The sequence below is a fragment of the Syngnathoides biaculeatus genome, chromosome 20 (assembly GCF_019802595.1).
Source record: "Syngnathoides biaculeatus isolate LvHL_M chromosome 20, ASM1980259v1, whole genome shotgun sequence".
Taxonomy (NCBI): Eukaryota; Metazoa; Chordata; class Actinopteri; order Syngnathiformes; family Syngnathidae; genus Syngnathoides; species Syngnathoides biaculeatus.
In genome coordinates this window covers 16,921,100-17,023,138 of record NC_084659.1, presented here as the reverse complement: position 1 = coordinate 17,023,138, position 102,039 = coordinate 16,921,100, and the positions used below count along the sequence as shown (strand labels likewise).

The 102,039-nt window shown below is 44.3% G+C and overlaps 1 protein-coding gene across 6 annotated transcripts; it reads right to left on the bottom strand.

The window, feature by feature from the left end:
• Nucleotides 1-1,071: 1,071 nt before the first annotated feature.
• On the bottom strand, nt 1,072-101,293 carry pim3 (Pim-3 proto-oncogene, serine/threonine kinase). 6 transcript variants are annotated; one of them, XM_061806930.1, is made up of 9 exons: nt 100,872-101,293; nt 100,666-100,713; nt 78,806-78,858; nt 21,030-21,132; nt 4,744-4,853; nt 4,612-4,662; nt 4,146-4,509; nt 3,291-3,467; nt 1,072-3,007 (listed from the first exon to the last, which is right to left on the bottom strand). In XM_061806930.1, exons 5-9 carry the CDS (start codon nt 4,846-4,848, stop codon nt 2,754-2,756), a joined length of 951 nt encoding a protein of 316 aa, XP_061662914.1. In that variant the 5' UTR covers nt 4,849-4,853; nt 21,030-21,132; nt 78,806-78,858; nt 100,666-100,713; nt 100,872-101,293; the 3' UTR covers nt 1,072-2,753. The 6 variants fall into 6 exon arrangements, with proteins under 6 accessions (XP_061662914.1, XP_061662913.1, XP_061662915.1 ...); XM_061806929.1 differs by having other exon boundaries at nt 100,666-101,293; XM_061806931.1 differs by lacking the exon at nt 78,806-78,858.
• Between the last annotated feature and the right edge of the window lie 746 nt (nt 101,294-102,039).

Sequence of the window (102,039 nt, the reverse complement as noted above, 5' to 3'; positions counted from 1 at the left end):
AATCATAACTTAATTTTTTTAAAAACTGGATTTAATGTTGGTTACTGTTTTATCAACCCCAACGTGTATTATATTAATCCAGACTTTTTTTTTAATAATTTAAAAAATATCAAAAATCTGAATCAGAAATGGATGAAAATGGGTCAACAGGGCGATTCATCTATCAAATTATTATGAGTTGTCTCCCGGTATGATTTTTTTTTTCCTGAAAAGAGAAGAATAATATTCCCTGGATCGACCCAAACAACTGGGCATGCACTGTAACGGCCCTGTGTCCTTAAGTCGAGGTCAGACGCACGGTCGCACACTCGCGCAGGCCATAAATGGAAAAAATAAAGAAGCCCGCGTGAAATGGAGTAAGCACCACCGGCAACACTCGGCGAGATGTCTCATCTCGTCTTTTCCTGTTCTCGGAAGCTGGCGTCGCAACCCCTGTGTGGGTTGACACCCACCGGCCCATCTGTGCCCAACCGGGGGCTCTCGGGGGGCCCCTGGAGTCCATCTGGCATCTCCCGCTTGTGTCTGGCGACTTGTCACTTACGAACGTTTCTCCAACTTGTCCGAACTGCTTTGCGCGCTCGTGGCAATGGCCGTACTTTTCATATAATCGTCGGTTTTCCATCTCGACGGAAGGCCCGTTTGAGGCCTCATCTGTCACCTACAATATATAATAAGTACTAAAATTTAGAAACAGTAAACTTTTTGAGTTGGAATGTTTAAATATAGACATGCCACTCTTTTGTCACAGGCCGGATACCCTCAGAAGGCCCTGAATCCTGTCCTCGAGATGCTCATAGACCCCCCCCCCCCCCAAGATGGGTCAGACAAAAGCGGAGGGGGACCATATGCCCACCCAGCTCCACTTAATGAGGATTTCACACAGAATGGATGAGGCCTTTACCGTCATCTGCTTTGTTATTGAAGATGACGCTCATTTACATCCATAAAACCCAGTTAGACGTTAAAACAACGGCGAGGATTAGTGGATTAGGGGTCGGTCCTTCATAATGTCCATGAATTAACCAGTTTTCATTATTTACATCAATCCTTTAGCAATAGTACAACATATGTAAACACAGTTACTCATAAAAACTGTTTACTTCCTGTCAGAAGATAGCAAAAACTGGTTTAACAGTAGCTGTGACTCTCCATCCATTCAAAAGTCTTATTAGCATGCAGTTAATGGCTGCTATGAGGTCTTGGCAGTCATGCAAAAGTAAAAAAAATAAACAAATCTTAATAAAGACACCAGCTATTTCAGTACATAAAAGTGGGACTTTAATTGAAAATTTAGTATTAAAAAAAAAAAACCCAATATCCATCGTTCGGAGCCCCAACAAGTGAGCCCAATTTTTCTTTCCCGAACGACTTAAAACTTCATCTTAAAAGTACAGAAAACCAGATGGATTCAAATCTCCCAAAAAGTAGTGAAATAACATTCAAATGCTTTCAAAATTAAAGTAAACTTGTTTTATTCTGCTTTACATCGACAACTGTCAGTGCATCCTCCACATCTAAAAAAAAAAAAAAAAAAAAAAAAAAAAATTGTCGATATGTAAAAATAAGTTAGGAATGCAAACTAAAGGCCAAGTAGGAAATGCAAAAATAATTTTAGAGGGAGTTTAAGCAAAGACAATAAATAAATAAATAACCACAGAATGTGGAATGTCTACACGTTTACAAATAAATTAAATGCAAATGTGGAGGGGGGGGGAAGTACACTAAAAGAGGGGGGGAAACACTGTACAATATATGCAAAAAATAAAAAAAAATATTGCATTGATTGTGCATTTCACACCCAACGGAGCCCCCGGGTCAGGGGCGAGGGGGGGGGGCCGTGAAGTGTCAAGCAGTGAGATGGCGGGAGGCAAAAAAAAAAAAAAAAAAAGTGTAAAAGAGGAGACCGACTTTGCAGAACAACGCACGAAAGAGTGCGACAAACTTCGGAACGGGCCGGGAGAACGAGTGAAGAGCGAAAAAAGGCAAGAGCGGAGGGAGGAGGCAGAGTAAGAGGTGTGTGTGTGTGTTGACATTCAAAAAAGAGAGACAGGATCCAGTTTCCAAAAAAAACACCTGTTCAGGCTATAGAGTGAGTGAGCAGCTTCGAAGAGTGATACACAGTTGCGTGTGTGTGTGTGTACATGTTTGTTTCAAGTATTCCATTTCTCCTCTCTTAACGCTCTCGCAGCCTCTCAGCTGGGGGCTACTTGGCTTGTCGGTGACGGGGTCTCCCATCACTGAGGCTGAGTCCGGGGAAAAAAAACAAACAAAAAAAAAAAAAAAAGGGAACAAAAATAAGTTGAGATGAAAAGCCCCCAGAAAAAAGCAGCGTTCCAAAAAAGGCACTCCAAAATGAAAACTTTTTTTTTTTTTGAACATTGAATAGAGGAAAAAAAAAAAAAAAAAAAAAAAAAAAAAAACATTTTCTCCAAAAGCTCTATGAGAGCAACCATATCTGAACAGGAAGGCCTTGCCGGATGCATCATATAACAGCCTACTAACAAAAAATAAAAAAAATTAAGAGTTCAAAAGGGGAGGGGGCAAATATATAGTGCTGGTAAGACCACCCAAACAGCAAAATGTTCCCATTTAGGAAACAACTTGGATTAAATGAATGAAAAAAAAAAGAAAAAAAAATGTGGGGGTAAAATGAAGATGAGCAACAACAAACAGTTGCTGAAACGTACATTTATGGCCGTCGACCGGCCGACGAGACTCGCAGGATATCGAACTTGAATCCGACTCCTCGTAGCCTAGAACCCCCCCCCCCCCCAAGAGTCTTTTGAGTCCCCTCCGCTGTCCTCAGAGGCTCCCTTGCTCGAGGCCGTGCTCGACGACGAGTCGGTGGCGATGGTTCGCAGGCGGATGTCGCCGGCCGCCGGCTCCTCGGGACCCGGCGCCGGCGTCCCGGCTGGCGCCCCCATCCAGGGGTGTTCGCAGATCTGCTCCAGCGTGGGCCGGTCGGAGGGTCGCAAGGCCAGGCACCATTTGATCAGCTGCTGGCAGTCTGCGGAAATCGAGATTTCACGCGTGAGGGAAAAAAAATTTAAAAAAAAATTACGACACGGGCCGACTGTTCCCAAACCGCTGTGGCGCAAGAGTTGTCATAATAAAATCAAAATTAAAAAAATGAAATTAAAAGCTCTCGCACTGTTGTGAAATGCCCCTCCCCTCAAAATAAAATGTCTTGTCTCAACTGCTTTTGACAAGCCGCTCATTCCAGGTCACACTAGTACCGCCCAGCGCAGCTAGGGGGCGACACTCGACCCTCGGGCGGCTCCCCAACTCACCGGCCGAAACCCTCCTCCTGAAGTAAAGTTTCCCCTGGAGGATCTCCTCGTCCTGCTCGAACGGGATGTCGCCGCACACCATGTCGTAGAGCAGCACGCCGAGCGACCACACCGTGGCGGAGCGGCCGTGGTACCGGTGGAAGCGGATCCACTCGGGCGGGCTGTACACACGGGTACCTATAAAAAAAAAAAAAAAAAACGATGAGATGAGAACAGTGAGTATGGAGGGTGCAGAAAAGCTTGGGGGGAAGTGAGGTATGTGGGAAATTTCAAAAATATATGTATGAAAAAAAAAAAAAACTCCATGTATAGCACAACAAACCCCCCCTCCCTCCCTCTTCCACACACACACACACACCACACACACACACACACACACACACACACAACACACACACACACACACCACACACACACACACACACACACACACACCACACACACACACACACACACACACACCACACACACACACACACACACACACACACACACACAACAGTGAGGGGAAACGTGATCGCATCATGTGACTCCGCGGCTCGGGTTTCACAACAAACACGTTACGTGGCACTCGACGACCCGGACCGTGACTCACGCTGTGGTCGATTTTCAGTTCTACTCTTGTGTGTGTCGAATGCGTCATAAACTCATCAAAAAAAAAAATGCACACGAGTACATTGGAAGTAAGATTAATGACGCGAGGGAAGCCCTCCGCCCCAAAACAAAACAAACAAAAAAAAAAATACACCACTGCGTCACGGGAGAGTGTGAACGCCTCCGCGACTGAAAATAGCGCCGAGCGCATCAAGGCCGTAGCGCCATTTATGATTATTTTGAATAAACACAGCAGCCTACCGTCAAAGTCCGTGTACACGGTGTCCTTGAGGAGGGCCCCGGAGCCGAAGTCGATCAGCTTGAGCTCCCCGGTGCGCAGGTCCACGAGCAGGTTCTCGTCCTTGATGTCCCGGTGCACCACGCCGCAGCTGTAGCAGTGGCGCACCGCCTCCAGGACTTGGCGGAAGAAGCCGCGCGCCGCGTCCTCGTCCAGCGCCCCCTTCTCGGTGATGAAGTCGAACAGGTCCTTGACGAGCTCCGGCCGCTCCATCACCAGCAGCCAGCCGTCGGCGCGCTCGTAATAGTCCAGCAGTTTGATCACGCCGCGGAAAGACGAGCTGACCTTCTTGAGCAGGAGGATCTCGAGCGGGACCATGCTTCCGTTCTGAGACCAAAACAAGAAGGGGGCGAATCCATCATTTGAGCGGGGGGGGGGGAAATACACGCGGCCTCCATGACGCCCAAAAAAAAAAAAAAAAACACTTACAAGTGAGCCCCACTCGGTCACCCTTTCCTTGGCGACGTGTTTTACAGCCACCTACACAAAACAAAAATATTAAACTAAGTCGCATTGCGCTCGCTTGGCGGGTAAAATTCTCAGCCGCCGCCCGCGACTCACCGGTGCCCCGTCGGCGAGCCTGCTGCCGGCGTACACGGTGCCGAAGCCGCCGCTCCCCAGCACGGAGCCCACCTGGTACACCTTCTCGAACGGCTCCTTCTCCATTTTGACTGTTTTGGGTGACAACACGGTGCGAACATGAGCGCCCCGGGGTGTAGGTTTCCACGACCGAGCGCCGTCTCTATAGTCGGCCAGTTAACCTCTTTCAACTAACCCCCCCCCCCCACCTCCACCCTCTTTCATGTTCACTTACCCAGCTGAAGCTGGATTTTCACTGGTAGGTGGTCCATACTCGAGGGGTTGCAAATGTGCGAAAATGAACCGAACTTTGACAGCAACATATTAGGCAAAACAAAAAACAAAAAAAAGTGGCTCCAAAAAAAAAATAATAAAAAAGCCGGTGTCGGTGATCCAAAGGCAGCCCCGGTCGAGGTTTCGAGTACTACTAAGGGAGCCTTTAGGGGAGTTCGGGCGCCGTCTAAAAATAAGCGATGCGGACCGTCTCGGGGAACGACCTGGCCCGGTCCGAGCAGTGCGCCGCCGACTCGGCCGCGCCCGCGCCCGTTAGATTCGTGTCACGACCGGAAAGTCGCACGCCGGCGGCCGGAAACGCGACATGAAAGCGGGTCGGAGTGGCTCTCGTCACACGAGGCGCTGCCGGCAAACAAGCAAACAAACCCCCCCCCAAAAAAGCAAGGATGGTTCCGAGGAAGCGACAACAAACGTAGTCTCCCGATGTTTTTTTTTTTTTTTTTGGTTAAAAAAATAAAAAAAAACTCGCGAGGAGAGCAAGTAAAATGTCCTCCGCGGCGTGTGGACGAGCCGAAGTCTTGCAGCTGTCTGAGCTTTGCCGCGGTCCTCCACTGCCAATATTTTGACGCGCGGTGCGACGTTATATATCCCTCCGCCGCCAGTACGGGGCGACCCCCTCCTTCAAATTATCGGGGTAAAAAAAAAAAAAAAACACCTTTCACGCATCACACGTCGAAACACACAAAATGCCGCATTTATCCTGAAACACACTTTGAATCAAATACATCACCTTTAAAAAAAAAAACAACAATGTGCATCACGGGACTACTTTCTCATAGTACGAGCGCGGAAGAAACTCGCGTCTGGGAGGTTCGCGCTGCGCTCACTATCGACTTCAAAGGCGGCCACCAATCAGATGCCGTATATAAATACTCTTTTCCGGGCGTTGGCCAATCAGGTAAAAGTTGTTGTAATAAAGCAGACATTTGAGTGCACGTGGCGGCAATTTTGAGATGACCCTCCCCTTGTACCCCCCCCCCCCCCCCCATGCACGCCCCCACCCTTCCCTTCTGCAGCAAGAGACAGACTGTCTGCTTGGGGAAAGAAAAGCTCATTTTGTAGACAACCCATGGCAAATTACTCATGAACATGTCTCCACTGTTCTTTGTTCGGGCGGGTGTTTCCCAAATAAGAGCATACGCATAAGCATACTTAGCAACACAAACCAGTCGTCAGCCATTGTAAGTCGCGAACGTGCTAATTAGTCACGTGAATATTCCGCTGCAACTTTTCGCGACAATCGCACTCCAAAACGTGCTCCCCGAAAGCCCGCCGTCGAATACTCAAGAGTCCCAGCGATGATATCGCAACGGAACCGGCTGACGGTGCGCGTACAAACTAGGTTAGCGAGATGAAAACACGCTCGGATTGAAGTTTAGCGACGCCGGAGTTCAAACTTTCCACGTCGACCGTCGCACATGGGCAACGTGACCTTGCTTTTGCTGTGAACTTTCCACTGTTTTATCTCCTCTATCCGCTGATAACCCCGTGCGCGTATGTGTGTATTTTTGACCGCTAACCAAACAAGAAGCGTTTGAAAAGTTCCACAGAACCTTATCGGGACGGGGCCCAGCCGGCGCAAACTTATGTAAATGGCCAACTGCAAACAAGAAAATAATCGCAACCTGCTTTGATGCTCCGTATTTCGAGGACTGTGTTGATGGACAAAAATTAATACCAAGACGAGTTATGCTAAAAATGCATAAAAGTTGTCAGTCTGCCAACTGCCTCCTCTTATCCCGTTGGCTGGTTAAAATAAAACTTACCGGTAAATATCACTGAGACACGCCAGTAACACAGCAGCAACACGCTGCTCATGCTAGCACCGCGCTAAAGCTAGCGCTAACACTAGCGTTAACCCTAATATAGCCAGTTACAATAAAACTGACCAGTAAATACCAAAGACACGCCAGTAACAGCAGCAACACGCTGCTAAAGATAGCAATGCGCTAAAGCTATTGCTAGCGCCGTGATAAAGCTAGCACCAACACTAGCGTTAACAAGGCCAGTTAAAATAAAACTTACTAGTAAATATCAAAAACACGCTACTAACACAGCAGCAACACGCTGCTAATCTTAGCACCGCAGTAAAGCTACCGTTGCCGTTAGCGCTAACACTAGCGGTGCCCAGTCAGCGCAAAGTTATGTAAATGGCCAACCGCAAACAAGGAAACAATTGCAACCTGCTTTGATGCTCCGTATTATGAGGACTGTGTTGATCGACAAAAACTCACGGCAAGACGAGTTGTGCTAAAAATGCATAAAAGTTGTCAGTCTGCCAACTTCCTCCTCCTACCCCTGATCTGATCCAATTAGCCGGACATCTTTTTTTTTTTTAATATCAGGTTTTACCTGAAAGGCAAGGGGCAGACAAAAAATTATACAGCTCTGTTGCAGATAAACATTTAAAATGCCATCTTAAACGCATACTGTACATAGTGTGGTTAACCATAAAAGCAAAGAGGTCGTGATTGCTTTTGTCAAGGTAGTTAAGCGCACGCATTCCTTCGATGACTCACGCAGGGGCCAAAAATGCTTTACAAGGAGAAATTGATTTCAACAGCCGGGACAAAGTTATGTTTTCATGACTTTGTTGGATCAGAACTGGAATTTCAATCTCAAATGTCTCAGTTTGCAATGTTTATCCCGCTTGTTGCCCTACCGTAATTCCCGGCCTACGGAGCGCACCTGGTTACAAGCCTCACCGAGTACATTTGTAAAGGAAATACCATTTGGTACAAACATACGCCACAGCTGTGTAAAATCCGCAAGTGCCCACATTGAAAACCACGTTGAAACACGAGATGTATATAAAGAAAGACGGTACACAGAGTTTAACGCTAGTGCGGCCCTAACGAAAGCGCTAACGCCAACAAGTTCGGTTGAAATAAAATTACCGGTAAATATCACTAAGACAGGCCAGTAACACAGCAGCAATACGCTGCTAATGCGAGCACCGCGATAGTGCTAAAAAGGACGGTTAAAGTAAAACTTACTGGTAAATATCACTGAGACACGCCAGTAACACAGCAGCAATACGCTGCCAATGCTACCAGTAATGCTAGCACCGCACTAGCGCTAACACTAACAAGGGCGGTCAAAATAAAACTTACCGGTAAATATCAGAGACACGCCAGTAACACAGCAGCAACAGCTGCCAATGCTAGCAGTAATGCTAGCGCCGCTCTAGCGCTAACGCTAACAAGGGCAGTTAAAATAAAACTTACCGGTAAATATCAGAGACACGCCAGTAACACAGCAGCAACACGCTGCTAATGCTAACGGCGGGCTAAAGCTACCGCAGACGCTAGTGCCGCACGAAAGCTAGCTCTAACACTAGTGTTAACCCTAACAAGGCCGGTTAAAATAAAACTTATCAGTAAATAGAGACGCCAGTAACACAGCAGCAACACGCTGCTAATGCTAGTGCCGCGCTAAAGCTAGCATTAACCCTAACAAGGCCGGTTAAAATAAAACTTATCAGTAAATAGAGACGCCAGTAACACAGCAGCAACACGCTGCCAATGCTAGTGCCGCGCTAAAGCTAGCGTTAACCCTAACAAGGCTGGTTAAAATAAAACTAGCGCAGCGCTGACAGGGCCGGTAAAATTCACTTCCTCGGCACATATATTCCACCGGTCTCATTCTTACTTTTTCCGCTCGAGTGCCCCCTTGCGGCCGCTGGAAAAATGCACAAATTAGCCGCATCACCGCATAAACAGGGTTGAAAGCCGGAAACTACGGTAGTCGTTTCAGTTGCGATTTTATCCCCTGATCGCTAATGAAGTCACACTCCGCAGCTATAAACAGCGGAGGGGTCGCAACGTAACACCCCCCGACCAGGATAGTCCACGGTGGGCAACGTGTTAAATGGGGGCAAGGGTGGCCTGAGGCGAAGCCGCGTTCCGGCTGCGATATCGGTGACAAGATACGATGTCATCCGCTTCAAAACTGCCCGCTGACCGTCGTACGGTCAGCTCGCGCAAATCGCATGATCGGGAATTCGATTGCATGAAAGTCATTTCCTGTCTGCGGTGATGTTCTTAAAGACATCATTAGCGCGTAATAGTCCAGCTTGACCTTAAAAGACCCCGCCGTGACTCTTCTTCCAGCCTCTAAAAATAACTATACACGACATCCTAAATAATGCACTTCATCTCTCAATCCTGTCATCCGCCATGCTGGAGTAGATGGATCCGATCTTTGCCAACGCTCTGGTCGAGTACATGAAGTATTCATGGTTATTTTAAAATGAACGCGTGCAAAGCAGTTTTCGCGACTCTCGTGGGAAATCATCAACATCAGGCTTCTTTTTATTTACGTGCGCCACCTCCGAGAGAAAAGCCATGAAGAAGAAAAAATAAAAATAAAAGGGGCTCGCGGCGCCGCGATGAGCCGTCACCGTCCGACGTATTTCTGCACATGCCTGGGATGCCTTCCGCTTTTTCCTTCGCTGTAATTGCCGCCTGCGTAAACGGTGTCAGCCGGCCCAAAAGGGGTCCGGCGGCGTTTGCAACCCGAATTTGATGCCTTTCAACTTGGGTAAAAAAAAAAAAAAAAAAAAAAAAAAAACAGACGCAGCAGAGGGTACGTGGCCACTTCAGAGCCGTGGAGTCGCCCGGGGTTATTTTTAGCGCCGGCCGCATCGTTTTGGTAAGCCGAACGATTGAAATCGATCCAGCTTGGCTTTGCTGGGGCTCTCTTGGCCTGGGGAGTCTTCGGGATGTTTGTCATGCAAAGTCCTCAACACGAGAACAAGTCGCACCACCGGGATTGTCCCCGCGGGCGCCGATGACCCTTTTCATCGCAGTTCTCCACGATTAAAAACCACTGAAGGCTGAGTGACAACGCACACGTGTCGCGTCATTGTGGATCGTGCGTTCCGCTCGGCGGGCGGGCGGGCGGTCCCCCCACCCCCGTATGGATTATTGCGCCGTCTCAACATTATGCAACAATGTCAGCCTGGTCAGTCTGGTAATCTGCCGGCCACGTTGCGTAATCGCTCATTAGCGCTTTTAACACATTTCCTCGCACCTTCTCTGTACGCGGATTTGGCCGGAGAATCGTGTAGTTTATATGCTACATGAGTCATATGGAGGGAGCTTATGTTACGATTTGGTGTTAAAGAAATAACAACCGCCGACTTGAATATTTACCAGAGATACTTAGCCGCAGGTATAACTATGGGAATGAAGGTGTGTACATTTATCGGGAGTGAGGGGTCAAACGGAGGGCAAAGTGACATTTCTCGCCCTTGCGTATTCTTGTTTAGTTTTAGTTTTGTCCTGTAAAATTGCAAATTTGTCTTCACGCCGGTTCTGACAGTCGCGCACGCAAGCGGTCTTGTCTGTTTATACTAGTTTTACCTGCTGGAAGGTAGCTCGTCGTTCCTTCGTGCTAGCCAAAACGCCGGCTCGTTGTATTGCTGGATATTGCTCTAACACTCGGGAGGATGGATTCGCTCTTCATACTTTCCAAAAAGATCCGGTTCGTCGTGAAAAATGGATTACACAGGTGCAAAAAGATGAGAGCTTCGTGGGTTCCAAATGACAGGTAGGCGTAGGGGAGGGGGCGTAATCCGTAAATCAGGGGTGCTAAATATGCACATGTGGGCATCGGAGGGCTTCCGTGCAGCAGCCGCTGAAGGACGGCCTCCGCAGGCCTTGTGGATCGCCGCCGGCCTTGTCGACAAGGCCGTCCCGGCCGAAGCCGTGTTAACAAGGCAGAGTCGGCCATGCCAAGACGGCCTTCCGGCTCATCACAGTTCTGGGCCGTGGTGGCTCATCTCAGCCGCGGGAGTGAATCAGACGGGCAGGCGATTTGGCCGCGGCGTTGGTTTTTATCACCGCCGCATGGAGGTGGATCGGCCGGGGAGGTGGTTTGGCCGTGATCCGCATATCATCTAAATATGGCTCCAAACGATAGGGTAATATTGCCCCGGTCACTTCACTCGGTTGTGAGGTGTTCTCTTCTTTGAAAAGAGCTTCCGTTTCTGAAGGGGCGTGTCCCAAATCAGGGGCCACAGCGTGTTTTCAATGGCGAATGTCCGGGGTGACGTCACGGGCAGTCGATGCAGCCAATATGGTGACCACTTGGATGGCGAATGAGACTTCCGCAACTTTGCGCATAGATGACGGAGACATTGAAGCGAATAATGTTATATGTATTTTTCATGACAATATCTATTTTAGAATGTTTATAGGGATGACACTTGGGCTTTAATGTTGTCATGTTCCCGCTTCTACAGTAGGCTGTGAACCGGTCCAGGGTGTACACCGCCTTTTCGCACAAAGTCAGATGGGATAGAGTCCAGACTCTGTGAGCGTACAGAAAATGAATGAAGTTGTTCCACTTTGGAAATGAAAAAAAAAAAAAAAAAAAAAAATCAGACTTTCATGTTGCAATATTCCCACTTTTTGTGATTTCATAATTTGGATTTGTCACATTAGAAAACATCACAATCACCAGAATCTCGTCTGTTAAAATTCTTTTGTCACGTAGGATTCCACTTTATACGTTGCAATATTCCGATATACAGTCATCTTCTTTTCCTTTCGGCTTGTCTCATCAGGGGTCGCCACAGCGTGTCATCTTTTTCCAACTAGTCGTCCACCCTCGCTAGTATCTCTTCTCCTTGGAGCTTCACTCTTCCCCCTCCGCACATATGTTCTGTTTTACTTCGGCTAATCTTCTTTCCTCTCCTTTCCAGTGCGTGCCTCCATCTTTCTAATTGTTCCTCCGCCTGCTCCCTGCTTTCACTGCATATCACAATATCATCTGCGAACATCATAGTCCAAGTGGAATCCAGTCTCACCTCATCTGTCAGCCTATCCATTACTACCGCAAACCGGCAGGGGCTCAGCGCGGATCCCTGATGCACTCCCACCTCCATCTTAAATTCTTCTGACACACCTATGGCACATTCTCATAGTAATTACTAAATTGGAACTTTAGTCACGTAAAAAAATATATATACAATATTCACTTTTGTATTGTAAAATTTTGAATTTGAAGTAGGATATTCCAAATTTTGTCTTGTCAAATTACAACTGCATTTCTGCATTTGACGACATAAAATGATGACTAATCAGAGTTTCTGCTCATAAAACTAATGTAAAAATAATCATTTTATTTTCACGTTAGATGAGCCATTTGTACTGTATTATTTTACTTGATTTCCTCATTTCAAAAGACTTAGTTCCAACTTTATCCTTTAAAAAGTGTCCTTTTAAATCTCGATATGCGATATTGCGGCCATCCCTTTTCTTGAGATTTCTAAATTTCTCTGCCACTAATCAACGTAAAACATACATTTTTTGATTTTTATTTTTTTCCCCCTGGCGTTCCTCTGACGGATTGCCCTCAAGGTGAACATATGTCTGCAAATGGAAACACGTCAAAGTCTTACTTTGCCGTTGACATAAATGCTCTCTAAATGGAATTCCCCTTTTATCCTTGTTAAGAGATCGTTATTTACCCGTCAGTCATTACGCTGCGAGTCTATCTGTAAGTCTATTGCTCAACCTTTGAAGAGAACTAAACCGCCCCCCCCCCCCCCCCAAACCCCAGTCAGCTACGTTGGTTTTTAATCCCGAGCGCCAAAGCGTCCGCATATAATTTACACAAATGTATACATAGAAGTTGGAGCTAAGTGCTCCACTTCCCTCCACCGACTTGATCCATTTAACCGGCCATCCCAGTCTTAAGAGGATACCGAGACCAAAGCTTTAAATCCCCTCCCACCTGGGCCGCGACCCCCGGGAGGGGGCGGCAGGGCCTGAAAAAGGACCACTCGTAATCCTGTGTTTAAAAATAGACGTGGAGATAAATTAATAAAAGCGCTTCGTGGATTTCGTATACGTAGGTTGGGTAGGTCGGTCCCCTCCGGCGCTTTGACCCGTGCGCTCCGAGCGACGTGATTGGCTCGTTTCTTTGACGGGCACACTGCTGACTGCGTGTCCGCGAGCTGCCCGGTCAGCAGTCTTGCCGCCGCGCGCATGAACACGCTAAGTCAATGCCGCGCAACGTGCGGAGACACTGGCGGAAGCGTCCCAAACGCACTCGCCTTCCCCGATTTGAACCTCGCGGTCACGTCATTATTAATTCAACAGCAGGGCTTAATGGCCACATGGCACAGCCGAGCTTGTAACCGCAACACCGAAGTCCTTAATCCACAAGTTCCGACGACACAGTGACAATAGCGCAAAAAAAAAAAAAAAAAAAAAAGCGCCTTCGGAGCTCCTCGCCGTGACGGCTACGACGCCGGGACCCCCTCTGCCCCGCCCCGACGTTCCAATCCTTCACACCTGAGCGCTCGCAGTGATGTGAACAACAGAGCGGAGTCGAAGGAGGGGCGTCGGGGGCTACGCGTTACCTTCTAACTCAATTTGGTCCCAGGCCGGTTTACATGGTCGCTGTAATTAATGGGAGGAGGGTGCTTGTGTGATTGACGGTTCATCTGGGGTAACCCCGGCAGAACAGTTCTTGTTTGACCCGATTTAAAGCTCCACTGTCATGCCTATAAACATTCCAAAATAGATATCGTCATGAAAAACACATATAACATTATTCACTTCAATGTCTATATGAAAAAATAAATATGAGCGGAGCGCGCGTCATCCATGCGCAAAGTTGCGGAAGTCTTATTGGACATCCAAGTGGGAGCCATATTGCCTGCGACGTCATCAGCATATGACATTCGCCACTGAAAACAAGTAGGGGCAACTTGCTATGGAACACGGAAGCTCTTTTCCAAGAAGAAAACATCTCGCAATCAAGTGAAAATGAATTTCGAGCCATGTTTCGATGATATGCGGATCATTTCTAATTAACAAAAGACTCCCCAACAGTATGTAGCATACACAGGAGGATCCATGCCAGGCGGGGGTTGAGCTCCTTTCTCCTCCCGCATGCGGCCAAACCACCTCCGTGTTGAGGCCAACGCGGAAGCTGCCGCCGGTGAGCAAGCTGTCGCTGGTGGGCGAGCGAGCCGACGCGGAAGCCGTCGCCGGCGGGCCTCCGCATGAAGTGGGGTGCCCAGACACCGGTGGGGAGAGAGCCCAGCCAAAACCACCTCCGCGTTGAGGCCAAATCGGAAGCAGTCGCCGGCGAGCAAACCGTCGCTGGTGGGCGAGCCAGCCGACGTGGAAGCCGTCGCCGGCGAGTCGATGCACGAAGTGGGGTGCCCAGACACTGGTGGCCGGTGCGGGGAGAGCCCGGCCAAACCACCTCCGCATTGGGGCCAATGCGGAAGCTGTTGCCGGCGAGAAAGCCGTCGCTGGCGGGCGAGCCGCAGCGAGCGAGCTGATACGGAAGCCGTCGCAGGCGAGCCGACGCACGAAGTGGGATGCCCAGACACCTGTGGCCGGTGGGGGTAGAGCCCGGCTAAACCACCTCTCCTCCCGAATCATCACCTACGCGTTGAGGCTTACGCCGGGCCCCGGCCTTGCGGCGATCCACAAGGCCGTGCGGGGCCGTCCTTCCGCGCCTGCTGCGCGGAAGCTGTCCGACGCGCACTTCGACATATTTCGCACCCGTGAATCTGTTGTAACGTTATGAGAGGATTACACCCCCCCAACTATAATTTTTTTTTCATAGCTCTATACACACCTACCTGTCATTTGGAACCATTTTATGCTTAAAATAATGCATCCATCCATCTTCATACCCTTTTTCGTGAAATATGATCCAAATTAGTCGGGACAATTATTGCGTTGCGGCGACGTTCACCCGCGGCTCGACTTTTGAACTCGTAGCCAAAGACGATTAGCGGCTCGCGGGCGCCCGAAACAGGCGCGCCGCTACTTTTTGCGAGCGGCCGAAAGGTGCGTACGCTTTCACTGCGTGTGCGGCATTCTCTTTGTCATACTTCAATTGGGTCATTAGGGCTAATGATGCTGATTGGCGCACTTTTGAAAAAGCCGCAATCTTCTCTGTCTTGACCAGACAAAAGCCCCGCCCCCCACCCACACACAGTTAACGAGAATACACCGAGAAGCATCAACCGCAGTGATGAAATGTCTCCTAACGAAGAGCCAACTAATTGCATGTCGATGGGCGTCGCACGCTCGGCCGTTTCAAATACAAGACTACCCTTTTCGCTGCCGTAATCAAAACAGGACTTGGCGCTTGCGTAACAATTATATGCAAAATGTCCAATTATTCCCCTTTGCAGCAGCCTTGTCAAATATTAGCCGCGGTAATTTAATCGTCACGTCGACGCTTTTTAATCATCTCTGGAGCCCAAAGTGTTCTCGCGGGAGGAGCCGCCTGGAATAAGGGAGCAACGTGGACGTCCAGGCCGCGACGGTCGCCACGCCCGCCGCGACTTTTGTGCCGTCGTTCAAAGCGCCGCGTGGTATGCTAATCGACGCTGCCGCCTCGTTCCTCCAACGATGGCGCAGAGAGATTGCCGGCCCCTCGGACTCCGAGTAATTACGGGCCGGGAAAGCGCATTAACTGAGGAGCCCTGCGTTGGCATGGCAACCTCCGAGGTGTTAATTATTTTCTTCCTCGAAGGCAAGAGAGGAATCCTCTCTTCAAAGGGAACAAACACCTCCGGGTCAAACCCCCACCTCCAATTTCTTCTTTTATTGCCTCTGCTGGGTCCCTGCGTTTTCACAACCTTTCTTTTCTCCCAATTTCCACTTCACATCTTCTTCTCGCCTCACCCCTGAACCCTTGAGTCATCCCTCACTCCAGTTGATCACTCTTTCGCGCTAGCTACCAGGTAAAGTGATATAGCTGAGGCGTAACGACAGAGCAGGGGTTTGCCTCAGTGTCCCTTTCAGTAAAAACCCACCGAAATAGGACAGACACGAGTCACGAGGAAGCCGAATCTGGGTGCTCTGAGGCGGGCTCGTCCACCTCTGGGGTTGACCCTAACCGACCGAGGTGGTTAAAAAGCTCCTCGGTACCAGGAACCCGGAGGTGGATGAGATTCACCCCGAGTTCCGAAGGGTTCTGGATGTTGTGGGGCTGTCCTGGTTGACACGCCTCTGCAACATCGTGTGGACATCGGGGACAGTGTCTCTGGATTGGCAGACTGGGATGGTGGTCCCCCTTTTCAAGAAGGGTGACCTGAGAATCAGCACCTCCATACCCGAGACTATGCTTGTATCGGTAAAGTGTTGTGGTAAAGAGGGAGCTAAGTCGAAAGGTGAAACTCTCAATTTACTAGTCGATCTACGTTGCTATCCTCACTTATGGGCATGAGCTGTGGGTCGTGACCGAAAGAACAAGATCCCGGAAACAAGCGGCCGAAATGAGTTTCCTCCGCAGGGTGTCCGGACTCTCCCTTGGAGATAGGGTGAGAAGCTCGGTTATCCGGGAGGGGGTCGGTGTCGAACCGCATCTCCTCCGCATTGAGAGGTGGTTTGGGCATCTGATCCGGATGCATCCCAGACACCTCCCTGGTGAAGTGTTCCGGGCATGTCCCGCCGGAAAGAGATCCCGAGGACGACCCAGGACACGCTGGAGAGACCTTGTCTCTCCGCTGGCCTGGGAACGCCTCGGGATCCCTCCGGAAGAACTGGAAGAAGTGGTTGGGGAATGGAAGTCTGGGTATCCCTGCTGAAGCTACTTCGGTACTTGGCCGCTTCAATGCATGTCGACGCGGCTTGCCACACGGAGATAAGTTTTTTGTTTTTTTTTGTAATTTGCTGCCGAAGGAGTTTTAGTTAAGGATAAACTGCAGCGATATTCGGCATTTTCAAAATCTAACGCACTGGTGTCCAACTCAAGGCCCGGGGGGGCAGATCCGGCCCGCCGCATGATTTTAGGTGGCCCGCGGAGGCAAATCATGTGTATCAACTTCCATTTTTGTTCAAATGTGTCCCAAAATTTCAAACCGTCATGGCATAAATGATAACGTTGAGCTATTCCAAGCATTTTTTGTGTTACCAAACAACAATAGTTGGAAAACCCATTCCCCTTGATTTCTGATTCCAAAAATAGTTCATAAATTTCATGTGTAAATATGATGAGGCAGTTCAAGATTTTTATGGTTTCACAGTCATCACGGCCCTCTCAGGGAAACCCTAAGTAAAATGTAGCCCGTGACAAAAATGAGTTTGACACCCTTAATCTAACGGATGATAAATACAATTGTTTTTATTGCTATAACGTGATGCTTCCCTCTGTTTTTTGCAAGAATAAAAAAAAATCACATATTTTAATAGATAAGTGCTTAACAGGAATGAAACGAGGTCAAGTGTCGGCATTGTGGGGCGTCGCCGTGTCCGATGTGTGCGTTCACACCGCCGGCCCGGCTTGAAATGCCGGACATTTTGTCTGTCGTTTTTGAAAGCTGTTATCAAAAGGAGGCCTGCCAAAAAATGGAACTCTCTGAAAAATGATAAGTCTGCAAGAACTTAGCCGATAATTGGTGTTCAAAAGATTGTTCCGACTCCAGGCAAAGAGGGGAAGTGACATCACCAACGACTGCAATGATGTATCTATCTTTTTCTTTTCGGCTTGTCCGATTATATTACACCTTATTAGTTGATATGAAAATATGTCTACTGATATGCAGTTGTCATCTAAACATATATATTTTTTAACTACCGTAATTTCCAGCCTATAAACCACGACTTTTTTCAAAAGCTTTCAACCCTGCGGTTAATGCGGCTACTTTGTGCATTTTTTTTTTCCTAACGGAAAAGGTAAGCGTGAGACCGGTGGAATACATGTGCCGAGGAAGTGACTTTTACCGGTCCAGTCCTGTAAGCGCTGCGCTAGCGTGTTACTGCCGTATCTTTTTTGGTAACCGGCCCTATTAGTGAGTCGCTGGCGTTAGCACGTCGCTAGCATTAGCGTGGTGCTAGCGTTAAACTGTGTACCGTTTTTGTAAATATCTCGTGTTTCAACGTGGGCGCTTGCGGCTTTTACACAGCTGCGGCGTATGTATGTACCAAATGGTATTTCCTTTACAAATGTTCTGAGTGACGCTTATAACCAGGTGCGCTCTGTAGGCCGGGAATTACGGTATATCAAAGTGCCCTAAAGGTGGGGGAAAAACGCTCCAAAATATTTTGTTCCACTGAGCTTCTCCAGGGCGGAAGAACTGGTTTGGACAACACCTACTTGCCTGTCAAGCTGTGACACATGCCACAATGGTCTTGGGGGAATGGAATTATGATGCAGGTGAGGGGAGGGGCCACAGCATGAATGCGGCATTTCACGATGCCGCCTTGCTTTTTGTTTTGGAGCACGCAGCGCCGAGTGGCTCTTGTCACGAATGGTGACGCTCCATCCCAAAATAATGCACAGGAGGAGATCAACATTCTGAGATTGGCTGGCGACCAGTTCAGGGTGTACCTCGCCTCAAGCCCGTCGACAGCTGGGATAGGCTCCAGCCCTCCCCGTGACCCTTGTGAGGATAAGCGGCTAAGAAAATGGATGGAGATCAGCATTGTTGGGTTCCTTGAAGCCATTGAGTATTATTGAGGCAAAACGTGGAATTTTCAATTGTCTGATATCAAGCGTCAGAGGAGGCATTCAAATTTAGCGCTTCACTTTATTTTCCACAGTTCATTAATGAAATCCTTTTTTTTTTTTGGAAACATATACTGTAATTTCTGGCCTACAAGCCGCGACTTTTTTTCCCCCCCACACGCTTTCAACCCTGCGGTTCACGTGGTGATGCGGCTAAATTGTGCATATTTCCCTAACGGCCGCAAGGGTGGCACTCGAACGGAAAAGCTAAGAATGACATATATGTGCCGAGGAAGTGATATTTACCCGCCCTGTTAGCGCGTGTGTCTCAGTGATATTTACGGTGTTACGGTACGGTACGGATATTTAGCGGTGTGTCTCAGTGATATTTACCAGTAAGTTTTATTTGAACCGGCCCTGTTAGCGTTCCCGCTACCTTTAGCGCGGCGCTAGGGTTAGCACTAGCGTTAGCACCTCGCTCGCGTTAAACTCTTTCTGTGTACCGCCGTGTCTCATTGATTTTTACCGGTATGTTTTTTTTTTGTAACTGGCCCTGTTAGCGCCGCACTAGCATCAGCATGGAGCTAGCATTAGTGTGGTGGCGCTAGCTTTAAACTCTCTTGTGTACCATGTTACAACATGGGTTTCAATGTGGGGACTTGCGGCTTTTACACAGCTACGGCGTATGTATGCACCAAATGGTATTTCCTTTACAAATGTCCTCGGTACGGCTCTGTAGGCCGGGAATTACGGTACAACGGTGAGTTTCTAACCCGTAGCGATCACAACGTGCTGGTTTGTATTTTCAAACTATTTTGGATTACAACTAAATTTATCATACTCACTTCGGGAGTTCGATTAAGGTAACGTAAAATGGATGGTGAGAAGATACTTTTGTTGTTTTTGTTGCTTTTTTTGCACCCCTCAATGTCGCGCTTCAAAACACGCTCTTTTGTTCAATGAAGTGACATCCGCGCTCTGTTCATAATTCCAGTGGATTTTTTTTTTTTCTTCCTTTCACCACTCAAAAACAAGCAGATTTGTTTTTACTCTGCTTGCCATGTTTAATTTGAGTAATGGGCAAAACACGTCGGCCGGCCGCGTCCACCCCCATCCTTCCTGCTCTTTAATTGGTCCGTCAACAGGACCCCCTGCCCCTATTTGTGCAGGACTCGACAACACGCACACACACGGAAAGTCTCACAAACCCATCAAAACCAGTAGGGGTGTGTGACCAAGCTGACCGAGGCCAACTTTTTCCAAAGGTGGGGGGGGGGGGTCGCTGTGTCCCCCCCCTCTCAGCTGATTACCGAACTACTAGCAGGGTTATCGCAAACTTTCCTCCGACACCGAAAACACCTTGACACGCACGACTTGTGTTTGTCTTTCAGCTGCAGCGACTTGACGAGTAAACACCCCCCCCCCCTCCCCGGCCCCCCCTTGCCCGCTCGCTCACATCTATTTGACTAATTTTCCATTTCAGAGGGCTGGCCCGCCTTCAAAAACACCCGCCGCTTGCAACAACAATGCAAACGCGCGCTCTCGTTTGACTTTTCCATTTGAAACCAGTCTTGTTACTCCACTGATACTTTTATATCATTTATAATCATGCATTTAAAATGGAGATTAAAAAAAAGTAGGGCACAAATAATAAATAAGAGAAAAAAAAAAAATCACTAATGCGAGTACAGAATGTTTCTGGTGGTCTCTGTGCAGCTCTGGATATATTATTTAACATTTATCGGGGGTAATTGTATACATAAAGTTGAAAATCCCCAAATCCACATTTTTAAGTGATTTATTGTGAGGTATGCTTACCACATAGAAATATTTTAAAAATAGAAGAATAGGTGAGTGGATTTTCTGCATATGCGAGACTAACAAGGTTTTTTGGCGTGATTGTTTGATGTTGACGTTGCTAAAATTGTGATTCATTTTATGCATTTATGTCACTTATGGATATAAAGAGGCGGCACGGTGGATCAGCTGGTACACCGTTGGCCTCACAGTTCTGAAGACCCCGGTCCGATCCTGGCCCCGCCTGTGTGGCGTTTGCATGTTCTCCCCCCGTCCCTGCGTGGGTTTTCACCGGGCGCTCCGGTTTCCTCCCACATCCCAAAAACGTGCAACATTAATTGGACACTCCAAATTGCCCAAAGGTGTGATTGTGAGTGCGGCTGTCTCTCTCTATGTGCCCTGTGATTGGCTGGCAACCAGTTCATGGTGAACCCCGCCTCCTGCCCGTTGACAGCTGGGATAGACTCTTGTGAGGATAAGCGGCAAAGAAAACAGATGGATGTATATAAAGATGATATACGAAGACGGGGGAAAAAAAACTAAACCTCAGATATCGTAATTTTTTCTGCTTGCAAAATGTCAATTAACAAAATTAAATCAAACAAATCAAATGTTTGAAATTAAATTAATACATAATTAATTATAAAATAATGAAATTAATATAAAATAATTAACAATAATCTAAATTAATTAGAAAAATAATACAGGACCGCCCATTATTAATTATTAATCAATTAATGTACCTGTAATGGGGTAATAAAAAGGAACTGCCTGGCGCGGCGTCGATTTTCGGACGATCGTTGCGGATCAGCACACAACTCTGCTGGGAACGCAGCCAGATGTCACCTGTGCGGGTGGGGGAACATTATGTATCTATAAATAAAGTCAGGACACACACACACACACATTGAACAAGAAAATGTGGAAAAATGAAAACTCATGCTTTCTTCAAGTATTATTTGGTTCGTTTCAGGAAGAAGAGGTGCTCGAGGTCAACGGAAAAAGCCACTGGCAAGACACACTGAATGTTCCGGACGTATTGGCGCTCGCAAGTTCGCCATTCCGGCCTGCCCACTGCCCTCACATGCCCAAGAACCGGCGACATAGCAATATCAGCAGTGTATTACCGGACCCAGATCAGCACTGCGGTGTGTGTCCAAACGGTGGGGATGGGGGGGCAGCGGCGTGGGGGTCAACGCACTCTTGAAGCTCTGCGGGCGAGCTGATTGATGAAAGCAGCCGTTAACAAGGTTTCGGGGAAAAAAGTACTACAAATCTTTGCTGAGCTCTCGGCGTTTTTGACATAAGCTGCAGCTTTGTTCTCGCCGGCCCAATCAAAACATCACGTGTGAAGGCCTGATAAATGGCTCGCCGCCACAGCAACGTTGAAGTTCCATTTAGATTACACAGCACAAAAAAGGAAAAATAAATCACATAAATGTCACTTTCAACACAGTTGTACTGGAAATGGCTCTGTTAGAGAAAAATAATACCCCAAAAAAAAAAAATACTGGGCAGTCATTTCAGCCATCCATTTTCTGAGCCGCTTATCCTCACAAGGGTATCGCAGGGAGTGCTGGATCCTATCCCAGCTAAGCAAAATTATGTTGTCTCATTTTCTCTTACGATGAAAGAGTCATGCTACAGTTGATGTTACGATTCAATGAAAGCCTCAATTGCGCTAAAAATTCTGAGGTTGCTCACAAAATATTTTCTATTCAGAACAGCCTGAACAGGTAAAAAAATATTAAGTAAATATGACAGACCTCTAACATCTACGAGGGGCTGTCATAAAGTAAACAGGCTCATTTTATTGAAGTCACAAAGATTTATTTTCTCCATCCATCCATTTTCTTTGCTGCTTATCCTCACAAGAGTCTATCAGGGTACCACCCTGAACTGGTCGCCAGCCAATCGCAGGGCACATTGAGACAAACATTCACACGCACAATCACACCTATGGGCAATTTAGAGCCTCCAATTGATGTTGCATGTTTTCGGGATGTGGGAGGAAACCGGAGTGCCCGGAGAAAACCCACCCAGGCACGGGGAGAACATGCAAATACCACACAGGTCGGTCTGGGATTGAACGTGGGTCCTCAGAACTGTGACTCTAACACTTCCCAGCTGATCCACCGTGTCGCGCTCACCTGATCTGGCACAATCAAATTCCCTTCCAAGTAGGATTTAGGGGTCAGCACAAAAAAGTAGCTCGCTGTTAAAAGCAACAACTTTTAAAAATGGGCCAACAGAATTTTACGAAGCTGGCATAAGTTGACTGTAAAAATAAAAAAAAAAGGGGGGGGGAGATAATAGTGAAAATTAGCAATAAACACCCCACATTTGGGCTTAATTTCCAATGCCTACAGTGCCTTTTTATTGCAATAAAGAGAGGAAAATTGGGGTTATTACTTTTTCACTACCCCTCGTACTTAATACGCAACAATACAAAACGACCATGCGTCACTGTTCTGAAAGTCTGGATACTTTCCAGGTACTTTTTTTATTTGGTTTGGAAAGGCATTTAATCAAGACCGCGCCACACATCGAGGGGGGGGGGGGGGCCTCAACAGCACGTCGTGGACTTCATGGCGAACTATTACGCCGCGGGACTTCGCCTCGGGCACAAAACGCACACGGGAATCAAAGCAAACAGCGCCACGTTCTTAGCGAGTCAAAAAAGTGCATTTATGTCCTCTCACTGTACGTCCTGCCACCTTTGTGTTGCTTTTCTTTTTATGAGCTCGTTGCGGTTGAGTTCCCCTGCCAGAAGCCTCCCCCCCCCCCCTTTGGCCTCATGATCAAAGCTTCTGTGGCGCCACTGTGTCTTTGATGCTGCGGCAAAAAAAAAAAAAAAAAAAAAATAGGGCTTCTAGGAGTTTCTAATTTCTTCATTCATTCTGCACCCCCCCCCCCAAAAAAAAGCCAGACCACTCCGAGGTGCCTGGGGAAGGAAAGCACATTGATGGGACATCACTGGAAGTCGCTTGCCTGATGAAACAGTTTGACAAGATGATTTTGCTGCTCCATAAACGGTTGAAATTGGGCTTTTTATTTCAAGTATGTGGTCAAAACCGATCAACCATCCAATAAAGTCGACCCGGTCGGAGGCCGAGCAATGATAAATTGGATGAGTGCCAAAGTGTTCACCTTCAAGGATACCCTCCTCCCGTATATGTTTGAATTGTGTTATTACCGTGTTATTACATATGTAATATACAGATATAAAATTCCTAACTAAATTATCTTGAGAAAATCCGACTGCACAGTATGTCTGCAGCTTGTTCTGTTCACGAGCCGCTTGAAAACAAAATGTCCTATTATCTGTATCGCGGTGTTCAAAGTCTCCTTTTTCATCTGGAAAACCTTCACAGTCACAAACCCCCCCAAAAAAGGAAACTCAACAGCTGCTTTTCAATAGCTCATTTACGCTTGTTTTTCGCTCATCTCCGAGAAATTTGCATGGAAAATAAATTTCATTTGGGTGGAATGAATCAGAGAATCCTTTCAGAGAATCCACCTTAGATTATAATTAAAAGCCCTTGACGTATTATTCACATGCTCGCTTCTGTGCAACTTCGGTTTCATTTTTCTCTGCGCTTCAATAAATGATCAATGAGTGAATCATGATGATTTAATCTGGAACGGAGCACATGTGTGGCGCGGCATTAATGTTCGGAAAAAGAAAAAAAAAATTTTTAGGGGCATTTGCGTGATCCCTGGTGATCATACAAAGAAGTACCTTGAGTTACAACTACGTTTTCTTTTGTTGATTTTAAAAAAACAACAACAACTGCATTATCTGTGCTTCACCCAGAACAAAAAGAACATTGTATGATTTGCACGTTTTTTTGTTTTTTTTTTGCGCAGGAGCGTACTGTCTGTCCGCAGCACGTGTTTTCACGCCGTGTGCCTCCTCGATCCATCATGCGAACATCTGACAGAACACGGCACCTCCCTTCCGCATAAAGACACATTGTCCACACAAGTATCCGCCTTTAAGTGGCTCTTCTCAGCCCGCCGACGCCAACACAAAAGGGAGGTCACGACGTGAGGTGGCCGACCAGCGTGGGGGTCGTCAAGCACGTGAATATGCGGCAGCCTTCGTGCATTTATTAAACGGGGGCCGGCGTACGTGTGACCTCTCACCTACAAGTGCGTCGGGAGCGTTTGGACCACCGTCCCCTCGTCAATGGCACGTGTCTTCCGTCACTCTTCTTTTCTAATCCTAATCGGCAACACTTTCTTCTTTTTTTCTTTTACTTTCGGTTTGTCCCGTTACCTCCAGTTCTGCTTCCTGTTTCTCCAGTGGCACCGTCTCTAATCCGTACATCATGGCCGGCGTCACCACTGTTTCATAAACTTCGCCCTTCATCCTAGCAGACTCTCCTGTCACATAATACACCAGACACCTTCCGCCAGATGTTCCAACCTACTTGGACCCGTTTCTTCACTTCCTTACCACACTCTCCATTGCTCTGTATTGTTGACCCCAAGTATTTGAAGTCATCCACCTTCGCCATCTCTTCTCCCTTCTCCCTTCCTATCCAACCTGCTCCCTCCGAGCGAAAACCTCAACATCTTCATTTCTGCTGCCTCAGGTTCTGCTTCCTGTTGTTTCTTCAGTGCCACCGTCTCTCATCCGTACATCATGCCCGGCCTCACCACTGTTTTATAAACTTTGCCATTCATCCTAGCGGAGACTCTCCTGTCACATAATACACCAGACACCTTCCGCCAGATGTTCCAACCTACTTGGACCCGTTTCTTCACTTCCTTACCACACTCTCCATTGCTCTGTATTGTTGACCCCAAGTTTTTGAAGTCATCCACCTTCGCCATCTCTTCTCCTTTCTCCCTTCCTATCCAACCTGCTCCCTTCGAGCGAAAACCTCAACATCTTCATTTCTGCTGCCTCAGGTTCTGCTTCCTGTTGTTTCTTCAGTGCCACCGTCTCTAATCCGTACTCCATGGCCGGCCTCACCACTGTTTTATTAACTTTGCCCTTCATCCTAGCGGAGACTCTTCTGTCGCATAGAACACCAGACACCTTCTGCCTGCTGTTCCAACCTGCTTGGACCAGTTTCTTCACTTCCTTACCACACTCACAATTGCTGTGGATTGTTGACCCCAAGTATTTGAAGTCGTCCACCCTTGCTATCTCTTCCAGTCTAACCTCATCTGTCAACCAATGCAAACAGGAAGGGGCTCAGAGCTGATCCCTGATGCAGTCCCACCTCCACCTTAAATTTCTCTGTCACGCCTAAAGCACACCTCACTGCTGTTCTGCTGCCCTCATACATGTCCTGTAGTATTCTAACATATTTCTCCGCCACACCAGACGTGCGCATGCAGTACCACAGTTCCTCTCTTGGCTTTCTCTAGGTCTACAAAGACACAATGTAGCTCCTTCTGACCCTCTCTGTACTTTTCCACGAGCGTCCTCAAGGAAAATAATGCATCTGTTGTACTCTTCCGAGGCATGAAACCATACCGTTGGACGCAGATCCTGACTTCTGACATGAGTCTAGCCTCCACTACTCTTTCCCATAACTTCATTGTGTGGCTCATCATCTTTATTCCTCTCTAGTTGCCACAGCTCTGCAAGTCCCAAAATCAGATTGTCTTTGAAAAGTGGAATAATGGTGAGACCACGGTTGAGCTCTAATTTGGGGCCCGTGACTACCAGATGAGCAGATTATTTGAACGACTGAAACTTTCACTGCAGATTTGTTTCATGAATGCATGAGCAGGAGTACTGGCAGAAATGACTTTGAAATTGAAGGAAAACTGAAAAGGTGATTGGATGGAAGTAATAGTTATATACTTCATCACGTCTGTCAGGATCTTGCCAAATCAAGCAGTTTCTTTTTGACCCATAGACGCTATCTACTATAAACAAACTGATCTATCCTCTAATTTTTGGCCAGGTCAGTGAAAACAGGCATTGATTTTTTTTTTCTTCTCGATTACCGTAATTTCCGGCCTATAAGCAACGACTTTTTTCCACACGCTTTCAACCCTGCGGCTTATGTGGTGATGCAGCTAATTTCTGCATTTTTCCTAATGGTCGCAAGGGGGCACACAAGCAGAAGAGGTAAGGGTGACACCGGTGGAATATATGTGCTGAGGAAGTGACTTTTTACCGGCATGTTTGTTTTTTTTTTGTTTTTTTTTTTTAAACGGCGCTGTTAGCGCTGCGCTAGCCTGTTGCTACTGTGTTACTGCAGTGTCTCAGTCATTTTTACTATTATATATTTTTTTAACTGGCCCTGTTAGCGCCATGCTAGCGTTAGCGCATTGCTGCCGCATCTCAGTGATTAAGATATATATATATATATATATATATATTTATTTTTTTTTTTATTTTTTTTTTACCGGCTCTGTTAGTGCTGTCCTACCATGTTGCTGCTGTGTAACTACAGTGGCTTTTTTTTTTTAACGGTATGTTTTTTTTATGTTATGTTTCTATGTTAAGCTAAGCTAAGGTATTAAAACTTTAAAAACTTTCTCTGTACCGTCTTTGTAAATAGTTCCTGTTTCAACGTGCGTTTCAGTGTGGGCACTTGCGGCTTTCACACATGTGCGGCTTATGTATGGACCAAATGGTATTTCCTTTACAAATGTACTGGTGAGGCTTATAACCAGGTGCGCTCTGTAGGCCGGAAATTACAGTATAATGTATGATTTTCGTCAATTTTGATCATAGGAACTCAAGTAATGTGGCGGTCGAACAAAATCCGTAAAACCAACAAAAAAGACCCACGGTCTGGACAGATTGGTTGAACATATGACGCCCGATCCGGAATTCTGATACCGATCCAAAGTAGGGATTATTTGCATTGTTGTTGGTCTGCTTTCTACAGAGTGACATTCAGGTTTTTGGCCAACCCCACCCCCACGGTCGGACATGCAACAATGATGATTCCCTGAAGGCAACAGCTGTAAACCTGCCTTCTATGGCTTGACGTCTCTATGTATAGAACACAGACATCCATAACAGGAATTCGAAAGCGATGCATGTCCCAATATAAACCTATAAACCCCTTTCACACCTACTACTGTATCATAAGCCCTTGTGTTTGAGGTGTGAACGGCAATGGCGCAACACTGGAGCGCTTCGACTGTGCTGCGGTGGCATTTGTGTGCTATCTATTCACCCTCGGGCGGAATGGAACTCGTACGCTGAAGTACAAAATGTACTACGAGACGGTGAAAGGTGTGGAATGGGGAGAAAGGTGAACGTAGCTGCAAGAAAGTTCTTTTGAAAAAAAAAAAAAAAAAAAAAAAAAGATCTATGACAACTGTAAACCACAAGATTTCTCGACAATTATCGACAGTATGCTGAAATACCACCAAAAAATATTTTGTGGATGGTATATGTTAAATTACAGCATTTGATGCAATGTTATTATGAAATTACTCATGGATCACTTGGGGTTGCTGAAAGACTTCTGGTTAGCATCTGTGAATATTCAAGATACAAAAAAACGTCAACAAATTGCACTTCAAACCCTCCCAATAGACAAAGAGATGGGGAACAGATGTGAGTCGTCATTTTTAAGACTCGGGCCTCAACTCCGCTTTAGATTCATGAGACGCAAGTTGACTTTGAATTGGAAGTACCCATCTTTGCAGTATAAAGTGAAAACTAAAAAAAAAAAAAAAAAAAAAAATCAAACCAAATGGGCTGAGCTGCCATTCAAGTGAATGTCGTGACATAGGACAATAGGAGAAGTGTGAGGCATTAGCTCAATTAACGTCACAAAAGCAGGAGCAGCTCCAGATTAGGGCACAACCCATGAGTCAGCCAATAATTGTTCTTTTCAAATCCACTTTTTGCAGATTTTGTACTTTGATTACGTGTCACATTAAAATGACCCAAAAAAAATTGCAAAAATCTGCTAAAATTGTCTGATTTATGCTGAATTAAAAAGAGTTATTTTATTATTCATAAATTTTTAAACTTAATGAAGCAATTCATTTTATTCTGCCAAATATCGGTATCGGCCTAAAATAAAAAAAAAAAACATGAATAATTATTCCAATTTCCACCAAAACGTCTACTAACATAATACGGGGATTCTATAGTACACCGCCTTGTCACAGATTTTTTTTTTTTTCCCCCCCAGGAGACCCATTGACGACTAGCCACTACAAGTTGTGTTGAATGTCAATATGACACCGTCTAGCGCTGTGTGATGTGGCAACAAACAAGCGGGAGCTACACAAATGTTGCGCCAAGTGACACGAGCCACAGGCGACATGCTGCCACAATACCCAATGTTGACGTGTCAATATTCCACAATTAGGTTTCCCTGCATTATGTTTTTATGGACTTATCATATGACTTTTGGCTTTTTGAGCATGTTTGCTTTCAAGGAGCAAATTTTACAGTGAAGAAAATAAGTATTTGAACACCCTGCTATATTGCAAGTTCTCCCACTTAGAAATCATGGAGGGATTTCATCGTAGGTGCATGTCCACTGTGGGGGAGATAATCTAAAAAGAAAAATCCAGAAATCAGAATGTATGATTTTTAAGGACTTATTTGTGCGATACAGCTACAAATAAGTATTTGAACACCTGTCTATCGGCTAGAATTGTGACACTCAAAGACCTGTTAGTCCGCCTTTAAAAGTCCACCTCCTGAATCAGATGCACCTGTTCGCTGTCGTTAGCTGCATAAAGATACGCGTACCCATAAAATCGGTAAGACTCAAACTTGTAACATAGCCAAGACCAAAGAGCTGTCCAAAGACACCAGAGACAAAAATTGTACAATTCCATACAGCTGGAAAGGGCTACGGAGAAATTGCCAAGCAGCTGGCTGAAAAAAGATCTTTAGAAAATGGAAGAAGCTAAAGATAGCTATAATTATTCTATTTTGTTATGCAATAGAACCAAATAATGATGAAAAAAAAAACCATTTGTTTACCAGGAAGTCATCTGACAATCATATAATAAGCACTTGACCATGAGGAGAGTTTGAGGTATTTTATCCAAGGTCAAAAGATTAACAATTTCCTCCCGGATTGCTTTCACTTCTGTTTTTAGTGTGTAATTATTATTTATGGCATTATGGCAACTCTCGCTGCGGGTCACATGAACAGCCTCTCTCAGCAAGAATTCTATGAAGGATAATCCTGTCGTATAGTTCGTGGCATTACCCCAATGAAGTTTAAGAGGCTCTAATTGCCAAAAATCCAACGTTTCTATTTTAATCGTCCTGCTTTCTTCATAGTCAAGCTCGGGCTGCAACTAAGCAGTTGTTGTGTGTTCTGGGTGTGCTCGAGTTGACCCTCCCAGGATAAATAAAGTAAAACAAAGCTGCAGGCTGGTGGTGGTGGTGGTAGCAGGGGAGGGACGGGGGTAGAAGTTGGTCCAAGGAGTGTCCCGATTCCTGGGGATATCCCAATCGAGTGTCAACCATCGCTGAATAAACATACAGTAGCTAAGCTGTGACTCACCTTTCCCAATAATGACACGCTACGACTTATTTGACTAAAGTATAAATATGAGCGTTGATGCACTCGATGAATCATAAGCGGAAATTAAATAAGCATTGTGTCAACTTCGCGGCGGGATACTTGGCGACGGCGTGAAATGGCCTTGACCTCCATTTTATGGAAGCTCCGTTCAAACGCCTCAGTGTCGCTCACGTTACATACTGCAATATCTCTGCATTCGTCAAAGGTCATCAGGCAAAAAAATATGCGAGTGATGACGATTTTCCATATAGATTGAGCGCATCAGCTCGGAGGTCTATTTGCCGTCCTATGAATCTCCGACGTGGCGCCTGTAATTGAGCGAAGTGAAACTGGACTGCGGCCAAGTTTTGTTTTTTTTTTTTTTTTACAGGTTGTGCTGAATTTACACAATTAACAAGAAAAAAAAAAACAGGTGTCGTGGACTTGAACTTTTCAACTCCTCAGCATTTTTCCCCGTTTTATCGTTCCGAAGAGGATACTTGTTCAAATATACCGAGAAAAAGCGTTTTCGTCTGTTGGTGGCAAGGGGTGAGATGGAAGGCGCCCCCCCTTTCCCAGCCCCTGTCGCCCCCTCTGTTAGCTATATTCAATTATCCCCCATAATCCATTAACACACAGACTTCGCATGTGAGCTTCTCTCTCATCTAGTGCCAATTTCAACACACATACAGCGCCTTGTGAAAAGTATTCGGCCCCCTTGAACTTTTCCACCTTTCGCCACATTTCAGGCTTCAAAAATAAAGATATAAAATTTCAATTTTTTTTTTGTCAAGAATCAAAAACAAGTGGGACACAATCGTGAAGTGCAACAATATTTATTTGATATTTTATACTTTTTTAACAAATAAAAAACTGAAAAGCGGAGCGTGCAATCTTATTCGGTCCCTTTACTTTCAGTGCAGCGAACTCACTCCAGAAGTTCAGTGAGGATCTCTGAATGATCCAATGTTGACTAACAATGATAAATAGAACCCACATGTGTGTAAACAAGTCTCCGTATAAATGTACCTGCTCTGTGATAGTCTCGGGGTTCAGTTTTAAGTGCAGGGAGCACCGTAAAGACCGAGGAACACACCAGGCAGGTCCGAGATACTGTTGTGGAGACGTTTACAGCCAGATTTGGATACAAAAAGATTCCCCAAGCTTTAAACATCTCAAGGATAACTGTGCAAGCAATCATATTGAAATGGAAGGATCATCAGACTACTGCAAATCTACCTAAACCCGGCCGTCCCTCTAAACTTTCACCTCCAACAAGGAGAAGACTGATCAGAGGTGCAGCCAAGAGGCCCGTGATGATCCTGGATGAACTGCAGTGATCTACAGCTGAGGTCAGTCGTAAACTGCACAAATCTGGCCTTTGTGGAAGAGTGGCAAGAAGAAAGCCATTTCTCAAAGATATCCATAAAAAAGTCCCGTCTAAAGTTTGCCAAAATCCACCTGGGAGACACACCAAACATGCGGAAGAAGGTGCTCTGGTCAGATGAAACCAGGATCGCTGTTCCCACTTCCCGATTGTGTCCCACTTGTTGTTGATTCTTGACAAAAAAAAAAAAAAGGAATCTTATATCTTTATGTTTGAAGCCTGAAATGTGGCAAAATATTGAAAAGTTCAAGGGGGCCGAATACTTTCACAAGGCATTGTAAATACACGTGCATGTCCAAGCAGAGGATGATTTCCCTTGACTGAGGCAGGCCCACACCTTTATGTGTTTACTACACATCCACCTTGTTTCTACTTATGTTTATAGTGAATGTGTACTATGTCTATACTATGTGTCTTTGCTGTATTGTGGTTTTACACGAGCCCAACCTCATCTCCAGCACGAACCAGCTATCACCAAAACAACTATTTGCTGAACTCTGTTCAGGGATTTTTCACCGTGCAATAGTCCCGCACCTGCCAAAACGAATTGACGTGCTCAACTAACGGGGCTTTTCAAAGTCACGACTATATTTATCCGGTGTCAGTCACACAATGCCTTTGCCTGTCTTCCCGGAGAACGGGATCTGGAACGGCCCCGCAATGTGGACCGCGACAAGGCCGAACACAGACCGAAAGAATTACAGGCGTAGCAACAAGTCAGAGTCTGCGACTCTGTTACATAAAAGACCCCCAGTGTCTAACGCAGCTTGAGTTTACGATTCAACTAATGCTATCTTTGGCTATCATCAAAAGGGGAATTTATAATCTGCTTGGCTGGATCAAATTCAACCCAAAGGGGTCGGTACTAAAGGGGCAAGTACGGTTCAATCAAAAGAGCATTGTTGACAAAAGATTGTGCAATACTGATAATAAAGACCGCATGCTACTTTGCTTCTTTCAAGCTTTTCTATGAAGTGAATATTGCTCGAACATGTCAGTACTTTTTGTAGCTAGTAGAACTTTAAGACTCAGGGCTTTTTATTTACATAACCTGGATTGACGTGAAATCAGGCTTCCTTGAATTTATAATTCCAGCCATTTCCGAAAAAATTTCCGTCATCTGTTTTATGACGTGCTGTCAATTTCTACACACTGCTGACGCGTTAATGAAAGAAACGCTAATTCCAGAACAATAAAATTGTATTTTTAAGCTTTCCTTAACTCCATACCGCCCCACCATTCTCATAACTCTCACATCTTGCAATCCTTCCCCGCTGAAAAGCTTCATCCTCCTTTTCATTCCTATGACCCACTTAACTGCAGGGACTCTGCCCAGGTAAATCTGCACTGATATCATTATGCTCCAATTAAACCCCCCCGGTGTATCCAGGGCGTACAAATCCAGGCCAAGAAATTGTTGTCTCTTATAGAGCGGGAAAGGCGCTTTTCAAACACGCAAAGCAAAACGCTAACACGCAAAACAAGTTAGGTCCATCTAGCACGCTTGAGTGGTCTCGGTCTGGAATCAGAAGGATGGCGAGGATTTGTTTGAACTTGAACACACATACTGTGTATATATATATATATGAAATTTGCGGAAGATAATGTTTACTGTGAACCTCAACATGGCTGTTTAGTGCCAATAAAAAGATTTATGAGGCAATTCAATTTATTGAGCATGGATGGTAGAGAGAGGCTGCCATCTGTCATGTTGAATTTCCTGGGCAATTACGAGTCTGCCTGTAATGTTATTTGCCGAGTGGTCCTTCATGAGGAGCTAATACAGCATTTGGACAAGCCTCCACTGTGGGAGCACTCAAGTCTTTGCTAATAATGCGTCGAAACAGCTCTTTGCTCATTTGTGACTGGGAGGCACGACACTGGCTCACGTCCTCCGGCTCGCTGACATTTATACTGTATGTGGTCAGCTGTTAGCCGTGTATGACCGCGACCAAGATCAACAGTAGATAGTGGCCAGGCGCCGGCGGCTACCACTCCCCTTCCCCTTTATTTTCCCAGTCTCGCTTTGGGTCTGTGACTCCACGTCTGGTCAACTCTCACTTGTGTGTGTGTTCACAACAGGAGGATGAAGCCAGGCGGCCAAATTATGGCATAAAGGAGGCGGAGCGGCACCATCAAAATGCTGTTTAGACTAAAACAGTTGGCAGTCTGGAAGGCTTGAGTAAGAAAAGCTCCATTAGTAAGAGAGACTGACGCGGATCACCATATTGACGGACGGGGTCCAAATGTTCTTTTTGAACAGAAGCAATTTTGTCATGAGAAAATTAAAGGTGTAGTTGTGATCACACCACCAATCTCATCCGTAGGGTCTGGGGCTTTGGAACCAAAGAGTCCACTGCAAACTGTCTGCCATTTACCGTCAATTCGAGGAGATATTTCCTCAAACTAAACAAATCCATTAAGTCTCTCTCTTTATCTTTATAGTATGCATAAATATATGTCTTTTAATCTTCCTTTGAGGGTCCAGAGTGTGAGAACAGCCTGAAAATGTCGTTTTGGTTTAAAATCTATCCGTAGGCCGGAAACCGCCAAGCCTGGGAGCTGTCAGAACATCGTTCCCAATCCCTCCATCGTCCATCAGTCAGGATGGGTCGGGGGCAGAGTCAATTGGAGAGAAATCACCTGGAATCTCGTTAGGTTCAGTCGCTATGTTCCAGACCCTGGGGTGGTTAAAGTGTGGTCAAGCTCCCAGGGGAAGAACTGTGATGCGGATTAGTTAACCCCATCTAACCTGAGGCGCCGCTCAACCTTATCCCCTTGCTACATAAGCCTCTTCTCTCGTGTCTTCCTGTGGTCTTTCCCTCCTTATCGTTCCTTTCTCTGTCTTTTATTTTAATCTTATACTCGTCTCATTTGTCTCTGGACTCCCATTCTTTTTGCACGCATGCCACCATATTTTTCTTTTTCGACCGTGGCCAAACCCCCACCTTGCGACATATGGTATTCGTGGTCAGGATTAGGGCCGTTCTTGTCTTTCAGTTAGAACGGGACTGTGGTAGAAGGACACATTCCTGCAGTTGGTGACGGGAATTGTGATATTAAAACGATTGCTTTTCTACTCTTGAATATTTTTTATTATGAACAGTTTTGCTCCTGGAAATGGTACAAAATAAGTAGCCTGATGGGGTAAATTACGTCGAGCGGCACAAAGGTCTTCTCAACGGACCAGTACATTGGTTCCAGCTATTCACAAATTCCAAATTCAGTTGGTCAACCGTCAAGCATGACATCACAGATTTAGGTCTGACCTTGTTGTTCAGCACGGGACAGCGGGACAGCCATACATTTGAGGCTCTTGCACTTTTGGACGAGTGAACACTTCTCTCCAGTAATAGTAAACTAATACAAGGGGAATGGAACACACACACACACACACACACACTCTCTTGTTTACACTGCTCATAACCATGATGACACGCAGTTTTGGAACTCATGACCGCCGAACATTAAAATAGCGGCCCGCTGGTCAGTCTAGACATTTTATATTTTGCTGGACCTCTCTTTCTGTGAGGTTACCTTTTGGATAAGCGCCTCCCACACGTGTATCACTCAAAATGGTGGACAACTTTATTTCTTTATTTTGGGGTGACCAGCGCAGCAGTGGAACACGTATAGGGGGAGTTTTGTATAGGCTGATGCATCATGGAAAGGTTGGCTCACCTCTTTCTGCCTTATAAGGTAGCAGCAGTGTCTCATGGGAGAGAAACGAGATGTTGTTACAGTCTCTGGCCATATAGCCACTAAGTATGCAGCGGTCTGCGTGAGTGTGTTTGAGTAAATGGTGAGTATGCAGGGAAGCCAGCTTGTCTATTTAGGGGAAAGAAATGATCCCATAGTCCATTGGGGGGGCAGAACCAGCGCGACTAAGATATAGCAAAGGTATTCCTGAAACACAGAGAGGCTTTGATAAAAAAGCTCTGGGAGGATACTTTTGATATCGCTCCAACTCCCATGTTTGACTATCCACCCCCCCCCCATCGCATTCCCCTCTACTCTTGGGGGTCTGGAGTCGGATTAACCTGCCGCTAAGGAGTCCTGCGATCTCACGTGAGGGGAGCTCCGAAGGGGGTAGGAGAGGAAAAGATCCGGAAATGAAGGAGAAGTTGAGATCCAATTTACAGCACCCCCCAGTTTTGTTTAGACGGGTTCCCAGGGACGGCACGGTGGACAACTGGGTGGCAGATCTGCCTCACAGTTGTGAGGACCCGAGTTCAAATCCTGCTTCACCTGTGTGGAGTTTACATGTTCTTGCTGTGCCTAGGTGGGTTTTTTTCCAAGACCTCCCGTTTCCTCATCATCCCCAAAACATGCAATGTAGGTTGATTGAAGACTCTAAATTGTCCGTAGGTGCGAGTGCGAATGGTTGTTTAGTGATTAGCCGGCAACCTTTCAGGGTGTAACCCCCCCTCCCCCCGAGTCAGTCAAGCTGGGATGGAAAATTGATGAATGGATGGATGGGTCCCCAGGACAGTACATGCTGTTTGTAAAAGAATCTTTCCATGTGGTCTCCGTTAGTTTTGTTTTGTGCGTTATTATCCCCCGCCTCTGAAGAATGGAAATCTCCAAAACAGAGAGCCTTGATAACTTTTTTGTAGAATTCATGAGAGAGAATGTTATCCTGCGGGCAGACGGAAGCAAATAAAATCAGGACAACGATCCCTTCTGCCTCCCCACCGCCCCGTTGCCTCACTTATGAACAGGGTCGTCTCCAGGTTGACCTGACATTGACCCAAGCTTGTTATAAGTCTGAAAAGTTATGAGTGCAGGGAATATAAGCAGATGAAATGGGATTGTAGAGCTTTAAGCGCATCTATCGCAGGGACCCCCTCCTCTTGTTCAGGCTTAGAGGCCGATTATGCCATATGATATTGAATCCTCTTTGGGCTGTATCTATTGTGTGAGCGGTTAAAGCTGGCCGACCGGGCGTGCGCGTCCGTCTGCCTTGGATAGAGGTGATGCCGTCGCGCGACGCACCGCTAGCCGCCGCTCGACCTCGCGTCAGGGGGGATTTTAGGTCAGGAGTTCAGCGGCGAAGCTAAGTAATGACATTCAATCAGCATCCATCACTGACGGGTGGACGACATGGCTGCTTCCGTGCAGCCCAGGAAGGCGGTGGAAGCTGAAGCTCCTTTCGATTTACATAATGTTCTGATTTTTGGTTTGACAAGAGAAAGAAATGAGTGAGCGTGCAATGGGAATTCCTCAAGGGATGCAACAAGGAGCACTTTTGTTCCCACTGTTCTTCCCTGCTTTGTTATCCATATCCTCTGCCGTGAACTACTTTTGACGTAAAACACGCCTAAATGTCAAGAACAAGGCAAACATTTGGTTTTGGTCGAAGCCAGTATTTAGCTGTAAACACAGTGCAGGTTGGTTTGACACAAGGGGGCGGCCCGTTTCGATTTTGGCAGATGCCGGCCCATGCTGACTGATTTACAAGGTTATCTCACGCCGCTGTAAACTTTAAAATGCTGTAAAAGCGCCTGATTGACAGGTCATCCTGAACTCTTGAGGAGTGACACATCTTTGTTTGAAACGTTGCCATCACAACTCAAATACAACAGTGGCCGAGTAATGACCCGTAGAGGAGAGTTTACAATTTTAACACAGCAACACTCATTTGGAAATATTGGCCTCGTTTAAACGGGTAATAACTCAGGTTTGGAATCAGAATGTAACAAATCTGCAAATACTCCCCCATGAAATATTCCAGTCTACAATTATCACTGAACATAAGCAAAACTGTTTACTGTACAGTATATCTATGTAAACTATACATGTACAGTTTATGTATTTAGTTTATTTTTGCTTCATTTAAGGTCAGCATTGTACATGACAATGTTTTGTACTTTCCCTTATCTGGACAAATACAGGAAGATTTTTATTACACGGCATTATTGGGGCACATGTATGTTAAATGTGTTGACTGGTGCCAGTAGTGTGCTAAATTGATGGAAAGAATACTTCAAGAAGTTGATGAATGAAGAAAATGAGAGAGAAGGAAGGGTAGAAGAGGCAAGTGTGAAGGACCAGGAAGTGGCAATGATTAGTAAAGGGGAAGTTAGAAAGGCACGACAAAGGATGAAAAATGGAAAGGCAGTTGGTCCTGATGACATACCGGTGGAGGTATGGAAGCAATTTGGAGAGATGGCTGTGGAGTATTTGACCAACTTATTCAACAGACTAGCGGGCAAAAAGATGCCCGAAAAATGGATGAAAAGTGTTCTAGTTCCCATTTTTAAGAACAAAGGCAATGTTCAGGAGAGTCTCTGCTAGGATGAAGGGCAAAGTTTATAAAACAGTGGTGAGGCCGGCCATGATGTACGGATGAGAGACGGTGGCACCTGAAGACGCAACAGGAGGCAGACCTGGATGTGGCAGAAAAGAAGATAGTGAGGTTCTCGCTGGATAGGATGAGAAATGAACTCATTAGAAGGACAGCCAAAGCTGGATGTCTTGGAGACAAGGTTTCGAGAGAGACGACTTCGATGGTTTGGACATGTCCAGAGGCGAGAGAGTGAGTACATTGGTAGAAGGGTGCTGAGGATGGAGCTGCTAGGCAAAAGAGCGAGAGGAAGACCAAAGAGAAGGTTAATGGATGTTGTGAGGGAAGGTATGAGGGCAGATGAGGTGAGAGAAGAACATGCAGGAGATAGGCTAAGATGGAAAAAAATGACACGCTGTGGCGACCCCTAACAGGACAAGCCGAAAGGAAAAGAAGCAGATGTATTGTATGTAGTAGATGCCTTTACCATATCCTGCATTACAACCATTCATTCAATACACTGTACATTGCATTAGCAATAGTTATACTGCTTCACTTTGTTTCACCACTTTATTCTTGATGACCAAATAAATCCAGATTTTGGTCGAATTTGCGACTAAAGCGTATGAAGGTTTATTTAAAAAAAAAAAAAAAAAAGTTTTGTTTCACCATGTCTTCTTCCTGTCATCCATTTTGGAAATGACATCATTACTGGCTGCAAGGAGATTTAGAAAGCTGTGATCGAATTCCTTGCTTGGGAAGGGGGAACCTCTTAAACATTTTCAAAAGTTTGCAAAATGTGTCAGGGAAACTGCAATGAGCTATAAATCAGGCAAAAACCGGGTGTCCAGGATCAAAGGTGAAGAGCAAGACCTCTGTGACAAGCACGAAGTCCTCAGCTCCGTTGTTTGGACGTTTATAACATGACTATTTCTATGCGTAGATTTCCTTAATAGAGAGGAAACTAAGACTCATTGCTTTTTAACTCCTCGTCTTACAATCCTTTCCTACCCCCCCCCCTTTTTTTTTTCCCCCAAACAAACTCAAAAGCCAATCAGAAGTTAGTGGAATATATTAAAACGTGAGCCCTTCATGTGGACATCTTCCAAGAATCGTTTTGTCTTTCGGGGAATTTGGGTGGAAAATAGTTATACATTTTTTTCCTCTCTTCATGTGGTGGTGGGCAGGTTTTTTTTTTTCTCCATACACAGTCCCCCTTGCGAGGGAGATAATGTATGGGTGGGGGTGAGAAGGCACTGCTGCGGTTAAACAGTGGCCTGGTTTTCAATTTCGCAGCAGCGCAACACACGCACGCTGAACTTTCTTGCACCTGTCGCTAATTGTTGACCAGTCGCTCTCAAATGGGGGTCGTGCGTATACAGGTCGTCTTTGCTTGCGTGCGTACAGCCAAACCGCACCAAGCGTGTACGTCTGTGTTGATGAGCGGTGACGTCTCGCCGAGGATCAGATGTCACCGCGCTGACCAGCCCCTCGTTTACGCGACGAAAAAGTCCAAACACGTGCGGTCGATCATCCATTATTCAATGCCAACCTCTGTTTAGCCAATAACAGCCTGCGCAAATGCCCGTCCTGTAATAACGGCGCTCATTGCAAAGCACGTCAACCTATGTCACGCCACACATACATCAAAGTCGATCCATTTTCAACAACTAAACCTCGTTTCATTTCCATGCCGAAATGTCGCCGACAATATTTACGTGTCCTTTTGATTTGACGGTGGAATATGACGGCCAAACGGGACGCACGGGGAAACATGACATGTGAACACGGGTTTGTTATTCTGCGGCGCTATTCCTGTCGACCGGCTGGATTCGAATCCGCTCAAATTATATCGTCAGCTGACTGCCAGCGAGTTGTCACTTTTATTTGCCGTCCGCGGAGGCGGGCGAGCACCGGCGTGTCTGTTTTTACGAGCCGACGTGCTCGTGTGGTTTTCGAACGGACAATACACATTCGGCCAAGCTCCGACTGCAGACCACCGGCATCATTCGGGCCGTCTTTTGTTTCATCTAATTAAAGAACGCGCCCGGCCCGGTTGGCTCCGCGTCTGTTTATTTGAGGCGAAAATCGACAGGCGTCATTAGCAGTCGGTGCCCTCCTCTTTCCCTCCCTGCTCTGCACTTTCTCTTTATTTTTACCCAAAGGCATGTCGGCGTTGAACAAAGACAGGAAGTCCCCCTGACATTAGCTTTTTGCGGAGTTATATTTAGTCAGTGGGTTATATTGGGCGCCATTCTTTCCAGATTTAAATGTGAACCACGGGCGGGTGGGTGATTGTTGAAGAGCTTGTCATTTGGAGCACACTCACAATCATTTGCCTTTGAGTGGCGCTCGTTGGGGTTACTCAAGGTTTTATTATAAGGGCGTGCTTGGCCCATTGCCTCCGCAATCCTCGTGATCTTTTGCCGTTTTTTGTTTGATATTCCGACTCCCGTGTGCCAGATTCCCTCTCCCTGTTGCATAATGATTCTTAGTGCTCGGTGGAAAGCCTCTGGAAGTGAAATACTACCAATGTTCCACGTGAGAGATTGCAGACTGGATTTTATTTGACACGTTGTTTGTCTGACTGTATCGTACCCTTCTCTGTTCGCCGTGTTTGTACGACACACCGGCTTAATAGGGCTAATTGTCTGTGTTTATAGGTGAGCTCTGGCTTCATCACTCATCTGGAGGTTTTACAGGTGCCATGCCATCAAAAGGAAAATTTTCAATGACCTTTTTAAAAGGGGACGTCACATGATCTACGTGGGCGTATGTGACGTGTACCGTGGCGTTCCAAACGCTGGATTAGAAATAGCAGCATCTGTTGATCGGGTAGACGGAGGAATACTTCCATGCAGATTTGAACCTGTAGCTGTAATCAATGTTGAATATTCGGATGGTTCTCGGTACGGGAATGACGCGGAGCCTGATGAGCGAACTCCGGCGGCAGGCCGCAAGCCGAGCTTTCAGGTGGAGGAGGCCTTTAGCCGAGCTTCGGCGTCTGGGGCTAACGGCTAAATTCATCATTGTCGATAAAAATCTCAAAACACTATTAAATGAGAATGGATTTAACATTTTCACACTGTCAAAATAGGGTCCATATTACATGCCCTATTGATACACTCACTGTTCACGCAAAGCACTGGATTTCCCCTTTAAGCAAAACCTAGGTCAAAATGAGCCTGCGACCTGGTTTAACATCTGTGATATTGGTCGATTGAACGCAAAAGGCAATAACTGGCGTCAATGCTCGCAAGTCGACGACACAGAGAGCGATAAATTATTTGCGTACGTTCTGACTTCGTGGTTGGGACCAACCCGTTCCGCTCAGCTGAAAACGAACACGGCTTTTCCTGGTTTGCAGCGAGCGAGTCTCTGCCGCTGCCAAGGCATACAAATACGGTCTATACATATGACAACAATGCTCAGCTATATTTAGAATTTAGGATGTAACGGTGGATGAAATAGCGAACTTTGTCGCCAAAATGTGTGCAAGCGGTGAATGTGGTGCATAGCGTCAATGTAAGTGAATGGGAGCAGATGAAGAGCATAACTTCAAAACAGCCTCCTCGGTTTTTCTTTTTACCTTTCAGGTCCCGTTCCCTACTAGTGGGCCAACGCCACACCGACAGACTCCAAAACGCAACATCTCCATGGACGCTTGGCCACCAGAAGCCACGAGACGCTGTGATATTGCAGATTTTACAAGAGATCCAATCATAGCCATGCTTATGTACATGGTGAATATTAATGAGAAATCGGGCTGTCTCACTTCCCAGGGATAAAAGACCAACTTGAATAGCTTGCAAAAGGACATCCTGGACAGTTCCTACTCAGACTATTTTGCAAAGCTGATCAAAGATCATGACAGATTAAAAAAAAAAAAAAAAAAAAAGATGGATGGGACCTTTAAATCCTTCTTTTGCAAAAAGACGATATTAACACCGTCTTATCCACTGCTACAATTCTCGCGTCCTCAAGCGACACCACGGGTCAAAAACAGAACCTCATATTGTCCAATGTTTGCAAATGATCCCTTAGCACGAGTGCTTATTATGGATGCATCTATTTGGAATGATTGCACATTGCAAATCCAATGGCTGGTCACTGTCTCGGGCTCTCTCGCCCCCTCCGGGAGGGCCACAGCCACAATCCTCCCACGCCTGGACTCGCTAACTCCTCGTCACTGACTCACTACACCAAATTCTGTTCTTCCCTAAACCAACCCACTGACCTTGGTCTCGCAGATAGTCCTCTGATCCGCCCGTGGCGTACGAGCCAGTAACAGACGTTGTGATTCAGGCTACCATCAGCTCAAAATGATTGTGTCCACTCAACCGCTTGAACCAAGTCAAAGAGATTGTCCACATCAGTCTCTCATACCGGGTTTAACAAGTATTTAAGACGCAACATGGAATTTTGATGGTATTTTGTCGAGCCTGGGTGATTTATTTGGGGCTAATGCTGATTCTGATGTTTGGCAGACTGAAATTCCCACAACAGATTCATTGGCAAAAAAATATATATTAAAGAAAACAACATATTTTTTGGTCAACTTCAAGATTACAACTATAAAGATATTACAGGCAGATCATTTGACAGTTTTACAATATTTTATGCTTTAGTGCGAAGAGTCCAAAGCAAACTTGGCGAAGCAGCATTTAGCGATTATGCTGCACACAAATAATAATAAGTTGCTAACAGAGCTGAGGTCAGCCCCAAGTGTGAAACTTGATTAACCACTAACACGATTGGATCGTTATACTGTATAAGTCTGTTGTCCAATCGAGTAATCTGCCGCAAACAAGTTTTGTTTATGTCGCAAAATGCAAATATTTACACTGCCGAGCAAGTTAGAACGGCATATGATAGTCGTGCTTGTGCTAGCACTAAGCTGAACTTGCAGCTCGGAGCCCACCACCGAGAGGCAGGCGCACGTTACCCCCCCGAATGTTTTAATAGATAAAAAAAATGGTAAAAAAAAAAAAAAAAAAAGAATTTTCCCCATTTAAAAAAGGCTAATATCGGCTGATTAAATTAGTCATGCCCAAATAATTTGTTAAATATTTGTACTTAAAATAGATACTTTTATTCCTTACCTATAACATTTTACCAGAGGTAAATTGGAAATTTTGGATGTATTTCAGCTTTAAAAAGTGCTTGATTTTGTATTTAAGTACTGTTCTCTAGTTCTGTTCAACGGCCTTGCTAAAGCCATATTCTAGACGATACTACGATATTTATGAAAGCGTGAGGTGGTCTGCATGGGGTGCAGACAGCCTCACATTTCCGTCCCATCTTCATGATGTGGTCGTCTACTTGTGCTTACACAGCCAAGGAAGTGGGCGGCAACACGAGTTGCTGCTGCATAGTGGCAGTGAGTGGGTGAGTAAATAGTCTATGAAGCAAAATAGAAGCGCTTGCGTAACCGTTCTGAACGCTTCCAGTTCTATAACTATACGTGCGGAATTATATTCATTGACACTGTACAGCGTTAACATAAGGACTCAAGGAGGAGAGGGCGGTAGCTTTATTGACGGGATTACATGCCAGACCAGTTTGGTGCGGCTGCGTGGAAATGAAAATGAACTCGGCGTCTTGCTCCGAGGTCCAAGCGCCACTGTTTGGGTTCGGAAGGAGGATACGGCTGACGGGCCCGGCTACTGGTCACATGACGCATCCGAGTGAGACGGTGTAATTACTGTCAGTCTCTGACTCCTACTAGATTAGCCGAAGGTTATGTTTGGGAGTGCGCAAAATACACACAAAACCCGAGGATAGTGTAGCAGTAAAACCTACTGTTGTATATATGCGGCAGTATATCGTTTAAAAACCAATGAGTTACCGTACTTGCTGTCACGTAAAAATAATAGTCAAAAGAAGTGTGAGGCGAAATCCAAAATAGACCCATCGTTTTACATCGGTCTCTTCAAGCCCTAATACAGTTGGAGTTGTTGGTTCCACTCTCCTCCGAGATTCCCAGAGTTCTTTCCCAAAGAGTTTGGTGGTCTACAGGAGCATACAGATGCTGAGAGTTAGTGACAGAGAAAGGGGGCCCGTGGAAGGGCCAATGCTGTGGCTTGGAACCATCCCCAAATGCCCCCCGCCCCCACTCCCACCCCACCCCACCTCACCTCACCTCACCTCCCCTCCTTCTCCTTTCCTCCCGCGTTATTGTTTTGACTGAGTTTAGGAGGCAGTGGTGGGGATTGGGGTGTCACGTGGGGGAAAGGCCCTGCCTATTATGTCTGAGCATCTTGGAATCTAGGTCAGGATTCAACCTCATCTTTTCCACCCTCCCTCGCTCCCTTCCACTCCTGCCATGACCACTGCCAAAATCTTCAATCCTGCGCTGCCTTTTTCACTCCTCGCCGCCTTGATCGATGCGCCCCCGCCCATCTACAGTAAACCTTCCCTTGCTCCGCCTCCTCGCCTATCTCGCCCTCGTGTCGTGGCGGCAAATGCCAGGCATTTATCGGGGATAAGCAGATGTCCCCTTTGCTTCAGGGAGAAGGGAGGGGCGGAGGAAGAAACCACAGAGTTGGCAGCCAATATTTTATGGCTGCTGCCTTTGAATGTTAATTCTTAAAGAAAACTTTCATCTCCAACCAAACCGAAAGTGTGCGCCGCGGAGCTTCTTTTTTTTTTTTTTTTTCCTCCATTGTTTCGGGTGCAACTTCCGTCTTTCATCATTTCCAAGTGACATGATGAAAATGTGCTGCGTCTGCGGGGTCGCGAGTTCCACGCAGATTCCACATTTGGCTGCGATTAAAAACGTGAAAGGGGGGAAAATCCCATTGAACAAGTTCATACGTTGCTACGTTTTGCTAAAGTGGATGACAGTTTCAATGAAAAATAAAAAAGAAAAATAAAAACCAACAAGTCAGAGCTTCACGTCCATTCTTGCATTTAAAAAAAACAACATACAAAATACAAACACATCGTGATGATCAGCCATAGTTTTTGTTTACATTCTGGTGCAGCGCTTTGAGAGGGAGACTCAGTGGAAGTCATATCTTATTAGCACTGCTATAGCTGTAATCTAAATATGAATAATACTACATAAATGCCTCAAAAATAATGAACACTAAACATGCAATGCACATCAGTTAAAAACAAATATCTCTTCAATGCCTGGCACGCAAATATCAGAGTCACCAGATCAGGCAGCGTCTGAGCCAGTTGAAGGTTAAAGCTCCGGCAAAATGCGTCACTTTTGAAAAACAATATCATAACGCTGAGATTCAGAAGCTTTTGGGGCAACCAGAGCCACAAATATGCAGTTTGTGGCGTTAAAAAGATAGCAAATAATCCAGCTTGTTTCCATTTTAGTAGCTCGTGGCTTCAGTTGACAGACGGTTTTATCGTGAACCGGTACTTTGGTAGCACTAATCATTAAAACACAATACAGCAACATGGGTTTATGTTGAGGAAGTGATACCCTCTTATCGGATAACAAAAAGTATTTTGCCCGACACTCAGAAACTTGGACACCCTGAGCGAATTAACTTTTATAACTAAACGCTGACTATTTGAAGAATCCACTCTTGTCGTTCATTTGAAAACAGGCACTGCAAAATTGACTCCCTGCGTGTTTGACTGCGGGGATCAGAAAATGCCCACCCCCACCTAATCTTCATGACACCGAAACAGCATCAAACACGAGTCGAGCTTCATTCTTTGCATGCCGCAAACGAGCTGATATTAAGAATGTTGGAAAAGACAAGTTATCGCCCCCCCGTGCATCGTCATGTGTCATAACATCTGCGAGACAAACGATTGTACAGATAATCTCCTTTTTGTTCTAAGAGGTGTCTTTTCTCACATTTATTTAGACTTTGGCTTTCCATACAAACAGAAGCTTGGGCCTGATAGCTGACAGGCACGACTGCAGTGGTGAAGGTCTGGAAGGAGGAAGCACCGGAGCCATCGCTGCACGTCCTAAATTATCCCGTTTAATGTGTTCAGTTGCTTGATCGTTGTTGTGGCATGCACCTGCACAAGCTAAAGCAGAGATGGGATAAGTTTACTTGTCGCAAAATAAATCGCACCTTAAACGTGTGAGAGTTGCTGACCTGTCGCTCAGTCGTCGATTCGCGGTTTTCCCGCCTCTAGCCTGAGTCCCTTTATAGCGCAATGTTTAGAAAGCCTCCGTCATTTCGTTCGGCTGAGCAAAATACTCGATTTCACAGGGAGCCTCTTTCGTGATCGTTTCTTTTCCGTGCGCACAACGGCTGAAAACGGCTCTGCCCACATTCGGCACGGAGGAATCGATGAGCTTCTACCTGCTCACCTTTTGTCACTGTCATTCTTAAAATGCCAGGACTGTAAAACACGTGACCTTTACAAAGGCGAGGCACACAAGTGTAGTTCACATTGCAAAATCTTAAATGTAAAAAAAACTATATGTATAGAGGTGGCACGATGGCTTAGCTGGTAAAGCGTTGGCCTCACAGTTCTGAGGACCCGAGTTCAATCTTGGCCCCAGCTGTGTGGAGTTTGCGTGTTCTCCCCGTGCCAGCTTGGGATTTCTCCGGACATTCCGGTTTCCTCCCACATCCCAAAAACATGCAACATTATTGGACACTCTAAATTGTCCCTAGGTGTGATTGTGACTTGTTTGCCTCGACAGTATGCGCCTCGCAATTTGGCTGGCAACCAATTCAGGGGATACCCCGCGTCCTGCCCGTTGACGGCCGGGATAGGCTCCAGCGCTCCCCACGACCCTCGTGAGGATAGGCAGCAAAGAAAATGGATGGATGGATGTAAAACATGTAGCGCATATTTATTTATTTTACTGTGAGGTATCACATCACTCTTCTTGTATCAATAATACCAAGCAGGGCTGGTACGGTGTTTTTCATGAAGTGTGACAGACTTCTTTCAGTAGAGTCAAGCAAAGGCAAAAAGGTTCCCGCGCAATCCAAACTAGTCCACCACCCCTTTGATGCAACAGCAAAACCGTTATCCTCCCTCCGTCACATGAAATCCCCACTCGGCTACCTGACAGATGAACATAATTAGATCTGCGACATTATCTGCAAGGGGTCAGAGTTCCACCTGAGGCACCTTGGGCAACGGCAGCCCACAGTGACACGCGCGGAGGACAAGGACACGTCAATGCAACCAATTAGAGGTCGCTTCGCTGAGAACGGGCCCTCCTATCAGCAAGGCTGCGAACAATGTGACGCCGCGCAAACAGAAAGAGGAAGTGATAAGAGGCCGTAAAAGGCAGATTGCGGAGAGTGACTCAAGGTGGTAAAATGTACTAACGCCCACACAGGAATTCCTATTACCAAGTCACTTTGGAGTTCAGGATTTGCTTGTAAACAAACAAACGAAAGGCTGGTGCTAAAAGCCCTTCGCGCTACAAATACCCACATTAAATACAGCTTGGTTGTCTAGATGAATAAATAACACAAATGTATGCATTTGGAAAAAAATAACTTTTGGGACACACTTCTATTAATTATTCCACAGTTGGGCTTCACAATACACACGCCGAGATAACATAAGTATATGCATTCCAATATTCATAACAGAAATATACAGCGATGATGATTTGATGCAGAGGCCTGTATGTCAATTCACATCCATACAATGATACGATAGTCAGCAAGCCCATATTTGGTGTTGGTTGCTAAGCGACCGAACAGATAGTGGCCTGGTGCCTTTTTCTGATGGTTTGGATGTACTCTGCAGCTCTACAATATGGAATAGTTATAGATTAGCATTACAACGGCAAGCACTAGCTTTCGTTGCAACGAGGAAATGGAGATTTAAGACACGTGAGCATGTGTGGCTAAGATACATACAAACATCACATTATTCATTGCACGATAAGACTTTTTAGTTAGACATTATAGTATAAATATTCTAGGAACACATTGTATTAGAAGATGGAGCATTTATACTTAAAGGTCAAGTGTCATGCCCATAAACATTCTAAAATAGATATTGTAGTGAAAAATACATAACATTATTCACCTCAATGTCTATACGAACAAAATAAATATGAGCAGAGAGCGCGTCATCCATGCGCAAAGTTTGCGGAAGTCGCATTCGACTTTCAAGTGGTAGCCACATTGGCTGGATCTTCTGTCCGAGACGTCACCCTGGGACATTCGCCGTCGAAAACATGCTGTGCCAGCTACGATGGGAGACGAACATCAGAGATATTCTGATTTTTCTGATGCCCCTTCTGACACGGAAGCTCTTTTTGAAAAGGAGAACATCTCACAACCAAGTGAAGTGACCGGCGTAATATCACCCTATCGTTTCGAGCAATATTTAGATGGTATGCGGATCACGGCCAAACCGCGTGCGGCCAAACCACCTCCCCGCCCGATCCACGTCTGCGGCGGTAATAAACAACACCGCCCGCAAGCAACAACGACAGCGCACCCAAACCGCCTCCCCGTCCGATCCACCACCGTGGCGGTGATAAACAACACCGCTCACAAGCAACAACGACGGCACCACGGCCAAACCGGCTTCCCATTCAATCCACTTAACGTGGCGGAGATGAGCCACCGTGGCCCGGTGCCGCGACAAACCACCACGGCGGCGCCGTGTCCACTGATCACGGCTTCAGGCGGGGTGGCACATTGACACATTTAGCACCCCTTAGTTATGGATTAGGCCCCTGGCGCCAAAGTCGAACCTGTCGTCCTTTGCACCTGTGCAATCCATTTTTCACGACGAACCGGGTATTTTTGAAAACTATGATCACGAGGGTTCGAGCAATATCCAGCAATCAACGAGCTGGCGTTTTGGCTAACACGAAGGAACAAAGAGCTACCTTCCCGCAGGTAAAAGTAATAGAAAAATACAAGCACACCTGAATGCGCTACTGCCCTGTATGTCACTTCCTGCTTCTCGAAAACAAATCCCTCGAGAGGATTTTCATGGCAGGACTTACAAAAAGCCATATACGACAAAATCATGTTTGATGGTAAAAAAAACAAAAAAAAACGGATGGGTCCATACCGGCTGCCGTTTTTTTTCCATTAATAACATACTAAAACTCGGGCATTTCATGACAGTGGACCTTTAACAGTTTGGGAAAGGCCCTTAAAAGGTCTGGCTGGTTCCGCGTTTAGCCAATGTTTAGCAAGGAATAACTTAACAGCCCCATACAAAGCCCACAGTCACGTGATGTATCAGTATTTGGATTAATAATGACAGTAATCCACACTACGCAATCTTTTAAAGGGCATTGCTATTCAATGGAAAGCTTTCCTATAATCTTAGCAGTCATCAGTGCTATTAATGCTTTACCTTTGCTTGACCTTCGCTGTAAAATTATTTTAGGGATGCCTAAAATACCCCCCGTCCTGAGGGAATTACACACACCAATGCCCCGCAGATCGCGTTGGCCCCATTTAATCATCGCCAGTGGCAAACCAATCATCCAATTGCCATCGCCCCGCGCACGGGGACAATTGTTTGGTTTATTAGTCGACAGATGCGGTCAACTTGTTCCTTTAACGCCCCTCATTCTCATTTCCATAATTCGTCCATTGACTTATTAAGACGACAATCCCCCTTGTTGTATGGCTGCCGCTGAGGAATTCATCAGGGAAGCGAGGAGGGGGTGGGTGGTGGTGTTTGGAAGATGGGTGGGTTCATATCAGGACATACGAATTTCTTAGCCCTTCCCTCCTCCCCCTCTCCTCTTCTTCATCCTTTCCCAGCCTCCTTCCTCCCTGCATCAGCTGCTTGCGAATGCTAATGATTAATTGCTTATTTGCTAGGCCGGGATATGATTGGCGTGTGCGCGGAGTGGACTTGACGAGCTGCCAAAGCTGTCAGAAAGGATGCACAACAACAGCAGTGTGTGTGTGTGTGTGTGAGCGAGCGAGCGAGAGAGATAGTAAATAGTCTGCAGATCACAGCCATCTGAAGCTCTTACTACCAGAGTGTGCACCGAAATCATCCTTTTAGAGGGTGCAGGGTGTAGAATTGCTAGTTTTGCAAATTGTATGCTTGAGAGACTCTGATCTTACACAGCAGCTGTCTTTGTATCAAAAAAAAATTACTATGCCAGCATCGCTGACATTTACAGGCTCCGAAAACAAAACAAATGAGGAGAAAACAGATGTCTGAAAACATTTCAACCCTGTTTTTTTTTTTTCAAAAATATCTTCCTATTATTCTATCGGTGCATTTCACGTGTAATATATTTTATGAAAAATGTATGATTAATTTGTCCATTCACATGAACACCAATACTGCAAACACCCATCTGCCCTGTAAATTTCCAATCATATACTGTACATGCATATGTTGTATGTAAAATGCTGAGTGGCGAGGTAATCTGGGAAGCCAGTTGCCTGGTGATTTAAGATGATTATCAAAACCCTGGATACAAGGCAAACGTCCATCGACTGACAAGAGCATACAAATACTGTATTATTATGTCCATTTGCGTACTGTCTGTACTCATATCGAACACAATAAGAAAAGTGACATGCACACGTTTTTTTTTTTTTTAAACACGCATTGACTGTCACACACACTGGCACGCTGACTGACACTGTTCTGTCAATCACACTCACGCACTACTGCAACCTTGGTTTTAATCACCGTTAGAGGCAGCGGAGACGCTCATTGCAGATTAGTGACTATCAAATCGTATGCAGTCTGCGGTAGAAATGACTGATTGCATGCATAAACATGAAAGAAAGGACAATCAAGGAAAGATGCTTCTCCTTGCAAATTCCATTTGCCACCAGCTTCTTCTTCTTTTGCATTCGCCGATTTGAATAATCTATTCTGATGCTGGTTTAAAGCCTTAATCATGCCACCTCTCTATCACCGCTTCAAGTTCGCGAGCAGCCGAGAAGCATCCAATCGGCTAAATCGCAACGTTTATTAAGTGATCCAACAGCTGACGCTAATACCTGTTTCATAGGAGACCTGAATCTCGCATAGACAGCATTAATCCTTGATTGACCCCAATAAGGGTCTGCCAGGGGTCACCGCCTGTACTCGCCAGCCTTTATGAGAATCTAATTACACACTATTATGTCTATTACATGCATATTCTTTTGTAGCTTTCCACTCCCCACCCCCACCCAGATTAGTTTCCTGACCTTTACTGAGGCAAGGCACATAAGGGTAGTTAATGTTACAAAATCTTAAATGTAACAAAAACTATATTATATATATTATATATATATATATATATATATATATATATATATATAAAGAGGCGGCACGGTGGCGCAACTGGAAAGCGTTGGCCTCACACTTCGATCCCAGACCCCGCCTGTGTGGGGTTTCTCCGGGCACTCCGGTTTCCTCCTATATCCCAAAAACATGCAACGTTGATTGGAGACTCTAAAATTGCCCCTAGGTGTGATTGTGAGTGCGGCCGTTTGTCTCTATGTGCCCTGCAATTGGCTGGCAACGAGTTCAGGGTGTACTCCCCGCGTCCTGCCCGTTGACGGCTGGGATAGGCTCCAGCACTCCCATGAACCTTGTGAGGATAAGCAGCGAAAAAAATGGATGGATGGATATACATACCAATATAGATACCAATGTATTTAAATAATGGCAGATCGCGAGAAAGAGCTATTAATTATTGTGCCTGTCTCTATATGATACTGGCATACTGTAGATAGATGAAAAAATATACACTATTTGGAGTACATAATTACTTTTCAAACCAGTTTGGTGAAATTGAAGAATTTTCCACGGCACACCTGATGATCTCTCGAGACACATGCACAGTCTATGACATTGATAGGTTGGTACTGATAAAACTCCTTTCCCCTTTTGTCGAAGATATACTAATTTAATCAGCGCTTACACGTACCACTTATCCTCCAAGCACGCATTGGAAAAACGTGCTTTCGCAGGTAGAAAAAAAACACACATACAGACGCACGAGGTGTGTATCAGGTTTTGATCAATAGTTTTTGGTAGCCTTGTAGTATTTTCTTCCCAGCAGAGACCGCATAGTTGCAGCTGCGGGCAGAGTAATTGGTGTACACCTCCGTGATAGGCTACCATATTGATAACATGCAGCGCTGTGAGTACGTGGGTAGTCCACCAGGAGAAATATTGGATACTATTCCTTTCTGGTTCTCACCTCCATTCTAGACTTAGTTTTGCTTTTTTTTTTTTTACGGTCAAGCCCAAATAACACGCATAATGAAACATGCACACAAACAACAGCGGCAATTCACTCTCCTGTCACCGTAGCAAAAGTTGGCCTTTGGCCCTCATGGGTACCGGAATAAACAAAGCAATTTTTAGGAACAAAGGTTAAAGCAGGTATGCAAATAAAGACTGCACTTGATTTACAAATACAACTACTCTGAAGAGAACTGAAGTTTTGCTTGTACAACTTAAATTCTTAGATGTTTGTTAGTTTTCAGGATTACCTCGAAAAAGAAACATCTTACAAGGGAAATGGATGAGTATTAATGACAAAATTGGTGTGGATCACAATAAAAAGACACCCATTCGTCCATCCATCCCTTTTGCCGCTTCATCTAGCTGTTCTGGAGCCATCCCAAGCTGTTCCCCAGCCAGCATGTCTTGCTTCTTCACTGGGGCCCCCTTCTAGTGGTACGTGCCGAGAAAAGTTCATTACGGAGGCGACCAAGAGGTATTTCAAACATATAGCAGAGATCTTGTCGATGCTGAGGAGCAACGCATCTACTCAGACAGACTACACAGGTTATGACTCTCTCTCTAAAAGAGCGCCCAGACACCCTGCGGAGGTAACTCATTTTGGCCGCTTGTATCCGGGCTCTTGTTCTTCCGGTCACCACCTGCAGCTCATGAACATAGATGAGGGTGGGAATGTAGTTTGAGCTGAAAATTCAGATCTTTGCCGTTCGGGTCAGCTCCCTGTTCACCACGACAGACCAATGCAGTCTCTCTCTCTCTTCCCTCACTCGTGGATAATACCCCAAGATATTTGAACTCCTCTGTTTGGGGAAGGATCGAATTTCTTACCCGGAATGGGCGCACTACCCTTTTTTTTTCTGATTGAGGACCATGGCCTCAGAATGAGTACCGCCAAACTCATTCTTGGCTGTGAACAGCTCCAGTAAAAGGTAAAGATTGCATCTGGATGAGAGGAGATCATATAAGAAAAGCAGTGACGTAATCCTGAGGCCACCATACCGTTTAGATGCCTTGACCACACCTAGAAATTCTGCTGATAAAGGTTCTGTCCCGGACCAGCGGAGCAGGGGCGGACTCAAATGCAGGACTCCCAGGCAAAAGCATAATGTTCAGCTGGTTTTATTCTCAACTAAAGTCATGCACGATTAGACATTCCAAGAAGGCAGGTTCCAAAAAACGAGAAACAAGGTCCGATGACTATGAGGCAACAAAAGAGCATAACAAAAGCATGACTTGACTATGATAGCACAGTAGCAGAGTAACCCAGGATGCGGTGACGCATACTCAACGAACTCGCAAATGCCAGTGACAAAAACTCCAACTTAAATGCTTGTCTAATTACAATCCGGCTCATGACGGATTGTGATCAGAATTGGTAATAAGGGGAACATGAGGCAGAGTCCTACCCTCAAATTCTGTAGTGGATATGGAGGGACTGAACAGCCTGTATTGTGGAATCTGGATGGAGCACCCCTCAGAGAGACCCACCTATTCCAGCTGACTTTGTGTAAGAGCCAGAACACTGGGACTGGTTGCCAAGGAGTGGAAATGTGGCAACATTGAAGTTACACACAAATCAAGCTCTTATACTTTGCCCCTTTTTTTTTTTTCCACAATAAAGCAGTGCCCTAGCTGTAAATCAATGAATGTGTCTGACTACATGTGATTTCTGGGGTCGTACTCCTATTTAATTAGTGATGTGGATAAATATGGTTGCATCTCGTGCGTGTTCCTAATGGTTCTTGCCACTGTCCGCATCAGCTGACAGCTTGTTCCGCCAAGAGGACGTCAGATTTCGTCCAGTGCCTACAGCGTCGATTTCATCTAAATATACACATCCCCTTGGACACGTGCTGGAATTCCACGTCCTCTCTGCATTGGCCGAGTGTTAATCCCATTGCACCCCCATTACCCCCCTCACAGTGGGGAGAGGGATTTTTTTTTTCTGCCTCTCACGAGCTGGCCGCATTCTGTTGGCGTATCATCCGGGAGGAAGTGGGGCAAACCTCGTGCCGAATCAAGGCAGAGGAAAAAAAAAAAAAAAAAAATGGATGGGAAGCGCGGATGCAGGGGAGCTGAGGAGAAGCGAGGGAATCTGAGGCAGGGGAGGGGAGGGGGAGGAGCGGCGTCGTGTCCTCAAACGGCCTCTGAGAAAATGGGAGGGAGAGGCAGAGATGATGAGAATGAGCAGTGCAGCATCGGTCAGGAAAGAGGTTAGTAAACCTTTCGGAATTGGATAACAGCCTCTCCGCGTCGTCGGAGTTTGACCAAACGACGACTCACTGAATGAAAATAGCAGATTAAGCGAGATACGGGGGGCGGGACAGATGGTGCTGATTTAATCTAATGTGCGCAAATCCAACACATATGACGGCTTTAGCCCAGAATGGGAAGAGGGGAACGGTGCCGGGGTTTTTTTTGCCACACAAATGACCGCAGGGCTGCTGAGCCAATTAAGAGGGACTTCATCGGGTTCAATTTGGATGTAGTGGCAGTGCAAAAAGAAAAAGACAGAGAAGGAGGGGGCTCCAAAATGTCTGCAGTTGGAGCCGCAGTGTCACCCTGCCTCTCTTTGTTGATTTTTGGGAACAATTTGTCCTCACAGGAAAATGTCACGCTACCCTGTCAGCTCTGACTGTCCCCCCATCACCACCACCACCCGCCACCCCCGCCCCTCTCATGCCACCCACCTCCGTCTCTTGCTTCCTCTCACTTCTTATTGCAGCTTCCTCCCTCCTCTCACTTCACATCTTATCATGTCCTCCCATCCCCTCAATTTTTTTTTTTAGGCGAGAGCATCTACGGAACACAGTGTTCAACATTTTCACACAAAAGATGGTACCGAGATGGAAGCCTCATTTCACCTCCCACCTTCCATATTTTAAGACGAGCTGCACGGCGGGTCAGACACGCGCGCACACAGCTGGAGCATGACAAAGCCAAACAGCTGCACCGGCCATCAAAGACAAACTTGCGCAATAAATCAGCATCCCCAACAGCAAACGTCTAGAATTACAGCAGGAAATTTGTAAATGGGAACAGCTTGACATGTTGGCAGGCAGAATTGTGCAATAAAAAACACAAAAGGTCTTGGAACCACCAGGGCATTTGGGTTGAACAAATATCCTGTCAAAGAAGCATTAATTCAACGTTACTTTTTTTTTTTTTTTTTTTTAAACAAAGTGCAAGCGAGGTGCATAATTTTCTTGAAATTCACGGGAGGGATGCTGCATGGGTGAAGGAGTCGAGGAAAAAAAGCCAAAGATGACAACTTTGGTAATATTCCAGTCATGCTAAGTGCTAAAATTATATATTTTCGTGGTGCAAACGTGTTGATATGGAGCCAAAAGAAAGACACTAGACAAATTATCAACCATTATTCCGGATCATAGTGATGCGGCATTTTTATTTTTGCCATACAGGAAGTTTGAGTTAATACATATAAATTACAGAAAAAACACCATATTCCTTTTGTCTATGTTGACTTAATAAATCGAAAACACTGGATTTACATTTGTAATCACCCAAGCTCTTAATCTGCCCTTGACTGAGAAATAACAGGTGATGGAAAAACAATAATATTAACGATAATAATTATAGTAAACTAATATGCAGACACATACTTCGTAAAGGTGAAATCCACTGGTTTGCAAAAACAATGTATCCAATACGTCATGTAATATGTACTCCATTTTGACAATGTGATGTTAAATCTTCTTTCATTTAATAGTGTTTTGACAAGATTTTAACGACAATTCCGAATTTTCAGGGGCGCTCCCATTTTCGCAAGTCACATGACCTACGTGCGCGGATGTGACGTGTACCGTGCCGCAACAAACGCTCCAAAACATGGGACACCATTTATGCTCAGCGCTGATTTCTGATTTATCCTCATCTGATGAAGAAATAGCAGTATTGGTTGATCGGGAAGACGGAGGAATACTTCCATACACAGCCGTGGGCAGCACAGCCGTGAGCGGCTCGGTTGACTGGGAAGACGGAGGAATACTTCCATACACAGCTGTGAGCACCTGTGCGGCTGTGTATGCAAGTATTCCTCAGTCTTCCCGATCAACCGAGTGGCTGAGCGGCGGAGCCGCTTACGGCTGTGTATCGAAGTATTCCTCCGTCTTCCCGATCAACCAATACTGCTATTTCTTCATCAGATGAGGATCAATCCGAGAAATCAGCGCTGGGCATAAATGGTATCCCACATAATCGAGCCATTGTCGGTAGACGTCACATCCGCGCATATAGGTCATGTGACTCACAAAAACGGCAGCGCCGCTGAAAATTCGGAATTGTCAATATAAATCTCAAAACACTATTAAATGTGAAAGGATTTAACATCCCATTGCCAAAATAGAGTACATATTACATGACGTATTAGATACATTGTTTTTGCAAACCAGTGGATTTCCCCTTTAAGTTTTTGCATATGTGCCTAATGTTGAAGCTACTCAGTGAATATCAAAATATATAGGCTGCCCCATGTACAAATGTCTTATTATTCATATTCAAATTCTAATTACCATGTGACAGTCCCGCCCCCTCACCTGTGGAACCCACCTCACCCCCCCACCCGCACGCTCACACACCCCTCACATCGCCTATTCCTGCCAACGCACTTGTATCTTATGACCACGCTCGTGCGTCACCGGGCTTATTCGACAAGCCAGAATCTATAAGTACACACACACGCGACACTGAAATAAACATACACCGGGTCACGCTCAGACCACTCGAGCACGTGAATGTCAGTGCAAAGTCGAGGAGAATTGGGCACATGCGCACACACACACACAACGACTGAATAAGTATTCAACATGTCACCATTTCTCTCATCAGATATGTTTCCAGAGGTGCTATTGCCCTGAAAATTTCACCCAATGTAGGCAACAACCCAAGTAATCCATACATACAAAGTCGAAAAAATAAGATCAGAAATTAAGTTCTGTGCAACGATGTGAAATCACACAGGGAAAAAGGACTGAACACGTCAACTTGTATTTCACATTTTGTACAAAAGCCTTTGTTTGCATTGACAGCTTCTAGACGCCTCCTGGATGGAGAAAATAGTCTCAAGCGTGCCTCTGGTGTGATTTCAGCCAATCCCTCCGCACAAGCACTCTTCAAATCTTGGTTTATGGGCTCCTTTTATGGACCTTGAGTTTCAGTTCTTTCAATAGATTTTCGATTGGATTAAAGTCAGGTGACTGTCTAGGCTATTCACACAGCTTTATTTTTCCCCCTTTGAAACCAACTGACAGATTCCTTGCCAGTATGTTTTATTTAGATTATTTTCCTGAGGAAATGTTTACCTTTGTTTGATTTTCAGCATACCAGTAGATAGTAGTAAATTTTAGTCAAGAATTTCTTGGTACATTTGCCCATTCGTCCTTCCTTCAGTCATGTGAAGCTTGCCAGTAGCATTGGTTGAAAAGCAGCCCCACAAGTGCCCGTTACGTTCCCACTTCCGAACTTCACTATTGGCATCATGTTTTAAGGGTGACGTGCCAGCGGAGTACATTCCTCATTGTTTTCCATGTGACAACAGTACCTACTAATTGCAGGTGTTTTTGGAGCCCTCCACAGTTGGTCCTTGGCTCTTGGATAACTGTCCGACATCTTACGAAGGGCACTTGATCCAGGCAAATTCATGGTGATCTAACTGGCTTCCCACTAGGGATCGCAAACTGTTACAATTAATCGGTTATAACCGGTTTTCGCTCGTTTAAAACCGAAACCGTAATCGGACTTTCGAAATCGGTTAAAATTTCCAATCATTTCTTCCGGTTCCGGTATTCCACATTGCACTATTTTTTTCAATATCATTTCCACTTTTTACAAAAAAAAGAAAAAAAAATGTAACTTACACGAGTGCGTTGTTGAAAGCCACATTCAACAAGCTTGTTTGTCAAGATTGTATATAAACTACCCCATTACCGCGGAGTAAATTAACGATCAATGGTGTAGAGAAAAGGAGTCGGAGGCGGACCAAAACTTGTTTTATTGGCAGACAGACATCAAAACACTACTCGCATAACGGGGGGGGGGACTCTGTGAACTCGTCACTCCGGAAGAGCAACAACAAAAACAGTCCGTGCGGAACCCCGCACCCCAACTCGAGGTCCCGCGGGTGAATTATGTAAACACCACATTGGTACTGGTTTTAAAACCGGTTAATCGTTTTTTTGCTACAGCTGTTCGGTTAAAACCGGTTATAAAAGTAAGCGTTTTTTCGCGATCCCTATTAGCACCTGCAACCGATGCTATTGTTATGTTTTGCAACAATCGGTTTGCGATGGTCATGAGACCGCTCTGCCCTTCCCCATCATGAAATGTGATTGATTCACACATTGGTAATGAGACCTTTTTGTAGGGCGTCAATCCGGACCGGTGACAATCATTTGCTCTGACAGGGAGCTGGATTGCGTGTTTAGTTTTTGCTCAATTTTAGGTCTTGTCTAAGCTTTCCATGCTTTTTTTACACATCCTTTTTTTCACGTGTTCTATACTTGATCCCTGTGCCATTTTGCATTATTACACACAACTTAAATTCTGATCTTATTTGTTCTACTCTTTGTATGCATGGATCACTTGGGTTGTTCCAGACATTTGGTTAAAATTTCATGCCAATAGCACCTTGGTATTATATTTAGTGACAAAAACGGTGACGTATTACTTTTTTCAGCTGTTGTATACTCTTACGCTCTGGCCTTCCACGCCATTCATGGCACTGCAACTCTGTCAAGCATCTATTTATAGTGATGACTAAGCTCTGCAGCATCTATGTGCATCATAAAGGTGGCTTGTACAATGCTGGCTGAAGAGGTATAGACGATATGAAGGAATAGTTTTGTTTTGGCCAAGGGTAGACTTAGCATTGGTCAAAATTAAGTGTAGCTATGTAATAGGTCGGGCGAGCAATTTGTAGCTAGTTAGCAGACGCCGTGAGCAAACCGGTGTAGTGTAGTTTGGCATTGGGGTGAGCCAGTAAGATGGAAATGGTGGTGGCTTGCGACAACCACTAAAGACCAAACATAAGAGAGGTACAGTACATTTGATCAATTCAACTAACCAAGATCATATATTTCAAATAAATGCAAAACTTAACTTCTCTTTACTGGGCAGTTTTTGTATCCTGTATTTTACTTGATTCCAACATCTTTTCACTTCGAAATCTGAATAAGGTTCTTATAACTATAACGATTATTTTTTTTCGTAGCTACGTTTACTTGTTTTAAGGCATCTCCATGTCAAATTATTTTTAGTATACGTTTACTTGTTTTAAGGCATCTCCATGTCAAATTATTTTTAGTAATACTGGCGGCTAATGTTCCCAATATTAAGTAATCTATTCGTAATTTACTTATTTTTAAGACTTTTATTCCCCTATGTATAATTTTAACCCTTGTAGGTTGATTGCTGCGTTATCGGAATTATGTGTATTTTTATTCTTTATTCTCTTTATTTTCCTTTCACACGTTTGAGTTATTATGATGCAGATCTTTTGTGATGCGGAATTCTGCAATGTTCCAAGGAGTGCCTATATAAGGACAAGGAAGACCATCAACGGGGGTTTTTACCACTGCACCGCCGCTTGGGACAAATACACGTACTCCTTCCGCCTTTGGACATTTCTGGAGCATTCGTTCACTTGGAATATGCACTGGGAAGAACATTTCCCTGTTTGGGAACATTCGTTCAACGTTGATGACTATTCGGCATTTAGCTCAACTACTCAGTCTTTGAACTTCTATCTTGTGTTAGTGGTTTTATCGTGTCTGTGTCGTATTGTTATTTGTGTCACATTTTGCCTGTTGAGCAAAGGGGATTTTAGTCAAAATTTACACGTCACAATTGACAACACAACTGATTACCATGAGACAGTTTAGTAAAGATACTGGATCCAGTTGCAGATAAAAAATAACCATTGCTCTTTCTTCCCTCACAAATCAGGGATTTTGAAAAGGGTACAGTACAATAGTACGCTTAGTCCGACCACACAAGGGTTTAGTAGATTGTAAACAACCGCTTATTATTTCTTTATTTTTCCAATCTTTGAGCCACAGATGACGCTTCAGGGCAGAAAAAGTAACAGGACGACTGTTTCAAGGAAGCATTGTGACTTTTCATTCATCACTGAACACACTTTTAGCCAGTGACTCAGTAACTCACTTTGATCCCGGTCACATGCTTCCGGCTCCAAAATAAAAACAACAGCATTCTTTCATAATGCACTGCGGAAAATGCAAACTATGGCTGGAATGTGCGCGCGCCGGAGCCCGCATTAGCGCGACTGCTATCATGTGAATTCAGCCATGCACAGGCGAGTGCACGCACCCGCTAATGCACGTGCGCAGGGGCGACGTTGAGGTGTGTGCGGGCGGGTGGGATTAGGCATTGCCCGGCAAAGCAGCCAGTTAAGTCCCATACACACCTCTGGTAAGCACCTTAACAATGCAAATGTCACTGCACTGCATTCACAGGTGAGCAACACTGTATACATAGCAAACCCTACCCAAAAGGCTACTGTGATCTGATTGCACTCTTACCTCCTGATGTGAACTTGTTTACAGGTATTAATCTGTTCCATTTTTCTTTTTTCTTCCTGCTAATGGATTTTACAGCTTGTGCAACCTGTACTCTGGAACAACGTATAGTCCAGAAAATACGGTATATGTCCAACTACCAGGCGAGACACCCTATCTCGTGCATCACTGTGTTGGAATTGGTACTAAAGACCAGTCAAGCCTCTGAAATTTGATACAGTATTTGGTTGTCTAACTGCAGAGTCAACTGAGCCAGGGGATAGAGGACCCAAAGTCATGTCCACATGATGTTCTGTTCAAATTTGGATCCTTGGTAAAGTCAACATGAACTACGTGTTCTCTTCTGCACCACAGGGAATCCAGGGCATGGTCCTTGCGGTTTGTCCCAAGCAAATCGCTCGTGAATTCATGTGAAATCAGCTCGTCATCACTACAACATGACAACAGTCATCCCTTGTTCATTAAGTTCAGGGTCACGTGATGTGCGACGTGGCGGGATAAAACAGTGGCTAAACACACAAGTCCATGAGAGTAGACTGTCATCAACCAGAAGTTTGGGGTACTCTCAGTCCAGTAAGGCCTCTATGATCCATTTTCTCAAATGCTCGTCATTAATATTGTGACTCACCAACATTACTATTAAGTATCTCAGCTGCAGACCCTCTCCTCTATCACTCTTTATCTGAACCCAACTGGACAAGGTTTTTTTTCCTTCCCTCAGTCACCTACTGCTTTCTCACGAGGGGTTGAGTCTCACTGACCTGGACACTAGTTGTCAACCTGACACCGACTCGAGTCTCCTAAAGTTGCAGGGAAATCACAGTGATTGCTCCTGGAGACGCCTGGAGACAAATCCGAGTTCAAGTCGGGTTCAAGCTGAGATCCAATGAGATTGATTTCAGTGAGGACTTTTGGGGACTCTTCTATATGCTCACGTTAGTGAAAAAGCTTAATGTAGCTTAATGCCACAAAACTGCAAAATCAATCCTCACCCAGATTATCCCTACTTAGTGGCATGTCAACCTAAAAAAAAAATTAGAAAGATTGCTTGAATAAATTTACATATCAGACAACTTAAGAGTCCTCAATGACCCAAGAGGTGGAAGTCAGAGTATCAGGACAGAACCCACGCAAAAATGGGTAGAACATGCAAACTCCGCACAGGGGATGAGGTAGAACCTAGACTGGTAACCAGCCAACTGCAGGGCACAATTACACAACATTTCACATTCACACCTATGGACAATTCTGAATCTTTAATTACCCTAACATAAACGAGATTGTGGGTTTAATTTGGGAAATTTGAAATTACTTGGGGCGGCACAGTGGTAAGCGTTGGCCTCACCGTTCTGAGGTCCCGGGTTCAATCCCGGACCCGCCTGTGTGGAGTTTGCATGTTCACCCCGTGCCTTCGTGGGTTTTCTTTGGCCACTCCGGTTTTCTCCCACATCCCAAAAACATGCGACATTAATTGGACACTCTAAATTGCCCCTCGGTGGGATTGTCTGTTCTATGTGCCCTGCAATTGGCTGACAACCGGTTCAGGATGTACCCCGCCTCTTGCCTGTTGAGAGCTGGGATAGGCTCCATCACTCCCCGTGACCCTTGTGAGGATAAGCGTCTAAGCAAATGGATGGATGGATGGATGAAATTATTTGTGAGTCAAACACGACTCAGTGTCGAGATCTATCTGTACCATCTCGGATGGTGAATTGAATTGCAACCGAGTTTACTCGGAGCGTGTCACGGCCCCGACAGATCAGTGAGTGGCTTGACCCCCATTGGAGTTAACAGTGACCCCCTTACACCTGGTGTGTTTGTGCAAAGTGAAGAAAAAAAGACGCAATGTTGAGGCTTTAGTGACCATTTTGCCGCTGTCTTACCTTTGCTCTCGTGGTGACTCAGCAATTCAATCGCTCCCCTGAGATACATGACTGTGCGAGTGTGTATGTGTTATCTTTAGCCACCCCACGCCAGCCATTGACCTTTGTAAAGGTCTCACCGTCCAGTTGTCCAGAAGGAGACACGCACACTGGGATGACTGAGCCACTGAGGCATGTTTTGCATTTGACAGAGCATTCCAAATAAGATTCTTCAGTTTTATCATTCATCCAATAAATAAAAGTTGGGTTTTTTTTCAAAGATTAGGTGGGGCGGCCATTGTGAGGCTCTTGTTACTCCGGGAAGTCAATTAAGGATTTGCATTGACCTGGCTACAGCCTCAGCAGACACAATAAATCCAATTTACAAAGGTTTATAATTATCAATATTGAGCGAATGTTGATTTTAATCTTAGATTCCACTTTAGGATGCCTAGATTTATAATTATTTAAATTTGATTAAAGACACGTGTAAAAGGCACACAGAGGAACATGCCATTATAAATTTAGATCAGGGATGGGCAAAGTACGGCAAATGTCATGCCTAAATGTCATGACAATAAAGATTCATCTTGTTCAAAATATTTGAAGTGACCATAAAAAATAGCTGGTATTTGACTGTTACTAAACATCCTCTTTGCTACGTCTAATCCATTCACAGTGGCTGCAGGGGAACAGTTGAGCTGTTTCCCCAATGCAAAAAGATGCTAGTGTGATTTCCATGCCATTTTGCATGAATTTCTGGGGGGGGCGGGTTCATTGTTTTTGGATACGCTCATTTGTGCAACAAGTGGGTGAAAGTTTGTTTCAAAAAATGGAGCAGAAGTCATTTGGTTCTTGTGCACGTGTTAAAACCCGATGAAGGTACTAGAGACTGGGGGGGGGGGGGGGGGGGGAACACGCGGTGATGAGGGAGGAGACCTTTGGACCAGAAAGAGCGGTCAGGTCATCACGTCTCATTGTTCAAGTTTGTATTTAATCTTTGAATGTTTAAATGTATCAGGCGTATGGATGTACTATTGAAGCATCATTTAGCACCCTTTGTACTACAAGGATTTTTAAAAGAAAACAATACAAAACAGTTTTGCAGCATGATAATGGCAGTTTAGAGTAAAACAGACCCACATGTCACGAGATCATAGGTGAGCGTGGGAATGAAGCTTTCCTAGTTATTCTTCACGACAGAGGGACACCGGGTCCGCCTCACTGCACACACGGCAACCAATCTGCCTTCTTCATATTTGACTCAATTCCTTCCTTACCTGGGGAAATGACCCCAAGATCTTGAACTCCTCCACTTGTGGCAGGATTTCCTATCCATCCTGGAGCGAGCAGGCCACTCTTTAACTACTGAGGACCACCACCTCAGATTTGAAGCTGCTGATTTTCCTTCCAACCGCCTCATGCTCGTCTTACAATCGCAGCAGCAAAGGTTGAGGTGGTAGCTTGATGAAGCCAATAGAACCACATTATCTGGGGGAAAAAAAAAATCTGAAATGCAGTCCTGTCGTCACCAAAGTAGAGCACTTTATTGTTTGTGAAAAGAATCTGTGACAACGTGGAGTCTTGCGGAGTCCAGTCCTCACTGGAATCTGATCACTGGTGACAAAGCGGACAGAGTTTTGTTGACGGTCTTACAGGGAACGAACAGCCTGGATCAGAGGATGCAACACCTGATACTTCTGAAGGACCCACAGGATTCCCATTTACTCTTAAAAACAGGGGTTAAAATTCCTTTTGATGAGGAACTTCCTCAGAAGACCTTTCCAATGCATTTGAGCCTGCAAGGTCGGACCATCATCGTCCCCCATTGCATAGCCAACAGTTGGAAGCTCACCCCACTCTTCACCAGTGTCCAAGATGTGGAGATGACCACAGACAAAATTGATCATCATATTGGAGCCACGGGTGTCCTTGGTGTCAAGTGCCAGTATGGGCCAATTATTATTTTTAATATGGTGGTTGTTCCGGACAAATCCATGTGTGGCACCATGTTCAAAAATAGACTACCCTTAGATTCTGGGTGGAGGAGCCTTACAATCACACACTTCCACAACCCACTGTCATTGCACATACAGTATGAGTGATGAACTCCCTCAGCAGAATGAGGGAGTCCTCACGAGTATCGCCTCTAAGAGCTCCAAAAGTCTGGCTAATACTGTATGTATAAACAGCCAGAATCAATCCCCCCGAACTGAAGGCAGAGGGAGGCTACACTTGTGTCCACAGGCGTGAATCTTAACGGAGAGGCATTGCGCTGGGTAAGTATGCCCAAACCTGCTCAGCATGTCTGACCTCATTAAACTCCAGTGTCACCTCGGATTCCTACCTAGAACTACCTTCTGTAGTCAACGATCAGAACACCAAGCTCCCCAACTTTAGCCGGAACCCAGCCGTCTCTACACCCTTGGTGTCTTGCACAGTTAGTGAGTCCACCGGAACATTTTCAGGTTGTGAGCAGCCACCAGGTATTTGCCGCCAACCCCCAGGCTCCAGTGACCCACACCCGGGGAAAGGAAAACAAGTCTAAATATTATCTTGACCATAGGTTGTTCATAGCTGTGCTTTACCTGGTCCCTCACAAAGAACCTGTTTGCCCCAGAAATCCCTCCACCACGATAAGGTGGCAGCTCAGGTAGGAGGCAGCTTGGATTGAAAACAATTAATGAAAAAGACGTCAATTTATATGAACACCCAACAAGACTTTCGAGAAGCTTGCGGATACTCAAATAGTTGATTAATGGGGTAAATTTATAATAGCTGTATTTTTTTTCCCCGACTTGCTTTGTGTTTCTGAACAGGTGACCTTCTGGTCACACGCTTCCTCTATTTAGCCTACAGGCTGCTGACGCCTGTGTGTAAGGTTTTCGAGCAATGTGTTTACACTAAAAACATCACAAAAGGCAATTCCTGGTTCGGCAAACTGTATGTGGAGGACTGACAAAAAGCCTTCAAGTGGTTCACAACCAATCCTCGCACACACATACACTGCACTCCCCTTCCCTAACTCAACCCCTTATCGGTGCCAAAAAAGGCTCAGCTGTGAGTGACACATAACCGCTGACCGATCAATGAAGCAAAGCAAAGATGACAGTTGGCATTGTTTGACTGTATTCCAGTGTACCAGTTACCTATTTGACCTGGCACCCCGCTCTGCTCTTTTTCCACACTAACTACCAACTACTCGGTTCCTTATTTTTTTTCAAATGAAAGTTAAACAGTAAACAAAAGTAGACATACTGTCCTTTAAAACTGTAATTGGGTTGCTGTGCGAGAGAGTTCATTGTTATGCAACAGGTTGTCTTTCACCTTAAATGCTTCTGACAAAAATTTCAATGCAAGAATAACTTTGTTGCACCTATACATATCACATTCTGTATTTCATGTAAATAAAATTCAATTTGCTTTCCTGAAACAAATGTAATAGTGGCCTGAGAATTTTGGACAATACTGCAGATCAATGTGAACAGCCTTCTGGGACTGTGAGGAGCACATCTCCCTCACGGTTGAGAGGTCCCGGGTTCAATTCTCGGCTTTGATAAAACGTTGGTAAAACTCCACAGTTGCATCACAGAAGCCTCTCATTAGGATGTTGCGCTATAACACAGAATACCTGCCGGTGCAGTCATTCAAGCTTTTCAAAAGCCAGCATTTGACAAAATGCTCTGGATGCCTTGAACAGAACCGCCCAGTCAAAAATTTGTCAAGACAGAAGGGCAGCGACAGGAAGCGATACCACACTATTATGTTGAGGCGTGCGGTGAATTTGTGGCAGCGGTAGACGGGAACAAGTCATGTTAAGGTTCTTTGAAGAGAATTAATCGCTATTTTTCAGCCCTGGCTGCTGTTTATCAGCAAATTCCTCCCTGGTGTTTGTCTTACTTTGCCTCGGCACATCATCTCTCATCATTAGCGCCACTGCATGAGAGGCCATTAGAGAGAAATTGACCCCGCTCGCTGTCCTTCCCAGCAGGCCACAGCCGGCCGGCAGCCTCCTCCCTTGCTAGGAGGGATGCTTGATGGCATACCGTTGTGCTTGAGAGCGCATTGGCCCACTTTCAAACATTTATCAATACCCCACTTGACCCCTGTGCATCGCTCAAACACCGGCAGTTACAGTTCTGCACTGTCATTACAAGCTGACAAATATCGCTAATGGTGATTGCAATAACTTGCGCCAAGCAAAAAAAAAAAAAAAATTTATATATATATATATATATATATATATATATATATATATCACAACCGGGATCACAATTGAAAAAAATAAATAAATATTGATTGGGTGTTACTTTTAATAGTTACACAATAAATGATTAGATTTATTCAACAAGAATTACGACAGATTAGTTCCTGGACATTGCACAACAACAAATGCCACAAACTACATGCTGTTCATCCAGTTGAGCAAAACAGTCGAAACCAAGCAAGGCTATTTCAAGATCAATTTGCACCGCGCATTGAGATTTCGCATAACTAAAGAGTAAACGACTTCAGTTCAACAGTGTCCATTGACTACCGATAACTGATAAAAGATGTTGGAATTGACCAAAGGGCACGCGAGCCACCAGCTTTAACTTGCTCGGAATGCGCGGAAGGCGGCTGAATCGATGGCTCCCGAAGTCAGGAATGCCGACGTAAACTGAAAGTTGCGTGAGTCAGCGGCGGGATTAAGTGTTGTTGTTGTCGAGAAGAGACGTGGAAGGAAATATTCACACGTCAACATTTGTACACCCGGGTAGGTACGAAGTCCAGTTGTGTCTTGTCATATGCTTGTTTATTGTCGGAGGTGGGATAGGAAGCTGATTGTTACGGGAATCCTAAAGTTACCCAACACGTGTGTGAGTGTTTTTGAGTTTGCGAAAGAGAAAGGTGTGGATTCATTTTATAGGCGCCGCAGACACGTGAACGTGCGAGTCGAATCATTTCAAGGTCGAATTGGTGGTAGACACACACAAACACACACGTACTCGCATGCCGGGAATGTTTCTTCTACCATTTCTGGAATACACGTATGAATATTCATAGCTGTACTTGTGTTCTAGTCATGGATAGCGGTGCATTTTTGCCTTGAAACCATCGTGTGTGTGTGTGTGTTGCGTTTGTCAGAATACAAAGATCAGGCACAAGACTCCCAAGATGCGAGTGAGAGTTCTCTGGGGGGGGGCTTTTCTCGACAGACTTGCTACTTGTTCTACACTTTAGCATGTGCTCACATGGGTGTCTAAAAGCATCGGTTTGTTGCCGTTCGCCGCTCAGAAAATGCAGTGCGACGCAAAGGTTTCACCCACTGTAATGTCACTGGCGGGCGTGACGATGACATTGAACGCCCTTACTATTGCTGGCCTCATGCGAATAACTATGAATTCAACGCATGACACACAATGTGACGGAACCAAGTTGAGACTTTTGGCTCAACCTTTTTAGTTTATTATGGTTGTAAGCGAAACAAATGGCCATCTTCTATCAACATTGAAAAGAGTTTATTCGCCGCTTCCAGACCGGCAATAAATATGATGACTATTTTGTATTTCAGGCATGAGCATTTCACGAAAACGATCGTTCCGTTACCGTGTCGTTACCCAGCCTGAGAAAACACGGAACCGAAAGTCCGTTTCCCAGATCTCAGGGCTTACTTTTAATAAAATTCGCCCATGTGTGGAATGTAAAACAAGTTCTCAACGAAATACAACAATCCGTATTAAACGAACCTACATGAACCCCTTTACTTTTAATGATTAAAACGCCCAGCTTTGTCAGTGTGGTTTACAAACAGCACCGGTTTCCGCTTCTGCGCTACGCATGCGCAAGGTCGAGTTATTCATATCCGGGTCACTCAAACGCTAGTCAAACATGTCGGTTGCTAAGTGTAAAAGACAAAATGCTCATGCCTGCTAAGGCTTTATTCTGAAGTACATGTAAAAACCGGTTCCCATGAGCATTATCAATGGGAACCGAAAAATCATTTCCCACCGTTTCCCAGGACAAAAATCAACGGAACCGAAAGATCGGTTACCATACTTGCCGAAATCCTCATGCCTGGTATTTTGATACAAATTTTAGGTTTTTGTATTGTTATTAGATGAATAAATGAAAAAAAATTCCTATACCAGTCACTCACAATTGAAAAATGTACAGGTGTGGTAGTCATGCCCGTGGACATAACGTTACGGGTGTGGTCCACCAGTCATGCCCGCAGATATCAAGTTCCGGGTGTGTGTTCTGTTAGTAATGATGAGTGTACTCCTTTAAGAGCGGAGGGTGGCAGTATCAGGTAAACAAAGAAGTAGAAGTAGGCTGAGCAGCAGCTCGTTTTTAAAGACCATGTGCTTCTGTGTTTGGAGGAAAAAAAAAAAAAAAAAAGTTAGGTTGTGGTTCACTCCGCTGGATTGGTTTTCATGTGCGCTGAGGGTGTGCGACAATTGCGCAGTGACGCAGCTTAGAGGGAACATTGGTCTAGACTACACAAAATAAGCAACGTCTTTCAATATCTGTATTTCTACTCATAACAAATTTCACGCACGTGAATTTTTGTGCTCAACTGTCCAGATTTGCGAGTACGATGGTGCGCGGGCGCATACGCGCCTGTCAAATCACAGTGTCTGCTATACTGCCATATCGTTGTAACTCAGTAAACTCAAAACTCTTAGCCAAAAGTGTGCCAATATGTCAACTTCCAGGTAACAGGTCAACAAAGTATAGGTGCCTGGAGGAAAGCGTGGTGAGGAAGCCAGCACCAGTGGGGCGAGACTACACGAGGTGAAACTCATGATCAGGAATTTCGGGTGTCAACATGAAAACAGACACTGATGCGAAGCGGTTTGAAAACTTCAATTAACTCTGATGTTAACAATGTGAGGAAGGGTATTGGAGACACTTCCTGGTGCTCGGCACATGTGACATCCAACCCTTGTTGTGTTCCTGCTAATCTGCCAACAATGACACACTGAAGTCACACGCCTTTATTTTTAAAAGCACGCTAGAGCAGCTGGTGCGGCTTGCAGTACATAACATTTATTAATAGCCAACTCCCACGGTGGTTATTATTATTATTATTATTATGAAGTGACACTGTGTGCGCGAGTGGACAATTTTGACAAGTTATATTCGAAGTCGACCCATTCTTGAACGCGTGCTTGAAATAAATAAAAACGTCTCACCGCCCTGACTGTACTGTTTACATGACGATGAAGGAATATACAATGACTAAGTCGTTGTATACATATGCTGTGAGATGTGTAGTCTACTTTCTATGAAATGTCTCACTGGGGCCTGTTGCTTATCTTTCGACAAGTGTCTGTTGAACAAACAAAGAAATTCCAGATCGCTCATAACTAATTAATCGGCAATTTAGTCCCCGTCGCTGAACTCGGAATGAAAACGGACGCCGTTCGGTATCCGGCTGTTTGAAGCAATATCAAAACAATAATACAGTAGTGCAGGAAACGGAACCTTTTGGAGTGGTCATTTCAGACGTACTGCAAAACAAACTTTCACGTGTAGGAGGTACGTGTGATCAGGTTCAGTTCATCTTAGGTTTTAGTTTCAGTTATCAGCAGCCATCACCATCTTGTCAGGGCGCAGGTGACGAAACCCCGACCTGCAGCGCATCCCTGGGTCCCTTTAAGGGACAGCCTACGGCACGGTTGTTACAAACGTTTGGTAGTAGTACGTGAGAGCAAGCCAGTGAGTATTTTTGGATGTGTCCACTGTCTGTACTGTAAGGTCAACTGTGTGTTCTCACATAGAGCTCATTTTGTCTGTTCCTAGGTGCCAATACCAGAGGGAGTCGCGTGTGTGTGGTGCCAACCGAGGCTGTCTCTTCAGCAGCTTTATTTTGGCTCCAGTTACCATAGCGACCCAGTGGGACTTTGAGTGCGTCTGCACTAATGATCCAGTCAAGGTCCTCAAAGCTAGCGTGTTTGTTCCAAGTCGTGAATCATGTAAAAATAGCCTTTGAATGAGTGCGTATTTTAACAGAAGAAAACAAACAGAGAGGAAAAAAAATAGCAATGTCCATTATTTAAGTTCTGGTAAAGGCTTAGCCTCTTATCAGTTCCTGGTCGTGACCTCACCTCACCCGTCGGGCATGTTTACCTGCTTGGCAAAGAGCGCCCCAGAAAATAGTGGAAAGCACAACAGTTACACAAGAACTGTATTCCAGTAAAGCTAACACACGGCTGCCAAGCATCACTGCGAGAATAATCTTAGACCAACAGTGTTAGCGTAAAGTCAGGTTTATCTTATTTGCCTAAACCTAGCATGTAAAGGTATCATTTTCCAGCACAAATATGAACATCTCGTTCCCACGGATGAAGAGGTAAACAATCCCTTCTCTCGTGAACCGCCTGCACTGACTCATTAGCACTTTCCACCAGTCGTTCCTGCCGTGACTCGCGTCGGAACGTCAATGAGTGACGACAAGAGGTATGCGAGGCACGCCGAAGTGTACGCCCATCAAGCCGGCGCACTCATGAGGAAAAAAAAAAGCCTAGACCGATGCTCTGAATTGAAATGGGTTGTTTCTCATTGTCAAATCGAGAACTCAAAGTTATGGTAGAACTTGGAAGTTATGTTGAAGAACGAGTATGGCGAGAATGCTTCGGATTGGAAGAAACACCCAAACTACTGTTTTTTGTTTTGTTTTTTTTAAAGAACTTTTGCACAAAGATGGGGGGGGACATTTAGGTGCAAATTTCAAGTGATTTTCCTCAATTTTTTTCATTTCCAAACAAGAAACCCATTTACTGTAAATTGAATGTCCACACAAGACTCTGATTTGAAAGAAGAAATATGACTGATCCGATGGAATTTTTTTTAGATAGCATCCAACACAAGATGATTAAATTAAACATGATTCTGACAACTTCATCGGATTGAGACCACCTCAGTTTTACCAGCTATGACAAAAAAAAAGTGGTTTATTTTTGTTTGTAAATGATAAACTTCCCTTTGATTTGAACTTTTGATTAACTCTCGAAATGATGAAGCAAACTTGAAATATAAGGCTGATCCCTGACTGACTTTCAACGATAAGCTTAACAATGAGGCGGGCTCCCAAAAATGGTTTTACTGCAGAGCATTACGATGCCCGCGTGTGCAATCTGACAGCGAATGCTGCTCTCCGCGAAGGCGCTCATGTTCAGAACCGGTGGTCCCAATTACAAGACAATGGCATAAGTAACGGTTACTGGCGCTAAACCAATTCCCCATCTGTGCAGCTGGTTGAGACACATGTGCAGGTGGTCAAAAGTCCTTTTTACAAAGACAAAATCATCAATTCCGGCCACAATAATTATGAATCGACCCAGTGGCAAAGTTTATGTATCGCGCCACCTGCTTTAAACTCTAATTTCTCGTCTGTCAATGAGCTGCAAATCTTTTATAAACATTCCCCAACTCGGAGTGTAAACTTGAAAGACTAAACGACGAATATAAAAAAAGAATCCCTCCACGCAAGCGTTCTGTAACGCAGGTTCATTTAATGACACGGAGGCGACGGATTTACTTCAGGGCCGCATTCCATTCACTTTTTTCCCTTCAAATAAATCTGTGAATGTATCTGCCTGCACAGGTGATGCACGCGGTGTTCAGACCATTCAAACTTTCTCCTTGAAATTAAAGTTTTGATTTTTTTCCTCCTCTCTTTAAATTATCATGTTTTTTCTTTTTAACAATGCAAGTTGCACAACTGCAAAGCAAGGCTCATCTGACGACCGCATAAGGAAATAGTGACTTCAGTAAGTGCCAGTAGGCACCTTTTTGGGACAATATGTTCTAAGAGTGCCGTGTGTGCTCACACTATGTGTATTTGTCGAGTGTTGAAATCAAGACTCGGGGAAAAACGGGATGGCATTACGAGGTGATACAGTCAAAGGGATAACAGTGTTCACGTGCCTGTGTGTCTTGTGGGTGGACTGAACCCTTGTGACCCCCCCTGACTCATGCTCCCTTGATGCAAATATCAGCGAAAGTCGGGAAATCACAATATAACGTGAAAATAACATAATTCATAATTCGGAGGAAAGGGCAATGAACGGGAGATACGGGAATCAGAGGTGACCCAACAGTTCGCTTCTTTCATTGCAATCCAAACATAGGTGAGTGGTGCTGTCTCTGACCACCTGAAATGTTTCCTACCTAGAAAAAAATGTCAGCTAACTTCGACCTACGATTATATCAGACTACAAAAGGAGGAACGTTACTGATAGTGTGTTGATATTGCGTGTAAAACGTTAAGACATTTTCCATCTATCCTGGGATAAGACAGGTACTCACGCCACGACTGTATGTCACTTGAAAGCAGCACCTTGCTCTCTGCAGACAGCCTGCGTAGATCCAAGACGGGGAGGGGGGGGGGGGAATTGGGAGGGACTGGATGGAAGAAAGAATTTTGTTGTAAAATATTGTATTTCGACAAAGTACTGCATGATTAGACACTTTTATCTTGTTTAAACAAGCCATACAGTTTTTTAAAAAGCTGTCAAATTTGAGGGTTGGCGAGGTTAGGTCAGTAGGGCGCTTGAGGACTCTGCCAAAATGGGCTCGGATCGCAAATGCTACAGGGGTGCATCACAATATGTCATAACAGTCCTTGATATCATGCAAATATGGCTCCTATGGGTCCGGGAGCAGCACAGCAGATTACATTTGAGCAATTTGATGGGATGCTGAACATGTCACATGACCTTCGGGCAACATGAAAAACTTGCAATTCGTGTGTGTGTCTAAATGTTTCTTGTCTGGTGAGTTAAAATATTTTGGATGCATCAGAAGTATAAAATCGTTGAACGTGCTCTTGCGAAAAGAAAGGCAATGGATTATATCACAGTATATCAATGCAATCTCCAGACATGATCTAAATGTGGCTCCGTTGGGCTGATCACAGGCTATGATATCAAATCACATTTAAAGGGCTTTTAAAAGGTTTCCCATTACAAACAGTGAAAATAAAAAGTCACCATGCCTGTGGAAAAACAACCAATCAGAGACAGGAGGTGCGACCAATGTGGTGTCAAATCATTTTTCCTGCACTTGTATGCCCACATTGGGTTGCGTGGTCCCTTGAACATTCTGTTTTATAACCCCACATTTATTATTGCGCTAAAAAAAGAAAGTCATAGCAAGAAAATGTGACAAAAGATCAAAGTAATGGATTACAAGCTATTTTTCTCATCTGTTTTCACCACTTCCTGTTATCCTATTCCCTTATGACAAGACACTGGACATCCTCGTGGGATAAAAAGTCATGCTCTCACCCGAAATGACCCAAACGAAAATGTGATTTGGTGACATGTGATTGCTGAATTCCCAAAACGTTGAAACTCATTATCCTGTGAGGCATTTCAAGGCATTTAGAGTGCTATTTACAATTAAATATGGCCCACATCACGGCTGAAAATCTTTTCCTATTAAATGTCCCGCTTGCAAATTTAGAGCGCTGAATGAGCCAGAATGGAAAGGGCCAACAACGCATGATCATCCCAAAAAAAGGCAACTGAGCATTATGTATGCCAGTTATTTTTAATTTGACAACAACAACAAGAAAAAGCCTGCTGATAGCCAAAAGGAATCGGCTTTGTTTTTTTCCAGCAGCCTCTTGCGTGTCGATGCCCCCCCCCCCAAAAAAAAGTGATCATGCTCGTTTGATCAGGGAATTTAAGTTATGTGACCTCCGGTCTGTGCTGCTTTATGAGCTAGAAAATTTTAATTCCCCTCGGAAATTTTGCATGAATGCCGCTCGAAGCGCATAACGGCCAAATATGAATTCATTTTACAGTATAATGGTACTTAATACAGGCCAGTACGTCATAGTAACCTCCAGTGACTGTGCATTGCAATCTCATGGGATGCTCACACTGCATTTGAGAAAAGTGGCAAATATATGGTAGGGAATAGTACAGACTCACAGAAATAATAAAAAAAATAAACAGTTCCCAGAAATGTATCTATAATATGTCAACTATTGGGAATAACCACATAATTTAGCCATGAAATGTGATCTGATCTTCATCTAAGTCACAACACCAGTTTTGAATTATGTATTTTCGGGAAGCATTGCAATTGAGAGCTTGCTCGATCCTGGAAAAGGTCCCAACTATATATTTAAAAAAAAAAAAAAAAAAAAAATCATCATTAAGTCAAAATGTCTATGAATGGAAAATTGGCCACTTCCTGGAAAAATGACTGCAAGTGCAGAGTGCAGAATCCTCAAACTAAGCGAAGAAAGATCCAGTGACAGTTTAAGACTGACAGAAGCGCACACATGCTAACATCTCTATTGACAAATTCACGGAAAGTAATGCCGGGCTTGGACTGCGAGACAAATTTGGTCTGTCACGATCCCAGTATGTCAGACGGCTGCCAAAATATTCTGCCGGTTCTTGGTCAGAACACTTGGGTGCTCCAGAGTCGAGACAAGCAACATAATGTTATGTAGCTAGCTAGCTAGATGAGGTTTGTATGTCAAAATTACACCAGCGTTATGGAGCTTTATGCTCTAAGGTTTTAGTAAACTACCTATGGACATGAGCTGCGGGTCATGACCGAAAGAACAAGATCCCGGCCTCTTCCAGAGAGATAGGGTGAGAAGCTTGGTCATCCGGAATGGGGCTCAGTGTCGAGCCGCTACTTCTCCGCGTTGACAGGAGCCAGATGAGGTTGCAGGGGCATCTGATTCGAGTGCCTCGTGGACGCCTCCCTGGTGAGGTATTCCGGGCATGACCCAGGAAACAGTGAAGAGACTATGTCTCTCGGCTATCTTGGGAACGCCTCAGGATACCTCTGGAAGGGCTGGAAGAAGTGGCTGGGGAAAGAGAAGTCTGGGTATCCCTGCTGGAGCTACTTCCCCCGCAACCCGACCCGGAAAAGCGGTAGATAATGGATGGTTTTAGTAAATATTGGATTGTGCATGCAAATAAACCTTGACAACAACAACCAAGCTAGCTGAGGTGCCATTGCAAGGCGCTATCTTATTGGTCTTTGCCGAGGTATTACACCACGTCAGAAGTTTCATGTTCATGTACGATATCCCAAAAAAATAAAACATGCTATCTTTTTCATTTTGGTACGGTATGGCTTCTCTGACGCCAAATCCTAGACCACGGATTATGCCACCCAAGGAGTGCTGTCATTCCCAACAAAATGTGTCGCACTTAATCTGAAAAGTCCACCGCGATAGTACACCGGGCAAATGACAAGGGGAAGATTTTCTGGCACAAAACATTAAGAATGGATTTCAATGGAATTGCTGGGTATCCTCACAAGGGTCACGGGAGTGCTGGAGCCTATGCCAGCAGTCAACGGGCAGGAGGCGGGGTACACCCTGAACTGGTTGTCTGCCAATCGCAGGGCACATCGAGATAAACAGCCACACTCACAATCACACCTAGGGACAATTTAGTGTCCAATTAATGCTGCATGTTTTTGGGATGTGGGAGGAAAGCGGAGTGCCCGGAGGAAACCCACGCAGGCACAGGGAGAACATGCAAGCTCCACACAGGGAGGGCAGGAACTGAACCCGGGTCCTCAGAACTGTTAGGCCACCGTGCCGCCAGGGAAGATGATACCAGTTCTAAATTATAACAAACCCACATTAATACAGTCTTCACATTTCCATGAGGTCACGTGACGCCTGATTTCCCCGACCGTCAATTGTGTTTTGTCCAATTCCGAGAACGGAAATTTCCCCGTTTTACCGTACGTGACGACTCCACCTCCGCTGCTAAGCTACGATTCTAATAATAAACCCGCGTCTTAAAATAACAATTGAAGGATTGGTTGACAAGGACGCCGCACTCAACAACACAAAGAAAAGCGTCTGTGTTTGTCGGAACCATTACTACGAGCGCGCGTTCGTGTGTGTTTGTGTGCGCGCTTACAAGTAATCCCTTCACTTCAAATATGGACGTTCTTATATTGTGACAGATTCAGGAATTCTTCCCCACCTTCCTGAAAATACTCCAAGGGGCTACCCCTTCCTGTCTGCCGCGTGACCAAAATACATTTGAAAACAGGAAGGCAGGAAGACACTTTTGTTTGTGTTTGTGTGTGAGTGAGAGTGGTAAACGGGGGGCTACCCCACTACAGAGGAAGCCGGCAGGAAGTCTGAGCCGATTGTTTTTCTAGTTCACAGAGTTCACCGCGGCTTGCGTCTTCATAACAATAACCGACCCCCCGTGTGTTATTGGAGGAAAGCCGGCGCTGTTTGTGGATACATGTTGTCCGGGTCATGTAACGCAACATGTAATGGGATTATGCGAACGTGTTTACGCTGGGAAAATGACTTGTTATGCCGCTTTGGTGTAAAAAGCAAACGTGACTTGTGGGAAGCGTGTTGATGTTTGTGTGTGTTGAGGTCATCACACAGGAGCCCGTTCGGGCCTGAATAAACAATAAATGGCAAATAACAGAAGGAGGAAAAAAAGAACACATGGGTGCTCTGTTTGCCTTTTATTTCTCACTGTTTGGAGATGGAGGCACATGAAAGGGATGAAGGTTCAAGGTTATCAGGCACATAAACCCCGCCGGAGCAGTTTTGCCAAACACGTTTAAAAAAAAATGTGGTCAAGGACTTCAAAACACACACACACACACATATACACAAAAAGGGAGAATTGGGGAAGCCGGGTGACGGTCACTTTGACGGGGGCAAGGTCAAGAGATCCTGACTGGAATATAACAACATGACCTGAATTAAAGTCAGCCACACATCTACACACACACACATACTGGAGGGGGTCACACAAAAATGAAAACCATATCTCAATGGAGGAACACAAATAAATAAATAAAACTATCCCCCCCCCCAATCGTTTTGGCTTCACTCAGCCCCGGCAGACATATGCACAATTAACTCAACTCGATTTGCTGTCAATGTGCTTGTATAACCCCAACGTGGTCATCATTAAGAATTTCCATTCGGAAACAGTGAGAGTCTGTCCTCATTGCAGGGAATCCACCTTTTTTTTTGGGGGTGGGGGGGGCGGAGGGAACAAACAAAGCTCTATTTTGCATGAGATCCAGTCGATTAAATCCTATATTAAGCCACTCATGTTATTTTGAGACTAATACAAGTGTCATGAGCTACCAATAAGCAACCTTTGGTGGCCAATGCAGACTTGAGTGGTTTGATATGTTGTACTTGACAAAAAAAAAAAAAACTGATCTGGCTTCAGTTTCCACTGTGGGACGTGTTGGTGTGGTGGCACGAGCTATAACAGCTACACACATAACATAAAGCTAATAATAGCAAGGACAGAGGTTCAGTGGAGTTTCCCGATTTTTGAGTCAGTTTTAGGGGGTGTAGTATTTTGGAATGCTGTTATTGTTCAACACGGAGGGGTCGCACAGCACAAGCCACCATTTTCTGTCAAAAGTTTGACATTTAAGGTGGCTCTCATCAATATAAGAAGAAGATAAGAAAAAGATTCAAGGTTCAGTCAACAGCACAAACAAAATTTTCCAGTAAAAATTAAAGCAGCAAAGACTTCCACAATGCCCAACTAACTCTACTCAAAAACCCAATGGAAAGTTCCCGATTGGTCGACAGTAAAACCACAGTTGATCCTCTAAACCACGGGTGTCAAACTCGAGGCCCGGGGGCAAGATGCAGCCCGCCACACGATTTCATGTGGCCCGCAAAGGCAAATCAAGTGTGTCAACCTCCATGATTCTGAAATTTCAAATTGTCATACACCATTAATGATGACATTGGGATATTACATGATGTTACAAAACATGAATAATAGTTGAAAAATGCATTAGATTTGATTTTTTATTCCAAAACTAGTTCATAAACTGATGTAAATATGATGAGGCGATTACCGTAATTCCCAGCGTACAGCTCGCACCTGGTTATTAGCCTAACCCAGTACATTTGTAAAGGAAATACCATTTGGTACATCGATACGCCGCAGCTGTGTAAAAGTCGCAAGTGCCCACATTGAAACCTACATTGAAATACGAGATATTTACAAAGATGGTACACAGAGAGATTAACGCTAACGCTAGTGCCGCGCTAACAAGGCTGGTTAAAAAAAATAAAAATAAAACATACCGGTAATAATCACTGAGACGCGGCAGTAACATGCTAGCGCAGCGCTAACAGGGCCAGACCGGTAAAAGTGACTTCTTCGGCACATATATTCCACCGGTCTCACTCTTACCTTATCCGCTTGAGTGTCCCCTTGCGGGCGTTAGAAAAATGCATAAATTAGCCACATCACCGCATAAACCGCAGGGTTGAAAGCTTATAGGCCAGATATTACGGTAAATATTTGGTTTCACAGTCATAACGACCCTCTGAGGGAAAACGTAACTACAATGTGGCCCGCGACACGAGATTTTTGACACCCCTGCTCTAAACCGAATGCAATTTCCAATTAATTTGGGAAAAAGTATACGCTAGTGAGAAGATTTATGTCACATTGTTATATTGTTATAGGTAAATGAGACACACCTCCAAGCATTGCCAAGCAGCAGCCAAGTGTGTACGTGTGCACGTTTAAAAACCGAGGCCACGGGTGGCCTTCCGATCGCTGTGGTGCCGGGTGGAAATGTAAACACGCTTCCACATTCCGTGTAAACACGTGTGTGCGTCGATGGAGCAGGATATCCCCTGTCCGAGTGCTCCAAGAGGGGGAGCAGGAAATGAGGACACTCCCTCCTCTAAGAGTCCCACAACAAAACAATACAGGAAAAATTGTGAATAATTTCGAAATTGGCTTTTTTTGTTGAGGATCAGTTATGACTCTGCAGTAATTTACAAGTGTAAAGTAGTGCACCGTACTTACAACAATAAGGCCCCTCAGTAGTGTCGCTCCAATGCAGGAGGATGCACCAAAAACTGTATTAAAAAAAAAAAAAAAATTTATAAAAGTACAGCGATTAATTGAGGAAAATATTGCCAAGTTTGAGCTAGTAGATCGTGAAAATTTGACTTGCCAAAACTAAAACACCTCAAAAACTATTATACTACCTACACCGAACTGGACAGTAAGAAGACCTAAGCCCATAAATATCAAGCATATTTTGCCTTGATTTTAGATTTTTAATCTAATAGCAGGGTCAGTCAGTAGAGGTTAAATCACGATTAGTTGTTTTTTCACTTAATATTAAAAAGAATGTCCTTTATAATGATTTTATGTGATTATCCATCCATCCATTCGTCCATTCATTCATTTTCCATATTATATTGCTACATATTGGTGGATGATCATAAAAAAGTGAGTTTGCGTTGGCATTAACAGACATTATCTACCTTTACTTCGAGCCAAGTCTATTTTGTTTTTTAAAGAATTGGAGATGGCTACAATTCTAAGAGTATTCAAAACTCTCGCACTTATGGACAACTGTAGTACCAGACACATCCAATCTTGCGGTTCTCATAATTTTGGAGTCCTGGATACATTTTTTCGGAGGACCCCCACTCTAAGAATCCTAATCCCAAATAAACTGCAACCTGTTTTATTGGAAATGATTTTCCAGACAACCGAGCCATGACTCCAGGGACCAAAGTGTGAGAACCACTTTCCTCAAGATGGCTGGATTGGCTTCCTCTGGCATTTTATACCGCATTAAGATACTTAAGCGAGCTGTAACTAAAATGCAAACAAAGTCAGCATTCTAAGAAAAAAGTTGTGATCTTTCCCAAGAAGGCCTGATCCGGTATCTTCTCGGAGTTCCATTAACGGGCACGCATGAGATTCTGGCCCCATCAGTCACTGCAACCGAACCGTATCTGTTGCTGCAAAGGATTTTCCACTTAGCACCGTGTTGACTAATTAATCCTGCCAACGCGGCACTTTACCGAGACGCAATAAACGAGGAGACGGCAGGAAAAACAAAAGAGCAGGTAATCATTTGCCATTGCTGTTAGCATGACGCTAAGTGAAGTACCCCCCCACCCCACCCCCCGAGTCGCAAAGTACTGTATATAACGTTGACATTCACACATGCACTGATGGCCGATGTGTCGTATTTTTTTCTCCGAGATGCATCGGTTGGTCTTGTTTATTGATTGCAAAGCTTTCTCGCCACTCTCCCGGCAGCCATTAATTCACTGGAGGTTGAGGGAGGCCCACATTTTGTATTCATCGCTTTGCATGATGATGATGATGATGATGATGATGATGATGAGTCAGCTGTCGCTTTGGAGGATAATAAATAACTAAAAAGAAGAAAAAAAAAAAGAACTCTGGCATCCTTCAGACGGCAGCCAAAAATGCACTTTGATAAGCGAGCAAGCTACGACCCAGGTTGGGACAAACACTACCGCGGTCCGGCTTCAATCCCATCCCGTCTCCCTCTAATGTGCCGGAATAACATTTACCACAATAAAGCTCATTACGCCCGCATTGTAGCTTCTCCAATTTGCATTCATTCCCGGCTAAACTCTTTCAGAGACTTCCCTGGGCCCAGCAAAAAAAAAAAAAAAAAAAAAAAAAAATTTCCCCCAACCCACACGAGAGCACACCATTCCGGAGGAAAAAGCCCATTTAACCCACGCGGTGTGTTACAATAATCCGCGCGTAGCACAATACGGTGGCGTCAAAATGCATATCTGAATGGAAATGGGAGCGCCTAATACATTATGATGTGCATATGAATGTGATTTCGCTGATTTACATTCTGTAAAGCGCAAGGTGGGAAGAACAAGCCATTGTCTGTTTCATTGTATGCTAAATGTGAGAGTGGGGGGTCTTGATGGATGGTAAATGGGGAACCATGCTCGTCCGTCGGGGGTCTCACAGGAGATACATCAGTGAGGATCTGAATTGATGGAAAATCCAGCCATAAGACAGAGATGTATCTAAAAAGTGGCACCATGTCCCGTTGTAGCCCTGTGCTCGTGATGATGTAAGTATGTGTGTGTGTGTTTCTTTCGGCTTGTCCCTTTCGGGGTCGCCACAGCGTGTCATCTCAGATGTTTGGCACAATTTTTACACCGGATCCCCTCCCTGACGCATCCTTTCTCAGGGAGTGGAGGCCCCAGCGGGATACGAACCCACAACCCCTGGTTAACCAAACCAGTGCTCTAACCACTGAGCTACGGGGCCTGATGATGTACGTATGCACACCCCGCCAAGTGTGATTCCGCGACCCCCCAATTGTCAGGGGCAGGAGGCACGGGGCTGGAACCAGATTTCAGGACTCTCGGGCAGAGGCATAATGTTTGATGTAGTTTTATTAAAAAAAAATAAAAAAACTGGTCGATTAAAAAAAGCAGTCCAAAACAAGGCAGGGGTACAGATACGCTAGGCTAAGCAGGGTCCAAAAGACGTAAAACAAGGTCTGATGGGACGTAATTAACAAAAGGGCAAAGAATCGCTGTGACGAGGATACCTCAACACTACACTCACTCTCAGTTGTGGAGAATGCAACTGGCAGTGAACGCAACCCACTGACACAAGGCAACGAACTGGCAAATGCCAGTGACAAAAACTCCAACTAAATACTAGTCGAATTACAGTGCCTAATGCAAAACAGCTGTGGCAACTGTCAGCTGGCAGACCAGGTGACACCATGCAATTTCTTTGGTTAAAAAAAAAAAAAAAATTAGTCTACCCAAAATGCACTTCTGCTTTTGTTCTCAATCTAATATGGAAACAAACTAAGGATAATGGTCAAATAAAGATGATCTTGAATACATTATGTTTTGATATCTTTGAAAACATTCACTGCCATTGACGGCTTCAGATGTCAAATACCTATGTGAACTGGGAGGGGAGGCAGTGAGTTTTTTAAGGGGTGTGTGTACTTCAGTTACAGCTTTTGATATCTTTGGTAATATGAAACATCAAATATTATCATAAAGGCCCACAATAAATGCCTTATGCCTTCATTGCCTTTCAACATACTCATGTTTTGAAAAAGTGCATTACAGGTGCACCAAAGGTGCTGAGATTTTAAAGGCTCTGCTCTCTGTTTTGGGTAAAAAGTAAATACAAACATGATGCCTTCATTGGGTCTTGTCATGTGCAAGGCTTGGCCACTGCCAAGAGGGGCGTGGCCACACCACTGCTCTGGGCGGCGACACCTGTCATCGCTCAGAGCTGTTTCACATTGGGACTGTAATTAGACGAGCATTTAAGTTGGAGTTTTTGTCACTGGCATTTGCCAGTTTGTTGCCTTGTGTCAGTGAGTTGCACTCACTGCCTGTGGGACTCTCCGCTCTACGCGTAAGTTAGAGTAACCCTAGTCACAGCGATTCTGTGCCCTTTTGTTTGATCCTGTTGAGTTGTTAGTTTGCCCCATAGTCACCCTTGCTGCGTGTCTTTTGGATTCCGCCGAGCCTAGCGTTTCTGTAGCTCTGCCTTGTCGGACTGCTACACCGTGTATGACCCAGTTTATGGAATAAACTACATTGAACATTATGCCTCTGTCTTAAAGTCCTGCATTTGGGTCCAACCCCGTACCGGAGGTTCGTGACAGGTCCAAACAGTCGACATGTTTTGACAATTTTTTTGGAGGGTCTGTGTGAAGTCAGCCAACTGTCAAAAAGTTAAAGGGAGTGCCTTTACTTCAGCTCCTGCTCACGTAAAGTTTAGAAACGTATGCAGAGACTGGGTGAGGTGTGGGAGGGGAGTGTCAACTCTGTCAGCATTTTCAAGCAGATGTGTGGATTACACAGTTTATTACTTATGAAACTTGTTTTACCTTTAGGGGTCAAATTCCTTGTCACTGAGGTGGTATACTTCACAAAAAGAACATTGTTACAGGTAAAATTTGTGTGCATTAAGATTTGACAAAAGGTATGCGAGGTGTCAGCCGGGGATATGAAATACGACCAATACAAATCATTTCATGGAAATCAGTAGCCTAATCTTAACTAAGCACGCAACGGATGAACAACTCACTGCTATACTGCAAATGTATAGTTTACGAGTATATATTCTGTCTGGCACCCGCGCTCGTGTCCAGAAACCAGACGCTGCATGTCAGCCCGCTCTCTGCATGAGCAGGTATACTGTATTCTGACTGACACTTTGATCAATAGTGAATTAGATCCTATCAAGACAAGACACGCAGGGTGAGGCGGCATCAGGCTGATAACGCTTCTGGCTACCCCAACCCCACCCCCCAAGGCCAGCTGCAGATACGAATGCGCCCAGGTGGGACGGTCGGGGGGAGAAAAGCAGCTGTCAGAGGCAGCGAAAGAAGCTGAGAAACAGACGCAAAGATGTATCGATCACAAACGTATAAGGAGAATGAAGAGACAAAATGCAAGTACAGGTGATGATAGACATATCTAGTCTCGCTGTCACATGAACAAAGTATTGTATTTACAGTTACTGTACATGGTCTTGCTACAGAATATCACAGATGTTCGGCTTTTGCGGGCGGGTCGGATCTTCGTTGCAATGGTATTGTCAACCGTCACTAGAAGGTGTTCTTACGGAGGCCCCCGTAGCTCAGTGGTTAGAGCACTGGTTTGGTAAACCGGAGGTTGTGGGTTCGTATCCCACTGGGGCCTCCACTCCCTGAGAAGGGTTGCGTCAGGATGGGCATCCGGCGTAAAAATTGTGCCAAACATGTATATGCGTTCATCTGAGATGACACGCTGTGGCGACCCCGAAAGGGACAAGCCGAAAGAAACACACACACTAGAAGGTGTTCTTACATTTAGTATAATGTGGAATGAGGAAAAATAATAATTCCACAATGCGAACGATGAACCGCGATATAGCGAGTGACCACTGGACAGGAAAGCTTGCAAATTGTTGATTAGATTCGCCAGCTCAAGCATCTGCGATGGCATATGATTCCGAATCACTGCGGGAGTCAAACACGCGGCTCTTCTTTACAATTTATAGCCGTACCTGTAACATTCTTACTATCAAAGCGGCTGACTTGTTGGAGGATGTGAAGTGTGCGCGTGAGAATAACAGGTCGTCACCTGTGCTTATTGCAGCAGTCATTCTTACCGGTTGTTGGGGGTGTGGGGGGGGGGGGGGTGAGCTTTCTGTAGATATTTTCTAGCGCGGTGTAAAGCAGAGCACCATCTGCGACTGGCTCTCTAATGAGCGGCTTAATGGTTTTTCAACCATGTGGTTCGCTGTATGCTGAAAGTCTCCAACGTGCACACGTGTGCGCTTTTACATGTATGTAATGTGTCTTTTCCATGTCAAGCCTGACGCTAGCAGATGTCGGCAAAGGCCCCAGTATGGATTTAGAGGGGCAAATGGTTTTAAAAGACCTCCGATCAAAACCTTACCTAGATGTTATTTTTTTCTAATCTATACATTTAAAATTCAATTCTCTCATATTGTGTTTGTCAGCACAATAAATGCCATTCACAGCGTGATACATTAATTTACAGTCTATAATACGTTTGATTGAACATTGACAATAACTAGCCTTTCCAATTACTTATTCTACATACAACCTTACACATAAACCCAAACTTTTTTTTCCCTATTTATTCATCCCTTCGACAAGTATCACGAATGCCGACAGCATGTGATTATGAAATGGACCCATATAATGCATCACAATAGGGAGAAAAAAAAAAAAAAAATCAAAGACCCTTATGGTATTGGTAGACACTAAAAACGGATAGGGAGACCTGAAATTAGATGTCCTGGGCTCTTTTGTGACCTCCTGGATGAGTTGTTAAGGTTCTTAAGGTTATTTATATGTAGGCCAGCCACTCCTAGGAAGGTTCACCATTGTTCCAGGTTTTCTCCATTTGAGGAAAATGCCTCTCACCGTGGTACCCTGCAGTCCTAAAGCTTTATAATTGACTTTGTAACCTTTCCCATACTGAAAGATTTCAATTGCTTATCTCGCCTGTTCTTGAATTTCTTTACATCGTAGCACTTTCTTTGCAAGATTTTAAGTTCTTCTGGCCATCTTCATTGTGTCACACATGCTCTATTTACTCGGAGAAATTTCTCGGTTGAACAGTTCTGGAGGTAATCACGCTTGGGTGTCAATAGTGAAAATGAACCCCAAAAAATGTGAATAACCTAAATTAATAAAATGATTTAACACCAGAGGGATATTATTCGTTTAGGTAGCTCCAAATATTTTTGTTCCTGAATATATAATATTTTGTTTAACTGTCTTAACATTGTCTGAAATTTACATTTATTTCAAGATCTTTAACATAAAAGTGGGGAAACAATGGGAAAGTGTAAGAACTTCAGAAGGGGCCAAATATGTTTTCATGATACTGTACATTTGTTTACAGAATAAAAAAAAAATCCACAGTTCATTTATATAGAGTAGAACAACCTCGACGTGAGGGTCGTGTATCAAGCTAATTACAACCTTGCTATTGTTTCTCGTAATGAATTCTCTTTATTAGCATTCTCCGAGGAATGCTTCCACCCGCGTGTTTTATTGTGCAAATGCATTTAATGAACCGCCAGTAACAATTAGCGCGGGGCGACTTGTACTTCGCGCTCGTAGCATCAAATTGGGCTAATTAATGGTTTGATTTTCACAAGACCAGATTACATTGTGTTGCCCCCCCAAACAACATGAAGTAATCCATTTATTCTTTATTATAAAACTACACTGGAAAAAAAAAAAGACTAAAAGGCAGTAACGGTAAAATTATCTGTATGTTTATGAGTACTGACATTAACTGGTTTTATTACACTGAATCCCATTTGACTTGATGCAGACATTGCCCAGTTTTCCCTTGGGGGAAAGAAGAGGGGGTGGGGTGCCAGCGCTGTTTCATCTTATCACATTTAACGTCAGGACTTTTTTTTTTTTTTTTTTTTAAATCTTTGTGGCTTTGTGACCCTCACTAAGCCAGTTAATACACAACCGCGACAGGGAGAGGACTCAATGGCAAAGAAAAAGTGGGGGAAGGGAGGGGGGGTTTGTTTTCTGTTTATAGTTGAGAGAGTTAATGTAATGTACTGGATTCAACTGATGCATGGCATGGATTGGGAATAAACCAGCAGGGTTTTAAACTCGTCTCCAGGGCCTTGTGTACAATGACAACCACGTTTCTTCATCCGATATTTTAAACAAACACATGACAGACTTTACAAAGTCTCGGCCGTGCTGTGTGTTTTTTTTTTTTTTGGGGGGGGGGGGCGGTGCAGACAGATGGGGGGGGGGGACAACATAGCAGCGCAGGTTGCATCAGAGTTGCCGTTTCCGTCCGCGAGGAGCACGACGTTTACATCAGCATTGACTTTATCTTGCCTCAACAGGCGCAATGCAAAAATAAATAAATTAACGCGTCAATAGTCCACAAACCCTAAGAGGAGGAGGCAGAGCTTAGTTCTAACTGTATTTCTTCAAATGCTGATGAAACCGAACTTTTAAACCGCAACCAGATGTTTGAAGACAATGAGTATAGAGCTCGTGCAACTACGTCATCAAATCACGTCACTGGCCGGAAGTGTCAAACCATTCTTCAATGCTAAGTCGGTTGGAGACGACGCGAAAATACGTCTTACAGCACGACGCCCAGAGTTTTGTCCCATACCGTTAAACATTTAGAAAATGATAATAGATGAAGGTACGTGGAAAAATGAGACACTTCTCATACAAGACCCATATTTAATGCCGAAGTCAATGTTTTCGCTGATAAGAAATTGGACTACCAACCCGCTTCCGCTTGTCTTGGACAACCGGATCTACACACGTATCTGGTGAGTAAGTCATGGAGATTTACGCGGAATAATTTGAAAGCGTAGAAAAGTCTGGACGAATACAAATACTTCGCTGCTGGATCTGTTCTCAATCAAGAATAAATCCCACATAGTGATGGAGACACTCCGATTTTTTCAATTCAAATACCAATATTTAAATAAACGACCCCGAGTTTGACACAAACTCGCATTCATTATTTATGATTGGCCTCAAGTCGGTTCCTACGTACACGAAGCGTGTTGCGGCCACACGTTGAACATCGGTAAACCCCTGTGTGACAGACGGTTTCTTTTCTTTTTTTTTTTTTTTTTAAATACGCATTGGAGTCATTTGAGAACAATGCATATTGGAAAAAAAAAAAAAGTCTGTCGGGGAGAGGTTGACCAAAGATTAACGTGTAGCTGCAACACGGTTCGTGTACATTGTAGATGGTTTTTTTTGTTGGTTCTCAAATGAGCCAACTTGGCATTATCAATATTTCTTGGGAATTTGAGATTGAGAAAATTAATTCCGACCTGAAGTGAAGCGATCACTACAGTCGTGTGTATTTGGTTGGGCACCATCCATCACGTTTAATTGCTGAAATCTAAATTTTAATTTTAAAATGGTATTCTATAGAATGATCTCTTTGAATATCTGTCTTGGCTGTTGTAACAACCAAGAGCACAACAAGTCTCTGGCATTGTGAATATTCTGCTCCGGTTCAATGTCCCCCACACTGTCGAGCAGCTCTTTTTGACCGGCAATATGGCGGCGTGAAAATGGTGACGTCACATGCACGAGCTCTATACCACTGGCAACTACAAAATTACACCTGCACAACTAATGAAATCCCAAACTAGACCGACATCGTAAGTGGAAAATCTTCCCTTCAGATAGTCCGCTAGCATAGATGCGTTAGAGTGCCTCGTTGTCAACCGTGAGCGTGTGCACGTCACGATATCTAACTTGACAGAAACCGCGTGGCCACTTTAAAGCGCCTTGTTATCGTCCGTCGGGGTGGAGAAATAATGTGATGGAACGGCCGACGTGCAGACTGCGGTTTCACGCTGGCGTGGCTGCCTTAGCGCGCCTCGTTGTCCCGGCCTGGAAAAGCCCCACAACGATGTATTCCAGGCACCAGAGGCTTTAGGCGGCTTTCCCGGCTCAAACATCTACTAGTTATGTGTAGGCATAAGGAAGTTGCTCGACAAAAGTACCACCCCTTTTTCTAGATCATAGAAGTGGGATTAGATGCACATTGGACCTGGGGAATGGTTTGAGTGCATTCAGCTGACACTCTCACAGTCTTCAAGCGCAAATAGAAAGTTTTGATTTTTTACGATTTGTTTTGAATGCCTTGCAATTTTTGTAAATCATTCAATTTAGGCAGGATTGTTAGCAACACTCTTCTGTGTGGTATGGACAATTTCGTTTTCAACAAACTTAACATGCATGTTTTTGGCTGTGTGAGTAAGAAAATCCACAAAAGCATCTTGGACTAAAACTAGTATACAACATTATATCTTGGGTATTTCAATCCAAATATTTAGGACCCTTTTGAGATCTGAATGACTCATAAACAAAAAAAAAAAAAATGTCAAACTCACCAGTCAATATTAAACAAGAAATAAGCATAAAGTAATTTATGTGAGCAATTTTAAGGGACAATAACAAGCCATAATTTAGTGGGGGCGTCTTTTATAAAGTCATCTTGAAAGAAGCACAAGTCATCTCAATTTTCCATATTTAGGAACTAAATGCAGCAAGCTGACAAGCGGAAATACACATGCAATTTAAGACTGAGGTTCTTGAATAGACATCACCGATCAATTGTCATTTTCAGCTTAAAAAAAAAATGCATTTAGACAGTGTTAGGGAAAAGGGGGGATGATTAATTTACAATTGACCACATACTGATTTTTTACACAAGATAAACTGAGAACAAAAGATTATGAAATGTAAATGAGTCACAAAAATGTTTGTTGCATTATATATACTGCACATCGTTTACAGTATGACCAAATGACAAATGTGAACAATTTAGAGAAAAAAAATGTAACAATTCTACAGATTATTTTTTTAAATGTTTTTTTTGATCTTCTGAAATTTAAATAGTGTAATTTTTCCACAATCTCTGAGACACTGATAGTGTCAAAAGCACTTTGAGATCATACAGTATTTAGATGTTTGTAAAAATCTAGCTTTATTTGTGAAGCCAATCACCATTTTTAGCTATGACAAAAATAAAAAAAAAACTCTTTTGCAGCTGTTATTCAAATTGAACAAAAATTTTATAAGACACACTAATATAGTTGAAAAGCTTCTGACTGAAACCGTTGAGCCAAATGTTCCACCAAGGTGTTTTATTCTTTTTATTACTGGCATTATATCAGTATAAAGCGAAAATAATACAATCCCATGTTGTTGTTTAGCCCAGCAATCTCTTGAGTTAATTCTCGAGAAGCGGAGTGTTGTGCATTTCCTTCGAAGCGTCTTCAAGCAAAGCATGTGCCAAGATGAATGGCGCGCATGCAAAACGGCCTCCCCCCGCGGAGGTTAAGCGAGGTCGTAAAAGTCCGGGAGATAAGTGTAATTATCTTCACGGCTGAGGCGTGTTAGGCGTACGGAAGCGGCAGGTCGGCATAAAATGCGAGACGACTGCGGCGTTTTGGCCGATTGAGCGTATGTCCTCACAGCTCCCCCCAGGGGGGGGGTCACCTCAATCAATGTCAATCCCAAACAAATTAGCATCGCTTTAACGCGCCACCTGTCCCAGCCTTTCGTTTCCACCTCCACGGACGCCGTGCAACTCAAAAGAAGCTGTCACTGAAACGCGTTTGAACAATTTCAAACCACGATAACAAAACTTTAGCACGGAGTTTGCAAGAAAATGTGCTGCAGGTGTGGGCTGCAAATAGGACTCAAACTACTGAAAGGATCTTGCATACTACTGAAACAGATACCCTACTGAAATATTCTCCAGTCCTGTCTCACATGCACTACCGGAAACATCGTACTCACTCCGGAAAACTCTCAGGTACATTACTGAAATGTTCTAACGCACACTACCGAAATAATGCCCAATCAACACATTTTTGAAATGCTTTCTCAAAGACTGCTAAAAATGTGTTCACTCACCCACGCTACACTCTCACACAGATTACTGAAATGCTCTCCCACTCGATATTGAAAAGTTATACACCCACGCGCAGTACTGAAACATGGTCACCTACACACATTCACAACAAAAACGCTCACACACATACATACTACTGAAAGGCCCAAGCACGTACTTCGGAAGGACCTGCAAATTTACCTCTGCTCATACTCTATTTACAGTACGTGACTGATACGGATACTTTTACAATCGCAATTACATAATTCAGAACCAAGAGAACATTACTTGAGTAGGCAATTTGTAAGAGTGGGCTTTACAGCTTTGTGGGTCTGCGTGTATGCCAATAAACCAACAAACACACCTCAGCAGCATGTTCTAATAACACGGTGAGCAATAAGGGCAGGACTCCTGCATCATAAAAAACGCCACACGTGTGTACACACAAACACACACGCTTGTAATCATTTCCTCTATGTGGACAGAACACACGAATACGCGACGTTGATAAAGACACACACTTCATTTTTGATCTCGTCTCCAAACAATATTGAAACATTTCCCGCCAGCGCAAATGTGAATCTTATATTACAACGACTGATTGAGGCCAACTGGCATGAAGAGCCTGACTGTATTGTTTTGGTTTGGTTTTTTTTTTTTTTGTATTGTTGTTTCTCACAGAATTCTGCAACATAGCAAATGGAAATAATTTGGGCAATCCTAGTTCAGTCTGATTTCATGTTAGACATTCAGGAGATTTAAATTTAAAAAAAAAAAAAAAGCATAATGTGTACCTTTAAAATGTCGCTAAGAAATAAGGCCACTCCTATTTGGAACAAAATCGCATGGGCTATCTTGCTCTAGTAGTGGGTGTGGCTCACACCAGGACAAAAGCCAATATTTACAAGTAGTAAATGTGCTTTCAAGGCATAAAAATGGAGACATATCTCTCATGGCTTGAATAAGCACGACAGTTAAGTGGCCTTAAGGGGGACACGGACTAGAGGAACTGAGCTGAAAAGACGAATACATGATGAAGGCACATTTATTTTGTCCAAATGGAACATATTTGTTCATTATCTGACTTAATTTAACCCAAAAGGAAAACAATCGATGAATATTTAGGAAATTTACAGTAAATGCATGATTGTCTCACATACAAACATTATTAATCTGTTTTATCACTGTATATTACATCACTTCAAATAAAGTATATTTGAACATTATCTGAAAAGGAAAACATAACTCACACCAGGAACACACAGTCTTTGTTTGTGGTTTGAATACACGCAAACTATTTGGGAACTGACAGACTCATGATACTTCAGTAGCCTAAATGGGAGGAAAAGAAACTGCAGAAGGCTAAATACATCGTGAGTACACAAACATATTACCATAATTTCCGGCCTATAAAATGCAACTTTTTCCCCACACACTTTCAACCCTGCGGCTAATTTGTGCATTTTTTGTAATGGCTGCAAGGGGGCAGTCGAGCGTAAAAGGTAAGAGTGAGACCGGTGGAATATATGTGCCGAGGAAGTGACTTTTACCGGTATGTTTTTGGTTTGTTTTTTTTTTTTGTTGATGTTTTTTTTAAACCGGCCCTGTTAGCACCATGCTAGCCTGTCGCTGATTTGCTACTGCTGTGTCTCGGTGATTTAGGTATGTTGTTTTTTTGGGGGTTTTTTTAACCGGCCCTGTTAGTGCTGTCCTACTGTGTTGCTACCGTGTAGCTGCCGCGGGTGGGTATTTTTTTTACTGGTATGTTTTGTTTTGTTTTGTTCTTTTACCAGCCCAGTTCCTGCTACCATGTTGTTGCTCTGTTAAGATAAGGGAAGTTATTAAAAGTTTGAAAACTCTTTATGTGTACACTCTTCCTTTGTAAATACCTTGTGTTTCAACGTGGGTTTCAATGTGGGACTTGGTTGTGTATGTACCAAATGGTATTTCCTTTACAAATGCACTGGGTGAGGCTTATAATCAGTTCCCCTCTGTCGGTAGTCCATTTACCAATATGTATTAATTTGGTCCACATATAATTTATATGGGAATGATCTAATTTCAGCTGATTGGTATCAAGTTCAAAATAAAGTTTTTTTTTTTCATTTATGTTGTAATTATTATTTTAGACATCACAAATAAAGGTCATGGATCGCGTTATTTTGTCAGTTTCATTACATGTATTCGGTTTGCTGTGTTCATGTCGCGTCCGAGACGGTATCACAACAGTCTTTTGCACGTCACGTCCTCCTGTAGTATTAATGTAACAAGTGGGTGACGTAACTTCCAACGATGAAGCTCTTGAGGTCGTGATGCAAGAGTTAAAAAGTAGAACACCACAGAGGGGGGAAGTGAGGACGAGAAGAAGGAAGTGTAAAGGATGCCAAGCTCGCTCCCATCAGTCTCTTTGTGCCTCAGGGAGGAGGGGGAGGGGGGTTGGGGTGGCACTGGTTCACACCGGGCTGACACAAACTCAATGCCCTTACGCACACATTTATACACACAAGTACACACGCCGGAAGGAAAATGTTTCAGTGATGGCATCCATATTATGATAAGGGATCTAACCACAGTAATCCTTGACATGTAAACATACGCACGTAATGAAAGCGAAAGCCCAACAGAAATTTTTTCCAGTAGTCGTAATTTCTTTTGTACACAATTTCAACTATGAAGGCATATTTAGTCAATATTACGGGAAACGGAGAAAACAAATTCCATGAGACGAAAAAAATGGAAAAATGTTGAAAAACATTTTAACCATGCTGCGTTAACTAAGGTTTCCCTCCATTTCCAGTGAAGACGAGCTCATAAAAACAAACGGGAAAAAAGAAAAGTAAAGCAAGAAAGACGCAATCAATTAGCCAAACTCAATTCCAGGAAGATCCTGTATTTTGATTCACAATTTTGGAGACGGAGATGAAACATTATCAAGGTTCGTTGCTTCAGCAATGGAGAACAACATATTTTGACAAGCAACACCACTAACAACAATAAATTCTAGAATCATAACTTTGCACAAGTGTCAGTTCTTATAAGAAAAAAAAAATCCGTCAACTGACTGTCTATTGTTCTTTGTACTCAACATGCATGTCGTACTAGGGCGGCACCAACTACAGGAAACAAATTCTTGTGTTTTGTTACGTACTTGGCCAATAAACCTGATTCTGATTCTGAAATATATTTTTTTGCACATATTAAAGGCCAGCTTCAGTGAATCCTGGTGTTCTTTAAAATGATTAAGGGACTGTTCCTAGTTTGAGCACTTGTGGAACAGTGTGAGCTATAAAATATAAAATGGTGCCGTGAGTAAAAAGGTGATATTGACAGTTATTCTCAGGAGAGACAATATTGTTAATATAAATCGAAAAAAGCAATGAGCCCAGATTTGACCCCTGTGGGACACCCTTGGTAACAGGTAACTGGACACCACCTAGTTTCATGTATTGACACAGAACCAGTTACATTTAATTTTGAGCAGTTTACTTAACAGTAATAAATGCTCAACAGTGTCGAGAGCTTTATATAAGTTTTCAGAAGAGATTATCTCACACTCACACAAACACACACACGCACAGATCGTATTCTGAACCGGTCGTCTGCCCTTCCTTTTCCCTCTGACACAGTGAGCTCCGACCGGAAACTCAGCTCCTTACCATTCTACAGAGAGAGGAGCTTTTGTCTGCACTACACAGATGCCCCTTTCTCTAAACTCTGTGTGTGTGTGTGTGTGTGTGTGTGTGGTGTGTGTGTGTGTGTGTGTGTGGTGTGTGTGTGTGTTGTGTGTGTGTGTGTGGCAAGTGCAGATAAAAGTTAAGACTGTCTGAGAAAGGACAGGAAAGTGGGTACACAGGGGGAGAAAAACTATGAAAAAAAGACCAAGTTGGAACGTTTTTGGAGCCCATTTAAAAGATGCTGTCACCCCCTAACACCGAAAATGCAAATGAACTGCAGTGTTTGGGATGACATCACGGTGAGTGTAAAGTTACTTTTCACTCGCTTTGCCCGATGGGGAAAACAAGGAATGCGAGTTTTGTCTAGCGCCTCGCTGTCGTAGACGAAGGAGAGGCGTCTTATTGTCGGCACGTCTCCCGCCGTCGGTTTTGCCGCACCGCTTTCGGAGGTGAAAGTTGAAAACTGAGGACACATTTTGAATGCATCTGAGGGGAGCCACAACACCGTCTTTGAGCATTGCATGATGGGATGTGGTTCCGTCCGCCATCGAAGGTTTAGTGAACCTTTTTAAATGATAACTCAACCAAAAGGTTAAATCGTCTTTGAAATGAGTCATACAATATATGGGCCGTTACGGCCTTTTATTGTAGATTGAATTCAACTGTCTCCAAATTAATTAAAAAAGAAATTGGATGATAATTCATTTCACTCCATTTTCTTTTAGTTTGCACGATCAGATTTTCTGTCAGCATCAACGGCAAAATATATTTCAAATACTTTTAAATTATGATCATGGACCAGCAACAATTTATCAGTGGCCAAAAAAAACCTCACCAGCGTCTCTATTTCCTGTGCGAGCTGAGAAGGGCCAGACCTCTGACCTCCATCATGTCCTCGTTCTATAGCGGGACCCTTGAGAGCATCCTGACTAACTGCATCTTTGCGTGGTACGGACCTTGCAACGCATCCTGCCCCAAGACTCTCCATTTCATCTTGAGAGCAGCTCATAAGATCATCAGAACCTCTCTTCACTCCGTCGAGGACATTTCTAGCACCAGATGGCACCCATCCATCACACAGCCTCTTCAGTGTGCTACTGTCAGGAAGGAGACTCCAGAGTCTCTGGGCCTGGACTAACTGAATCAAAGATTACGACTACTCACCAGGCTATCAGGATTCTGAACACTCTGTTCACGCCTCCCCTCTACAGCTTCTGTTTTCTACCCATCTGAACTCTGACCCCTCCACACAAACACACACATCACATTCAAATAATCGTTTTTCTACTCTATAGCCCATGTGCACATGACGTCACAGTTTGCACGGCGCCATATTGCCGGTCAAATGTAGCTGCTCTGCACCGCAGGAGCCGTTGAACCAGAGCAGATTTTCCAAATTGCCCGAGATCTGTTGTGCTGTTGGTTGTCACCACAGACGAGACAGATATTCAAAGAGATCATTCTATGGAATACCAGCTGAAAAGACCAGAAAATATCAACTGGTTTCAGCAATTAAACATGATGTATGGTGCGGAACCAAAATACAAACACTCCTGTGTACCTATCGCTTCAGTTCAGGTAGGAATTATTCTTATCAATCTCAAATTATCAAGAAGTATTTATAATGTCAAGTTGGCTCATTTAAGAGCCATGCATTTAAAAAAAAAAAAAGAAACCATCTATCACAGTAGAGAGGTTAACTTGTGGCCACAATCGCTTCTGTGTACGTTCCGTGGAGACCACTCCCTCCTTTTTTTTCCATAGTTAATGAAGTAGAGTTTGTGTTAAACCAGGCATCATTTATTTAAATATTGTTATTTGTATTGAATACTAGCTAAAAAGATCAATGGATTCCAGCAAAGGTTAACGTGTAGCCGCATACGCTTCCGCGTTCACGAGCCGTCAACCCGTCGTCTCCCCCCCCACAATCATAGTTAATGAATGCAAGTTTGTGTAAAACTAGGGGTCATTTATGTAAAACATTGGTATTTGTATTGAATACTAGCTGAAAAGATCGATGGATTCTGGCAAAGGCTCACGTGTAGCCGAATACGCTTCCGCGTTCACGAGCCATCAACCCATCACTATGGCAGATTTATTGCAACGAAGTATTTGTATGCATCGAGACTTTTATACGCTTTCCAACTCTTCTGTGTAAATCTCGACAACTTACTCACCAAGACAAGCGGAAGCGAATTAACAGTCCAATTTCTAATTGCCGAAAACATCGACTTCAGCATTAAATAGGCATCCTTTATGCCAAGTGTCTCTAGTTTTTCCACGTGCCTTGGTTTATTATCACCTTCTAAATATTTAACGGTATCGGACAAAACTCTTGGCGTCGTGCTATAAGACATATTTTCGTTTCGTCTCAACAGACTTAGCATTGAATAATGCTTTATTTGACCGGCAATATGGACAGTCAGATGATTTCTGTGACGTAGGTGCAAGAGCTCTATATAGCAAACTTTTATATTTAGCTTTTTATATTAATGTTACTTGAACAGTCTTTGTACCGCCGCGGCCTGCGAGTACTGTAATTTTAATCCTCTGCATATGTTCCACATATTGAAGGAGGGTGAATAAAAGAACCTTGACATTGACTTGCAAAAATGTTTTAATTTGTCATATTTTGCATTAATTAAATATCATTACATTAAATATTTACTATTTTAAGAGTACAACAAGCACAGCATAACTATATAAACGTTTGTCTTATAGTATATATTGATTTAATTGTTAATTGAGCCATTAAATATTGTGATTTAATGGAAATTACAAATGCACATCCAACGTGTAGCAGCCCAGATGCGCAAGCACAGGGAACGTGCACAGTCATGTTGACGCATGGTATAATGACGCAGATGGTAAAAAGCCTGGCATTCACCACAAAAGTCTTCTTTTAGAGTACCAAATAGAATTAAAACTCGCCGAGTGTACCTCAGCTGATATAAAGCAGGATGAAGCTGTTTAAACAACTCAGCAATCTAGACTGATATGTCACCTTTGCATCATTCATGAGCAGGCCGGATCAATAACCGAGGACGCGTGATGCAGCGCGCGCAGCGAGCAGTGCCTATTAAGACGTTTCCTGCACGATTTCCCACAATGCCCGGCAGCGTCGACGTACAGTAACAGCAGAGCCACGCCCGCCCTCGCTGCTGCAGTCTTCCCACCTCGGGGGATATGACTCAGGCCCTCTTGTACTGTAAAAGTCGTCTCTTATGTGGCGACCATCTGGGATTCATTTCCCCGCACCGTTTTGGAACAGCTGTGGCCAAAGCTTTCATGTGTTGCGGTGGAATGCGGCACGGCGAAGGTAAATTACAGGGGAAGCCGGAGCGCCGTCGTAACTCGGCCGGCCGCTTTAGAGGTCAATTTGCGCATTGAAGCCTCTGGATTTGGACATATTTTTCATCGGCCCTACTGTCTGACTCCGACAGATGTGGCCTCCGCAGTCACGGGCCGTGACAAACGACTGGACTAGACCACTTGCCGCTGGTAGCTTGAAAGAGGCTCTTTGCCCACCGCAAACATGTTTGACTAGTATGGGAACATATTCACGCAAGTGTCACATAATCCATCAGTCAAGTCATTTTGGGAGAATAGCACATCTTTATTTTTAATTTTTTTGGGGGAGGGCAGATTGGAAAATTGACTTTTTAATTGCTTGTATACAAATCGTTGGATTTATGGAGTGCCATCAAGTGTGAAATTAAACAACCAAGTCCATTTTTTTTTTAAATCTGTTTTTGTCTGAAAAAAATGCCCGTGATTGCCACATATAGATAGGACAGTATAATACATGGGTGGGTGACGTTTGATTTATTTATTTTTTTTTTTTTTTTTAAATATAAATCAATGAACAGATGGGCTACATCATTTGTATAGCATTGTTTTAAGGACAGTAAAACATTCACAAAAATTGGCAATGCATCTTTACTGTTTTAACACTGCAACGCATATTAATCATAACATATGGTTAAAAAAATAGTTGAGTCAAATTTGAAGCAGGTTTATCGGAACGGGGGAAGCTGCGGAGATGAAAAGAGAAGCAAAGGTTTTGTCAAGGATGTATTTCGGCATTAAGTTCAATGTCTTGCGCTTTTCCAAGCAGTTTCCAACCAATTTTCAGCACAATTGCAATTTTCCGCCCAGATCCCAATGTTTATAAAACGCTACTTCCTGCGACAGGAACCATTTCCGACCCTTTAAATACACTCGGGTTTGCAAAAGCGCAGTTTAGCGCTTCCTTGCCGGGACTCCTCGTGTTGTTTTAGTGGGATACTGCCAAGAATCTAAAGCCTGAGGAACAGATTAAATGCGTGTAACGTACAGCTGTGAAAATGGCCCCCGTTTGGATATAAATATCGAATATTGGCTCACATGTGCCAGGTCTGCTCCGAAACACGATGTGTGCATGCGTTTACGACCGTGGTTGCGGTAGCCATTATTAGCTTGTGAGAGAGACCAAGCCTGAAGTGTAAGGCAAAACCTGCGGTTGGAAGTAACAAAGTACAAGTATTTTATGACTGTACTTAACTCGATTTTTCGACAGAACGCCGGCATGTTTCCCTACAAATGTTAGTGCTAATGTTAGCTAGAAATCGAGCAATCTGCACACATTATGTTCTCTGGAATAAGATCACAAAAAGCATACTGTATACATTTGACAATAAAAGTGTATTTTTAGTACATTTCTGTGTTGTACTTTTTACTTTTAAGAGGTTAAAATTGTACTTTTACCTGTGTTGTTTTACATGATATCTGTACTTTTGCCATATGTGGGAAAAACAGTCAATGCTGAAAAAAAAAAGGTTGAGAGACGAGCCGGCACATGTCTTCATTTTTCTTTCTTCTTTTTTTTTTTTGGGGGGGGGCGATCAAAGGAGACAAGGGTTAGCGTGTCGAAGCCAAGCGCGACGTTAATGGACGCCGGGATAAAAAGCTTTTATCGGCCGCTTTCGGCAAAGTCATCACAAAAAGGCCCGCACGGCGGACAGTTCCTAAACAGTAACATCATCCTCGTCCTTTTGATGCGAGGCCAGATTGTTCTTGGACGGCGGCACTATCGGGTTCATTTACGTCTTATCAGCACTAATACCTCTGCCAAGCACAAAAACAAGTGCCTGCATGATACCACGCAAATATTGCACGTTGGGTTTTCATGGAACGTCGTGGGCAGGGTAGCACAAACAAAAACGCGGACATAATTATGGCCAGGATGGTTGGAACCAAACTGGAAATGGTTCTGTCCATCGAGGCTGGTGCCTTGTAAATCACGGCGCCCTCTGATGCATGCCATTTTTACTCAAATTATTATTATTAGCCCCGTCGGACCTATAACGAGGTAGGACACGTGACTCAGGAAATGGTGAGGAATAACAACCGGATCACAGCTCAACATTAACTTTTGCAGCCGCTCGCCCTTTTTGGAAAGTGAATTTAAGTTTCACTTGCCCCATTCGAAATCCCACTTGCCATAGCTTTCAACAAATATTACATGCTTTTATAGCAACTGTCCCTACGTCATATAAAATACATTACAGGTTTTGTTATCGTTTATTGCATCCATGTGACAAAAAAATAATAAAATAATAAAAACATAACTAAATTAAAAAAAATCTGGTAAAGGTTTGGCACAATAATAAACGACTAACAAATAAAATGACTAAAATACTAAATAATGACTTAAATGACTAGTGAATTTAAAAAAATATTGCAAAAGGTTGGCACAATGATAATTGACAGATAAAATGACTAAATAATGACTTTTAGCAAATGACAAGTGAATAAAATACTGAATAATATTTTTATTGATCAGGAAATCTAGCACAGCATCTTATCACCAATAGGAACTACGAATTGCCAATCAGTGTGTAATTCCAAACACGTGGATTTGTTTACAACGCTGACCGGATGCAATATGTCGGCCGGTTTTTCCAATTTGTGTGTCGCCATTTCCTCACAATACATACTAATGATTAATTGTGTCATGTCAAAATATTGTCATCGATGACAGCGCTTATTTGTATTAAAAAAAATAATAACTATGGCAGACTTTCTTACCTCAGATCATGAAGCACCCATTACATCATAGAAGAAGGCAGCTCATTGGCTTGTTCAGTCGAGCTCCAGTGAATCAGAAACTCGTATGTTAAGCTGTTGTTGTCGGGTTGTTTCACGCGATGTCGGCCATGCATTATCAAAACTATCGACTCAGACGCAATCATTTTTTTAATAAATGCGAAATTACGATATTTCTGTTAAAAAATTCCCACTTGCCCGGTCGGGCAATCGTGCCGTACATTTACTTTCCCGAAGATGCTTTTCGGGCAATCGTTCATGTTGATCCCCGCAAATTCATATTAAGCAGCTTAGCTCTTGTACTGGCCGGTGTCTTTTTTTTTTTTTTTTTTAATACCACCGACAACAGGACTTGGTGGGGGATTATAAATTTCTCCTGTGTACTATTTTTTTCCCCCACTTATGAATACAAAACTACTATCAGAGGCTCACAAGTCTCACCTTGTCATTTCGGACGATCCAAACAAGAGGAGATAACAATGAACCCTGTTTACCGGGAGAATACGGTTCAGATCCACCTGCTATACTTGAAAATCTGTGACCTTGGAATTTAAAAAAAAAATGTTTTACCCCTCCCACAAGCTCAAAACACATTTACTCTTATTCAAACATTTTTTTAAAACACAATGTAGATGTATTTAAGCACCCAGAGCGAAGAGTCAAGTATGAGCATCCTGGTGCGAGTTGTGGCCTCGAGCAACCCCTTGCAGCTGTCCTTATGTGTTTATGCGTATGAATAACCGGATGAAACTTCATCCGCAATTGTGGCTCATGCCCCAAAAACCTGCATGTTAAATTAATAAAAAAATAAAATAAAAAAAACCTCTAAATTGCCGGCAGGTGTGAATATGCGTGTGACTGGTTGTTTGTTTCAATGCGCTCTCATCTTGTTTGCCAAAAAATCCGGGGTTTACGCTATCTCTTTCCAAAATATAGCTGGGATAAGACCCGACAAGCCCGTGACCCTGGTGAGGACAAGCAGTGTGGAAAATGGATGGACGGATGAACATCGTCATCTTTGTCGTTCTGTCACGTGATTTTTATTTTTTTTTAGTAAATTTAATTCAATTTTACAAATAAATAGCGTAATCCCTCCTAACCCCCCCCCCACACACCAAAAATAAGCACTCAAATTACATAACGTAAAGAACAATAAAAAATTATGTTCATTTACCTTTGGCGTTGAGCAACGATGGGGGAAGGTGAGTGAAGAAAATGCCACCTGCGAGAAAACATATGTACGAATGTATGCACACACACACCACTTAATTCCACTAAAGTATATAAAAAATACAAGAATAAGGTATAAAGTGCAAGAATAAGATGAACAAATTTGCGCAAAATAAACGGGAAAATCTCGCAAAAAAAGTTGTACTTTACCGATGCGTTAAAGCGCTAGCATAACACGGTGAGTCAAATGTTAGAGGGAAACGAAAAGGATGACGGGTAAAGACCGGCGTCCCTCCGAGCCAATGGGATGCCAGGAATCTGCTTCGCATTAGCCAATAGGAGAGCATCTCTTAACCGCGATACAGGATGTTTACTGTTCGAATCCAACCCCTATTTTTTTTTCTTTGCTTATCGTGAATTTCGCTTCGTAACTACGAGACAATATTTTTCCGATGAGGCGTTTCGTAACTGTTTTTTAATTTTATTTCATTTTTATTTTTACGAGAGACGTTCATAAGAGGAGTTCCCACCGTGCATCCATTTTTGGGGCGAGAGTTATGCGTGTGCACTGGACGCCCCCGTCTTTTTTTAAATGGTGCAGTAGAGCAAAGCTCCCGCTGTGCATGTGCTGTAGTATCTATCCTACGCAGAGAGAGAGAGAATTTTTGATCGAGCGCCAGGGCGACCTCGTTTCCCCCCCATGCGCTCCACTCGCACTGTGGTGGCGCTGGCCCAGCCCGGCTCTGCTTAGCTCGCAGCTCCCGAATCTCCGCCCTGCTTTTTTTTCATACGCGTAACACGCACACGCGCCGGCCGATCAAAACTCCCTCGCGCACGCATATTGCGCACAATCCGGCTACTTAAGGGATCTTGTCATGGAACAAAGCTTAGCGTGAGCCATCTTCAGCGACCACGAGCGAATTAGTAGCCGTGTGTGGGCATCACTGCGCTAAAAAAGATACAAGGACTAATAATAAGACGATTGGATGAAGTAACGCTGATCGTGGGTGGGTGTGTGTACATCACTGGCACTCTTCCTTTCCCTACAAGGAACCCATTGACCTGAATCTGTGCAGAGCCGCACCCCTCCTCGGAGCTGCTGCAGAGACACAGAATGAAAGCGACATGAAAGAGAGAGAGAGAGCGCCTCTGGTGGCCACACCACGGAGGTGCACTGATTCCCACGTTTTATTTGACAGTCAAGGCTGCACACCCCCTTAGAAGCAGTCTGGAAAATCGTGTCCGGGTTGCACCGGGTTAATCTGTCACTCGTCGGATGAACGCACGCGTTGAATAGATTAGCCTTCCGCTGGTTGACTGGTGGCAGCACGGTGGTAAAGCCTTGGCCTCACAGTTCTGAGGTCCCCGGTTCAATCCT

Coding starts and splice junctions, on each gene's coding strand:
- pim3 (XM_061806928.1), bottom strand. CDS start 5,084: ATGTTGCTGTCAAAGTTCGGTTCATTTTCGCACATTTGCAACCCCTCG. Junction 4,663..4,743: donor GGCTCGCCGACGGGGCACCG/GTGAGTCGCGGG, acceptor TGTTTTGTGTAG/GTGGCTGTAAAACACGTCGC. Junction 3,008..3,290: donor CAGGAGGAGGGTTTCGGCCG/GTGAGTTGGGGA, acceptor CGATTTCCGCAG/ACTGCCAGCAGCTGATCAAA.